At 35.2% G+C, this 144,179-nt stretch overlaps 9 protein-coding genes across 13 annotated transcripts; 3 read left to right on the top strand and 6 right to left on the bottom strand.

The window, feature by feature from the left end:
• Window positions 1-62,618: 62,618 nt before the first annotated feature.
• Window positions 62,619-63,382, bottom strand: LOC131655915 (heavy metal-associated isoprenylated plant protein 46-like). Its single transcript, XM_058925712.1, has 3 exons — window positions 63,268-63,382; window positions 63,071-63,149; window positions 62,619-62,953 (listed from the first exon to the last, which is right to left on the bottom strand). The coding sequence occupies exons 1-3, from the start codon at window positions 63,274-63,276 to the stop codon at window positions 62,694-62,696; spliced, it is 348 nt and encodes a 115-aa protein (XP_058781695.1). The 5' UTR covers window positions 63,277-63,382; the 3' UTR covers window positions 62,619-62,693.
• A 1,525-nt stretch (window positions 63,383-64,907) lies between these two features.
• Window positions 64,908-66,353, bottom strand: LOC131658182 (uncharacterized). Its single transcript, XM_058927507.1, has one exon. The coding sequence runs from the start codon at window positions 66,351-66,353 to the stop codon at window positions 64,908-64,910; it is 1,446 nt and encodes a 481-aa protein (XP_058783490.1).
• A 7,736-nt stretch (window positions 66,354-74,089) lies between these two features.
• Window positions 74,090-75,159, bottom strand: LOC131655914 (putative expansin-B2). Its single transcript, XM_058925711.1, has 2 exons — window positions 74,965-75,159; window positions 74,090-74,792 (listed from the first exon to the last, which is right to left on the bottom strand). Exons 1-2 carry the CDS (start codon window positions 75,143-75,145, stop codon window positions 74,158-74,160), a joined length of 816 nt encoding a protein of 271 aa, XP_058781694.1. The 5' UTR covers window positions 75,146-75,159; the 3' UTR covers window positions 74,090-74,157.
• A 15,628-nt stretch (window positions 75,160-90,787) lies between these two features.
• Window positions 90,788-94,999, top strand: LOC131655913 (uncharacterized). Of its 3 annotated transcripts, none has more exons than XM_058925709.1 (14): window positions 90,788-90,938; window positions 91,012-91,042; window positions 91,109-91,176; window positions 91,270-91,312; window positions 91,438-91,475; window positions 91,562-91,678; window positions 92,037-92,202; window positions 92,631-92,911; window positions 93,002-93,136; window positions 93,205-93,341; window positions 93,444-93,541; window positions 93,748-93,839; window positions 94,264-94,397; window positions 94,543-94,999. In XM_058925709.1, exons 1-14 carry the CDS (start codon window positions 90,921-90,923, stop codon window positions 94,613-94,615), a joined length of 1,431 nt encoding a protein of 476 aa, XP_058781692.1. In that variant the 5' UTR covers window positions 90,788-90,920; the 3' UTR covers window positions 94,616-94,999. The 3 variants fall into 3 exon arrangements, with proteins under 3 accessions (XP_058781692.1, XP_058781693.1, XP_058781691.1); XM_058925710.1 differs by having other exon boundaries at window positions 91,006-91,042; window positions 93,214-93,341; XM_058925708.1 differs by having other exon boundaries at window positions 91,006-91,042.
• A 1,445-nt stretch (window positions 95,000-96,444) lies between these two features.
• Window positions 96,445-99,684, bottom strand: LOC131655912 (uncharacterized membrane protein At3g27390). Of its 2 annotated transcripts, none has more exons than XM_058925707.1 (10): window positions 99,418-99,684; window positions 99,073-99,181; window positions 98,763-98,955; window positions 98,529-98,665; window positions 97,963-98,251; window positions 97,764-97,870; window positions 97,386-97,539; window positions 97,118-97,313; window positions 96,798-97,038; window positions 96,445-96,677 (listed from the first exon to the last, which is right to left on the bottom strand). In XM_058925707.1, exons 1-10 carry the CDS (start codon window positions 99,509-99,511, stop codon window positions 96,620-96,622), a joined length of 1,578 nt encoding a protein of 525 aa, XP_058781690.1. In that variant the 5' UTR covers window positions 99,512-99,684; the 3' UTR covers window positions 96,445-96,619. The 2 variants fall into 2 exon arrangements, with proteins under 2 accessions (XP_058781690.1, XP_058781689.1); XM_058925706.1 differs by having other exon boundaries at window positions 96,445-96,684; window positions 99,418-99,680.
• A 5,473-nt stretch (window positions 99,685-105,157) lies between these two features.
• Window positions 105,158-106,456, top strand: LOC131655911 (uncharacterized). The gene has a single exon (XM_058925705.1). The coding sequence runs from the start codon at window positions 105,236-105,238 to the stop codon at window positions 106,181-106,183; it is 948 nt and encodes a 315-aa protein (XP_058781688.1). The 5' UTR covers window positions 105,158-105,235; the 3' UTR covers window positions 106,184-106,456.
• A 597-nt stretch (window positions 106,457-107,053) lies between these two features.
• Window positions 107,054-109,881, bottom strand: LOC131655910 (endoglucanase 12). Its single transcript, XM_058925704.1, has 5 exons — window positions 109,262-109,881; window positions 108,815-109,119; window positions 108,114-108,711; window positions 107,672-107,844; window positions 107,054-107,552 (listed from the first exon to the last, which is right to left on the bottom strand). The coding sequence occupies exons 1-5, from the start codon at window positions 109,662-109,664 to the stop codon at window positions 107,151-107,153; spliced, it is 1,881 nt and encodes a 626-aa protein (XP_058781687.1). The 5' UTR covers window positions 109,665-109,881; the 3' UTR covers window positions 107,054-107,150.
• Window positions 109,882-116,244: 6,363 nt separating this feature from the next.
• LOC131661633 (uncharacterized) lies at window positions 116,245-125,702 on the top strand. Its single transcript, XM_058931237.1, has 17 exons — window positions 116,245-116,707; window positions 116,782-117,290; window positions 117,651-118,808; window positions 119,412-119,714; window positions 119,953-120,321; window positions 120,411-120,482; window positions 120,600-120,680; window positions 120,984-121,018; window positions 121,130-121,217; window positions 121,300-121,449; window positions 122,843-123,034; window positions 123,126-123,205; window positions 123,306-123,375; window positions 123,461-123,562; window positions 124,315-124,420; window positions 124,755-124,842; window positions 125,232-125,702. Exons 1-17 carry the CDS (start codon window positions 116,362-116,364, stop codon window positions 125,416-125,418), a joined length of 3,936 nt encoding a protein of 1,311 aa, XP_058787220.1. The 5' UTR covers window positions 116,245-116,361; the 3' UTR covers window positions 125,419-125,702.
• Window positions 125,703-126,813: 1,111 nt separating this feature from the next.
• On the bottom strand, window positions 126,814-128,405 carry LOC131661634 (probable E3 ubiquitin-protein ligase XERICO). Of its 2 annotated transcripts, XM_058931239.1 has the most exons (3): window positions 128,253-128,398; window positions 127,961-128,064; window positions 126,814-127,604 (listed from the first exon to the last, which is right to left on the bottom strand). In XM_058931239.1, the coding sequence occupies exon 3, from the start codon at window positions 127,481-127,483 to the stop codon at window positions 127,031-127,033; it is 453 nt and encodes a 150-aa protein (XP_058787222.1). In that variant the 5' UTR covers window positions 127,484-127,604; window positions 127,961-128,064; window positions 128,253-128,398; the 3' UTR covers window positions 126,814-127,030. The 2 variants fall into 2 exon arrangements, with proteins under 2 accessions (XP_058787222.1, XP_058787221.1); XM_058931238.1 differs by lacking the exon at window positions 127,961-128,064 and having other exon boundaries at window positions 128,253-128,405.
• Window positions 128,406-144,179: the final 15,774 nt, after the last annotated feature.

The following is a 144,179-nucleotide window of genomic DNA, read 5'->3' as shown; positions in this document are numbered from 1 at the left end:
AATTAATCAATCAAAAAGCCTCAAGCTTGGGCCTCATACAAGCCAGCTAAAGTCAAATCTTTCATACAGTAGATAGACATAGCTTATCTCTATAGAGAGATATTTTTACTACTCTACCACATTCAAACAAACAAACATTTCAATTTCAATTTCAATCAAAGTCTCCCATTTAGGACTCTGAAAGACATGCTCTGGCACATCCCCAGACTTGTACACTTTCCCTAATTTGGATGAGCATCTTTCTTTCATTCTAGAGGCACGATGGCTGTCATACTTGATCAACCAAGTAGACTCCCCTCTTGAATGAAATGAATCCAGTTATTCTGTCACTCCTTTAAATGTTTGTGGTAGAATAGTACAAATACCTCTCTGTAAAGATGATTTCATGTCTCTTTACTGTAAACAGAGATTTAATTCCAAGCTTCAACCTTGAGCTTCAAGCAAGGCACCAAAAACAATTAATTTCCCTAGTTAGTTCCCCGAACTACATTAAGCTCTGACTTCCACTAGGGATATGTAGGCATGAGGTTCACAAGGAATCTCAGCGAGCTAATAAAAATACCAAAAATAGTCAGTCTGTCTATCTGTCTGTCTTTCTTTAATCAAATCAATTCCTTCTCCTAGCACAAAGGAGAAACTTTCCCAATCATTAGCAGCAAATACAATCACAATGACACAGAGAAGGTTCCTGTAGAGTACTACAGATATGTAGGGTGTTTAAACACTTCCCTATGTATAACCGACCCCCCGGACTCCAGAATTTCTAGTCTAGGTGAAATCCCCACACTTAGCAAACTCCTAGGGTTTAGTTGAGATCTTTTTTCCCCTTTCCTACTCGTAGGACAAATAAGAAAGTTCGTGTGATATCGTAGGAAGAACTGAAATAAAATTCATCCCACCACGGGCGCATTCTCCTTCCAAATTTCGCGTGAAGGGTTTAGCGTGCCGTCCTCCCAAGTGAAACGGGGAGGTAAAAGAAAACGACACCACAGGCACTACTAGAAAATTCGCTTTTAGTGACCGAATTAGAGACCGAAAAAGCTTAAAAATTGGTCACTAAAGCGTTTAGTGACCGATTTAGAGACCAATAATTTTTGGTTGAAAAAGTGCTAGTCGCTAAGCTTTTGCGATGAATTTAGTGACTGAAATTTAGAGACGGAATTTGTGACCAAATTTAGTGATCGATTTTAGAGACCGGTTTTAGTATTCTTTTTCATAAAATAAAATTAAAAGTTGTGAACTCTAAGTATCAAAGTTGTGAACTCTAAGAATCAAACTTGTGACCTCCATGTATTTTAATATCAACTTGTCACTACACCACTTAACAACTATTGTTATATTTTATATTTAAACATATATACATATAGTTTTTTATAAATATATTATATGTTAAAAAAATATGAAAATTTTTGCAAAATTTAAAATTTTAAAGAGAATTAAAATCTTTAAAAAAATGGAAAGGAAATAGTAATATAATAAAGAGGATTAAAAATAGAAAAAAAAATATTAGTGACCGAAATTTCGGTCTCTAAATAATATATATATATATATATATATATATATATATATATATATATATATATATATATATATATATATATATATATATATATATATATATATATATATATATATAAGTTAAATTGTATATAAAAATATTTTTTGTGACCAATTTAGTAACCACTTAAAATTGGCTCATGAATATCAAATTTTGGTGGCTAATTCGGTCACTATAGTGATCGAAATTTTGGTCACAAAATTTTGGTCTCTAAATCGGTGGCTGATTTTTTTTAGTGACCGATTTAGTGACCTCTTAATATTTTCTCATGAAAATCAATTTTTGGTGGCTAATTCAGTCACTATAGTGACCAAAATTTTCCAGACATTAAATCGGTCACTAAAAGCTGGTTTTTTAGTAGTGTGGGGTTGCGATGCCACTTAGGCAATATCATGGCGGATTAACTCACCTCTAGTGGTGCCACGTAGGCAATGCCACTAGGCTTTCGCCCGATGGGCCCATGTAATCTTGATGGCGTATTTGTAGTGTGGCGATCACATCTGCGTAAGGTGATTGACGGGGCCGTGACTCCACATAGGCAATGTCACTGCTGTAACTCGTCACAGATAGATTTCCATGTAGGACTTATCCGATTCACTTGCGATGTACGTGTGCAAGTCTCTTGACATTAGGCATTGGAGTTAACCCATTGAGGATGTGATTATATGACCGACATAGAGGCACTAACATGCTCTTGGATTCCCCGTACACGAATACGGGTCTGTATACTTGTGTGTTTGATTGTGTACTTGTTTCTATCACATTGGTTAGTTATGGGACTTCCTATGGTGATATTGTTGTATTGTGTATTTGTACCCGACCGTGAGGAAAACCCCGGGTCCACGGCAAATCTGTTTGTTTGCATGTACCTTGTAGTACTGAATGAACCTGTAAGATAGGGGGACTCACTGAGATTTAATAATCTCACCCAATCCTCTTATTATTTTTCAGGAACAGGTTAGAAGTAGAAGAATTGCCAGATGGTTCGTATTGAAGACTGTAGAAGAGCAAATGGCAAGATGACCTCATCAAATCTTATCTTTTCGCTGTGTATCATTTTCTTACAAGCTAATTGTATACGTGATTAGTTTAAGAATGCAATTGTATATGATTTTTAATTCTTGTAATTTTTCCGCTTATGCATGTTTCTTGTACCATTTTAGCATCACTACATATTATTCTAGACGTATATGTACGGGATGTTACAATTCTGGAAATTTGACCGGCTATTGCTCTATGATGGTATGGCGCAAGGGAGAGGGAGGCCAAAGAAAAAGCTTCCATGATGTTGTTGTTAGCTAATTTTTTGCAGTAGAATGTTAAGAGCACTGGGTCGAAGGGAGGATCCATTAACAAAAGTGACCAGGATTTGAATTTAAATGAGGATGTAGATAAAACCCTAGAATCAGAAAGCCTGATTATGGAGCATACCCTTAATGTTGAGGAACCAAAGAAATTACGGGAAGATATTATCAGTGGGAATATAATGCCCTCTAATGGAGCAGCAATTGAATTTGTTGCGTCAAAAATATTGGAAGGAGAAGTTGAAGTGGACATAGAAGAAGAATATATTGAGTCAGAAGTAAAGTTTTGGGATTTGGTACTGATAATGTATGTCTGTTGAAGCGGTAGAGGGCGAGCAATACAAGTTTTGAAAATATTTATTCGTGAAATTATCGTCTCCACAAGGACTGGTTGGAAATAATTATTGTTCGACGGATTCTTAGTTCTTGAGTTCAGGTTAAATGAGTTTTAAAATAAAGTGCAAAAAAGTAAACTATAAACAGAAAATAAATGCACTTTCAAGAGATGAAACTAATCCGGCACAAATGTAAACTACTCGTCACAAACTTAAACCTATTGCTCTCTTGCACTCAACTTACAATACTCGTCATAATCATCCCATATTCCTCGCATCAATGTCCATTTCTAAAACACCGACAAGAGTTCAATCATATTTCTCCTTTGGCAATGTCTCAATCGGTCGAACAACACAGAGGCATTAAACTTCGATATTATATGGATGTTAACCCCTAACCTATCTCTAGAATCTAAAGCTAACAGATGTCCCCCTAATCAGGATTCATGAGCTATATGTCTATAACAACACAAATCCAACGAATTTAAGCAAAATGATCAAGGAAACACCGACAAAGATTTGTAAAGCAAACTTTATACAACAATAGAGTGACAAATATATATAGGTTTAGAGTAAACTTGCAAAAAAAACCCAACAAATAGAGAATACTTAGAGATAAAAGAAAAAGAATCACAAATCTCCTGGTTTATCAACTCCAATTGATGAGCAATACGACTCTGAGTCATCAAGATGAAAGCTCCATTGTGTTAGGAAATGTGACGGATCTAGAAGGGGGGTTGAATAGATCCTTTGTTTACTTTAAGCGCTTTTTAAATTTCAAACAAAAACGCCCCGAATTTTTGAATCGTTTAAGAACGACCAGTTATTGGAAAACCGGATATGCTAAGCCGTGTAAACGATGAAGATTGAATTAATGCTTTTGATATATCAATGTGCTTACTTATGCCACTTTAGTGTTAATTACTTCCAATAAACTGTTTAGAACTGACGACAATAATTTGTGCTTTTGTAATTTTGTCAAACACTTGGTGTGCGAAATTTCACCAACTTTTAACAGCACACAAAACACAAATTATGCTGAATGAAAATAAAGTGCGATAAAGAAAAAACAACACGCTATTTGTTTAGGCAGTTTCCCTTGTTGTCCTCGCGTAGGGTACGTCTGCCCCTAATTCTAAACTTAGAATTAGGATATATGGTATTGAATGCAAAGTGATTACAAGAGAAGAAATGTTACCAATTACCAACTACAAATGCAGAAAAATTGAAACAATGTTCTTCTCTTCCCTTGATTCGAGATGAACCAAGTGTGTCACCGATCTTTGATAAACCTCCGGTTGTAGCTACCTTGTTGAGAATCCAATTTATTTCTCAAACCCTATGCTCGGTTGATTTAATCCTAAAGATCGTGATCCCAATTCTTCCTTCTCTATCCTTCGATTGTTGCTACCTTGTTGAGCAAACCCATGATTCCTCAATCCCTTAAGCACAGCTAAATATTGATTAAGCGAAGAATCGTCAAAAACCCTAAATCCAAATGATCCTGGAGGACAAAACCCTAAGATTTTATTCAAGAAAACCCCATAATCTCATAACTCGAACAAGAACTGAATCTACTGTCGAACGTTATCAACACACGCTCCTCACCTTGATTGACAAAAATTGTTATGTGTAGTTGTCAATGGATAAGCGAGAGGTTGAAGATGATAAGATCCTTGTGTATATCTTTCACTTTTCTTGTTGTAACCAAATGAAATAACCAATAAACCTTTTATATGTTGTCTAAAGTTAAAGCAATAAGGAAACAACAAAAAACAGCTTTTCACAGCGACAGGTCGACCTGAGCAAATGAGAGGGTCGACCTAAGCAAACCCGTGACTGCATCAAAGAAGATTTGACCAGCTATGCGTCCATCTGAAAAAATCATGCGTCGATCTGAACATGCTATGAGTCGACCTAAGGGTCGACTTGAGCAAACCTGTGGCTTACACAAAGTTCCTTGCGTCGACCTAAACAGGGCCATGCGTCGACGCATGCTTCCCCAACATGAATTCTAGGATGAGTCGACCTGAGGGTCAACTTGAGCAAACGCGTGGCTCACTCAAAGTTCCATGCGTCGACCTGAAGGAGCTATAGGTCGACCTGAACACTTCAAACTTCAAAAATTTCCATTTCTTGGACCTATGAGTCGACCTGAACCCTGTGTAGGTCAACCTATTCATCACAAACAACCAAATGAGCCAAATTTGAGATTCATCATGCTTCTTTCTTTGTATTATCGATAAGAGTCACTTCTAAACTCGGAGTTCAATTTTTGACTCACACATTGTTGTTTTCAGGCTCTCTCTACTCAAAAATGGTTGTGATGGTGTCGGGATTCAAAAATACCCAACACCATTAATTTTTCTAGAGACAACAACTGATACTAAGCACTGGAGCATTGAAGAATCGAAACATCAATAGTCAAGAAATCATCATTGATACTTGATCATCTTCTCCATTTACTTGTTTGTGAAGCTACCATGTCTATGGATAGCTAAACTTCTTTTGTATCAAAATAAGATGTAATCTTCGTTTTCTTTGTATGTTTTCCTTTTGATGATTGTGTATGAACAAGTTATTAATCAATATATGTGGTAGTATTTATTTTTCCTCAAAAAAAATCAAATAACTCAAAGAATCAAATAATCGTGAATCAATAAATTTTTAAAACGGAAGACAAATATACGGTTCAAACAAAAACGTACAACAAGGTAAATACTTACCACAATCCTACAATGACAACATATAAACAAAACGAATCCTAAGTACAAAAATCATGCTAATCATTCTAAAACAATACAAGCTCACATCATGAATCACACCTAGCAAAATTCATCAATAGCTGAAAAACACACAAAGGTGAGGGACTTTGACAGTCATCCAACTATCTTGCAAACAAAAGACTAAGTTATGCATTCTTCCAAAAATCATATTGAAAATACAAAGGCAAGAATCACACGGGCTTTCCAAGGTTGTAATGTGGCTTGGTTAACAAACAAAAGATAATTCCTAAAGCTAATCGAAACAAAAACTTGCCTAAACCTAAGGGAATGATTAATCCACAAATTTTCAAGCAACAAAATCTCAATAAAACTTCTTCTTTATCATAAGTTGTCCAGCCTAAACATACTAGTTATTTGAACAATTATTGCATACTCTTTTTTCTTTTTCTTTTTCAATGTTCTTTATCTCTTTTTTTATATCTTTTTCTTTTCTTTCTTTTTCACTTTTTGTTTTCTTTTAAATCTCATAGAAACAACCAAATAAGTGGCAACCATTTCTCTCCCCAACTTGAATTCAACCAACATCAAAGTGTGAATACTCCCTATTTTCTAAGGTAGGGTAAAAATTCAAACCAAAAATCAAAGTTGAGGGTTCAAGAAAATAAAGAATCAACATCCATACAAAAAGGAGAACCAAACACTCATAGACAAGTATTTAGCAAAAACAACATGGACATTGACAAAAAGCTCAAAAATGATACAAATTATCACACACTCACAAGGTGAATTGACTATTTGGCCAAGGTAGTTGTGCTTAAAATGAAACAAAAATTACCTTGATACTTTTCATGCATTCATACAATCAACACAAATAAAATATTAAGCATGGTAAAATCTAGTTAAAACAAGAATTGTGGCTTCCAGCATATGTGAATAATGGAAAACTTCCCCACATTTATGGGTAAAAAGGGAACTAAAGTGATTCAATCAAAAAGTAAGTAATGCACAAAGAATGAATAGCATGGTAATTATACAAATGATAAGTTTCCTAAACATGTTATGCTATAGAAAGCGATAAACGAGTACCCGGCATGTACCAAATTTTGAAAACTATCATTAGCATACATCCGCAAGTTGGAAGACAAAAATTGGAAGACAAACAACAAATAAAAATTATTAGAAAAATAATACTAATGTTATTTAATACTACAAAGACTTGGTGAAAGTGGGAAAAAGGAATGCCAAATGAAGTAAAAAGGGTTCATTGGCACATCACAACAGAGCACGCTAAGGGCGGTTAAGCGCGATACACCAGAACTAGAAAAATCAGTCCATCAGATAGCAATTCGGATGCAACTCCACTTAACACCTACACATCTCATTTACACAACTAAAAAAAATTTACAAAAGTTGGGGTGTCTCCCAACAAGCACTTGTTTTACGTTGTTAGCTCGACGCCTTTATTGTGCTCGGTAGTAACTTCCTCCACGACACGCCAAGGTTTTCGCCTCAACGCAACCTAAAGAGAATGTCTTAACCACACACTTGAACAAACGTTATGAAACAATTTAATTAACAAAAATATGTAAATAACACATATGTGCACATACTTAAACAATAAGAAAAACGCCATTTTTACAAAAAGGAATGGTGAAAATCAATAAAAAAGTTGAAAAGTGAAGATTTGTAATTAAAGAGATAATCTGAGTTCAGCTTGGTTACTCAGTTCACCAAACAAAATTGAAGTATGTATAACTATACACAAGTATACAAGTATCAATATATACGATATCTACAAAAATAAAAAACAAAGAAACTTTCGCAATGGGATCCAATACCAAAACCAATCCCCGACAACAACGCCATTTTGTTGAAGCGGTTGGGGGCAAGCGACAAAACTTTTGAGATTTCAGAATATCCTAACATGTCACAACTTTTGAGTCTTTTAGAATCAAACTTGTAAGTTATACAAGATAGAGCAAAAATATTCAAATAAATGAAAGTAAGATAGTTTTGTCTTCTAGTCATCCAAAAATCCTATGAGGTCTTTCCTAGAACTGTCTTATGAAGACTTGTTTTGAAGGTAACACGCCATGTTTGCAGCCTCTACCCAGAAGTATTATGCCATATTGGTTTCATTTATCATGGTCCAGGCCATTTCTAGCAACGATTTTTTCTTCCACCTCTCCATTTTCTGTGAGGTTTTAGGACAGGAGAGATCGTTTGAAAAGCCATTTTCAATAAACAACTTCTCAAGTGTTTGTTCTTAATTTCTCCATCATTACCACTTCTAATCTTGACGATTCCAAGACTAGTCTCACTTTGTACTTAGTTACAAAAGGTGGTGAACACAGAGTTCTTAATAATTTTGGTTTTAACACCAGAATAATCATAATCACATGAATTAAGACAAGACGGTTTAGCCAAAACTTTTGCCTCAGGTTTATAAGTAGATTTATCTTTTTATTTTTCCTTATCTTGAGGCACATACACGGCAGAGACAAAATAATAATGAAGAATATTAGATTTATCTCCTTATTAGAATTAGACTCATCATAAGAGTCATAATCAATACCATTTGTTCCATTTCTGCTCACTCCATAGATAACTTTTAATGACATTATCATTATTCTAAAAAGCTTCTGGACTCGTGCTGTCATACCCCAAAATTTGCCCATACGATTTCTCTTATACAAATTCAAATCAATACATAAAGCTCTAAGACACATTCTCCTATACAAGGCTCAGAAACTAGGGTTTGGTTTGTTCAAAGGAAAATCAATGAATCAATGGCTCCAAGGCATCCTATATGGCTCAATATATCTCACATTATCTCTATGACAAGTATCAAGTCTCAACTCAAAGGATTGGTCACTCAATTGTTCAGAAAGTCAACAGTCGACTAGGTTAACCTAAAAGTCAGCTGTGGTCAAAGTAAAGTCAAAACTCCTGATTTTTTGTCAATATCCTCATATTGAAGTATCATTCATCATTTGATCAAGAATTGATCATGGTTCATCAAGGAAAGATAAAAAATCAACAAATCAAAAAAGGTTTCTAAATTAGGGTTTGTTTAGGAGAAAGTCAACTGAACTTTGACCAGCCATAACTCTCACATGGAAAATCAGAAATTTTCCATCCAAAGCTCATTTTGAAGGAAATTGAATTCTCTACAAATTTGTCTCTCACATGCCAAGTCTAAAAATGCTTCATTTGGGAGATATGGACCAAAACATTATTGGTCCTTTTCAAAAGTTAACAAAAAGTCACTTTTTTCAAAAGGACACACAAGGGGCAAGGAAAATTATTTTGATACGAGACCAAAGACATTGGTTAGAGGACTCTTTAAGGTTTCTAAAAAGTCCTAGAACACATCCATACCTCAAAAATTTAGAGAGATAGGCCTTGTCAAAGTTAGGTTATTTTGGAGGGAAAAATGTGAAAGAATTGAAGTATTTTTGCAATTGAGCCCATATTCTTTTTATCCAAACCTTATCCTAAGCCCATCCACGCCCTAAAAATACATCTCTCAAATTTATATTGTTTTTATTAATTATTTTATGATTTTTATACATTTAAATCATGATTTAATTACATAAAATAATAAATTGATGAGAGATATGATCATTGCTTTGATTCTAAGCCAAATACCAATCAAATATTCTCATTAAGACACTCAATTCGTTCACATGATTTGAGGTACAAAAAGATCAATTAAGGACCAAAATTAGAAACTTTTATCAATCAAATTTCTCACAATTTCAATCAAAGATTTAAGAAGATTTGATCAAGTTTTATTGCCCTAATTCCACCTCTATAAGTACATAAACAAGGTCAGACGCAAGGTTTCAAGAATTTGCAGCTCTAAGAACCCTAGCTAGTTCCAAAAAAGTGCAAGAAAATCCAATTTCGGTTTTAGGGTTGCAGGCTAATTCAAGAGGATCTAAGTGCTCAAACATCTTCATCAAGCCTCTCTGAATCTACTGGGATCACTACGCACGCGCAACATCCCCAGATTGGCCTCCTATAAACCGAGCCATCCATGGTCTCGCGAAATATTTTTGTGGTGTTTTGGAGTTATTCGTAACTTGCAGGCTATGGCAACGGACAAGAAAAACCGTAGGTGAAAGTATGGGCTTTTGGCAACGGACGGAGGTTGAAGATGACTGCGTGGCGACGCGTGGTTGGTTGCTTTCAAACAAATTTGGCGCGCAAAAGGAATTGGGAGTGATGGGAGATCCGGTGTTCCTCAGGTTTACGTGTACCATGCGCCTCTGCATCACAGACCCTCAGATCTCGCTGTCATCAAATCCTACGCTCCAGAGGCCGCGCATCTACCATGGACCTTCCTGGGTGCACCACACAGGATCAAAACGTTAAGTTTTCTATTTTTTTTCTTTTTTATTACACAATTTCTTTTGTTCATTTATATTTTTATATATATATATATATATATATATATATATATATATATATATATATATATATATATATATCTTTTTTATTTTATATAATAATTATATTATTTATATTTTATTTTATTTCACATATAATAGTAATATTTATTTATTTATATTATATTTACTATTACATTATTATATTTATTTATTTTATTAATATTTATTATTACATATTTATATTTATTTATATTCTTAATATACTTATTTATTTATTTTATTTATTTTCTTCAAATATTTATTTATTTATTTTATCCATAATTATTAATATATTTTATTTATTTATTTGTTTAAATAGATAATTTATTTAAATATTTTCAATAATTCATATGCTTTATTTTAATTCATAAAAAATTCATAAAAATATTTTATTACCTGATTTTATTTTCTTTCTTCGATTTGATTAATTAGGTTGCGAAACCAATAATTAATTAAATCGATTGTGTTGCTGTATTCAATTTACACCCGAATCAGGGTTTATGAGAATTTGCCCTACACTAAAATATTTCTTTTTCTGTGCTTTCTTTTTAGGGTTGGCTTTTCAAATGCTTCCCGACTACGGATCATACCAGATCAAATTTAAAGTTAAGTGTTTATCTATTTTAATTTCTTTTATCCTTTTATTTTTTATTAGGGTTAGCTATGTCTGCCTCTGAACTGATAATGCACTCACCCTACCTTTTGCTTGTTATTTTTCCCACCTTTTCAGGGTTTGCCAACCGTCAGAGCTCGAATAGTCGGTAACCCTAAACTTTAATCTCCTTTATTCTTCTGCTTTAATTTATTTATTTATTTTAAAACCCGCTGGTTTCATTCCCCCTTTCCTCCGCTGGTTTCTTTTTCCCCTTCCCCGTATTTACTGTTAATATTAATTGTTGTGGTTAGTAATCCTAGGGAGTAACAACCCTGAATTGAATTTAGAGTCATTTAATTACAAGATAAATATATAAATCTAATCACGTGATTGTTGCACCCACGCACACTTTTTGGGTAACCTCTTTGCTGCCTGTTTCCTGTTGCCTTGTTGCCTGTTGCCTTGTGTTTTTTGCAGAATAGCCATTGTCCCTCGAATACGAGGATACCTCAGCCATGTTGCCTCGATTATGCAAAGGTCATACGACCCTAATGATGCTGCCTTCGATACACCAATATGACCTCGACCCTTGGAAGTTGCCTACAAAGAGGCTGAGGTATCCTCTGGTTGCCTACGAAAGGCTATTCTGGTCCTTCCCTTTGACTACCTGCCTCTCTATGGCATGGGACTATCTTATGGCGAACGACATTGCGACGAACCTTCAACCTCCTAATGAAAGGCTTTCTGCCCTCTTATGGCATGGATAGACCCTTTTGCCCTGAAAGGCTAAAAGAACGTTTTTTCAAATACTAAGGTAATTGCCCCTAATTGCCTTGCTCTGGCTGAAACCTTTTTCATACTCTTTCTCATAAACCTTCAAAATGGCTACGCTCATTTACGAGCTAAAGTCCATATTCACTTCTTCTACATTTCTGAAATCAAAGAGCAAAGCAATTAAGAGCCCATGGAAAACCATGGATGCAAAGGGTGCCTTACACCTTCCCTTTGCATAAATTACCCCCCGAACTCAGTTTTTATTTAAAAGGTTTTTCCTGTTCTTTTAGCCTTTCTATTTATTTGTGTCATACCCCAAAATTTGCCCTCCAGATTCTTTTTAAGCGTATGCTTTTGCATAGCATCTGCAAATTAACTCAATTTTGCAAATTTTTGAAAATACGTATTATATGTTCATCTTTGCGTATTTTGGTCGTTTTTACGATTTAACAATATGTTCGGTTCACTAACCCCTTTTTAGGCTTACAATTATAATTTTAATTCAATTTAGATTTAAGTTGAATTTTAATTAAAATTAGCAAATCATTTTATTATATTACATATTATTCTATTTTTTTTTTTTGGTTTTTAGGTGCAAATAGAAATGAAGTCCATTAAACTTAAGTTGATCTAAGCCCATGGCCTTAAAAGATGCCCTTAGCCCTATCATTTTTATTTTTTAATTTTACTAATATTTATTTGAGTTTTTATTCATTTAAAATATTAAAAATATAAAATAATTGGTGTGTAATCACAAATTATATGCTGAATCTTTCTAAAAGCCAAAAAGATCTGATCCATGTGATAAAGGAATCGTGTAAAGCTTGATTGGAAAATTGAATTGGTTGATTGGTTTTAAACTAGAAAGTTTCAATATTTCTTCCAAATCAATTTCAATCTCTTGATTGGCAAAGATTTGATTAAGTTCTTCTGACCTAATCTGTGCTCTATATATGTTAATTCATGCCAAAGCAAACGGGGGAGAAGGATAAGGATTCGCAGGCAGAGAAGCTGGGTTCATCGTCCAAAAATTCAAGGAACCGTTGAATTCGGTTTGTGAGTTTGGTAAAGATTCATAGACTGTTGAGGATCCAAACACATTCCTAAAGCATCCCTGGTCATTCCCCAACCGCTAACGAAGCCTGAAACACCAGGGACCGCGACGCAAACGAATTCGGTTTGCTCTCCTTTTTTCTGAATTTTCGATTTTAATGATTCACGAGCTTTAAATGTAATTTGATTGCATAATCATGTTCACAATCATGTTTTCAAGCTATCTGGATACTTTAATTTGATTTTAGTCGCAGATTCAAGAAATCACCATTGCTAGGGTTTGTAGTTCTCAGATTGGGGCTAGGCGAAGCAGATAAAATTGGACAAAATTAAGGTCATAGTCGTGCTCGGGAATCGATTTCGGTTCAGTATTTGGTTTTATCTTGGGTTTATATTGTGTATGGTAGATTTTCGAAGGTTGCAGATCAATGGCAACACTAAAAAAACCGTGGCCAAAAGGGTCTGTTACCTTCACAATCGCAACGAGGAAGACGAGCGCGCGTTTCAGTTTTCTTTAAATTTTTTTGGTATTATTTGTTTCATATATTATCTTAATGGTTGATTATTTAAACAAGAACAACAATTGACGCAAGTGGTAAGAGGCATAGCGTGTGATCCATCGTGTCTGGGGATCGATTTTCTCCCACGACACATTTATTTTATTACAACGTCCTTCAACCATCAGATCTTCAGCTTCTCCAGATCCAATGCACCTGAGCTGAGGGTCTATCATATGGACCATAAGCTCATCACACCAGATCCTAAGTTAAGACTTTTATAAATATTTTTATTTTTTACATAATATATTTATTTATTTAAATATATATATACTTGTTTACATGTTTTTTTTCTAATATAATAGTTTTTACAAACTAGTTTCTTTTAAAAGAAAAATTCTTTTTTTTCTTTTACAAATAATATGATAAAATAGTTATTTTTATTACTTTCTTTTATTCAAATAATTTTACAAAATCATAATTACTTACTTCTAATTAATAAAAAGTCATGGTAAGTCATATAGTTAATCGAATTTTGTTTTTCCTCATCGATTTAATTAATTAGGTTAAGAAACCAATAATTAATTAGTTCGATTTTATTTATTCTATTAATCATGGTTAACTTGTGCCCTAATTAGGGTTTGCGAGAATTAGTCATACACTGAAAAATGTTTCTTTATGTATTTTCTTTTCAGGGTTAGCAATAAGGTTTCCTCCAACTACGCGCCACGCCTTCCACAAAGCTAAGTCCCGATTAAATTCTTTTTTTTTATTTCTTTTTCTTTCCTTTATAATACGAATATTATTTTTGTCTTTTATCTTTTTAAATATTTGTTCTGCCTATTTAATAAAAGAACTGTCCATACACTAAAAACATTGGTTTCTCTGTGCTTTTTTCAGGGTTGCTCTTCAAATGCCTTCCGGCTATGCGCCTGATCAAGATCCGAAGCTAAGTATTCAATTTAATTATTATTATTTTAAAGTCTATTTTGTTTCCTTTTAATTAGGGTTTACCTTTTGAACTCCGCATACACTCACATCTTTTTCTGCCTTTGCTTTTGACAAACATTTCCAGGGTCAACCCCGAGGTTTCCTCCGACCGCCAACCATACCAGATCAAATTCAAAGCTAAGTGTCTAGTTATTTATTTTAATTTCTTTTATCCTTTTATTTTTTATTAGGGTTAGTCATGTTTTCATCTGAACCGATAATGCACTCACCCTACTATTGCTTCTTATTTTTCCCACCTTTCAGGGTTTGCCAAATGCCAAAGCTTCGAGTATCGGTAACCCTAAACCCTGGTCTTAATTATTACTTGTGTTAGATCTATAATATTATTATCCCGCTGGTTTCAATTCCCGTTTCCTCCGCTGGTTTCAATTTCCCTCTCCCGTTATTGTTAGAACAAGATTTGTTCTGATCAATTATCTTAGTTTTGATGATAACAATAATATGAATTTTGCTTAAGATAATATGGTACTCTAATCCAATGCAATTTCCCTTTCAGGAAATATATAAAGAGTACGCATAATTCAGCGCTCAGAAGCTTTGTCTCAAAGGGTTCAGCATGCAACATCAGAACATGGTCTGGCAAGACATCAGAAGATGGTCGAAGCAGAATCAGAACATGGGTCTATGGAAGCATCAGAAGAACAAGAGAACAGAAGCACTGAAGTTCTGATGGTATCACGCTCAGAAGCACTTCAAGGTCAGAAGATCAGAAGATGCTATGCACCAAGCTGTTTGACTCTGATGATATTCAAACGTTGTATTCACAAACATCAGATCAGAAGAAAGTACAAGTGGCAAGCTACGCTGACTGACAAAAGGAACGTTAAAAGCTACTAAAGGCTACGTCAGTAGACACAGCGTGAACAAGGCTCGAGGTAGTTGACAAAAGCGTATAACATTAAATGCGATGCTGTACGGAACACGCAAAGCATTAAATGCACTCAACGGTCATCTTCTCCAACGCCTATAAATATGAAGTTCTGATGAGAAGCAAGGTTAACGATTATGCACCAAAACAACTCATATCAAACTTGCTGAAACGCTGTTCAAATCTAAACTCAGAATCTTCATCTTCATCAAAGCTCACTACATTGCTGTTGTAATATTTTAGTGAGATTAAGCTTAAACGATTAAGAGAAATATCACAGTTGTGATTATCGCTTTTAAGAAGCATTTGTAATACTCTTAGATTGATTACATTAAGTTGTAAGGAACTAGAGTGATCGTGTGGATCAGAATACTCTAGGAAGTCTTAGGAGTGAACTAAGCAGATTGTAACTAGAGTGATCGTGTGGATCAGTATACTCTAGAAAAGTCTTAGAGGGTATCTAAGCAGTTGTTCCTGGAGTGATCAGTGTGTGATCAGTAGACTCTGGAAGACTTAGTTGCTGACTAAGTGGAGAACCATTGTAATCCGTGCGATTAGTGGATTAAATCCTCAGTTGAGGTAAATCATCTCTGCGGGGGTGGACTGGAGTAGTTTAGTTAACAACGAACCAGGATAAAAATAACTGTGCAATTTATTTTTATCTGTCAAGTTTTTAAAGCTACACTTATTCAAACCCCCCCTTTCTAAGTGTTTTTCTGTCCTTCAGTTATTGCTTTAATTATTAATTGTTGTGGTTAGTAATTTTAGGGAGTGATAACTTTGAATTGAATCTAGAATCACTTAACTATAAGATAAATATCTGAAACTGCTCACGTAATTGGTGCGTGTCGCACCCCAATTTTTGACCTAGTCTTTTTTTTACTATTTTTCACAATTTCATTTGAATCGTTTGTGTTGACTGTGTTCTGATTAATAATTGATTGTTCGTGAAGTTCATTGGCCCAGTCGATTTGTTAATCTCGTCACATCTAAGTTGTGATCGACTTTTGCACCTTACATATTTGATTTTTTTTTTTTGTATCATGTGTTGATTAAGTTAATAGTCAAGTTGGTTATTATTGAAATAAATATTTCTTTTAATAATTAAATTCATTATTAACTAAATTAGCACTTTGTAAATAACATTAATTTCTTTTTTTATCTTTTAATTAAAGTTGCATCCAAAGCAAGCTTTTTATTTATTTTTACATTATAGTACAAATTATGTTTTGTTTTTCTTTTTTAATAATAGTTATATTTTAAATTTTATTATTATTATTATTATTTTGATTGGCAATAGAATATGCAAAAAGGCTTTGTGTGTTTTGGCTCAATTTATTCTCTTCTATAAGGTCCATTTACATTTTTTTTTTTACACTAAAAGAAAACAAAAAATAATAACATATTTTGTCTTCACTTCTTGCTCTATCCCACGCCTCTGCCTTCACCAACAGCACTCTGCATATTTGTACCATCATTTGTCAAGCCTGCCCTGAACCAACACTACACTCCAAAAACTCTGCACCCTTGCTGCACACAGCATGCCAAACATTGCATAGAAATGGTAGAACAAATCCCTGCATCAAGAAGATATCAAAATCAGTAGCTATAATAGTTCAAATCCTCACCAAACTTTCCCCCCAAAACCATCTCAATTCTTCTATAAAAAAACAACTCAGTAACACCATAAAGAGGGGGGCGATTCAGTAAAGGGGGCAGCCACGAAATAACAAAAAAAAAGTCTCTCAAAACTTCTGTAAAAAACTAATAGCAAAAAACCTCTGCTCATTTCAATACACAATAAACCTTCAAACTTTGATCCCTCAGCAACCCTGAATCACCCTCAACCGTACCTTACCCCAATCAAAACCGCAACACCACTCACACACAGCAACAAACCGAATCAAACAATACAACACTCAAACCTCACAGCAATAACAGCAACGGCTTTTCAAAACAAAACACAACTGCATATCTCGAAATAGCCGAATAAAGAGAGAAGAAGCGCTCAGAAGAGGAAGAGAAACGTACCTCAGTTTGCATTTTCCCTCTTGATTCTGTTTCAGTTTTATTTCAATTCTTGCTTTATATTTTGTTCACATAATCTTGTAATCACTAGTCATATTTGGGGATAAGGGTTTCATGGCTTGTTGCTTACATCTTTCGATTGAATGTCGTGAGAAATTATGAAACTGAAAGTTGGAGAAGGATTTGTTGTTGTTTTGTCTACGAAGCATCGCGAGAGATTTGAGAGACAAGAACGAATATGGTATTGTAGTTGTTGCTCTGTTCATAATGTGAGAGGGAGAGATCTCTTTTTTCCGTTTCTTCACGATGAAGAGGCGCTGAGATGCTTGTTTAGGTTAAAACCGGTTTCGGGTAATAGGCAGGGTCTTGGAGCGGGTCGGCTAGTCTGGCCCAGTGATTCATATTTTTATTTATTTTTGCATGAATGTTTTTTTATGATTACTAGTGGGCCTTTGGCTTTAATCTTCTTCTTGGCCCAAGTTATTACAAATAAAAACTACAAAAAAATAGTTATTGTTTATTTCATCTTTTATCAAATATTTATTAAAAGATCAAAAATAATCTTTTTAGATGTATGTTTAGGAGTCATTCAAAATATTTTAAAGGGTTAATGAACTTTTTGGTCCCTCTAAATATTGCAGATTTCGTTTTTAGTCCCTCCAAAATTTTCCTTTAAGAAATCGTCCCTTCAAAATTTTTTGTCTAAACTATTGGTCCCTAATGTCAAATTTGCTAGAGATTAGCTACGACTTTAGCCACTGATTAGCTACGAAATTTGATGTTAGGGACCAATAGTTCGGAAGAAAAATTTTGAAGGGACGATTTCTTAAAGAAAAATTTTGGAGGGATTAAAAACGAAATTTGAAATATTTAAAGGGACGAAAAAGTTCATTAACCCTATTTTAAAATGATTCAAAAAAAAAAACACTTTCTTTTAATCAAATCATTTTATCTATAATGGAAAGAAGGGTTTGTACGTACTTGTACAAGTTGTTCTTTAAGCATTTAGGCGATGGCCGTTAAGCCTTTGTTTGGATGTTTAAACTCCATTAAAGACTTCTTAAAAATCGATTTAACTCACTCTTTTTTTTACAAAAACGACTTTCTTTTAATCAAATCATTTTAGTTTATAATGGATAATGAAGAAGGGTTTGTACGTACTTGTACAAGTTGTTCTTTAAGCAATTAGGCGATGGCCGTTAAGCCATTGTTTAAGTGCGTTGACTCCATTAAAGACTTCATAAAACTCGATTTAGCGAATGCTCTTTCAAGTGTTTAGGCGATGGCCGTTAAGCTTTTGTTTGAACGCTTGAATACCACTAAAGATCTTACAAACTCAATTCATCTCGCCTTTTACAAAACAATTTTAATTCATCAAATCATATCTTTCTCTCGCCCTAGTCAATTCCTTTTCATCACCTACGAGGGGGTTGTACGTACTTATACAATTTTCTCTTTCAAGCATTTAGGCGATGGCCGTTAAGCCTTTGTTTAAATGTTTGATTTCTAACAAACAACTTCAATTTATTCACACCTTTTAATTTTAAAACCTTTTTTTATAAAACGAGACACTTAGTCAAAATTCAAATGCAATTATACTTCCACATGTGAAGATCGAACGTTTTCCACTCGAATGCGATGATGGCCAAAATCTTGTTTCAATCTCGATTTAGTTATCCATTCTTGTAGTGATGCAAACAATCTATTATCCATGTGCGCATAGTATTGTTTGAATGCGATTGAGTACCTCTCGCTAAAATCAACCAACAAATTCGGCGTTTTAGCCCGAACTACGGTTGCTCTGACTTTCCCATTGCACTAGGGAATACGTAGGCACAAGATGCAAACGTCTTGGCGAGCACAATAATAAAAAACCTTTTTTTGTTCCTTTCTTCTTTCCAACCTTATAAATAAATAACGCAAGTAGATAATAAGCTAACAATAAATTACAAGAATAACTAAATGGGTCCCATCGAGTACGATGGAGGTGAGGGGTGCTAATACCTTCCCCTTGCTTAACCGACTCCCGAACCTAAATTTGGTTGCGATGACCATCTTATCCATTTTCTTTTAATCCGTGGGCTTTATCGATATTTCCCCATTCCTCTTTGGAACAAATAAAGTTCGGTGGCGACTCTGTTGTACTTCGAGCGCGCGAAAGCGCATCGAGTCACATTTTTACCGCTACAGAAAGTGGCGACTCTGCTGGGGACTACTTTAGAGAGTCAACCCTAGTTTAGTTTTTTTTTCTTGTTTTATTGTTAGCTTTATTTATTTGCTTATTTATTTCCTTTATTATTTGATTTCTTATTTTATGATTGGAATATCTTGATTTTTGGCACTTTATGGACAAAGCTCTACACCCGAGCTCAAGAAACACATAAGATAAGATGGTGGTTTAGTATTAAACTTGCTTGACGTAGTGTCAAGTGGGAGGTACTAATGCCCCGCCTAGAGTAGGTCCTTTGAGAAGATGTCTTTGGTTAAGTAAGTTATTTACTTGAGCGATGATGTTTTCAATTTGGATCGTTAACTCTAGGGACCTTTAGAAAAACCCTTAAACCATGACTTTTTAGGAAATGGTGGTTTCGCACCCAACTTGCGTAACGTAACTATTACCGTGGGTAAGTGCGAAAACCACACTCAGAATAGGCTTCATTTGAAAACATGGTTGTGTGGGAAGTTATTTGCTAGATGATCAAGTTTTCAAAAGTAGCTTGTAACTCTGAGAACTGTGTCTAGAACCTTGTCGAAAAAACCTTAGAACTATCCTATTGTGTGCCACTTTGTGCTGAGAAATCAGAATGTTTCTGTATGATTTGAAATCCACTACATTTAAACCATACATGACATGACATGGCATACATCTTTGCATAAAAAAATAATTCATGCATCCATATTCATACATTCAAGTGGTCGACTCATATTGTCCATCTTCATCTCCAGAGTTTTCTGTTCATCGTCAAGTTGATTCCTCGACACATTGAACTAGAAGCATGTATCCAAAGACTATGGAAGAACTTCAACAAGATCAAGAGTTGTTGAGAATGGAAGTCAGTCAGTTGAAGAGCCAGATGAATCATATCATGGGAATTCTGGAAGCCTTGCTGAAAGGAGGAAAAATCTCTCCACCGATCATTGCACCAGAAGTGCACGCTCCTATAGCCCAAAGGCAGTATCATCCAGTGATTGCTCAAGTGGAAGCCTATGGCCCATCTCCCAAGGATCTTCCTAAACCTTCCTTCTCAAAACTTTCTGGTCAACATTCTCTGTCTACTCCTCAACAAAGCCAAGGAAATCAGGGGCAAGGCAAGAATCTGAACAAAACATTGAGGAAACAACAAAAGAGGCCTCACAACTCTGGTCCAATTTCAATGTTGAATGTTGAAGCTCCTCAACCTCAAGCTGCTAACCAAAATCCAAATCGCGATAGGACTCGCTTTGATCCTATTCCGATATCATACACTGAATTGTATCTCGTGTTGGTCCAGAGAGGCTTGATTACAACTAGGGCTCCACCTCCTCTTCGAGACCCTCCTCCAAAAGGATTCCGATTCGACCTTCGCTGTGAATTTCATCAAGGTGTTGTAGGCCATGACTTAGAAGGTTGCTATGCGCTAAAGACTATAGTGAAAGGGTTGATCAATGCAAAGATTCTCTCTTTCGAAGAGACTTATCCCAATGTTGTCAACAATCCTTTACCCGAGCATGACAAGAGTGGCTGAAGTTGAGAATGACAAGTTGTTTCCTAAAGCCAAGTGTTTCAGACAGGATAGCTCCTCCTCGTCACTGATTAGTCATTAGGCCTTGTTTCTTTATGTTTGCAATTTCCTTGTTTTGTTTCATGTACTGCATTTAAACTTTGTTTGTTCCTGAGTGTTTAATTTTAATGAAATGAGCATTGCGTATTTTGATTCAACCCATTGTGTTTATCTTTATGCTTTATCTTAAAAAAAAAATCTCTTTTTCACTTTCTTTATCAAACTTGTGTTTTATGCAAAGATTGAAGGGAGAATGATGACAGCGAAATACCAAGGTTGTTGAATTATATGCTTTCAAATAAAACTTTGCTGATGATGTACAGGCATTGTTTCAATTCCCAAACACTGGAGAAATAAGGAAGTTAATCCCTTGTCAACCCCTCTGAGCCTTCGAAGTTGGAGTTTCTTTTAAACGAAAAAACCCGCAATTTTAACCTGGGGCAGGGTAGTTCTCAGTTAATTTGTTTGTGCATTCAATTTCAAGATAATCATTAAGTACGCCTTTCAATAAGGGTTTCAATCAAAAGTGACCAAGATGGTTATCATTAATCATTCTCAAGGCAGTCACTATCTTTCCAATACAAAAAAAATTCAAAGAAAAAGCCCGCTAAGTCAAAACCTATGAAGGAGACTTAGGCAAAATTGGGGCATCCCGCTGACTGTAATCTCAAAAAGAAACAGTTCAGGCAAAAGTTAGGGATATAAAGCAAAAAAGAGAAGTCAATAAGTTCCTTGAACAACCATAAAATGTTGTGACTATCAAAAGGAAGAAGTGACTGCCATCACAAAGATTCCCTTTACTTACGAGTCATCATCGCTTAAATAGGTGCAATCCAAAAGCCTTTTGGAACCTGAATGTGTAATTTGAATTAACTGAGCGTAGGATTGAAGTTCATCGCGAAGAATGGGGTGGGTACAAATAAATTTTGAGCCTATATCCTTTGTTTCTAAAACCATGAACCAAGCCACGTTACAACCTTCAAAAGACCTAATTGAAGCAAGGTTTATTTTGAAAGCATACTACAACAAGGTTGCGTTAACCTGACTCCTAAAGATTTTTGCAAATTGTTTGTTTTACCATACCTTTTGGTTTATCCATCACTTTGAATGTCCAGACAACTGTGTTTGGACTTTTGATTCATTTTCTTTACATCAATACCATCTTTTCAATAAAATGACTTTGAATTTCAAAATATGTTTTGAGTGTTGTATTAAAATTACCATTTTTTGAATGAACATTTTATTTGCAAGTAAGTACTCATCTTTCAAGGAAGTTCAAACAGACGAGAAACTTGACCAGTGATCCTATCAGGGGCACCTTACTTCAAAGATCTTGTTTTTCAAAAGTTATATTAGGGGCAAGTATTACCAACATTCATTTCAAAGAACTGAAGCAACGATCAGATAACAATCATCCAGTCCGGGGCAGTTTTCTTCAGCAATCCCCAAAGCAGTTTATCAGTCCTTCTCAAAGAGGATCATTAGTGTGACATAACAAAGTTGGAAATGCTCTTGTGTTGAGGAATCAGAGTTCCATTCTTCCCTCATAAAAGAGTCTATCTCAATTGTCATAACCAATTGCATTGCATTGATCATTCATGTATCATGCATAGAAAAATTCATATACCATGCATATTCATGCAAAATGTCTTAAGTATTGTTGTTTATAACATATTACCCTATGGTCTAAGTCCAACTTATTTGGCATTTATCAAATTTTCTGTCTCATTCATGTTTTACCTTGAATGTCTTTGATGTTTTCTTCTCGAAGTCCAATCCTGTTTTATCTTGATTGTCTTTGGTGTTGTTTCAATCATGTTTTATCTTGAATGTCTCTGATATTTCCTTTTCAAAGTCCAATCATGTTTTACCTCGATTGTCTTTGTTGCTTCATTCATGTTTTATCTGATGTTCTTCAATCATGTTTTATCTTGATGATCTTCTGTCATGTTTTATCTTGATTGCCTTCGCTGGTTTGATCATGTTTTATCTTGATTCCCATCTAATACTTGAGTCAGTCATGTTTTATCTTGGTTGTCTTTAATCATGTTTTATCTTGATTCCCCTCTAATATTTGAGTCAGTCATGTTTTATCTTGGTTGTCTTCAGTCATGTTTTATCTTGATGCTCTTCAGTCATGTTTTATCTTGATATTCTTTAATCATGTTTTATCTTGATTCATATATAATACCCGAGTCAGTCATGTTTTATCTTGGTTGTCTTCGGTCATGTTTTATCTTGATTTTCATCTTGTACTTGAGTCAGTCGTGTTTTATCTTGGTTGTCTTCGATCATGTTTTATCTTGGTTGCTATCTAACACTTGAGTCAATCATGTTTTATCTTGGTTGTCTTCGATCATATTTTATCTTGATGTTCTTCAGTCATGTTTTATCTTGATGTTCTTCAGTCATGTTTTATCTTGGTGTTCTTCAATCATGTTTTATCTTGATATTCTTCAATCATGTTTTATCTTGATATTCTTCAATCATGTTTTATCTTGATTGTCTTCAGTCATGTTTTATCTTGAATCCCATTCGATGTCGTTCAATCACGTTTTACCTTGATTGTCCTCTGATGTTGGCTCGTTCATGTTTTATCTTGAATGTCTCTGAATATTTTCTTTTCAAAAGTCCAATCACGTTTTATCTTTGTTGGCCTTCGTGTTCTCCAATCATGTTTTACCTTGATTGTCCTTTGATGTTCCCCAATCATGTTTTACCTTGATTGCATTTGATATTCTCCAATCATGTTTTACCTTGATTGTCATTTAATACAGCCTCGTTCATGTTTTATCTTGAACATCTCAGATGTTCTCCTCCTAAAGTTCAACCATGCTTTACCCTGACCGCCTTTGTAGCTTGTCTTTCCTCTACGATTTCATTCAAGTTTTACTCCTGATTACTTTTGATGTGATTGCATGTTTCAAATTTTATTCCCCACAGAATTCAGAGTGTCTCATATCATATTGCATTCAAAAAAGTTTCCATTGCATTCATGTCATAAGCATTGTCGCGGCGATCTTAGGACAAAAATTGTGTACTTTGTATTTAAGTCTCTTCACATCTTCGATGGAAGAAACTTAAATAGGGGCATCTGTCGCACCCCAATTTTTGACCTAGTCTTTTTTTTACTATTTTTCACAATTTCATTTGAATCGTTTGTGTTGACTGTGTTCTGATTAATAATTGATTGTTCGTGAAGTTCATTGGCCCAGTCGATTTGTTAATCTCGTCACATCTAAGTTGTGTTCGACTTTTGCACCTTACATATTTGATTTTTTTTTTGTATCATGTGTTGATTAAGTTAATAGTCAAGTTGGTTATTATTGAAATAAATATTTCTTTTAATAATTAAATTCATTATTAACTAAATTAGCACTTTGTAAATAACATTAATTTCTTTTTTTATCTTTTAATTAAAGTTGCATCCAAAGCAAGCTTTTTATTTATTTTTACATTATAGTACAAATTATGTTTTGTTTTTCTTTTTTAATAATAGTTATATTTTAAATTTTATTATTATTATTATTATTTTGATTGGCAATAGAATATGCAAAAAGGCTTTGTGTGTTTTGGCTCAATTTATTCTCTTCTATAAGGTCCATTTACATTTTTTTTTTACACTAAAAGAAAACAAAAAATAATAACATATTTTGTCTTCACTTCTTGCTCTATCCCACGCCTCTGCCTTCACCAACAGCACTCTGCATATTTGTACCATCATTTGTCAAGCCTGCCCTGAACCAACACTACACTCCAAAAACTCTGCACCCTTGCTGCACACAGCATGCCAAACATTGCATAGAAATGGTAGAACAAATCCCTGCATCAAGAAGATATCAAAATCAGTAGCTATAATAGTTCAAATCCTCACCAAACTTTCCCCCCAAAACCATCTCAATTCTTCTATAAAAAAACAACTCAGTAACACCATAAAGAGGGGGGCGATTCAGTAAAGGGGGCAGCCACGAAATAACAAAAAAAAAGTCTCTCAAAACTTCTGTAAAAAACTAATAGCAAAAAACCTCTGCTCATTTCAATACACAATAAACCTTCAAACTTTGATCCCTCAGCAACCCTGAATCACCCTCAACCGTACCTTACCCCAATCAAAACCGCAACACCACTCACACACAGCAACAAACCGAATCAAACAATACAACACTCAAACCTCACAGCAATAACAGCAACGGCTTTTCAAAACAAAACACAACTGCAGATCTCGAAATAGCCGAATAAAGAGAGAAGAAGCGCTCAGAAGAGGAAGAGAAACGTACCTCAGTTTGCATTTTTCCCTCTTGATTCTGTTTCAGTTTTATTTCAATTCTTGCTTTATATTTTGTTCACATAATCTTGTAATCACTAGTCATATTTGGGGATAAGGGTTTCATGGCTTGTTGCTTACATCTTTCGATTGAATGTCGTGAGAAATTATGAAACTGAAAGTTGGAGAAGGATTTGTTGTTGTTTTGTCTACGAAGCATCGCGAGAGATTTGAGAGACAAGAACGAATATGGTATTGTAGTTGTTGCTCTGTTCATAATGTGAGAGGGAGAGATCTCTTTTTTCCGTTTCTTCACGATGAAGAGGCGCTGAGATGCTTGTTTAGGTTAAAACCGGTTTCGGGTAATAGGCAGGGTCTTGGAGCGGGTCGGCTAGTCTGGCCCAGTGATTCATATTTTTATTTATTTTTGCATGAATGTTTTTTTATGATTACTAGTGGGCCTTTGGCTTTAATCTTCTTCTTGGCCCAAGTTATTACAAATAAAAACTACAAAAAAATAGTTATTGTTTATTTCATCTTTTATCAAATATTTATTAAAAGATCAAAAATAATCTTTTTAGATGTATGTTTAGGAGTCATTCAAAATATTTTAAAATGATTCAAAAAAAAAAAACACTTTCTTTTAATCAAATCATTTTATCTATAATGGAAAGAAGGGTTTGTACGTACTTGTACAAGTTGTTCTTTAAGCATTTAGGCGATGGCCGTTAAGCCTTTGTTTGGATGTTTAAACTCCATTAAAGACTTCTTAAAAATCGATTTAACTCACTCTTTTTTTTACAAAAACGACTTTCTTTTAATCAAATCATTTTAGTTTATAATGGATAATGAAGAAGGGTTTGTACGTACTTGTACAAGTTGTTCTTTAAGCAATTAGGCGATGGCCGTTAAGCCATTGTTTAAGTGCGTTGACTCCATTAAAGACTTCATAAAACTCGATTTAGCGAATGCTCTTTCAAGTGTTTAGGCGATGGCCGTTAAGCTTTTGTTTGAACGCTTGAATACCACTAAAGATCTTACAAACTCAATTCATCTCGCCTTTTACAAATATTTTTATTTTTTACATAATATATTTATTTATTTAAATATATATATACTTGTTTACATGTTTTTTTTCTAATATAATAGTTTTTACAAACTAGTTTCTTTTAAAAGAAAAATTCTTTTTTTTCTTTTACAAATAATATGATAAAATAGTTATTTTTATTACTTTCTTTTATTCAAATAATTTTACAAAATCATAATTACTTACTTCTAATTAATAAAAAGTCATGGTAAGTCATATAGTTAATCGAATTTTGTTTTTCCTCATCGATTTAATTAATTAGGTTAAGAAACCAATAATTAATTAGTTCGATTTTATTTATTCTATTAATCATGGTTAACTTGTGCCCTAATTAGGGTTTGCGAGAATTAGTCATACACTGAAAAATGTTTCTTTATGTATTTTCTTTTCAGGGTTAGCAATAAGGTTTCCTCCAACTACGCGCCACGCCTTCCACAAAGCTAAGTCCCGATTAAATTCTTTTTTTTTATTTCTTTTTCTTTCCTTTATAATACGAATATTATTTTTGTCTTTTATCTTTTTAAATATTTGTTCTGCCTATTTAATAAAAGAACTGTCCATACACTAAAAACATTGGTTTCTCTGTGCTTTTTTCAGGGTTGCTCTTCAAATGCCTTCCGGCTATGCGCCTGATCAAGATCCGAAGCTAAGTATTCAATTTAATTATTATTATTTTAAAGTCTATTTTGTTTCCTTTTAATTAGGGTTTACCTTTTGAACTCCGCATACACTCACATCTTTTTCTGCCTTTGCTTTTGACAAACATTTCCAGGGTCAACCCCGAGGTTTCCTCCGACCGCCAACCATACCAGATCAAATTCAAAGCTAAGTGTCTAGTTATTTATTTTAATTTCTTTTATCCTTTTATTTTTGATTAGGGTTAGTCATGTTTTCATCTGAACCGATAATGCACTCACCCTACTATTGCTTCTTATTTTTCCCACCTTTCAGGGTTTGCCAAATGCCAAAGCTTCGAGTATCGGTAACCCTAAACCCTGGTCTTAATTATTACTTGTGTTAGATCTATAATATTATTATCCCGCTGGTTTCAATTCCCGTTTCCTCCGCTGGTTTCAATTTCCCTCTCCCGTTATTGTTAGAACAAGATTTGTTCTGATCAATTATCTTAGTTTTGATGATAACAATAATATGAATTTTGCTTAAGATAATATGGTACTCTAATCCAATGCAATTTCCCTTTCAGGAAATATATAAAGAGTACGCATAATTCAGCGCTCAGAAGCTTTGTCTCAAAGGGTTCAGCATGCAACATCAGAACATGGTCTGGCAAGACATCAGAAGATGGTCGAAGCAGAATCAGAACATGGGTCTATGGAAGCATCAGAAGAACAAGAGAACAGAAGCACTGAAGTTCTGATGGTATCACGCTCAGAAGCACTTCAAGGTCAGAAGATCAGAAGATGCTATGCACCAAGCTGTTTGACTCTGATGATATTCAAACGTTGTATTCACAAACATCAGATCAGAAGAAAGTACAAGTGGCAAGCTACGCTGACTGACAAAAGGAACGTTAAAAGCTACTAAAGGCTACGTCAGTAGACACAGCGTGAACAAGGCTCGAGGTAGTTGACAAAAGCGTATAACATTAAATGCGATGCTGTACGGAACACGCAAAGCATTAAATGCACTCAACGGTCATCTTCTCCAACGCCTATAAATATGAAGTTCTGATGAGAAGCAAGGTTAACGATTCTGCACCAAAACAACTCATATCAAACTTGCTGAAACGCTGTTCAAATCTAAACTCAGAATCTTCATCTTCATCAAAGCTCACTACATTGCTGTTGTAATATTTTAGTGAGATTAAGCTTAAACGATTAAGAGAAATATCACAGTTGTGATTATCGCTTTTAAGAAGCATTTGTAATACTCTTAGATTGATTACATTAAGTTGTAAGGAACTAGAGTGATCGTGTGGATCAGAATACTCTAGGAAGTCTTAGGAGTGAACTAAGCAGATTGTAACTAGAGTGATCGTGTGGATCAGTATACTCTAGAAAAGTCTTAGAGGGTATCTAAGCAGTTGTTCCTGGAGTGATCAGTGTGTGATCAGTAGACTCTGGAAGACTTAGTTGCTGACTAAGTGGAGAACCATTGTAATCCGTGCGATTAGTGGATTAAATCCTCAGTTGAGGTAAATCATCTCTGCGGGGGTGGACTGGAGTAGTTTAGTTAACAACGAACCAGGATAAAAATAACTGTGCAATTTATTTTTATCTGTCAAGTTTTTAAAGCTACACTTATTCAAACCCCCCCTTTCTAAGTGTTTTTCTGTCCTTCAATTGGCATCAGAGCGCCGGTTCTAAGGTGCAAGCACTTAACCGTGTTTAGAAAAGATTCAGGAAGAGAAAAACGCTTTAGTAAAAGATGGTTGATGAAAGTGAAAAGTCTACACCTGCATCTACATCTGGCTCTGCTGAGCAATACAACGGTAACAATGGTTATACTAGACCGCCGGTATTTGATGGTGAAAACTTTGAATACTGGAAAGATAAACTGGAAAGTTACTTTCTGGGTCTAGATGGTGATCTATGGGATCTTCTGATGGATGGTTACAAACATCCAGTAAATGCCAGAGGCGTAAAGCTGACAAGGCAAGAAATGAATGATGATCAGAAAAAGCTTTTCAGGAATCATCATAAATGCAGAACTGTTTTGCTGAATGCTATCTCTCATGCTGAGTATGAGAAGATATCTAACAGGGAAACGGCCTATGACATATATGAGTCCTTGAAAATGACTCATGAAGGAAATGCTCAAGTCAAGGAGACTAAAGCTCTAGCTTTAATCCAGAAGTATGAAGCCTTCAAGATGGAGGATGATGAAGACATTGAAAAGATGTTTTCAAGATTTCAAACTCTTACTGCTGGATTGAGAGTTCTTGACAAGGGATACATCAAGGCTGATCACGTAAAGAAGATCATCAGAAGCTTACCCAGAAGATGGGGTCCTATGGTGACTGCATTCAAGATTGCAAAGAATCTGAATGAAGTTTCTCTGGAAGAGCTCATCAGTGCCTTGAGAAGTCATGAAATAGAGCTGGACGCAAATGAGCCTCAAAAGAAAGGTAAGTCTATTGCATTAAAATCCAATATCAAGAAATGCACTAACGCTTTTCAGGCTAGAGAAGAAGATCCTGAAGAATCAGAATCTGAAGAAGAAGATGAACTGTCCCTGATCTCCAGAAGGCTAAATCAACTCTGGAAGACCAAGCAAAGGAAGTTCAGAGGCTTCAGAAGTTCAAAGAAATTTGAACGTGGAGAATCTTCTGATGACAGAAGATTTGACAAGAAGAAGGTCATGTGCTATGAATGCAATGAGCCTGGACACTTCAAGAATGAATGTCCAAATCTTCAGAAGGAAAATCCCAAGAAGAAGTTTCATAAGAAGAAAAGTCTTATGGCAACCTGGGATGAGTCAGAAGATGATTCAGACTCTGAAGATGAGCAGGCCAACTGTGCGCTGATGGCGACAGAAGATGACGGATCAGAATCTACATCAGAATCAGATTCTGAAGAGGTATTTTCTGAACTTACTAGAGATGAGTTAGTTTCCGGTCTAACTGAACTTCTGGAAGTCAAGTCTCAGATTAGTCTCAAATACAAAAAGCTGAAAAAGCTATTTGAATTTGAAACAAAGAAGCTTGAGTTGGAGAATTCTGAATTAAAAGAAAAACTTTTAAAATTATCCAATAATGTTGGATCCCCTTCTGATTCAGAAAAATCCACTCCTAGTCTAAACCATATTCTGAAAGAATATGATTTAAGTTTCAGGAAGTTCTTATCTAGAAGTATTGGCAGAAGTCAGCTAGCTTCTATGATATATGCTGTGTCTGGAAACAAAAGAGTCGGCATTGGTTTTGAGGGTGAAACCCCATACAAACTTGAACCTGTTGATGAAATGAAATTCACATACAAGCCATTGTATGATCAGTTCAAGTATGGCCACTCCCATGATATTAGGCACACTTCACATGCTCAAAGTTTTCACATAACACACACCAAAAAGCATGTGACACAACCTAGGAAATATCATGAAACTCACATTAAGAATTATCATGCTGTTCCTCCTATTGCTTACAATGTTAAACCCAAGTTCAATCAGAACTTGAGAAAATCTAACAAGAAAGGACCCAAGAAAATGTGGGTACCTAAGGATAAGATTATTCCTATTGCAGATATCCTTGACTGCAAAAAGGACAAAGCACAACATGTCATGGTACCTGGACTCTGGATGCTCACGACACATGACAGGAAGAAGGTCTATGTTCCAAGACCTGGTGCTTAAGTCTGGAGGAGAAGTCAAGTTTGGAGGAGATCAGAAGGGCAAGATAATTGGCTCTGGAACTATAAAGTCTGGTAACTCTCCTTCCATTTCTAATGTACTTCTTGTAGAAGGATTAACACATAACCTCTTATCTATCAGTCAATTGAGTGACAATGGTTATGATATAATCTTTAATCAAGAGTCTTGCAAGGCTGTAAATCAGAAGGATGGCTCAATCCTATTTACAGGCAAGAGGAAGAACAACATTTATAAGACAGATCTGCAAGATCTTATGAGTCAGAAGGTGACTTGTCTTATGTCTGTTTCTGAAGAGCAGTGGGTCTGGCACAGAAGATTAGGTCATGCTAGTTTGAGAAAGATTTCTCAGATTAACAAACTGAATCTGGTCAGAGGACTCCCTAATCTGAAATTCAAATCAGATGCTCTTTGTGAAGCATGTCAGAAGGGCAAGTTCTCCAAACCTGCATTCAAGTCCAAGAATGTTGTTTCTACCTCAAGGCCATTAGAACTCTTGCACATTGATCTGTTTGGCCCAGTCAAAACAGCATCTGTCAGAGGGAAGAAATATGGATTAGTCATCGTAGATGATTATAGCCGCTGGACATGGGTAAAATTCTTGAAACACAAGGATGAGACTCATTCAGTGTTCTTTGATTTCTGCATTCAGATTCAATCTGAAAAAGAGTGTAAAATCATAAAGGTCAGAAGTGATCATGGTGGTGAATTTGAGAACAGATCCTTCGAAGAATTCTTCAAAGAAAATGGTATTGCCCATGATTTCTCTTGTCCTAGAACTCCACAGCAAAATGGGGTTGTAGAACGAAAGAATAGGACTCTGCAAGTAATGGCCAGAACCATGATCAATGAAACCAATATGGCTAAGCATTTCTGGGCAGAAGCAATAAACACTGCATGCTATATTCAGAATAGAATCTCTATCAGACCTATTCTAAATAAGACTCCCTATGAATTGTGGAAGAATAGAAAGCCCAACATTTCATATTTCCATCCTTTTGGATGTGTATGCTTTATTCTGAACACTAAAGATCATCTTGGTAAGTTTGATTCCAAAGCATAAAAATGTTTCCTTCTTGGATATTCTGAACGCTCAAAAGGCTACAGAGTATACAATACTGAAACATTGATTGTAGAAGAATCAATCAATATCAGGTTTGATGATAAGCTTGGTTCTGAAAAACCAAAGCAGTTTGATAATTTTGCAGATTGTGATATTGATATATCAGAAGTTGTTGAGCCAAGAAGCAACGCATCAGAAGCAGAGCTTCTCAGAAGCAAAGAATCTGAAGATCAAGTATCAGCTTCTCTGGAGGATCTAAGCATTTCTGAAGAACCATCTGTCAGAAGATCATCCAGACTCATCTCTGGTCATTCAGAAGATGTCATTCTTGGAAAGAAGGATGATCCAATCAGAACAAGAGCATTCCTTAAGAACAATGCAGATTGTCAATTAGGTCTTGTATCTTTGATCGAGCCAACTTCTGTTGATCACGCTCTAGAAGATCCAGACTGGATAATTGCTATGCAAGAAGAACTAAATCAGTTTACAAGGAATGATGTTTGGGATCTTGTTCCTAGACCAGATGGATTCAATATAATTGGTACAAAATGGGTCTTCAGAAACAAGCTCAGTGAGAAAGGCGAAGTGGTAAGGAACAAAGCCAGACTGGTGGCTCAGGGTTATAGTCAGCAAGAAGGGATTGATTATACAGAAACCTTTGCACCAGTGGCCAGGTTAGAATCTATTCGTCTATTAATTTCATTTGCCACTCAACATAACATCACTCTTTATCAGATGGATGTTAAGAGTGCCTTCTTAAATGGTTATATAGATGAAGAAGTTTATGTCCATCAACCTCCTGGTTTTGAAGACTCTATGTCTCCTAATCATGTTTTTAAACTTAAGAAATCATTGTATGGATTGAAACAGGCTCCCAGAGCTTGGTATGAACGTTTAAGTTCTTTCCTTCTGGATAATGGTTTCACTAGAGGAAAAGTGGACACTACTCTCTTTTGTAAAACCTTTAAAAGGGATATTTTAATTTGTCAAATATATGTAGATGATATTATTTTTGGAACATCTAATGCTACACTTGGAAAGGAGTTTGCTGAGTCTATGCAGGCTGAGTTTGAAATGAGCATGATGGGAGAACTCAAGTATTTCCTTGGAATACAAATAAATCAAACATCAGAAGGAACGTATGTTCACCAAACCAAGTATGTGAAGGAACTTCTGAAGAAGTTTAATCTTCTAGACTGCAAAGAAGCCAAAACTCCTATGCATCCAACATGCATCCTAGGTAAGGATGAGGTAAGTAAGAAGGTAGATCAGAAGTTATACAGAGGTATGATTGGATCTCTTCTATATCTGACTGCTTCTAGACCTGACATTCTGTTCAGTGTTTGTTTGTGTGCTAGATTCCAATCAGATCCTAGAGAATCTCATTTAACTGCTGTTAAGAGAATTCTAAGGTATCTGAAAGGTACTACTAATGTTGGCTTAGTTTACAGAAAATCTAAAGAATACAACTTAGTAGGATTCTGCGATGCTGACTATGCTGGAGACAGAATTGAAAGAAAAAGTACTTCAGGAAGTTGCCAATTTCTTGGAAGTCATTTGATCTCTTGGTATAGCAAGAAGCAAGCAACTATTGCTCTATCAACAACAGAAGCAGAATATGTCGCTGCTGCTGGTTGTAGTACACAGATGCTCTGGATGAAGAGTCAGTTAGAAGATTATCAGATATTTGAGAGTAACATTCCTATATTCTGTGATAATACTTCTGCTATATGTTTATCTAAGAATCCTATTCTTCATTCAAAAGCTAAACATATTGAGATTAAACATCATTTCATAAGGGACTATGTTCAGAAGGGTGTTATATCTTTAAACTTTGTTGATACAGACCATCAATGGGCTGATATCTTTACAAAACCCCTAGCTGAAGATAGGTTTAAGTTCATTCTGAAGAACATCAGTATGGATTTATGCCCAGAATGAGAAGATGAGAAGTTCTCATGTATGAGTATCTTCTGAAATGAAAATGGATTATTTTTTATATCAGAAGTTCTGATTGAAATCTTTTAGAAATTATGATTCGGTTATTACTAACGTTTCATTGTCTAAGTTGATTCAGAACCTCTTTTAAAGCAAAACAGCTGTTACGTTTTATCTCGGGATGGTAAACCTGTCGTTACTATTCATGGATAAACGTGCGTGCAGTTGAAGGGACGCCGACCATAGGTAACTGTGCCAGTCACCTCATTTGTCTTTATTATCTCCCCTCACGTCACGTAACATTAAATGCTATTCATCATTCGTTTCATTTTATTTTCTTTTAAATACTCTTCAAACACTTCTCTTTCCCTCTCATATTTTCTCTATTTTCTCTATCTCTTTGCATTCCTCGTCAAGTTTTTCTCTCTCTCTCTTTCATATCAAACCCTACCTGTTCATTTTTTCTGCAAATCCATTATGAACTCTTCATCAAGCCCAGGAAACCATGAAAATGATCAAAGCAACAAAAGAAAAGCTGTTGAAACATCTCCTTCCAAACCCAAAAAGATCAAAATCACCTATGATCCTCTCAAGGTGAATCCATTCGAAGCAATGTTGTCTGGAAACTATTCTAGACGTGTGTTTCATCCCCCTGGCGAAAGCCCTCCATCATCTCCATCTTCTTCCTCATCTTTCGACCATGGCATGCTGGCACAGACTTTGTCTTAGCTAGGGTCTTAGGTTTTGGTCTTTGTAGTTTTCTTTTCCTTGTTGCATCTGCTTGATAAACATCTTCATGTAATATCTTTTGACTATCAATGAAAAATTTGCTTTTACATTCCAGTGATTTTATTTATCGTTTTATGCATCTGAATCTTTTGAAATATGCCTTTTGATGTTATGACAAAAAGGGGGAGAAAGATAAATGATAAATGATTTGATTAATCTATCAGTTGTTGGGTAAAGCTCCCACACATTCACTAACATGAACTGCAAGTTCTATATGGTTTAAGTGTTTTGCAGGTATAAAGAAGTGAAGAAAATCTTCAAAGCAAACACAAGAAGCAAAACCATGGAAACTGAAGCAAGCTGAGTGCTATCAAGCTTCAAAAATCAGAAGCACTGATAATAGAATTTGATCTATATTTGTCTATTTACTTTGACAAAATTCTATTTGCTCTGATACATTATTTCAGCCTATATGGCTCTGATACATATAATGTTATAGCTCTGATACACATAATGTGTTAGAAGTTACATTTTATGTTCTGACTCGTTCATGCTGACTTTTGTCGTTTAGTTTTTGTTCTGTAACATTTCAGGATGTAGAGATGCTCTGATGATGCTCTGGTACATTCAACAATGTTCTGATACAAATCTAGCATGAAGTGAGGCTGGTAGAAATTCAAGCTCTGAAGCTATCCGAGGGAAGCAGAAATTCAAAGCTGTGAATGTTCTAAAGATCCAGAAAACTCAAGTTCTGAAGCTGTCCTAAATGGAAGCAGAAATCAGAAGCTGTGAATGTTCTGAAGATCAAAGAAATTCAAGTTCTGAAGCTGTCCTGAATGGAAGCAGAAATCAGAAGCTGTGAATGTTCAGAAGATCAAAGAAATTCAAGTTCTGAAGCTGTCCTAGATGGAAGCAGGAATCAGAAGCTGTGAGTGTTCTAGGGATCTAAGGAAATTCTAGTTCTGAAGCTGTCCTATGGAAGCAGAAGTCAGAAGCTATGAATTCTCTAAAGACAGAAGCTTATATGATCGTCTCTACCGAAATAATCAGGGAAGTCTTTTATTAAAGTTCTTCGAGTATTTATTTCAGGGGGAGATTATTTATCTCAGGGGGAGATTGTTAATCTCAGGGGGAGACATATTCATATGCTTATGCTATAGCTGTGTAATTTGTCTTTTGCCGTCTATTCTTTCTGATCGCAAATTCATATCATTTATATATGTTTTTGTCATCATCAAAAAGGGGGAGATTGTTAGAACAAGATTTGTTCTGATCAATTATCTTAGTTTTGATGATAACAATAATATGAATTTTTCTTAAGATAATATGGTACTCTAATCCAATGCAATTTCCCTTTCAGGAAATATATAAAGAGTACGCATAATTCAGCGCTCAGAAGCTTTGTCTCAAAGGGTTCAGCATGCAACATCAGAACATGGTCTGGCAAGACATCAGAAGATGGTCGAAGCAGAATCAGAACATGGGTCTATGGAAGCATCAGAAGAACAAGAGAACAGAAGCACTGAAGTTCTGATGGTATCACGCTCAGAAGCACTTCAAGGTCAGAAGATCAGAAGATGCTATGCACCAAGCTGTTTGACTCTGATGATATTCAAACGTTGTATTCACAAACATCAGATCAGAAGAAAGTACAAGTGGCAAGCTACGCTGACTGACAAAAGGAACGTTAAAAGCTACTAAAGGCTACGTCAGTAGACACAGCGTGAACAAGGCTCGAGGTAGTTGACAAAAGCGTATAACATTAAATGCGATGCTGTACGGAACACGCAAAGCATTAAATGCACTCAACGGTCATCTTCTCCAACGCCTATAAATATGAAGTTCTGATGAGAAGCAAGGTTAACGATTCTGCACCAAAACAACTCATATCAAACTTGCTGAAACGCTGTTCAAATCTAAACTCAGAATCTTCATCTTCATCAAAGCTCACTACATTGCTGTTGTAATATTTTAGTGAGATTAAGCTTAAACGATTAAGAGAAATATCACAGTTGTGATTATCGCTTTTAAGAAGCATTTGTAATACTCTTAGATTGATTACATTAAGTTGTAAGGAACTAGAGTGATCGTGTGGATCAGAATACTCTAGGAAGTCTTAGGAGTGAACTAAGCAGATTGTAACTAGAGTGATCGTGTGGATCAGTATACTCTAGAAAAGTCTTAGAGGGTATCTAAGCAGTTGTTCCTGGAGTGATCAGTGTGTGATCAGTAGACTCTGGAAGACTTAGTTGCTGACTAAGTGGAGAACCATTGTAATCCGTGCGATTAGTGGATTAAATCCTCAGTTGAGGTAAATCATCTCTGCGGGGGTGGACTGGAGTAGTTTAGTTAACAACGAACCAGGATAAAAATAACTGTGCAATTTATTTTTATCTGTCAAGTTTTTAAAGCTACACTTATTCAAACCCCCCCTTTCTAAGTGTTTTTCTGTCCTTCAGTTATTGCTTTAATTATTAATTGTTGTGGTTAGTAATTTTAGGGAGTGATAACTTTGAATTGAATCTAGAATCACTTAACTATAAGATAAATATCTGAAACTGCTCACGTAATTGGTGCGTGTCGCACCCCAATTTTTGACCTAGTCTTTTTTTTACTATTTTTCACAATTTCATTTGAATCGTTTGTGTTGACTGTGTTCTGATTAATAATTGATTGTTCGTGAAGTTCATTGGCCCAGTCGATTTGTTAATCTCGTCACATCTAAGTTGTGATCGACTTTTGCACCTTACATATTTGATTTTTTTTTTTTTGTATCATGTGTTGATTAAGTTAATAGTCAAGTTGGTTATTATTGAAATAAATATTTCTTTTAATAATTAAATTCATTATTAACTAAATTAGCACTTTGTAAATAACATTAATTTCTTTTTTTATCTTTTAATTAAAGTTGCATCCAAAGCAAGCTTTTTATTTATTTTTACATTATAGTACAAATTATGTTTTGTTTTTCTTTTTTAATAATAGTTATATTTTAAATTTTATTATTATTATTATTATTTTGATTGGCAATAGAATATGCAAAAAGGCTTTGTGTGTTTTGGCTCAATTTATTCTCTTCTATAAGGTCCATTTACATTTTTTTTTTTACACTAAAAGAAAACAAAAAATAATAACATATTTTGTCTTCACTTCTTGCTCTATCCCACGCCTCTGCCTTCACCAACAGCACTCTGCATATTTGTACCATCATTTGTCAAGCCTGCCCTGAACCAACACTACACTCCAAAAACTCTGCACCCTTGCTGCACACAGCATGCCAAACATTGCATAGAAATGGTAGAACAAATCCCTGCATCAAGAAGATATCAAAATCAGTAGCTATAATAGTTCAAATCCTCACCAAACTTTCCCCCCAAAACCATCTCAATTCTTCTATAAAAAAACAACTCAGTAACACCATAAAGAGGGGGGCGATTCAGTAAAGGGGGCAGCCACGAAATAACAAAAAAAAAGTCTCTCAAAACTTCTGTAAAAAACTAATAGCAAAAAACCTCTGCTCATTTCAATACACAATAAACCTTCAAACTTTGATCCCTCAGCAACCCTGAATCACCCTCAACCGTACCTTACCCCAATCAAAACCGCAACACCACTCACACACAGCAACAAACCGAATCAAACAATACAACACTCAAACCTCACAGCAATAACAGCAACGGCTTTTCAAAACAAAACACAACTGCATATCTCGAAATAGCCGAATAAAGAGAGAAGAAGCGCTCAGAAGAGGAAGAGAAACGTACCTCAGTTTGCATTTTCCCTCTTGATTCTGTTTCAGTTTTATTTCAATTCTTGCTTTATATTTTGTTCACATAATCTTGTAATCACTAGCCATATTTGGGGATAAGGGTTTCATGGCTTGTTGCTTACATCTTTCGATTGAATGTCGTGAGAAATTATGAAACTGAAAGTTGGAGAAGGATTTGTTGTTGTTTTGTCTACGAAGCATCGCGAGAGATTTGAGAGACAAGAACGAATATGGTATTGTAGTTGTTGCTCTGTTCATAATGTGAGAGGGAGAGATCTCTTTTTTCCGTTTCTTCACGATGAAGAGGCGCTGAGATGCTTGTTTAGGTTAAAACCGGTTTCGGGTAATAGGCAGGGTCTTGGAGCGGGTCGGCTAGTCTGGCCCAGTGATTCATATTTTTATTTATTTTTGCATGAATGTTTTTTTATGATTACTAGTGGGCCTTTGGCTTTAATCTTCTTCTTGGCCCAAGTTATTACAAATAAAAACTACAAAAAAATAGTTATTGTTTATTTCATCTTTTATCAAATATTTATTAAAAGATCAAAAATAATCTTTTTAGATGTATGTTTAGGAGTCATTCAAAATATTTTAAAATGATTCAAAAAAAAAAAACACTTTCTTTTAATCAAATCATTTTATCTATAATGGAAAGAAGGGTTTGTACGTACTTGTACAAGTTGTTCTTTAAGCATTTAGGCGATGGCCGTTAAGCCTTTGTTTGGATGTTTAAACTCCATTAAAGACTTCTTAAAAATCGATTTAACTCACTCTTTTTTTTACAAAAACGACTTTCTTTTAATCAAATCATTTTAGTTTATAATGGATAATGAAGAAGGGTTTGTACGTACTTGTACAAGTTGTTCTTTAAGCAATTAGGCGATGGCCGTTAAGCCATTGTTTAAGTGCGTTGACTCCATTAAAGACTTCATAAAACTCGATTTAGCGAATGCTCTTTCAAGTGTTTAGGCGATGGCCGTTAAGCTTTTGTTTGAACGCTTGAATACCACTAAAGATCTTACAAACTCAATTCATCTCGCCTTTTACAAAACAATTTTAATTCATCAAATCATATCTTTCTCTCGCCCTAGTCAATTCCTTTTCATCACCTACGAGGGGGTTGTACGTACTTATACAATTTTCTCTTTCAAGCATTTAGGCGATGGCCGTTAAGCCTTTGTTTAAATGTTTGATTTCTAACAAACAACTTCAATTTATTCACACCTTTTAATTTTAAAACCTTTTTTTATAAAACGAGACACTTAGTCAAAATTCAAATGCAATTATACTTCCACATGTGAAGATCGAACGTTTTCCACTCGAATGCGATGATGGCCAAAATCTTGTTTCAATCTCGATTTAGTTATCCATTCTTGTAGTGATGCAAACAATCTATTATCCATGTGCGCATAGTATTGTTTGAATGCGATTGAGTACCTCTCGCTAAAATCAACCAACAAATTCGGCGTTTTAGCCCGAACTACGGTTGCTCTGACTTTCCCATTGCACTAGGGAATACGTAGGCACAAGATGCAAACGTCTTGGCGAGCACAATAATAAAAAACCTTTTTTTGTTCCTTTCTTCTTTCCAACCTTATAAATAAATAACGCAAGTAGATAATAAGCTAACAATAAATTACAAGAATAACTAAATGGGTCCCATCGAGTACGATGGAGGTGAGGGGTGCTAATACCTTCCCCTTGCTTAACCGACTCCCGAACCTAAATTTGGTTGCGATGACCATCTTATCCATTTTCTTTTAATCCGTGGGCTTTATCGATATTTCCCCATTCCTCTTTGGAACAAATAAAGTTCGGTGGCGACTCTGTTGTACTTCGAGCGCGCGAAAGCGCATCGAGTCACATTTTTACCGCTACAGAAAGTGGCGACTCTGCTGGGGACTACTTTAGAGAGTCAACCCTAGTTTAGTTTTTTTTTCTTGTTTTATTGTTAGCTTTATTTATTTGCTTATTTATTTCCTTTATTATTTGATTTCTTATTTTATGATTGGAATATCTTGATTTTTGGCACTTTATGGACAAAGCTCTACACCCGAGCTCAAGAAACACATAAGATAAGATGGTGGTTTAGTATTAAACTTGCTTGACGTAGTGTCAAGTGGGAGGTACTAATGCCCCGCCTAGAGTAGGTCCTTTGAGAAGATGTCTTTGGTTAAGTAAGTTATTTACTTGAGCGATGATGTTTTCAATTTGGATCGTTAACTCTAGGGACCTTTAGAAAAACCCTTAAACCATGACTTTTTAGGAAATGGTGGTTTCGCACCCAACTTGCGTAACGTAACTATTACCGTGGGTAAGTGCGAAAACCACACTCAGAATAGGCTTCATTTGAAAACATGGTTGTGTGGGAAGTTATTTGCTAGATGATCAAGTTTTCAAAAGTAGCTTGTAACTCTGAGAACTGTGTCTAGAACCTTGTCGAAAAAACCTTAGAACTATCCTATTGTGTGCCACTTTGTGCTGAGAAATCAGAATGTTTCTGTATGATTTGAAATCCACTACATTTAAACCATACATGACATGACATGGCATACATCTTTGCATAAAAAAATAATTCATGCATCCATATTCATACATTCAAGTGGTCGACTCATATTGTCCATCTTCATCTCCAGAGTTTTCTGTTCATCGTCAAGTTGATTCCTCGACACATTGAACTAGAAGCATGTATCCAAAGACTATGGAAGAACTTCAACAAGATCAAGAGTTGTTGAGAATGGAAGTCAGTCAGTTGAAGAGCCAGATGAATCATATCATGGGAATTCTGGAAGCCTTGCTGAAAGGAGGAAAAATCTCTCCACCGATCATTGCACCAGAAGTGCACGCTCCTATAGCCCAAAGGCAGTATCATCCAGTGATTGCTCAAGTGGAAGCCTATGGCCCATCTCCCAAGGATCTTCCTAAACCTTCCTTCTCAAAACTTTCTGGTCAACATTCTCTGTCTACTCCTCAACAAAGCCAAGGAAATCAGGGGCAAGGCAAGAATCTGAACAAAACATTGAGGAAACAACAAAAGAGGCCTCACAACTCTGGTCCAATTTCAATGTTGAATGTTGAAGCTCCTCAACCTCAAGCTGCTAACCAAAATCCAAATCGCGATAGGACTCGCTTTGATCCTATTCCGATATCATACACTGAATTGTATCTCGTGTTGGTCCAGAGAGGCTTGATTACAACTAGGGCTCCACCTCCTCTTCGAGACCCTCCTCCAAAAGGATTCCGATTCGACCTTCGCTGTGAATTTCATCAAGGTGTTGTAGGCCATGACTTAGAAGGTTGCTATGCGCTAAAGACTATAGTGAAAGGGTTGATCAATGCAAAGATTCTCTCTTTCGAAGAGACTTATCCCAATGTTGTCAACAATCCTTTACCCGAGCATGACAAGAGTGGCTGAAGTTGAGAATGACAAGTTGTTTCCTAAAGCCAAGTGTTTCAGACAGGATAGCTCCTCCTCGTCACTGATTAGTCATTAGGCCTTGTTTCTTTATGTTTGCAATTTCCTTGTTTTGTTTCATGTACTGCATTTAAACTTTGTTTGTTCCTGAGTGTTTAATTTTAATGAAATGAGCATTGCGTATTTTGATTCAACCCATTGTGTTTATCTTTATGCTTTATCTTAAAAAAAAAATCTCTTTTTCACTTTCTTTATCAAACTTGTGTTTTATGCAAAGATTGAAGGGAGAATGATGACAGCGAAATACCAAGGTTGTTGAATTATATGCTTTCAAATAAAACTTTGCTGATGATGTACAGGCATTGTTTCAATTCCCAAACACTGGAGAAATAAGGAAGTTAATCCCTTGTCAACCCCTCTGAGCCTTCGAAGTTGGAGTTTCTTTTAAACGAAAAAACCCGCAATTTTAACCTGGGGCAGGGTAGTTCTCAGTTAATTTGTTTGTGCATTCAATTTCAAGATAATCATTAAGTACGCCTTTCAATAAGGGTTTCAATCAAAAGTGACCAAGATGGTTATCATTAATCATTCTCAAGGCAGTCACTATCTTTCCAATACAAAAAAAATTCAAAGAAAAAGCCCGCTAAGTCAAAACCTATGAAGGAGACTTAGGCAAAATTGGGGCATCCCGCTGACTGTAATCTCAAAAAGAAACAGTTCAGGCAAAAGTTAGGGATATAAAGCAAAAAAGAGAAGTCAATAAGTTCCTTGAACAACCATAAAATGTTGTGACTATCAAAAGGAAGAAGTGACTGCCATCACAAAGATTCCCTTTACTTACGAGTCATCATCGCTTAAATAGGTGCAATCCAAAAGCCTTTTGGAACCTGAATGTGTAATTTGAATTAACTGAGCGTAGGATTGAAGTTCATCGCGAAGAATGGGGTGGGTACAAATAAATTTTGAGCCTATATCCTTTGTTTCTAAAACCATGAACCAAGCCACGTTACAACCTTCAAAAGACCTAATTGAAGCAAGGTTTATTTTGAAAGCATACTACAACAAGGTTGCGTTAACCTGACTCCTAAAGATTTTTGCAAATTGTTTGTTTTACCATACCTTTTGGTTTATCCATCACTTTGAATGTCCAGACAACTGTGTTTGGACTTTTGATTCATTTTCTTTACATCAATACCATCTTTTCAATAAAATGACTTTGAATTTCAAAATATGTTTTGAGTGTTGTATTAAAATTACCATTTTTTGAATGAACATTTTATTTGCAAGTAAGTACTCATCTTTCAAGGAAGTTCAAACAGACGAGAAACTTGACCAGTGATCCTATCAGGGGCACCTTACTTCAAAGATCTTGTTTTTCAAAAGTTATATTAGGGGCAAGTATTACCAACATTCATTTCAAAGAACTGAAGCAACGATCAGATAACAATCATCCAGTCCGGGGCAGTTTTCTTCAGCAATCCCCAAAGCAGTTTATCAGTCCTTCTCAAAGAGGATCATTAGTGTGACATAACAAAGTTGGAAATGCTCTTGTGTTGAGGAATCAGAGTTCCATTCTTCCCTCATAAAAGAGTCTATCTCAATTGTCATAACCAATTGCATTGCATTGATCATTCATGTATCATGCATAGAAAAATTCATATACCATGCATATTCATGCAAAATGTCTCAAGTATTGTTGTTTATAACATATTACCCTATGGTCTAAGTCCAACTTATTTGGCATTTATCAAAGTTTCTGTCTCATTCATGTTTTACCTTGAATGTCTTCGATGTTTTCTTCTCGAAGTCCAATCCTGTTTTATCTTGATTGTCTTTGGTGTTGTTTCAATCATGTTTTATCTTGAATGTCTCTGATATTTCCTTTTCAAAGTCCAATCATGTTTTACCTCGATTGTCTTTGTTGCTTCATTCATGTTTTATCTGATGTTCTTCAATCATGTTTTATCTTGATGATCTTCTGTCATGTTTTATCTTGATTGCCTTCGCTGGTTTGATCATGTTTTATCTTGATTCCCATCTAATACTTGAGTCAGTCATGTTTTATCTTGGTTGTCTTTAATCATGTTTTATCTTGATTCCCCTCTAATATTTGAGTCAGTCATGTTTTATCTTGGTTGTCTTCAGTCATGTTTTATCTTGATGCTCTTCAGTCATGTTTTATCTTGATATTCTTTAATCATGTTTTATCTTGATTCATATATAATACCCGAGTCAGTCATGTTTTATCTTGGTTGTCTTCGGTCATGTTTTATCTTGATTTTCATCTTGTACTTGAGTCAGTCGTGTTTTATCTTGGTTGTCTTCGATCATGTTTTATCTTGGTTGCTATCTAACACTTGAGTCAATCATGTTTTATCTTGGTTGTCTTCGATCATATTTTATCTTGATGTTCTTCAGTCATGTTTTATCTTGATGTTCTTCAGTCATGTTTTATCTTGGTGTTCTTCAATCATGTTTTATCTTGATATTCTTCAATCATGTTTTATCTTGATATTCTTCAATCATGTTTTATCTTGATTGTCTTCAGTCATGTTTTATCTTGAATCCCATTCGATGTCGTTCAATCACGTTTTACCTTGATTGTCCTCTGATGTTGGCTCGTTCATGTTTTATCTTGAATGTCTCTGAATATTTTCTTTTCAAAAGTCCAATCACGTTTTATCTTTGTTGGCCTTCGTGTTCTCCAATCATGTTTTACCTTGATTGTCCTTTGATGTTCCCCAATCATGTTTTACCTTGATTGCATTTGATATTCTCCAATCATGTTTTACCTTGATTGTCATTTAATACAGCCTCGTTCATGTTTTATCTTGAACATCTCAGATGTTCTCCTCCTAAAGTTCAACCATGCTTTACCCTGACCGCCTTTGTAGCTTGTCTTTCCTCTACGATTTCATTCAAGTTTTAATCCTGATTACTTTTGATGTGATTGCATGTTTCAAATTTTATTCCCCACAGAATTCAGAGTGTCTCATATCATATTGCATTCAAAAAAGTTTCCATTGCATTCATGTCATAAGCATTGTCGCGGCGATCTTAGGACAAAAATTGTGTACTTTGTATTTAAGTCTCTTCACATCTTCGATGGAAGAAACTTAAATAGGGGCATCTGTCGCACCCCAATTTTTGACCTAGTCTTTTTTTTACTATTTTTCACAATTTCATTTGAATCGTTTGTGTTGACTGTGTTCTGATTAATAATTGATTGTTCGTGAAGTTCATTGGCCCAGTCGATTTGTTAATCTCGTCACATCTAAGTTGTGATCGACTTTTGCACCTTACATATTTGATTTTTTTTTTTGTATCATGTGTTGATTAAGTTAATAGTCAAGTTGGTTATTATTGAAATAAATATTTCTTTTAATAATTAAATTCATTATTAACTAAATTAGCACTTTGTAAATAACATTAATTTCTTTTTTTATCTTTTAATTAAAGTTGCATCCAAAGCAAGCTTTTTATTTATTTTTACATTATAGTACAAATTATGTTTTGTTTTTCTTTTTTAATAATAGTTATATTTTAAATTTTATTATTATTATTATTATTTTGATTGGCAATAGAATATGCAAAAAGGCTTTGTGTGTTTTGGCTCAATTTATTCTCTTCTATAAGGTCCATTTACATTTTTTTTTTTACACTAAAAGAAAACAAAAAATAATAACATATTTTGTCTTCACTTCTTGCTCTATCCCACGCCTCTGCCTTCACCAACAGCACTCTGCATATTTGTACCATCATTTGTCAAGCCTGCCCTGAACCAACACTACACTCCAAAAACTCTGCACCCTTGCTGCACACAGCATGCCAAACATTGCATAGAAATGGTAGAACAAATCCCTGCATCAAGAAGATATCAAAATCAGTAGCTATAATAGTTCAAATCCTCACCAAACTTTCCCCCCAAAACCATCTCAATTCTTCTATAAAAAAACAACTCAGTAACACCATAAAGAGGGGGGCGATTCAGTAAAGGGGGCAGCCACGAAATAACAAAAAAAAAGTCTCTCAAAACTTCTGTAAAAAACTAATAGCAAAAAACCTCTGCTCATTTCAATACACAATAAACCTTCAAACTTTGATCCCTCAGCAACCCTGAATCACCCTCAACCGTACCTTACCCCAATCAAAACCGCAACACCACTCACACACAGCAACAAACCGAATCAAACAATACAACACTCAAACCTCACAGCAATAACAGCAACGGCTTTTCAAAACAAAACACAACTGCATATCTCGAAATAGCCGAATAAAGAGAGAAGAAGCGCTCAGAAGAGGAAGAGAAACGTACCTCAGTTTGCATTTTCCCTCTTGATTCTGTTTCAGTTTTATTTCAATTCTTGCTTTATATTTTGTTCACATAATCTTGTAATCACTAGTCATATTTGGGGATAAGGGTTTCATGGCTTGTTGCTTACATCTTTCGATTGAATGTCGTGAGAAATTATGAAACTGAAAGTTGGAGAAGGATTTGTTGTTGTTTTGTCTACGAAGCATCGCGAGAGATTTGAGAGACAAGAACGAATATGGTATTGTAGTTGTTGCTCTGTTCATAATGTGAGAGGGAGAGATCTCTTTTTTCCGTTTCTTCACGATGAAGAGGCGCTGAGATGCTTGTTTAGGTTAAAACCGGTTTCGGGTAATAGGCAGGGTCTTGGAGCGGGTCGGCTAGTCTGGCCCAGTGATTCATATTTTTATTTATTTTTGCATGAATGTTTTTTTATGATTACTAGTGGGCCTTTGGCTTTAATCTTCTTCTTGGCCCAAGTTATTACAAATAAAAACTACAAAAAAATAGTTATTGTTTATTTCATCTTTTATCAAATATTTATTAAAAGATCAAAAATAATCTTTTTAGATGTATGTTTAGGAGTCATTCAAAATATTTTAAAATGATTCAAAAAAAAAAAACACTTTCTTTTAATCAAATCATTTTATCTATAATGGAAAGAAGGGTTTGTACGTACTTGTACAAGTTGTTCTTTAAGCATTTAGGCGATGGCCGTTAAGCCTTTGTTTGGATGTTTAAACTCCATTAAAGACTTCTTAAAAATCGATTTAACTCACTCTTTTTTTTACAAAAACGACTTTCTTTTAATCAAATCATTTTAGTTTATAATGGATAATGAAGAAGGGTTTGTACGTACTTGTACAAGTTGTTCTTTAAGCAATTAGGCGATGGCCGTTAAGCCATTGTTTAAGTGCGTTGACTCCATTAAAGACTTCATAAAACTCGATTTAGCGAATGCTCTTTCAAGTGTTTAGGCGATGGCCGTTAAGCTTTTGTTTGAACGCTTGAATACCACTAAAGATCTTACAAACTCAATTCATCTCGCCTTTTACAAAACAATTTTAATTCATCAAATCATATCTTTCTCTCGCCCTAGTCAATTCCTTTTCATCACCTACGAGGGGGTTGTACGTACTTATACAATTTTCTCTTTCAAGCATTTAGGCGATGGCCGTTAAGCCTTTGTTTAAATGTTTGATTTCTAACAAACAACTTCAATTTATTCACACCTTTTAATTTTAAAACCTTTTTTTATAAAACGAGACACTTAGTCAAAATTCAAATGCAATTATACTTCCACATGTGAAGATCGAACGTTTTCCACTCGAATGCGATGATGGCCAAAATCTTGTTTCAATCTCGATTTAGTTATCCATTCTTGTAGTGATGCAAACAATCTATTATCCATGTGCGCATAGTATTGTTTGAATGCGATTGAGTACCTCTCGCTAAAATCAACCAACAAATTCGGCGTTTTAGCCCGAACTACGGTTGCTCTGACTTTCCCATTGCACTAGGGAATACGTAGGCACAAGATGCAAACGTCTTGGCGAGCACAATAATAAAAAACCTTTTTTTGTTCCTTTCTTCTTTCCAACCTTATAAATAAATAACGCAAGTAGATAATAAGCTAACAATAAATTACAAGAATAACTAAATGGGTCCCATCGAGTACGATGGAGGTGAGGGGTGCTAATACCTTCCCCTTGCTTAACCGACTCCCGAACCTAAATTTGGTTGCGATGACCATCTTATCCATTTTCTTTTAATCCGTGGGCTTTATCGATATTTCCCCATTCCTCTTTGGAACAAATAAAGTTCGGTGGCGACTCTGTTGTACTTCGAGCGCGCGAAAGCGCATCGAGTCACATTTTTACCGCTACAGTGCGCACACGCACACTTTTGGGGTAACCTCTCTGTTGCCTGTTGCCTTGTTGCCTGTTGCCTTGTGTTTTTGCAGAATAGCCAGTCCCTCGAATACGAGGATACCTCAGCCATGTTGCCTTGATTAAGATCATGGTCCCTAATGATGCTGCCTTCGATACACATGATCTCGACCCTCGGAAGTTGCCTACGAAAAGGCTGAGGTATCCTCTGGCTGCCTACGAAAAGGCTATTCTGGTTCTTCCCTTAGACTACCTGCCTCCCTATGGCATGGGACAGTCTTATGGCGAACGAACTCTCGATGACCCTTCAACCTCCAAATGAAAGGCTTTCTGCCCTCTTATGGCAAGGATAGACCCTTTCACCCTGAAAGGCTAAAAGAACTTCTTTTTCAAACTATAAGGTAATTGCCCTTAATTGTTTTGCCTTGCTCTAAAAATATTTTGTTAGAACAAGATTTGAAGACATGGAGTAATAAAGGATGATCCAATAATCAAGGAAGAATAAGACGCAAAAATCAGCAAACCTTTGAAGATATGTCAGATTTTAGCCTAGATATGGAGACGATCAAGAAAATTAACACAAGGGATGATGATGCTTATGGAAATGAATAGACTCACTTATGTGTCGTATGATGTTTTTATTCTTGCTTTGTTACTTTTCATTCCATAATGTCTTGCTTTCCATACAACTTCAACTATGTAATTTTCCCTTTGTACTTTGAATTCTTAGAAATTTTTAATTAATAAAATTTTTAAATATTTACTTGTTAATATGTTTAAATATTTAAATTATTATAATGCATCTTTATCCACCTTTTTTATTATTACAAAAGTGAATAAGTATACTCTTAAAGGATTAGAGTATAACCTCTATTTAATTGGGGAGAGTTTAATCACTCTAAACATATATTTGTTGTTTCTTATACCACCTCCCCGAAAAATGTGTTGTCATCACGAAAAAGGGGGAGAATGTGGAATATTGATTTGCAAGTTTAATGAACAAGGAAGCTCTCAACAACATACTTTTTTATATGTTTTTGATGATGATAACTAACAACTTAAGTGCAGGCATTACAAGTCGTCAAAGATGCAATAAACAAGAATACATCCCAAGTCCTCTAATGATGGCACTAAACAAGAATACATCCCAAGTCTCATCTTCAAGAATAATTCAAGCAACTGTTTGTACGAATGAATCATTTGACAAGTCTTGAAGATTCAAAGTGTGAAAGATAGGAAGTATGAAAGTTCGCCCTATCGTGTCTAAGTGAACAATATGTTGCAAAAGCATAAGGGCGTTCTCGTAAAATTTATAGCTAATTACACACATACTAAAAGAATTTTTATAACTTCTTTTTCTTAATAAAATATTTCGAATAAATGTTTTAAAGTCATGCTAGTTTAATCGGGGGCTGTTAGAAAAGTTCTAAATTTTTTTGCATTGGCCAATTAATTGACACTTATACCTAATCGATTAGGTTAGTACAAAAATATGCCCTAAAAGTTTACGAAAGTGCCTTAATGAATGATAACAGCTATTATCTTTTCATACCTTTTAAATTTTACTAAATGATTGTTTATAGGTCAACTAATCGATTGGTGCATTATGTCAATTAATTGCCTCGTCAATTTTGGTCACAAAGATTTTCCTTATTTGTGTCAACCTCTAGCCTATAAATTGAGATATCTTCCCATATATTTTCAAATCCAGAATTGTGAGTTCTTATACCTCACTCCTCACTCTCTCTCTTGTTAGACGATAGGAATGGTCTAGAGGGGGTGAATAGACCACCTTTTTCCGACTTAAGAAAATTTTAGCTTTTGAAACGTGACTTCCCTGAATCACTTAATCGTTTAAGAGCGATTACGTTATCGGGGACCGGATACGTGCACTAAACCGAACGGATGAAAAATGTCAAATAATGAATTACGTTTTAACGAATATATCAATTGTATCAATTGCACACTAGATGGTATATTACTCACAATGAACGTTTCACTAAAATTTGAACAAAAAATTGATTGAGTAATTTTATCGAACACTTGGTGATCGATATTTACCAAACCTTAGTTTTTGCTCAATAATGGAAATAAACGAAAACAAATAGAAATAAGATAAAGTAAAAACGATAAGGAACACGAGATTTGTTAAGGTAGTTCCTCTATTGTCCTCGCAGGAGTACGTCTGCCCCTAATTTTAAATGAAATTAGGAAAGTTTTATTTGATTGCAAAATATTTAACAATGATAGAAAGTACCAATCACCAACTACACACATGCAGTAAAATTGAATACAATTCGATCCTCCCCTTGATTCAAGTTGAATCAAGTCAATGTCAATGATCTTCACCGATCAAGACCCCGATCATTCCATTCTCAATCCTCCGGTTGTAGCAAGTTTGTTGAGCGGATCTTCAATCCCTTAATCCCTTATGCACGGCTGAATTGATTTCCAAAGCAAATCGATCGTCAAAAACCTTCGAACAAAATTGTTGATGAAGAAGGAAAAACCCTAAGGTTTTATACAAGAAACACCCTCAACAATCTTCACTCGAACAAGATAAATGTCTACCGTCGAATCTCAAACAAGACAAATGTCTACCGTCGAACCTTATCAACACACGTTCCTTACTCCGATTGAAAAAGATGATTGTGTGTGATTTTTGATCAATAAGCGAAAGGTTGAAGATGAGAAGAAGCTTGAGTATATCTTTTACGTTTCTTGTTAAAATGCTTGAGAATGATCATTTGAATATTTATACCATACACAATGCATAGGCCAATTTGAAAACAGCAATAAACCAGTTTGAGAAGCAACAGGTCGACCTGCTCCCCTGCATAGGTCGACCTGTAGAAGGTATTTCAATTGAAAATAAGCAAAGTATGAAACTTGCGTCGACCTGAAGGGTCGGTGTGCGCATTCCCGTGAGTTCCTCAAAACGCCATGCGTCGACCTATTTCATCAATGCGTCGACGCATTTTGTTCTTGCACTTGAATCACCTAAAAGTTGATGCGTCGACCTGAAGGGTCGGCGTGCGCATACCCGTGATAACACCAATGTTCCATGCGTCGACCTGAAGATGTAATGCGTCGACGCATTCAGCCCTTACATGGAGTTTTTCAGAAATTGCTTGCAGTAGGTCGACCGATAGTGTTTATGAGTCGACCTATTAGTGTCTTGTAGCCAAAAATACTTGTCTTTGTTGCATTTTCTTGGTTTCTATGATTTCACTCCAGTTGTAGTTGATTCACAATGTTTTGACATCATGAAAACTACACCATTTCCCTCACATACTCCCCCTTTTTGATGATGGCAAAACTTGTGAATCTTTGTCGAGGCATTGCTTAAACGAAGTGCTTGCTCCCCCTTTCTATACGCTCCCCTATCTTGGTGCATGTGTTTTCCATAGCTTGCTGATTCACTCAGTTTTCTCCCCCTTTGATAACATCAAAAAGAGACAAGCGATATTATACATACATGGTAGGATAACATTATTCAAATTTGATCATTACTAAGCCCTTTTGCAATCATAATCATAAAGCAATCATTCACATAAAAACAACGCTTAATGATAAAATGAAAAAGACGGCAACATAACATAAATAGCCAAACGCGTAATGAGCACATGGCTCAATTCAAATCCTTACACAAACACAAAATATGGTAGAATTTTGTTCAGCACAACATAAAATAAAGTCACAAAAGCAATAAAAATGTTCATGAAAATATGTAAATGGTCTATGCATGAAAAGGAGAACACTAGGCATCAGCATCTTCATGTCTTTCTTGGTCCGGAGGTGGTGGTTGAGCTGTGTGAACTGGAGGGAATGGATAGTTTTGCATGAAGGCGTTTGTAAAGGAAGAGAGTTGGTTTCTCTGAGCATCCAACATACCATAGAGCGTTTTGTACCGTTGCTCTTGAAGTGTGGAGTAGGCCGTAAATTGAGCACCTTGCTCAATGACACGAGTGGTCAATGTAGTGAGGCGCTCATTCATCAAATTTTGATTTTCAATTTCTTGGAGACGCATAAACTCCATCAAATTTGCAATATTGGAGCCGGCATTTTTAGCACCCACATCTTCATCTTCATCCTCACCTTCATTGTCTTCCCCTTCATCGATATTCATTTCATCCTCATCTTCTCGGTTGAGATCAGGATTGTTGCCTCGAAGGATAGCTCTATAGGTACCTGTGGATTGATTGTAAGAGAATCCCATCATATTCAATGTTTTCTTTGTGAATTCTTGGTCGATTGAGATGGACTTCTTTGGTAGCCGTTGAGAAGGGATGTTCACCTTATTTAGCATCCATTGGATGAATGATGCGTATCCATTAGCGGTCCCTCTTCCAGATTCCTTCATCTCAAACATCCGCTTCACGATAAAATGCGGCCAATTCACTGGAATTCTGTTTTTGATTAGCCACACCAAATACACTTCCTGTTGGTCAAGACGAGAGTATCCGCCTTGTTTAGGTCGGATGATTCTCGCCAAAATCCACTGCAATATTCTATCAAGTATGTTGAGTAAACCTGTAGTAGCTGTCCGAGGGAACAAATTGCTTTGAACTACATGGTCAGCACGAGGGCGTCTCAACATGTTGTTCAGTGCAACATTGAAGTCAAACTGAGTCAATATGTTGGTGTCAGTTACCGTGACAGCATTCTCAGTTAACGGAAACAAGCCAACATGTCTCCAAGTGTTGTCGGTAATGGCGTACGTGGTTGTACCCATCTGAAAGTTGAAAGAACTAGCTTGAAATGGACCTTCCATCCCATTGTAGAAAATTCTAACCAGATCCTCATTGTAATCATGACTCAGTTCAAGAAAAGCACCGAGTTTTTGAACTTCAAGCAGATCAATTACCTGTTGAAGATGAAGTCTTCTCAAGGTTCCGGTGAATAGCATGAATTGCTTGATTACCTTTTGTTTGCTGAAGTTGGCGGAGTAGGATTCCACAAGAGCATCAGGAATAAGAGATAGAGCATCCTCGATGTCAGGTTGTGGTTGAGAAGAGGAGTCCCCTCTGTTGGCTCTCTTTCTTGAAGCTTTGTGGCTAGCCATTGATGATTGAGAGGGAGGAGATGAGTGGTGCTTAGGGTTTGTGTGAGTAGGTCGGCGCAAGGAGGAGAAAGAAAAGAGTGAATTGCCTTGTGTCCCCTTTTTAAATGTAACCTAATTTTGAAATTCTGCGAACAATGTGTCGACCTATGCAGGTGATGCGTCGACGCATTAGCTTCAGATTTTTGAAAAATTCCTTTGAGTAGGTCGACTCACAAAAAAGAGTAGGTCGACCTATGCTTTGCAAATTTCAAAATTTGGTTAGATGCAATGAATGTATGTATGTCACAATCAAATTATGCATAAAACAACCATATTTAATGAACAAATTTCAACTTTACCATAGTGAAATATTAGCATAAAGTCAATCTAAGGTTGAAACGATATTACCTTTACTTATGGAAGATGGAGAAGCATGCCCTCACATATCTTTGAATAGACACTTAAGAAATTGTGAGAACATAGATAATAACAATAAATAAAGCATATGCAACTGCTCATAGTTGCAACCTATCCGATATATCAAGGACGCCAAGTTCCCTACGGATGTGAAAGAAGGGCTCGGTAGCTAGGGGTTTTGTAAAGATGTCGGAAAATTGATTTTTGCTATCAACATGCTCAAACACTACATCACCCTTCTCAACATGATCCCTAAGGAAATGGTGTCGAATTTCAATGTGTTTAGTGCGAGAGTGTAAGACCGGATTTTTGGTTAGAATTATAGCACTTGTGTTATCACAAAAGATAGGAATATGATCAAGCTTGACATTGAAGTCAAGTAATTGTTGCTTGAGCCGTAGTATTTGAGCACAACAATTACCGGCCGCCACATATTCCGCCTCGGCGGTTGACAAAGCAAGGGACACTTGTTTCTTGCTATGCCAACTAACCAAGGAATTTGAAAAGAAGTGACATGTTCCACTAGTGCTTTTCCTATCCCATTTGCACCCGGCAAAGTCGGAATCAGAATATCCAACCAAAGAGCAATCACTACCTTTGGAGAACCATAAGCCATGCTTAGTTGTACCTACAAGATACCTAAGTATGCACTTAACGGCTTTTAAGTGAGACTCCTTAGGACATGATTGATATCTTGCACACATGCATACACTAAACATAATATCGAGACGGGAAGAGGTAAGGTAAAGTAGGGAACCGATCATACCTCTATACCTTTTTACATCAACCGGCTTACCATGTTCATCCCGATCAAGATTTACCGCGGTAGGCATAGGAGTGTCAATGGCCTTGGACTTTGCCATGTCAAAATGTTTGAGGAGCTCTTGACAATACTTAGTTTGACTCACAAACGTGCCTTCTTTTAGTTGCTTTATTTGGAGTCCAAGGAAGTAGTTTAATTCACCCATCATGCTCATTTCAAATTCTCCCTGCATAAGCTTAGAAAACTCCTTTACAAGAGTCATATTAATAGAACCAAAGATAATATCATCAACATACACTTGAACTAATATGGAATGCTTTTCATGTCTTTTAATGAATAGGATGGTATCGACTTTCCCTCTTGAGAAACCTTGATTAATCAAAAAATTACTAAGCCGCCCGTACCAAGCTCTAGGAGCTTGTTTTAGACCATACAAGGCACGCTTAAGTTTATAAACATAATCAGGATAATCAACGTTTTCGAATCCGGGAGGTTGAGATACATAGACCTCTTCATTAATGAACCCATTTAGAAACGCACTCTTAACATCCATTTGATAAAGCTTAAAGTTTTGGGAATATGCGAATGCAATTAACAAGGGTATTGCCTCAAGTCGGGCGACCGGAGCATAGGTCTCCTCATAGTCAATCCCTTCCTCTTGGCTATACCCTTGAGCAACAAGACGGGCCTTGTTGCGAGTGATGATACCGTTTTCGTCTAGTTTGTTCCTAAACACCCATTTAGTGCCAATTACTCGATGGTCTCGCGGAGGAGGGACAAGGTCCCAAACCTCATTTCTCTTAAATTGGTTTAGCTCTTCTTGCATAGCTAAATACCAATGCTCATCGACTAATGCATCTTTGGAGTTTTTAGGCTCAATTTGAGAGACGAAAGAATAATAAAAACAAAAGTTACTTATCCTTGACCGTGTTGTCACCCCTTTTGATATGTCTCATAGAATGTTCTCCATAGGATGGTCCTTAGAAGATTTCCATGCAAGAGGAAGATCATTCTTCTCACTTGGTTGCTCTTCCACTTTCTCTTTAGGTGTTTGATCCACTTCCTCTTCATTATTCTCGGGTAAGAGGGATTCTTTATCTTTCTCAAGTTTGGCATCCGGATCTTTAAGTAAACTCTCAGTTGAGACACCTGCACCATTAAGAACACTACCTTTTCCGACAACTTTCGGACAAGACTCATCAAAAGAGACATGTACGGACTCTTCAACAATATGTAACCTTTTGTTGTATACTCTATAAGCTTTACTGAGCATATCCTAGAAAGATACCCTCATCCGCTTTTGCATCAAACTTACCAAGATTTTCCTTTCCATTATTTAGAACAAAGCACTTACATCCAAATACATGAAGGTGAGAAATGTTTGGTTTTCTTCCTTTCAAGAGTTCATACGGTGTTTTGTTTAGAATAGGTCGTATCAAAATCCTATTTAAAACATAACAAGCCGTATTTATGGCACCGGCCCAAATATTTTGGAAGCCCATGTTCATTAATCATAGTTCTCCCAAGTTCTTCCAACACACGATTTTTACGTTCCACTACTCCATTTTGTTGGGGAGTTCGTGGTGCGGAGAAATTATGATTAATGCCATGATTGCCACAAAACTCTTCAAAGAGATGATTTTCAAACTCACCCCCATGATCACTTCGGATGGATACAATGTTAGTGTTCAATTTATTTTGGAATAACTTAGCAAATTTCTCAAACGCGGAGAAGGTGTCACTTTTGTTTGCTAAGAAAATCGTCCAACAATACCTAGAGAAATCATCAACTATGACAAACCCATAATAGTTTCCACCTAGACTTTTTATTCTAGATGGTCCAAAGAGGTCCATATGAAGAAGTTCAAGAGGTCTTGTAGTTGAAACAATGTTTTTAGATTTAAAAGAGATCCTCGTTTGCTTCCCCATTTGGCACGCATCACATAAGTGATCTTTGGAAAACTTTATTTTAGGTAGGCCAGATACTAAATCTTTTGAGACGATTTTATTAAGCAAATCAAAGTTGACGTGAGCTAAACGTATACGCCAAAGCCATGAGTCTTCACTCATAGTTGCTAGACATTTGGATTCAATCAAGGATACATCATTTAGGTCAAGCATGTATACATTATTTACCCTCAGGCCTTTGAACACATCATCTTTCTTGTCATCATTTCTAATTATGCAACTTTCTTTAGAAAATGATACCGAGTATCCTTTGTCGCATAATTGACAGATGCTAATAAGATTGTGTTTAAGGCCCTCAACTAGAAGGACGTCAGAGATAGTAGTAGAAGAGGGATTACCTACACTACCTTTACCGAGTATTGCCCCCTTGTTGTTATCACCATAGATCACAAATCCTTTCTTCTTATCCACAAAGTCATAGAATAAAGATAAGTCACCCGTCATATGTCTTGAGCATCCGCTATCTAGAAACCATCTTCTCTCGGATGGCTCAAGACATTCCACCTACAAATTTAAACAATGGAAATAGGTACCCAATTTTCATTGGGTCCTTGTGTGTGAGTGAAACAAAGTTTGCTCTTGGGAGTCCATTTGAAAATGCCCTTGGGAACCAATAATCTCCTAAAGCGACATTTTTTAATGGGATGCCCCCTTTTGCAACAATATAGACATCTTGAGTTTGAATGGTCATCATATTTGCTAGATTGATCTTTTATCACATAAGTTTATCGTTGATATGGATTTATCATGCTATTTTTAAAATATGATCGATCAATAGCATATGTGATTTTTGATTGTGAAGCCTTGTCTAATTTGGCTTTGATATTTTTAACTTCTTTTTGCCAAATGTGACAAGTTTCACATCCTCCCCATCTAAACCAAGGACTCTTGTCAATAACTCTTGTGTCTTTGATACTTTTGATCATAGATTCCTTGAGAGTTTCTAATTCCTTTTCGGAATCAGAAACTTTCTTCTCAAGGTATTTGAAAATTCTTTTATTTGAAGCCAAGCGTTGAAATGCTTCCTTAGCTTCATGATGCAAAGTATCAAAGGCATGCTTTAATTCAAAATAAGACAAAGCATCAACATTATTGTATTTGTCATGACTTACAATCTTTTTCTTCTTTTGATGAGCCATGAGACAAAGGTTGACGGTTTCCTCTTCATCGCTTGAGCTTTCTTTGCTAGATGAGTCACTATCACTTTCCCAAGCGATAGAGGCTCTTCTTCCTTTTGTTTGCTTCTTTTGAGGTTTACTCTTTGTCTTATCCTTCTTTAGCGAAGGGCAATCCGGTTTGTAGTGACCCGGTTTACCACAATTGTAACAAGATCCTCTAGGTTTAGTCTTCTTATACTCATCTTGCTTGTTAGCCTTTGATTGATGTCTATAATCAACTAGATTGTTGTTCGAGTGCTTGATTTCATTCTTTCGAAGATATTTATTGTATCTTCTCACGAACAATCCCATATCTTCATCCAGACTACCATCTTCATCACTAGATTCACTATCACACGTATCTTTGGTGGATGACTTAGAACTTGAAGCCTTTAGGGCAATAGACTTATTTTCGGTATCCTTTGACTTTTCTTTCTTTTCTTTCTTTTCGTGTTTGTTTAGATTCATGAGATCTTGCTCATGTTCTTCTAGCTTCCCAAATAGAGCCGTGAGATCCAATGTAGAGAGATCGTTGGCTTCTTTGATTGCTGTGACCTTAGGTTGCCATTCCCTACTAAGACATCTCAAAACTTTGTTAGTAGCTACGGCATTGGGAGTAATATGTCCCAAAGTGTGTAAACGATTGATAATGTGAGAAAATCTCTTTTGCATATCCGCAATGGTTTCACCTTGCTTCATATGAAAGAGACCAAACTCTTGCGTTAAGGTATTGATTCTAGCTAGCTTAACATCATTAGTTCCTTCATGGGCGACTTGTAATGCATCCCACATTGCCTTATCCGTTTGGCAATGCGACACACGAAAATACTCATCAACCCCTAAGGAAGCTATAATCATGTTTCTAGCTTTCCAATCATACCCGTAATTCTTTTCATCTTTTTCATCCCATTGTGCTTGAGGTTTAGGTCTGGTGATGCCTGCATTGTTGGTTATGGTGATAGCCATAGGACCATTGACGATGACATCCCATATTTTTCTATCAACGGAGTTGATATGAATGCACATACAGTCTTTCCAATAACTATAGTTTTCTCCAGTGAAAACAGGCGCTTTATTATACGCCCCTTTTGGACCGCTCTCCATTTTCTAAAAAGTTATATCAAGCACTAGAATGAACCGGAGCTCGTGATACAACTTGTTAGACGATAGGAATGGTCCAGAGGGGGGTGAATAGACCACCTTTTTCCGACTTAAGAAAATTTTAACTTTTGAAACGTGACTTCCCTGAATCACTTAATCGTCTAAGAGCGATTACGTTATCGGGGACCGGATACGTGCACTAAACCGAACGGATGAAAAATGTCAAATAATGAATTACATTTTAACGAATATATCAAGTGTATCAATTGCACACTAGATGAATTACACTAGTTGATGAAAAATGTCACAATGAACGTTTTCACTAAAATTTGAACAAAAAATTGATTGAGTAATTTTATCGAACACTTGGTGATCTATATTTACCAAATCTTAGTTTTTGCTCAACAATGGAAATAAACGAAAACAAATAGAAACAAGATAAAGTAAAAACGATAAGGAACACGAGATTTGTTAAGGCAGTTCCTCTATCGTCCTCGCAGGAGTACGTCTGCCCCTAATTTCAAATGAAATTAGGAAAGTTTTATTTGATTGCAAAATGTTTAACAAGGATAGAAAGTACCAATCACCAACTACACACATGCAGTAAAATTAAATACAATTCAATCCTCCCCTTGATTCAAGTTGAATCAAGTCAATGTCAATGATCTTCACCGATCAAGACCCCGATCGTTCCTTTCTCAATCCTCCGGTTGTAGCAAGTTTGTTGAGCGGATCTTCAATCCCTCAATCCCTTATGCACGGCTGAATTGATTTCCAAAGCAAATCAATCGTCAAAAACCTTTGAACAAAATTGTTGATGAAGAAGGAAAAACCCTAAGGTTTTATACAAGAAACACCCTCAACAATCTTCACTCGAACAAGATAAATGTCTACCGTCGAATCTCGAAGAAGACAAATGTCTACCGTCAAACCTTATCAACACACGTTCCTTACTCCGATCGAAAAAGATGATTCTGTATGATTTTCGATCAATAAGCGAAAGGTTGAAGATGAGAAGAAGCTTGAGTATATCTTTCACGTTTCTTGTTAAAATGCTTGAGAAAGATCATTTGAATATTTATACCATACACAATGCATAGGCCAATTTGAAAACAGCAATAAACCGGTTTGAGAAGCGACAGGTCGACCTGCTCCCCTGCATAGGTCGACCTGTAGAAGGTATTTCACTTGAAAATAAGCAAAGTATGACACTTGCGTCGACCTGAAGGGTCGACGTGCGCATTCCTGTGAGTTCATCAAAATGCCATGCGTCGACCTATTCCATCAATGCGTCGACGCATTTTGTTCTTGCACTTGAATCACCTAAAAGTTGATGCGTCGACCTGAAGGGTCAGCGTGCGCATACCCGAGATAACACCAATGTTCCATGCGTCGACCTGAAGATGTAATACATCGACGCATTCAGCCCTTACATGGAGTTTTTCAGAAATTGCTTGCAGTAGGTCGACCTATAGTGTTTATGAGTCGACCTATTAGTGTCTTGTAGCCAAAAATACTTGTCTTTGTTGCATTTGCTTGGTTTCTATAATTTCACTCCAGTTGTAGTTGATTCACAATGTTTTGACATCATGAAAACTACACCATTGCCCTCACATCTCTAAAAATATTTTTCACTCTCTCACACTTAGAATTTTAGACGTAGTGCTTTTGAAAAAGGTCTTTTGCAAGTGAGAAATTTGTGTAATTCTAGAATGGTACAATTGTAAATTCATCAAGGTACATTTTTTACATTGGTTGAATAATTTATCTAATTAGGGGTTGCTTATTTTGGTTTGAATTTAAACATATTAAAAGCTTTGGTTTTTATGATTTAGTTACTAAGTTGCTGGTCCGGTTCGAAGGCTAAGTCCGTTCAAAAGTTTTCATCAATTTGAGATCAACCCCGTATTAAAGTATCAAGTTGGTTTGTGGTTATCCTTTGTAAAACCTTGTTTCGGTTTGTAAGATCAGTCTAGTTTAAAAGCTTGTTAAGGTTGGAGATAAGCCTGATATAAAATACCATAGATTTATGGTCAGCCCATCAAAATATCAGTTTGGTTTGTAAGCTTAACCCAATGTTAAAAGCTCTCCTTAGTTCGAGATATGCCTGTATAAAATCTCAGTAATACTTTGGGAATAACTGCTTCAAGTTACTATTTAGAAGGAAGACTAACTGCTTCAATTCGTCGCTTAGAAGGAAGACTAACCGCTTATCTCCTTTGTTCATTGTTTGGTTGGAAGTTAGCCAAAAATTTCATTTTTCTTCTATAGAGTTCGAGAGTTCAACCTACTACAAACTCTCAAGTTTATTGGATACTCTCAAGATCAACTATTAGGGACAGACCTAAATCTTCTTGACTGAACCTGTATAACTCTTAGTGTCTTCTCTCTTTTAACTTTCACTGCTAATTTCTAAAATCTTTTAAAATAAATTTAAACTATGAAAAAGATCTTAATATGTTGTCAAATTATCATTTTTCTAAAACATACAATTTTTCCCCTCTTATATGTGGAGTCACATGTCCAACAATTGAATTCCTTAAAACTATTTGAATTGGATTGACTCGTGAATCATGACACATGGAAAGGAATAAACTTAATGGATAACTTGTGATCATCATGATCCAATCATTTATGTTCATTAAAGATAATGACTTGGTGCTTTCAATGAGTGGTGCACAATTATGGTATAAGATTGAAACATGAAGTTGTCACATGAGTCAATTGGAAAATTGATGGATTAATTTATTAATCCATAAATGGTGACTCATGTAAACAAAATTTGGTTTTAAATAAAAGATGCATAAATGTACTGATTGTTTGGGTTTGATTTAAGGGTGTTTAAAACCAAATCGGCCCAATAGAAAACCGCAAAACCGAACCAAATCAAATCGAAACTGCAAAAAATCACATTTGGTTCGGATGTGTTTGGGTCATTTTTTAACAAAGCACGCGGTTCGGTTCAGTTTGCGGTTTGTATTTTACAAACCAAACCAAACAAAACAGCATTATGATACAACCCCCCAAACTTCAATTAACTTATATCTAACACAAACTCAAACCTATTATGCCTTAGTCTTACGATTACGAATGATTTTCTCTTCCTCACACTTAAGGTTTGAGTTTAAGTCTTCTCAAATCTCTCCTAGCGGTATTGCACCTTCTTCTCATCTTCTTTTCCAAATACATATCACATATTCGTTTCTAGTCTTTCATCTCTTAAGTTCTTTTTTTTTTCATCTTATTATTTTTATTCTATTGTTCTCTCTTCTAATTACGTTTTTAAGTTTTCTCTTCTTATCTAATCGCATCTCTTCTGCTCTTTCTTTTTCATCTTCTCTAATATTTTATCTCCTCTTTTTTTTCTATTTCATTATAATGTTTTTATATTATTTTATACTATTATTTTATGTTTTTTATTCCACTTTTATCTATGTATATTAAATGAAAAATTGTTATTCAAATATGATAAATTTTGTTGTTATTTGATAACGCATAAATGACTAAATACAAATTTATGTTGTCATCAATATGTGTATGTATGACTCAATAAATTTTTGTAAAAAAATAACCAAACCAATCCAAACCGCATTGGTTTGGTTTGATTTGGTTCGGTTTTATTTCTAAAAGTCAACCGAACCAAACCGCGCACTTTTTCCTCTTGCGGTTCGGATGGTTTTTTACGTCAAAACCGCACTGTGAATACCCCTAATTTGATTGGTAATTAAGCTAATGAGATTTTAATTTTAAAATTCAAAATAAAATATAAATATCTCTTCTCACTCTTCATGGCTATTTGAACATGACTATTGAGATGATATGTGTGATGGAACAATATGGCTATAAAATAGACACTTTAAGGAAAGCAACCGTGGTTTCTCTTATTCTTTTTAATCTAACAAATATAAAAGATATCTTATAAAAATAAAAATAAAATAAAATAAAATACTATCTTCATCATCAAAGATACGCATATAAGAGGAAAAAAGATATGAGAAAAGAATTCGAATAAAAAAAATCAAAAATCATCATGGATCCGGATACATATTTATATGTTTTCATAGAAATTAGAGCAATGTAAAATCATAATATAAAAATCCAATTATGAAATTTTACGTATATCAATAGCTACATCAATGGCTGCTTGAGTGTTTTCATTTACGACCTGTTTTGTTGTCGTTTTTTGCTTTTATCCCTTTGTATTTGTGGTTGGTTTCTTTTGCTTCTATACTGTTTCATTTTGTTTTGTTGGTGGTTATTAAGTACCTCATGTATCTTCTTTAAACAATCGTGTTGTTTCTATCTCTCTGGCGTTTAGTGCCTCATGAATCATGACTTTATCTTATGTATCATTTAAACGAAAGCCATGCACGATGTAGACGGAAGAATTTGTTTGTTAAACTAACAACTACCTTAGGGAAAAAGTCCATATATATGCTTTATGCTTGTTTTATTGATTTTATAATAATAATTTATTGAATTCTTCTTTTGAAACCTGTTGATGACATTCACATGATGGAACAATTATAAGGATCCTCATAATATCTTACGAAGGAACAATTACAATGAGGAACAGGAACACTATTAGGCCATACCACAATTGCCTCTTCTTTCTTTTCCTCTTTTTTTTCCACATCACCAACACTAACCAAATTTGCATAGCCAAATTTCTTTCTTAGAAGCCTTGTGAGTTTAACTGAATCTATCCCTTCTCCAGTTACCTCTATTTGATCCTTGCTATCTCCTTTTATAGCTGCACTTTCCACTTCTGAATATTTTTTTTGCACATGATCAATTTCGATAATTAAGCATGGTTTTTAACTGGTTTTTTTTATTAAAAAGTAGTACTGGTGAGAAAATTTTAGTGAATTAACTAACTTATTACCTCGAACTCCAACTGCAATCTTCATGGCACTGGACCTTGCTTTTTGGTTCTTCATCGTCACATTGATCACTACCTTTTGCTGCATGCAAACATTTTGCAATCAAAGATATATTATTCATTTAATGAAAAATTCACTTATTTTATATATATATATATATATAATCATAGTTAAGGGGTGAAGGTTATTGATTACGTACCTTCGCCATAATGATTGTGAGATATTAAATAAATGGATTAGAAGAAGCTTTGTTTAGATGAAGCGTGGGAGTAGTTTATGTTTAAAGTATTATGGAAGTGTCTGAGGAATTACTCATATATTTTGAGTATTTATAGGCAGGGACCAACCTATTTATATGGGTGTAAGCAACGAACTACTTTTAGTTTCGAAAATAAATAAATTTTTTAGTATTTATTGTACTAAAAAATTTAATAAAAGAATTTAATGGAAATACACCGACGATGTAAAGTAGTTTTACACCGTCAGTGAATTGTAACCATCAGATTTTAAGTTATATTTAATTTTTATATTAGTTATATGTAAAATAATAATTATGAATGGTTGTAATGAATTGATAGTGTAAAACTTTTTACACTGATAATGCATAAACATTAATCTCTTAATAAAACCGATACGTGTTACAGATTGTGACTCATAGATAAATTAATAAATTTTCTAATAACAATTATTGAAAGCAACTCATAGATAATATATGTGGGAGAATAAGATTTATTAGTACATTAAAACGGAAAAAATATATATATCTTGCAAAGGCAAGAGCCTCGTCCTAACATATGAAATCGCTTGTTAAATTGAAGGAATGTAAGTTCAAAAATAAATCGCAATACCCTATTTATTTATTTTTAAGGTTATGAAAATTAAGTTATTACATATATACAAATAAAAACGAACCTCGTAGTTCTAGACTAATAGAGTAGTGACAACATTGCCTCAACTCAACCAATCAAAGTACTAGTATGTTATAGGCATTGACTCTGTGGAAAAATATATCTATGGTTGGTGGGCCAGTAAATGACTTTCAGAGTCAATGGTTGCAATCTGTTTACCTTAGCTGCAGGCAATTGCTTACTCATTCCGTCGTTTAATATTCAAAACGAGTCACTCACTCACTGTCTTTGGAAAACATTTCGTTTGTCCCAAACGATGGATACCATTGACAAATTCATTAAACCATAGTATCTAGAAATTAAAATCTAATTTAGTTTTTGAAAAAGTCATTAAAACTAAATTTAGTTTTTGAAAAAATAAAAGTGATTTTTTTAAAATAATATTATTTTAATATTATGTATTCTTTTGAAAAAGTCTTTGTCTTCTTTACATTTTATATATAGTTGATAAAAGAACGAAGGAGAAAAGAAATTTTTTTATTAAATAGTTTAATATTATGTATTTAAAAAATAGTTACAACAAAAAATAATATTATTTCCTTGCTATCAACGAAAATTAAGCAATAAATAAATAATTCCATAACAATCAAATTCAAATAAACATCAGGTAGAAATGACAAACTCATAAAAGGCCTAACTGTAGTTTTATTTGTTTTTTTTTTTTACCATTTCTTAAATTTTGTTTTACATATTTTTAAATTTAGAACTTTTGTCCTTTTTATACTAATTTTGAATTTTAGTTTTTCTATTTTTTTTTTAATCAAAGAATATATTATTGATATTAATTCAAAAAACTATACAAGCACAAGGTGATCAAGTAGATCCAACCAACCCACCAAGACCAACAAGACAAACAACAACCTACATCATGATTCTAGCGATATGTTGTCGAAACTTCCTAATATTCCAAATCCTATACACTATGCTATCTTTAATTTTTTTCCACAATGTTTGTATTATCCACATTATTCTTGAAACAAGCATCATTTCTCATCCTCCACACGCTATAGATCGTTTCCGCTATACAAACTTTAATCAACATAGCTTTCCATCCCTTGCCTTTGGCAATAGTAGATATCCATCGAATTTCATCCTCCCATCTAACCGGCTGATGCTTTAACTCAATCCACTCTAGAATATTCTTCCATATATTTCCAGTTTTCCTGCATTGAAAGAAGATATGGTTGTGGGATTCCTCAGATTCGTTGCACAGAACACAGTTACTATCCTGCAAGATACCAAACCGTTTAAGTCTGTCCCTAGTAGGTAGATGCATATGACATGCCATCCACAAGCAGATAAGAGCTCTAGGCTGCGCTTTATTACTTTGCATCACATTCGCCCAATCAACAGAACTACCATCATCAATAAGACACTTATAAAACTTTGTGGTACTGAATTTATGCTTCAGCTTAGCCTCATTCCACACCTGTTGCATATTAGCAATATGCTCCCTTTGCTTAAGGATCCCTTTGAACATCCAGCTATTACTACCCTTAATTTCATACTCCATGACATCCCTTCCTTTCAAATAGTGGCAATTAATCCACTTTACCCATAGATTGTCAGCCTTTTCACTTATGTTCCACAAACATTTCATAAGTAAAGCACAGTTCCACCAATACATATTCAGTATTTGGAGACCTCCTTGTTTATAGCTGCTGCAGACTTTAATCCAAGCAACCGGACTCTTGCTACTATTATTCTCATGATTTCCAGTCCAAATGAATTTCCTACAAATATCCTCAATCTTTTTTATGACACCTTTGGGAATGGGGAAGCATTGCATCCAAAACTGTGCTACAGCTCTAGTAATGCTCTTCACCAGTTGGATCCTTCCAGCATAACTGAGCAGCTTAGTTGTCCAATGATGCATTCTACCTGCAATCTTCTCAATTAAAGGCATATAGTGATGAACATTCAACCTCCTACTAGTAAGAGGGACCCCAAGGTACCTAACAGGTAGGGCACCTTCAGTAAATCCTGTCATACTAAGTAACTCATGCTTTAGATCATCATTAATGCCACCAAAATACATTCTGCTCTTACTAGCATTTGCTCTGAGACCCGTAGAATTAGTGAAAGTATTAAAGGCTCCCTTCATCAACTCCACAGATCGAGAATCACCTCTGCAAAACAGTAATACATCATCAGCAAAGATTAGATTAGTGAGGGAAAGTTTCTTGCATTGAGCATGATGATGGAACTCTGGCCTAGCCTGCATCTTGAACATCAATCTATTCATGTACTCCATAATAATCACAAACAGCATAGGAGATATGGGGTCACCCTGCCTAATACCCCTATGAGCTTGCAAAAATTTGGTGTGCTCTCCATTGATATTGAATTTATAAGAAACAGAACTAACACTAGCCATAATCCAGCAGATGAATTGACTAGGGATACCAATCTCCTTTTAAGATACTCTGTAATGCATGCCAATTGACCATATCATATGCTTTCTGTAGGTCAATTTGCATCATTATTCTAGGAGTTCCACCCTTTTTCTTATAACCTTTAAGTAATTCATAAGCCAAAAAGATATGGTTGTGAATATTCTGATGAGGGACAAAAGCAGCCTGAGTTTGGCTTATGATGCTAGGAAGAACCTTCCCCAACCTGGCAGTCATAATTCTAGAGATAATCTTGTAAAAAGTTGTACATCTAGCAATAGGCCTGTAATCCTTTATACCTTTAGGTGAATCTCCTTTTGGGATCAATGTTACTATGGTGCTGTTGAAAGGTTTATACAAAGTTCCAGTGGCAAAGAACTCCTGGACAGCAGCCAAAACATCCACCCTAACAATGTTCCAACAGACTTTGAAAAATTTGGATCCAAAACCATCAAGGCCTGGAGCTTTCAAATCTCCTATCCCTTTTAAAGCCTGCAGCGCATCATCCTCAGAAATACTTCTAATAAGCCCCTCTCTCTGCTCCATACTCAATTGAGGTCCTCTTCTCATGGCCTCAATATCTATATGCTGAATATTATTATCCTCCTTTCCCATAAGCTGACCATAAAACTCAAGAACTTCAAATTCAATCTCCTCATGCTCTTGCAAAACAGACCCATCAGCCTTTAATAATCCTCTCATGTTTCTCTGTGCTTGCTTGGCTTTAATGTATGAATAGAAGAACTGATTATTACCATCCCCCATTCTTAACCAGTCCACTTTAGCCCTTTGCTTTAGCATACTATCCTCCAGCACATTTATTCTCAACACCTCATCAGTATAGTTCTTGATGCTAGCAATGATACTAGGATCAAATCTGTTCAGACTGAGAGCTTCCTGGGCATTCTGAAGATTTTCTCTAGCTTTTAACTTTTGCTGCTGAATATTATTCAGAGGCTTGCTAAATCTTCTCAATATATACTGCAATCTCTTGAGTTTCCTCCACAAAACACACATAGGCTTCCCATGGACAGGTTGAGCCCAAGATGCTTTCACTACATTCTCAAACCCTTCCATATCAGCAAGGCAATTACTAAATCTGAAATGTCTCTGAGGTCTTCTCGCAGGCTTAGTGTCACACAAATGCAACATAGCATGATCTGATACTTGGGGGGACAGGATGTTCAGTTTGCAATCAGAATAATCTTGGAACCAATCAGTGTTAGCAACAACTCTATCTATCCTAGAGTAAATAGGATCATCAGCTCTTTTATTGAACCACGTGAAGTAATCACCATAGCTGGGCATTTCACTCAGACCAGTTCTGCACATCATATCTTGCATATCACTATATTCCTTCTCAGTCACAGCTCTCCCTCCCAATCTATCCTGGGCTTTGGCAATGTTGTTAAAATCACCCATCACACACCAAGCCCCCTGCAAGTTCATGTGAATCTGAATAATGTCCTTCCAAAGCACTTTCCTCTCTTCAATATAATTCTGAGCATATACAGCAGTTAACCAGAATTTAAAGCTACCATGTACATTAGTGACCCTACAATGTATATATTGGCTGGATGACTCAATATTCTGCAGATTCACCCTGGCATTATCCCAGCAAACCCAGATTCTACCATTGTCATGAGCATTATAGTTATCAATATAATGAACATTCAGCTGCATCTTGTCTCTAATACTTTTTGCTTTATTAGGTTTCACCCTAGTTTATATAAGAATCATAATTGCAGGCTTTAGCTCACAGAGACGGGTCCTAATCTCCCTCAGTTTGCCTACATTATTCAGACCCCTAATGTTCCAGGACACTAACATGACTCACTGCTAGAGGCCTTTAGTAGGTCACTCAAAACCTCTAAAGCCGCAAAGCCATTGTCACACGCAATCTCAGAAGGTACAATTTTAACATTCTTACCTTTATCTCTTGCTGTTCTTCTGCCCACCGTCCAAGGTGCTTCCCCAATATTGACATTTTCCTCATCTATTGGTGCCTTATTTATTGTAGCAACATCATGTTCATTGACCTTGAGGGGAGTAGTCTGCTTTACCACATCAGGGGGTTTCTGCTTAGGTCTCCATTGTTGAGTTTTCTTTCCCTTTTGACAATGATGACCTATCTTCTGACAGGATTCACAAAAGCTAGGTTGCCATTCATATTCCACTCCTTGCTTTATCCTTCTTCCTTCAATGTCCTTTATGGATATTTCCTTTACCATTTTCTGAGTGACATCCACTTCCACCAAGATTCTAGCATAAGACACGCGCAGCTTGCTCGCAGTACACTCATCAGTAACCAAAGGCGTCCCTATAGCGCTTCCTATCCTGTTCAAACTCTTCACACCCCATAGATGCAGAGGTAACTGCGGGAGCTTCACCCAAATAGGCAGTGTTCGCAGCAGATCCTTCTTCAAGTTGAAATCTGCCCTCCATTCCTTCAAAATCAACGGCATATTCCTAATTGTGTAGGGTCCTTTCATCAACACTGCTTCCCTATCATCAAAAGAATTGAATCGAGCCAGGAAATAACCATCCTCATGGTAGTATAGATCCGGAGTTTGTACAAAGTTCCAATTCTTCTCCATATAGTTCTTGATCGTATACATGCTCAAATCTGTGCCAAGCACATACAGAATCAAAGCGTTTTCCCAAAATTGAATTTCAGAAGTCACATCATCTTCTTCAATTTCAATTTCCACTTCCCCGTTGACAATCGTTGGCGCCACAAATTCCATAGTCATCCCCTTCGTTGGATTGCGATTATCTGTGAGTACATCCACCCATAGTTTTCGATGCGATGCATTCACAATTGCTTCAGTTTTCTTTGCAATTAGGGTTTCGTCTGTTCGCGCATCCTTTTCCTTCCTAATCGAGCCGTCATTGCTAGTTTCTTCCTCAGTACGTCCTCCCTTCAGCACACTCGTGTTCCCCGTCGGTGACTTCTCCGGTGAAGGTTGACTCGCCGGCGTCGGTGGCACCGTAGACTTTGGCCTCCCCCGACCCCGTTTCGTCATCAGAGAGAGAGAGCGTATTTTTATTTATATATATATATATATATATATATATATATATATTTTAAATTTACAAAAAAAAATTATCTATTTTTAAATTTACAAAAAATATAGTATCTCTATTTTATCAATTCCAAAAATGAAATCTTATGTTTTTTAAAATGTTGATATTGTTATCAAATTAACCAAAACATGATCTATATTTATAGTACATGATCTATAACAATCATTAACTCAAGGAATACACAAAGGTTATGAACTTAATTTATAGGAGTTAAGGAATATAAAAAGATTGGGGAAAATGAACATTCACGTCTATTTACTATTACTCATAACACTCCCCCTTGGATGTCCATTGAGGATATGCCTCGTTAAAACCTTACTAGAGAAAACCCAATTGGACAAGTTCTAGTTAAGGAAAAAGAGTACAATATCCTTTTAATGTGAATTGACTCGTTAAAAACCTTACTAAGAAAACCCAGTGGGACAAAACTATGGTGAAGGGAAAAAGAGTGCAAAACATATGTATTTCTCCCCCTCATGCATATGTTTATATGTGGGACGATATTTTTTGTAGTCGTTGCTTAAAATATCTTCTTCAAAGAGACTTCATGTAGTGCTAATAGTTATGCAGAATTTTATGAAGTTGTTGCCATGATTTGTTTTTTAGATCTCCATGAAATGGTTGTACCATCACATGTAAACAAATAACCTATTTCTAATCTACCATTGTGAGGATCTGACAAGTAACCTGCGTCTCTAAGATAGCAAAATATATGTTTGACTCTGTTCCATTGTCTTCGTGTGTGTGAATAATTGTATCTTGCTAATAGATTAACCGCAGATGATATATCAAGACGTGTATAATTAACAAGGTGCATTAGTGCTCCAATTGCACTGAGATATGGTACTTCAAGACCAAGCAATTTTCATCCTTTTCTCGAGGCCTGAAAAGATCTTTCTCCACGTCTAATGATCTAAAAACCATACTGGGGTAGGCAACATGTGGCATTTGTCCTTGTAAAATATCTGAATCTAACCCACGTGATTGCTACACATACACACCTTTAGGGTAACTCCTCTCTTATGATGCCTTCAAATAAATAGTCAAGTCCCTCGAATGTAAGGATACCTTAGCCTGCTGCCTACGAATAAAAATCATCATAGTCCCTCGGAATACAGATCATAGTCCCTTCGAGTTGCCTACGATAAAATGATCCCGTCCCTCGATGTTGCTTTCGATTAAATGATGATAGTCCCTTCGATTGCTAAGGTATCCTTACTTGTTGCCCTAATGACTATTCTCATCAATTCATAGGACTTCCTACCCTTCTTATCGTATGGATAGCCTTATGGAAAACGATGACCCTCGATGACCCGATCACATCCAATGAAAGGACTATCTTCCTAACAATTGGTATGGATAGCCCCTTCAAACGAAAGACGTAAAGAACAAGAAAGACGAACTCAGGGTAGGTAGCTCTTAATTGCTTGCTCAATACTACAAAATGCTTTTCACACCTCCTTTTCAAAACGATTTCAAAGGCTACACTTATTTACAAGTTAAAGTCCTTTTTCAAAATCTTTTCTAAACACACACTACACTTCCTTTCAAACAAATCAAACAAAAATAAGTGAGCTAAGCAATTAAGATCCCATGGATAACCATGGATACAAAGGGTGCTTACACCTTCCCTTTGTATAACCTACCCTCTGAACTCAAAATCTTTCAAAGGTCTTTCCTGTTCTTTTAGCCTTTCTTAATTGGATAAAATAAAAGTCGGTGGCAACTCTTGCTATCCGCACATATTTTAAAAAGTCAGTTCTCCCACCGAGTTACAGATGTTTTTGATGGAAAATACGTGTTAGAAATAGGTTACTATGCCATGAATCGCAGGAAAATGATGATTAGAATGTGTCTTGGGGTCAAGAAATCGTAGGGGACGGATGATGAACGCACATGAATTTGCTGCAGAATCGCAGAGCGCGCTTAGCACAGGAGGATTTAGACGTTGTAGCGCATGTGGCTTTAGACGTTGTAGCGCCTATGAGTGGTCTTAGCGCCGTGAGGCCCGCTTAGCACAACCTAGAGTGTGAAATTTTATATATTTTTTAACCTTTCATGAGATTATGCATGCTTATACTTTATCTTAGTTTATACTTAATTTTAAAAGAATTAAAGATGCATGAAAGGATGATTTTGGAGGCTTATTGAAATTAAACATGAAACTTTGTCATTTGCTTATGTGTATGCTTGATTATGACACATGCTTGTGAAGAAGATCATAAGGGGATATATTTTTGTTGTAATGAGGTGTTGTATGTGATGGTTTATAACATCATAAATATGAGGTATGTGTGGTTTGATATTAATTTATATGATTCTGATGTGGATGTAATGGGATGATGATTATATGATATGATGAGTAAATGAATGATGATGTATTTTGAATAGTCGTGGTCGTTATTGTTATGACTTTGTGCATCATACAGTCATAGCATATGTTAGGATATTGGTCCAGTGATGTTTGCAAGATGATTTGTCCCGTGTTATGGCGCTAGTCCAGTGACGGCCTCATTCCCATAGTGTGGATTGGGTGCGATATTATGAAGTATTCTGATTCCAAGCAGGAATCGATCTTATTGGTGGGGATCCTTGGAGATAGAGATGACTGAGTTATCGGTGAAGTTTTGGCACCATATGCATGAGTCAGTGACGTTGCATTGCATCCTTTGTGGCATTGCAAGATATTGAATTAAGTGATGTTTGATGATGTGTGATTAAATGATGATTTGTGTGATGATTGTTGATTATTGATGTGATCATGAGGTGAATGAAATGATTAATTGATATTGTAAGTAAGTGTGTGAAGTATGATTGAAGAGTGAAATATTTGATCATTGTTGTGCAACTACTACGATTATTTCTTATATCTTCTATAATGATTTGTAATTACTCACCCTTTTTTCTTAGAAATGTTGCCTCGAAACGTGGGCAACTTGCACGTGATCAAGAATAATGCATTGAAGCTTAGAGGATAGCTTCAGAGTACTTTAATAGTTTCTTTTGATTTAGAGGTGTCTTACTCTGATACGTAACATCGGGTTGGAAACGCTTGAATTTGAAGTTGTTGTTCTTTTAAAATTACAGTCTTACTAATAATGTTATTTGAGAAGTTTTTTTGATGTCAACCTTAATAGTTACAAGGTTTTTGAAGTTTTATTTGAATAAATGAAATTAAGTCGAGGCTATGAATTCCGCTGCGAAGTTTGAAAAGTTATATGTTAATATTATTTAAAGGTTTGTGAATTTAATTATTTAAGAATCTGTGTTACGGAGAATGAATGGTTATTATGATGTTTATATGAAGATGTGAGACCAATGTGATGATTTGTGCGTAATTATTTATTAAAATAACTGTTGGGTTTATAAGGGAGTTACGCTAAGCTTTCAGTCCATTCTAAAAAGCTCCCACAAACATTTCTTGGCTGGGGTAGACCACCTTTTATTAAACCGGACTAGAGTCTCTCTAGGATTCAGAGTATCCCTAGAAGACCATAAACGAACTAGATGTTAAGACCATTCAGTGTTTACTCATAAACAACTAAAAAATCAGATTCCTTGAGAGATCTTCATAGTAAGTTAATGAGAACCTAGGTAGAGGTTTATATACCATCTCAACGCCGCCTCCTTAAAAGTCTCAGGCATAACCATGCACTTAAGGGAGTCAATGGCACATATTATTTCCATCTTAGTTTTGATGCAATGATATTCTTTTGTGAGTTTTTGTTTCCATCAAAATTACCAACGACAGCGGCTTGAAGTTTTCTGGCACAGGCGCGTCTCAAATTTCTCTGAAAGGGATACTAATATAAGATTTCTGGGCTCTCCTGTGTGTCGACCTCATGTCGTTGTTGTCGGAGATGCAAAATGTTGACTTGCAAAATTTCATTAAGGTGGCACAACTCCTCCATAGTAGCTTGGAAACTTCAGTTATTCCCCTAACATGTTGCTTGACACCTTTTCCATAAGTTATAACTAAGGAGGATTGGGTCGAGATAGGTCACATACTCGCCACCTTCCTTGCTATTTACACGAGAATTGATGAGTCGGGTTTTTAGGGGCCTAACTGAAGTTAGTAAAGATATTAATAATATGCCAACATATCTCAACCTATATATTATTATGTAATATCTCTACTAACAATTGGTTCTAACATTAGTGAAAAATAATATTCAACATCTATTTATAAAATAATAATATAATATTTATTCGTTGAGATTATGTACAAACAATTCAATATATATATATATATATATATATATATATATATATATATATATATATATATATATATATATATATATATATATATATATATATATATATATATATATATATATATATATATATATATATAGAGAGAGAGAGAGAGAGAGAGACAGAGATAGAGGAGAGTTATATTTACTCCAAGAGTAAGTTATTGTAACTTACTCCAAATCTAGACCATTGGTTCTTTTCAATCTAGTGGTTAAAAATAATAAGTAATTAAATGTGGAGAGAGAAAACTATTACTTATTATTTCTAACCATTAGATTGAGAAGAATCAATGGCCTGGATTTGGAGTAAGTTATAATAACTTACTCCTGGAGTAAATATAACCCTCCTCATATATATATATATATATATATATATATATATATATATATATATATATACAATGTTATATATCTCATAGCTGGAATCTTCGTATACATAAAAACACTATAAATTAGAACGTGCCCAATAAACTTTGCCAGGTTTCCAATTTTTTGGAATGACTTTACGAGCTTTAAAGGTCTTGGATTTTCCATTTGCACTTTGTGTGAGCTTAATAGAATATGGAGGTTTCAGCTCTACACCATTATTGCTCAAAAACCATCTTGCACCCCAAGAATGTTGCATTGGAAGCCATTTTTTTGATCCATGTCCTTCCTTCAATTCAACTTTTTCAATGTCACCATATCCATTTTGGTATTGTATTTGAACAATAAAATGATATGGGTTGGCTCCTTTATCAGTTTCAAATGCTATTGTCCTCCAAAACGTGCATGCAACCCTCTTGTACTGAATCTTAATATCTCCAGCATCGAGAAGATTTTTAACATGGCCTTGGCCTTTTTTGGCAAGGCGACCAAAGGCAGTGCAACTTAGATCGAAATGACCCTCATTACATCCTCCACATTCATCACTTATAACCACTCTCACCGATTTTTCGGAACATTCTTTATGTTCTGTGCATTTCACCTTATAACAAGAACCACAACCTTTTCCCCCACGGTAAATAGATCCACCAGCAGCCGATGTCATTTTATCAAAAGGATGTTTTTCAACAGTATCACCATATCCACATGCACCTCCTACACACAAAAATCATATCGTGTGTGATTTAAATATGAGAACAACAATAGTTTTTGTTTCGTTAAATTTCAATTCAATCGGTAGTTGTGCAATAATATCAAATCCAGAGGCACTTATTTTAAAAAATATGGAGTTCCATGCATGAATGTTATATTGAATACTTATTTATACCTGTTGATCCAGCACCATTTGGAGGTCCATAATGTGTAGCTTTTCCCATTTTCCATTTATCATCATCATCCTTTTCAAAATGAGAAACGTTAAATGGATTCCTTTTGAAGCAATAACAAGGATTTACCTGAAGAGAAAAGAGTAATACAAGAGAAATCATGCAACGAAGAAGAGCATTCATAATGTAATTTTGAAAATGAGTATTGTGTGGATGAAATTCTGTCAATATATAATAACCCTATTTAAAGAAAAATATTTTTGTAATATGTAGCATACTTTTTAAAATAGTAAAAGTTATTTTAAACAATCTTTTAATAAATTAAATAATTAATTTTAACATCAAATAATATAAATATTTATTATTAAATATAGACAATATTTCTTACTCAATAATGTATTTTTTTATTGAAAAGTATTTAAAACTTCAAATTTATGCGATTTTCTATATCTTTTAATATTTGTGTTGTCCAAAAAGTACAGGGGGTGCATGGAGTCCCTACTGCAAGACAGAGGATACTTAGAGGATTTGTAGGTAATATAGCAACGATAGTGTTTAGGGACCATTTGCAATAGTGAGAGGCCCTGTATGGTGGTTTTACGACCTGTTCATGTGAGGTGAGATGTCTTTGGTTATGGTAGCATGGTTGATCGGCCACCAATTTCACCTTGTTCCTATGTTCGAATCAATGGAAAAGCACTTCATTCGGTGGTATTTTAAGTCGTTTTAGTCTAGTTCTTGTTTAGTTTTATTTATCTTTGTATTTGAATCTGGTGTGTTATCTTTTCTAGTTTCTGTCGTTTTTCCATTGCTTTTGATCTTGTGTTGGTAGTGTTTTAAGTTATGCAGATACAGGGCACGATTCGAGGCAAGAAAAAGTGAATTTTGGTGAGACAGAGCTGTGACACGGCCACCCGTGTCATGGGACACGGCCGTGTCAGACTTGCTGAAGAGAAGAACTTGAAAATATGAAAACCAAGAAGACAGAGTTGTGACACTGCCACCCGTGTCCCATGACACGGCCGTGTCAGACATGCTGAAGAGAAAAAGTTGAGAAATCTTGGAACCAAGAAGTCAGGGGTCTGACACGGCCACCCGTGTCCCATGACACGGCCGTGTCAGACATGTGCGCAGAAAAATTCTGATTTTTAACTTATGAAATCTGTCACTTAAGTAAGGGTATGATGGACTTTTCGTATGAGAATATTTGCTGTGAGGTATTTAGTCACTGTTTGGAAAGAAGAAAATGACTTTTTGACAGTCGGAGAACGTGAAAATAGAGATTGAGAGCATTAAGGCTTGGAGCGAAGAAATCTTCAAAAGCATCCGCGATTGAAGATCAATTCCGATTCAACCAATTGTAATGTCTTCATCTTTATTCATTGTTATCGTGATAATTGTCATGAGTAGCTAAACTCTTTACTTGTTAGGATTGATGTCCCTGAATCATGTGATGTAATGACTATAATTTACCGTTAGTTTTCGGATTATCTTTATGAAATTCAGTTTATGATTAAAAGTGCTTATTGCTTCTTTATATTGGAAAATATATGTGTTGATATACGGTTGAGGGTTCGTCGGACAAACTACCTCAACGCTTTTTTAATCATAACGCTATAATTGAGAATCACTTAGGAATAAGGGTTTAATGTGTAGCGACCATATTATCCAGGCTATGTCTTGTAGAATCTTGAGGTAAAATCATCTTGTTAAGGAATTAAAAGAGGGTTTTAATCTCAAGAAGTTTTCACTAAGGAATTAGGGGAAATCAATGTTTGGTGTCGGTAGTGAGAATTTCTAAAGTTAATCTGTTAATCGGTGATTATTTCATTGCAGAGCGATTCATACATCTGTCCTGACTTGTTCCAGCATATTTTCATTAAGCAAATTATTTTAACTCTTTCATTGCATAAGTTGTTATTTTAAATTAAATATAAAAACCAAACCCCCGATGACTTTTTATTCCGTTGCACTATTCTAAAACGTATAATTCCTACGCAGTCCGCGAGTTCGATACTTGGGAAAATTAATCCTCTTATTACTACATCGGTAAAAATAGTACACTTGCTATTTTTCCGATCAAGTTTTTGGCGCCGTTGCCGGGGACTGCCAAATTATAAGTTAAAAAATAGTTCAATTGAATTTTTGTTGCTCTGCAACTAAAATTTTTATTTTTATTTGTCTGGTATTTCATTTGCTTATTACTTATAATCGTCTAACCTTTGTATGCGAGGTAAAGCCTCAGCAGAATTTATTTTTGACGCAGAACCAGAACGATCATTGCGAGCTAGGCTTCGAAAAGCGAAGCAAGAACGACTTGAAGCATTAGAAGACATTCTGACAGCTTCGGAATCTGATAACGAGGAATTTCTCTCTATTCATTTTGAGCATTCAGATTCGGAGGCTGAAACGATGGCAGCTCCCGTAGAAAGGTTGTTAGGTGATTATGGTGGAGCAAATGCACCAGCTGGCCGGATGACAATTGTAAATCAACCGGTCGATGTTGCTCACTTTCAGCTACACCCAGCAACGATTCGACAACTGGAGAAGAAACCATTTTTAGGGAGAATAAATGAAGATGCTAATAAGCATTTGCAAAGGTTTCTTACTATGACAACATCTCTGAAGATAGAAGGACACTCTGAAGAAGCCAAGAAGTTGGTTACGTTTCCATTCACGTTAGCTGATGACGCTGAAGAGTGGTTCTACTCATTACCTGCTGGGAGTATTACCACATGGCAACAAATGGAGTCTACCTTTCTGAATGAGTATTTCCCTGCTGCTGTTTATATCCGTAAGAGGTATGAGATTGTTAATTTTAAACAGAAGGAGGGAGAATCACTCGGAGATGCTTATAAGAGATTCAAGAGGTTATTGGTGGCATGCCCAACTCACAACATGGATGTCACTGAACAAATGCAGAATTTTCTGAATGCTCTTAAAATGAAGACTAAGCAATTGATTGACACAGCAGCTGGTGGCTCATCCAACTTTTCAACAGCCACTGGTGTTAAAAAAATCATAGAAGCTATTGCGGCCAATGAACACTTGGAGTTATATGACCGTAGTGTTAGCCAACCTGAAGGATTAGTGGATATGAAATTGTCAACGCAAGTTGTGAAAATTGAAGATCAGGTAGCTGCGGAAGTTGAGCGGAGATTGAAACAGATGGGTCTTGAAAAACAAACAGTAGCACAAGTTCAACCGGCTCAAGCAAGTCAATCGGTAGGGTGTGAAATATGTGGAGGACCTCATTTTACTGTTCAGTGTGTTGCTACAGCTCAGCAAGTGGAGGAAATAAAGTTCTTGAAGCAAAACAACCCCTACTCAAATACCTACAATCCGGGGTGGAAAAATCATCCAAATTTTTCATGGAAGGATCAACCAGGGAATGCTCCTAAACAAGAGGTTATTCCATATCAAGGTCAGCAGTCGCAACAACAGTATAGACCTCCTCAACAACATTATCAACAACCTCAGCAACAGGCCCCCAGAAAAGCAGATTGGGAGATTGCCATCGAAAAAATGGCAGCTCAAAGCTCTCAGTTTCAAGAAGAAACAAGGAGTAATTTTCGAAACACGGGTGCATCCATCAAAAATCTTGAGGTTCAGATGAGTCAGATAGCACAACAACTCGCTAATGCTCAACCACAAGGTGCCTTACCTAGTGGAATTGTTACAAACCCAAGGGAGCACCAGAATGTGAATGTCATCTTAACAAGAAGTCTGAGGAGATCAAAACCAGAAGAAAAAAATGAAACCGAGTATGATGATATCATCGAAGTAGATCTAGAAGTGAGAGAAAATCCGAAAGAGCCTGAAGTAGTGATATCACCGGTTAAGCCGCTGGAAGAGAAAAATAAGAAAGAAACTAAACCGGTGGTCAAATTACCATTCCCCTCTAGAGTGACCAAGAAGGATTCGAAAGAGAAGGATTTTGAGAAGTTTGCTGCAATGTTTAAGAAGTTAGAGATTAACTTACCTTTCTTTGAAGCACTTGAGAATATGCCTTTGTACAAGAAATTTATGAAAGAGTTAATTTCTAAGAAGAAACAAGTGGGAGATGAGCTGAAAGTCAGAATCGAAAAGTTTGGTAGAATCTCACCAGAGAAGAGAATACCAATCAAGCAAAAAGATCCTGGATCAGTTGCAATACCGTGCACGATAAATAACAGAACTTTCATGAAGGTTCTAATTGATTCAGGTGCTAGTGTGAGCTTAATGCCGTTATCTACCTTCAAAAAGCTCGGTATTGAAAAGGTGAGTGAAAGAGGAACAGAGTTGAAATTTGCAGATCACACCATGAAGAGGTCATATGGGGTGGCAGAAGATGTAATGGTAGAAATTGACAAATTAGTTTTTCCAGTTGATTTTGAAATAATGGATATCCCTGAAGATGAAGAAACCCCTATTATTCTGGGTCGACCTTTCTTGCGCACTAGTCGGTGCAATTTCGATATTGAAAAAGGTACTCTGACTTTGAAATCTTTTGATGAAGAAATAACTCTGAAAGTGTTAAACACCAAGAAGCAAGGTGAAAGTGGAGATAATCAATCTTCAGTTGGAATGATCTACATAGTAGGCGAAGGCAAAAGATCGGAACCAACCCAAAAAAAGGTCTCAAGCATAATCTCTCAGGTGGCGGCATCTCATATAAAAACTCCAAAGTCCAATAAAGAAATCAAGGAAAGAAAGAAAAAGGAACATCAAGGTGAGGAGATGGAATTTGAAAGTGACTTGAGGCATAAAGTGGCCCATCCTTTAAATCTAGATGAGTTCTGGGTTGCGGAAAGGACAAGCAACATGGTGTGGAAGAGGAAGTATCCCCCATAACAGAAGGGAATGGACCGTCGAGCCATGCGACGTTAAACGAAGCGCTTCGTGGGAGGCAACCCACGGGATTTGTTTTTAATAGTTTTATGTGTTTTTGCATTTTTTATTCTGTAGGTACAAACAGTGTGTCTTTTGCGAGGCGAGAAGCGGTTGGAGAAAAGAATTCAAATTGTGGAAGAGTCAGGGGTCTGACACGGGCACCCGTGTCATGTGACACGGCCGTGTCACAGATCCTGAAGAAGTGGCGTAAAAAAATCAAGTTTGGGAAATCAGAGGTGTGACACGGGCACCCGTGTCATGTGACACGGCCGTGTCACAGACCCTGAAGGATTTTCTTTTGAAATCAATTTTTGGAAGAGTGGCAGAGTTCTGACACGGCCACCCGTGTCCCGTGACACGGCCGTGTCAGACAGAAACGCAATTTTTTTTGACAAATTCGTTTTCATAGTGGTGGGCCCCCTATCAACCCTCCACCTTCGCCTCAGTGAGCACTGTAAGTCTCCCTTATGCTTGCTTACACATTGAGGACAATGTTAAATCCAAGTGTGGGGGAGGTTCTTTCATTTTAAGTTATTTCATGTTATTTCTGTTTTTGTTATTTGCATGTGTGTTTTGAGGATTTTGTGCACCAGGATGAGTGTAATTCCAGAGAAAAGGATCATGAGAATGAAGGTGAAAAAGGGGAAAGACGCATCCTAAATTGGTTCCCTGGGCACCTGTGAAAGTTGATACAACTGAAGAAAATGCTAGACGCAACTTGATGGTGCCAAGTGAATGAGTTTAGAGCAACCCGAACCGGACATAAAGTTGTACAAAATGGAGACCATTGTTGAACCTGTAAGCAATACCTAACATGTGAGGATATACAAGCCAAACACATCATTTCATCATGAGAGAGCATCAGGTATGGCATCATCACTCTAATTTTGCATTTGTTCTTCATATAGTACACAAATTGATCACACACACTGAGGCACTATTGTTTGTTTAACCCTGAGCCTTTCTTACCCAACCTTGTTATCTTTTATCCCTCGTTAACCAATCTTTACCCATCATCCTTGTTGTTCTTTTAGTAATAAAAAAAAAACAAAACAAAAAAAATTATTTTTTTTTATAGCCCCTCTTGTTTTCTCTATATTTGGTATGAACTATAAGTCCGAGTCCGATAGCAAAAATTAAGTTTGGGGTAACCGAGTCCGGTAGCAAAAGAAGGAGGCAAGTGTGAAAAGAAAAAAAAAAGAACATATGCAAGAAAGAAAATATTTGTGTAAAAGAAAAAAAAAAGAAAAATTGATTTTGTTTTACACACTTGCCATCATGTAAAGAGTTCTAAGAGTCCGGAAAGCAGAAAAATCGCTAAACACTCCAAATGTTATGTAATATGCAAAAAGATATCGGACGAATTAGTTGATACCAAACCATAAACCCTCGTACCCAATTTTTTGTTTATCCTACCTAACCTAAGCCCCGTTACAACCCGTAAGTCCTCAAAAAGTGTGTGTTATTGATTATGTGGAATTGTGTTAGAATATGTACAAAATTTAGGAGTAGATATGTATGCCTTCTTGAATGAGTGAAACACTTAACCCAGAGAGAATTTGTGAGAGTGTGATTGAGCTTGCAGGTGAAAGAATGAGTCAACATTGAAGTACAACGGAAAACTTCGGAGAGGGGAATCAAACACTTTGACACGAAAGTATATATCAAGTGTGGAAGCATCAGTTGTGTTGTGGAGCATAAGAAAAATTCATGGGTGTCCTCTTGTTTTCTCGTCCATCACTTGAGGACAAGTAATGAGCTAAGTTTGGGGTTGTGATCGGCCACCAATTTCACCTTGTTCCTATGTTCGAATCAATGGAAAAGCACTTCATTCGGTGGTATTTTAAGTCGTTTTAGTCTAGTTCTTGTTTAGTTTTATTTATCTTTGTATTTGAATCTGGTGTGTTATCTTTTCTAGTTTCTGTCGTTTTTCCATTGCTTTTGATCTTGTGTTGGTAGTGTTTTAAGTTATGCAGATACAGGGCACGATTCGAGGCAAGAAAAAGTGAATTTTGGTGAGACAGAGCTGTGACACGGCCACCCGTGTCATGGGACACGGCCGTGTCAGACTTGCTGAAGAGAAGAACTTGAAAATATGAAAACCAAGAAGACAGAGTTGTGACACTGCCACCCGTGTCCCATGACACGGCCGTGTCAGACATGCTGAAGAGAAAAAGTTGAGAAATCTTGGAACCAAGAAGTCAGGGGTCTGACACGGCCACCCGTGTCCCATGACACGGCCGTGTCAGACATGTGCGCAGAAAAATTCTGATTTTTAACTTATGAAATCTGTCACTTAAGTAAGGGTATGATGGACTTTTCGTATGAGAATATTTGCTGTGAGGTATTTAGTCACTGTTTGGAAAGAAGAAAATGACTTTTTGACGGTCGGAGAACGTGAAAATAGAGATTGTGAGCATTAGGGCTTGGAGCGAAGAAATCTTCAAAAGCATCCGCGATTGAAGATCAATTCCGATTCAACCAATTGTAATGTCTTCATCTTTATTCATTGTTATCGTGATAATTGTCATGAGTATCTAAACTCTTTACTTGTTAGGATTGATGTCCCTGAATCATGTGATGTAATGACTATAATTTACCGTTAGTTTTCGGATTATCTTTATGAAATTCAGTTTATGATTAAAAGTGCTTATTGCTTCTTTATATTGGAAAATATATGTGTTGATATACGGTTGAGGGTTCGTCGGACAAACTACCTCAACGCTTTTTTAATCATAACGCTATAATTGAGAATCACTTAGGAATAAGGGTTTAATGTGTAGCGACCATATTATCCAGGCTATGTCTTGTAGAATCTTGAGGTAAAATCATCTTGTTAAGGAATTAAAAGAGGGTTTTAATCTCAAGAAGTTTTCACTAAGGAATTAGGGGAAATCAATGTTTGGTGTCGGTAGTGAGAATTTCTAAAGTTAATCTGTTAATCGGTGATTATTTCATTGCAGAGCGATTCATACATCTGTCCTGACTTGTTCCAGCATATTTTCATTAAGCAAATTATTTTAACTCTTTCATTGCATAAGTTGTTATTTTAAATTAAATATAAAAACCAAACCCCCGATGACTTTTTATTCCGTTGCACTATTCTAAAACGTATAATTCCTACGCAGTCCGCGAGTTCGATACTTGGGAAAATTAATCCTCTTATTACTACATCGGTAAAAATAGTACACTTGCTATTTTTCTGATCAATGGTGATTTCTAGTTATTATTTGTACGTAACGTATATGTAACCAGCTCTCGTGAGGTGAGCGGTATGTGAGGATAACTTAATGTGTTTACCAAGTACCTAGGTGAATATGATGGTTAATTTGGGATCCCTTCTCCGGCTGAGGGTAGAGGTATTTATACTTGCTTCCTTGGGCTTTAGAGTTTTGGGAACCCTAAGAAATAGTCACTCCCCCCTTATTCTTGGGGTAGAGTGTTGACTGCTAATATTGTAGGGAGTTATTGCAAGACCTATTAAGAGTGTATGTGCTAATGTGTACATCGCCCTAAAGGGGGCTAGGCATTTGTTCCCCAACATCGTCATACAAGGAAAGGATCCTATAATCGCCTTTTCCCAAGGCTCTTGACAAATAAAACACTACACAGTCCCTCAAGTATGAAGCTTTTGTAGAAAGGTCAAAGTGTTTAAACCTTATTACAAAGTTGTCCCCTTGAACATTGTTTCTTTTCTTGGGCGGTAATCCCCTCTTCTGAGGCTGACTCATTCCTTAACCAGAATGGGACTTCCTTGACTTGGGGATGAGTTATCTCCTCACTTCCAGGTGTCTTCCTATCTCTTGGGATGTTCTTTTTAGGATATCAATCATTCATTTAAAGGGACATGCTTACTTGTATTTAATGTATGTAATGATGGCTAATCCTCTATCAAGACCTTAAATACTATTTCCACATGCTAGTAGCATGTAAGATTTCGAAGTTTTATGAGAGGAAAAAGGTTTAAGGTTCCTTCATAAATGTTTCTTTCCTTTCTCCTTATTTTATTTTATACTTAGCAAGTTCAGAGTTTACTCACAGCTACTTTTTTATTATTCATTGTCCTCCAACTTCAATGTAGCTGGTATGTTTCTTTTTTATTGGGGTATAGTAGTAAATTGCGGGGTTTCTAGGGTTTATGCACATTTCTCCATTTTCTTATGATGTCGACGATGGGGGTGATTTCTCTTTGTTCTGTTGTTTTTCTTAAGAACAATTTTGGTAATTTCCTTTTCAACCTATTAAAATTCAAATTTGAGAGAAAAGTAAAAAATAATACACAAGGTAATATGGTAAAATTATTGTGTGATATTTTGGCATAAGCATTGTGCAACAATTTATGTTGTTAGTACAAGGTTGTCTGGAATTACCTTAGGGAAATTTCAATCACTTGGATTATAGTGAAAATCTCTCAAGTGTGAGGGGAATGGACGTAACTCATGATTATGGGTGAACTAGGATAAACTTTATGTGAATTTATCTTTCCCCGTCTCTTTAAATTAAGCATTTGCGTTTAAAATTATTGTACTTTCAACAAACCAAAAGAGTTTTAAAACAAAAAGCATAGCTCAACCCCTCCCCTCATTTCTTGTGTTTTTCACACCTTCATTTGATATCAGAGATTCACTCTCTTATTTAATCATTTAACTGTGAAAGAGTAAAGATGTTTGAGAAACATTATGGTTGATAACAAAAATGTTATAGTTGAAGCGAATGGTAGTCATTTTTACTCAATAAAACATACTAAGTTTTATGGTGAAACACTTGACTACTTAAAAGACAAACTTGTTAGCTTTTTATACCTCAAGATGTAGAAATTTGGAATATGGTAGAAGAGGATAATACAACACCTATGAGTGATGCATATGTATTACTGATAAGGAAGCAAATGAGTGTTGTGCAGAAAAATAGTTATCAATTTCACCACAAGTCCTAAAGTTTTTAGATTAATGTTATTACCTTCACATAATTCATAAAAATTATAGTTAAGAAACAATAACTACATGCTATAATCATTTTTGTATCAACTATAAAGAAGACAAGCATTTCAAAAAATTAATTTAAATTCCTAAATGAGTTGCATATTTCTTTGGCATTCCCCAAGCGCATTTTCGACCAATACCCCAAGTGCAGAATCATGGGCATGATCAAACTTTAGAAGTCTCAAACAATATAGGGATAAATAATAATTAGGGCAACATTAAGTTGTGCCCTCAACAGATCTAAGCACCCTTAACTAGAGTAATTGAGGGTGATGGAGATCGAAATGACCAAGAGTTTGATTTAGTGAAGAGGGACCAAGATGTAGACCAAGTCGCTAGAAATTCCCAACAAAACAATTTGGGGGGGGGATAATATAGCCAACTTGGTCGAGAAAATTTTGTCCCATAATGGCCTCGATGTCGGTCTGCATAAGCCTATTTTTTTCTCTTCATTGTTTGATTATGTGTTACAGACTGAGCTACCAAAGGGTTGGAAAATTCCAAAGTTTACTATGTTTACATGGGACACTAACAAGTCCATTATTGAACATGTGGCAGGATATCAGTCAGAAGCGGAAGACATAACCAATAATGAGAATTTGAATATGAAATTCTTTCCAATTTCTCTGACTAAAAACACTTTCACATGGTTTACTACCTTACCCACATGTTCCGTATGTATTTGGAACCAACTAGAGAGGGTATCCTATGAACAATTCTACATGGGCTTGTCCAAGATTAACCTCAAATTATTATCTAGTGTGAGGTAAATGGTGGCTGAATCAATAGATGATTACCTCAATAGGTTCATAGTATTGAAGGCAAGGTGCTTCACTTAGGTGTCTAAACATGAATTGGTCGAATGGGCTCAGGGGATCTAGACTATTCCATCAAGAAGAAGCTAGATACTCATTATTTAAAAGACATGGCCCAACTAGCAGATTGAGTTTGACAAGTCGAACGCTTGAAAGCAAAAAAGGCTAGGTCAAGTAAATACCATAAAAAGGAAAAAGTATCCTATGTCTAAATAGACGAAATTTACCAAATATATGATTTTCATTGTCGAAGAAAATTAGGTTAATTTGGAATATTTAAATCCAGGGTCGTCTTACGTCTGTAATTTGTTAAAACCTTCGAACGGGAAGAATCTCGTCGAGCCTAGCAAAATAGACGAAAAATGTTACAAAACATACATATTTGATGTGACCAAGTGTGATGAAATCTTTGACCTACTAGTCTTTGATGGTCATATCATAGTCCCAAAGGGGCTAAAGACACCACCTTTAGAGCAAAGGAAGAAAAAATGTTTTTGAAAATTTCATAATTTCCTAGGGTATAAAACCTCACAATGTGTTCTTTATATGGACCTGGTCCATAACACAGTTAAAGAAGGAAGGCTGAAATTTGGTGATAACGAAAAGCCTCGGGAAGGAGGCAATTCATACTCTCAGGTTGATGAGACTCTCTAACAGATGTTCAGGATGTCACAACATCTTGTCCAACATCTAGCAGTGTTACATGTTTTAGCAAAATTACTGTCAATCCTAAAACCCAAGGAACTTACAACATCTATCTGAATTTCATCATGCAAGCCACTCCCAAGAGTAATTTATGGACTCAAGACGAGCTATTGTAGCAAAAGTCTCATCAAAATTAACTCATTATACCTGAGTATATCCTTAAGCTACAAGTCTGGTCTTGTTTCTGATCACAATACCTTTTTCAGCATATTTGTTTTTGTAAATTCATTTAGTACCAATGACATTCATTCCTTCAGTTCTAGGTACTAAGTCTTATACTTTATTTCTTATCAAAAATTCATCAGTCAATGCCTCCTTTACATTTTTAGGTTTAAGTTTAGAGACTAAACATGAACTTGATATCAACTCTCTGGATCTAGTAGTAACCCCTTCATTAAGGTTTCCTATAATGAGTTCCTTTGGATGATCTTTCTGAACTCTAATAGAGGGACCTTTGTTTGTTTAAGAACTCTTTCGTTCAATACTTGTTGGCTCATTGTTGGATTCAGTATTTGCATCTCTTTCCGCCTCATCTGTATGTTGACAAGATGTTCCAATATCGTCTTCAACATCAATCCCTTTTTTAATGATTAATCATCTGCCACAAAATTTATGGATTCCAACATTACTTTAGTTTTGGAGTAAAAAACTCTATAAGCCCTGCTATTTGTAGAGTAACCCAGAAATATCCCCTCATCACTTTTGGGATCCATCTTTCTCCTGTGTTCTCTATCAGCCAGGATGTAACATTTACTCCCAAAGACATGAAAGTATTTGACAGTAGGCTTTCTTCCTTTTTATAACTCATAAAATGTAGTTGAAGTTCCAATCCTCAAAGTGACCCTATTATGAATGTAACATGCAGTATTCATAGCTTCAGCCCAAAAATGATATGGCATATGCTTAACATGAAGCATGACCCTAAGTGATTCTTGTAGAGTCCCATTCTTGCGTTCAACGACTCCATTTTGTTGAAGGGTGATGGGAGAAGAGAATTCATGGCTAATACCTTCAAAGGAGCAAAACTCAGCAAATTTGTTGTTTTCAAATTCTCCAGCAGAGTCGCCAGTTCTGTAATACGGTGGGAGAACTGACTTTTTGAAATGTTGCGGATATCAAGAGTTGTCACCGACTTTTATTTTATCCAATTGGAAAGGAAAAAAGAACAGGAAAGACCTTTTAAAAGACTTTGAGTTCGGGGGGTAGGTTATACAAAGGGAAGGTGTAAGCACCCTTTGTATCCATAATTATCCATGGGCTCTTAATTGCTTAGCTCACTTTGTTTGAATTGTTTGAAAAAGGTGTAATGTGTGATTAGAACATATTTTGAATAAGGATTTTAGCTTGTAAATAAGCGTAGCCTTTTGGAAATTGTTTTTAAAAGGAGGTGTGAAAAGCATTTAAAAGTTTGATTTGATTATGAGCAAGCAACTAGGGGCACCTACCCTAAGTTTGTCTTTCTTTTTCTTTAAGTATTTCGTTTGAAAAGGCTATCCATACCATAAGGAGGGTAGGTATTCTTTTCATTGGATGTATCGGGTCATCAAGGGTTATCATTCGCCATAAGATTGTCCCTACCATAAAGAGGGCATGTAGTCTTTAGGGAAGGATATAATAGTCATTTTAGGCAACCAGCGAGGATACCTTAGCATTCGAAAGGGACGATCATCATTTAACCGAGGCAACATCGAGGGACGAGATCATATTTATCGTAGGCAACTCGAAGGGACTTATGATCTTTTTATGATGATAATGAACTGAGGGCAACATTACTAAGGTATCCTCGTATTCGAGGGACTTGACTATATTTTTAAATCGAAGGCAGCATAAGAAAGGTTACCATAAAGGTGTGTGTGTGTGTCACAATCAGGTGATTGTATTCAGATATTTATCTGGAATTAGTGAGCTACGTTCAATTAATTATCTTGCACTCCCTATTTTACTAACCACGCAGTCAATACATACAGATAATAAAATAGCAGTTATTGTGTGCGGAAAATAAAATGCGGAAAGTATAAATCCCTAATTACTATTACATCAAAATTGAATGAGCGACCTATACACCTTCACATCCTTTTCATGATCTATTGTTCAAGTTGAAGATGTTAGATATCTACCATCCTTCATCTTGTGGGGGGGATATTGAAGTATGTGAATAATGATGAAAAGGATAGAAAGAAAGCACACTAATTGTATTTTGTTATTTTCAGTTAGTTAGTTAGTTACTCTAGGGTTTTGTTCTATGTAGCACATGTTCACCTTCTTATGGTGCAACTCAAGCCTTATATAAATGCACATTGTGCTCACCCTAATGAGTAATAAGAATCACCTTTATTCACTTTTATGTTGATGTTGAAACTTCTTAATAATAGATATGTTGTTGCAATGATAAGAGATAGTATAGTGGATTTCTATATAGTGATGAATTTCTTTTCCGGTTTTGTTTTCTTTTAACATTGAAGCACTGGTTGGAAAGAAATATTATTTTAAGAAGGGAGTTTCTAGGAAAGAAAGACCAAAAATCAATTTTGCATTTTTGTTTAACTTCACTTTGATTTACAAACCTTTGCTTTAATTTAGAAACCAAAAATCAATTTTACAAATCTGAATCATTTGTGGAAAAAAAATTTAACGCTGAAGTTTAACGCTGAATCTTTGATTTTAATCTCTAAATCAACTTTTTATTTTGATTCAAAGTTTATTAGTTTTTTCAATTATTACTTTTAGTTTAATTAAATAAATAAAATAAAATGAAATATGACATGTAAACTATGATAGGTCCAATGACAATGTACACGTCATCCTAAATTTGCTAGCTATTAAGTTTTTCTTACACATCATCACTTTTTGACTAAAAAAATAGGCAGACTAAAATTGTTTAAAAATAAAATAGAGGGACTAATTTCGTGAGTTGAGTATAATAGGGGGACCAAAACTGTAATTTAGCATAATAATTAATAATTAAATCTAGTTTACAATAATAATTAATAATTAGACGTACTATCCATAAATCTAATTTACAATAATCATTAATAATTAACTCTAATTTCGTATTAATATTTATTAATTTCAATTTAAAAATGCTAAATATAATTTATTTAGTTCAAGAAATATTATATTCATTTTCCTTTAAGTACGTTCATTAAAAATGAATGTTTATAAATGCAGTAATATTATTAAAATAATTATTACAATAACTTCATATTTAAATTAACTCAAAAATAAAGTTTAATGTGAAACTGTATTATAAATAATTAAATATATTTAAGGAAGAAATAGTTCAAGCAAAAAACATGTAGCTTAGGGTCTGTTTGGTTCAAATGAGGGGGAAGGGAGGGGAGGGATTTTAATGGAGGGAAGGGGAGGGGAGGGGAGGGGAGAGATTTTTTGTAATTATATTTATGTTTGGTTCAAACGAGGGGAGGGGAGGGGAGGGAAGGGAAGGGATTTCGTTTAAAAATATGTTTGGTTCACGAGGGGAGGGGAGGGATTTTAATAATAATTTACTATTTTATCCTTGTAATTTTATATAAGTGATATGATATTCAATTGTAAAAATTTCATAAATATTTTCTTGGAAATAATATTTGTATAACTAAGTGATTAAAAAGTCATAACTTATCGCATAATATTAAAAAAATTGAATACACTTGATTCGTATTATAACTCTCGACACAAAATAAACTATGCGTTGATAACAACTTTTGAATATATAAAATAAATTATACTAAAAAACAAAAAATTATAGTAATTATAATTTTTATTAAATAAAAAAATAAAAAATACTTTGAAGGTGAAGGTGAAGAGGAATTATAATAAGTTGATAGAAGCAATAGAGAAAAAATCACAAAAAGAAAAGTAGGAACATGAAAGAAAATAATATTTTTAAAATAATAAAATAAAATCGAGGATATTTTAGTAAATATATTAATTAAATTAATATTAAAACTCAGATCCCCTCCCCTCCCCTCCGAATCCCCCCGATTCGGGGGAACGCAAAAAGTGTCATTTGGAGGGATTTTGCTCCCCTCCCCTCCCCTCCCCTCCTCTTCCCTCTTAAAAATTGAACCAAACACATTTTATTTTAAATATTCCCTCCCCTCCCCTCCCCTCCCCTCGCTCTACCTCGAACCAAACACACCCTTAGTGGTAAAATATAAAGATGTAGGATTTTTGTGTTAAGAGGTCCATGGTTCTATTTTTTTTTTTTCTTTTGCAACATTTTCTAAATATTATATGAGTTAAAAGGTAGTGCAGTAACAGTGTAAAATAGTTTTACACTGTCATCCAATAGGAAATCATGAATGTGTCATGTCATTAAAGTTTTTTAAAAATAAAAGAATGTTTTAATTGGATGCATGGTGGTGATTGGTTGAGTGAAGTATTTTACACTGTCGGTGGCATGAACCATTTTCTCATATTATATCGGCTATATTTTAAATTTAAATGATAAAAAGATAGAACTCTGAACCGGACATGATTTTGATAGGGGCGAAAAGGGAAAAAAGAGCGCGATTCCGACGTCGGAGAATGAGAATTTTACTCGCCGGCGAAGCTCAATTCATTTTCTGAGCTGCAGCTAACATGTTCCTCCACGCAAATGTACTACGAAATCAAACCCTACCTTTCTTACTTCAATTCACTTCAATCGTAAACTCACATTTTACAGTTACAGGAAAATCCACACTCCGACGACAGCATTTCCGGTAATTTCTACTAATTCAACTCAATTACAACTTAATACCTTCTTAATTACCTTAATTAATTTCCAGATGACGACGAGCTTCAAGCTAATCGCACCAATAACATGCTTTCATTAAAAAACAACGCCACTAACAAGGTTCATTTCACACCTGAGCTTTTTCGTACTTTATGTTGTGATAATAAATCTCGTTTTGTTAATGTAATCATGATTAGTTATTGTTAATTGTAGCATGAAGAACTACCTCTTCCGGCGCGGTTAGATTTGTTAAAAGGTGCTTTAATTAAACTAACTAACTAACTCATTCTTATCTTTGGTGTTATTAATTGGATACTGTTTTGTGTTTTATAGTTAGTTATTAGTTATAACTGTAGATCAGTTTCTGTTAATATTTTACAGGAAGATTCTGTAATCAGAATTCGTCTTCTTCATTTCAGGTATTATATGTTTTTGGCTTCTCATTACTCTTGCGCTGTTGTTGTTGTTTTTGTTGTTGTTAATTTATTAATATTGCTGTGATCAGAATTCGCTCGAGGATGAGGAGGTTGAAATGCCTGACTTCAATGAGGGTGGCTTTCAGGACATCTTAGGTGAGGTGGTTGCTGATTCGGGAGATGAAGACATTGTTTCTGAAGATGAGGTACTCGCTGATGTTCTCATAGAATGTTTTTTAGTTGGCATGTATTAGTTTATGCTGTTCACTTTATCTTGTTTGTTTGGGCTATTGCTCAATAGTTTCATCTTTTTTGTTTGGAGTAAATACTAAATAGTCAAATTAGTCTTTTGAAAGATATAATGTCGGTTATGTTACCTTATGGATAATGAAATTATCATGCTCGATGTTTCTAAATGTTCTTTTGTTTAGTTAAGCTAGTCCTCGCGATTCTGTGATCACAGGTGTAATTTGCATTATTTTGGGACTAATATGATATGACCAATGCTGCATCTTTCAGAGGCTAAACTTGGTTATTTACTCTATCTTTGTTTAATCATTTAAGGGTAGCACTGTCCTCTCGACCAGACTCCTCCATAACTATGGTCCTCAATTTATCAAAAATGATGAAGTTAAAGATACAAAGAGGAAATCAGATGCATTGCTTTGTTTTAAAGAAAGTGCTTCATGTTCGGCATCCCATGCTACCTGCTCCAAGGCAAATTCATATGGTATCTGCATGAAAGAAAATGCTAATTTCTGGGTTAGAGCACGAGTTACTTGCAATTCCCTGTTGAAACTGAAAATATTTGTTAGTGGGGTTTCTAGTTGAACTTCGAAGTCTCTTATATTTCTTGAGTATCCTGTGTCATCTTAATACTTGCTACAGATTTTTTAACATGTTCCCCTACTACATTTGAGAATGTGTAGAATTATATATGCTTTAAAAAAGAGTAAGGTCTTTCTTTTTCAGAACTATGTTTAATTATAAGTCAAATTTATAAGCTCTTGTGTAACTGATGAAACGATTGAAGTCTAGCTCTTGTGTACAAATGATAGGATCTAGCTTTACGTTTAATTCATCAGGATAGTAATCCCAACTACATCAATATTTGAATGTAAATATCTGAATATTATATCAAATTGACACCTCTTGCAGGCATCTGGGGCAAAGCTAAGCCAAGATTTTCATTTTCATCAATGACAACTAAACATGGGCATATGGGCCCTTCAATCTCTAATATTGATAGGCTGTCTGAAATTATGGAAACTGTTAATCCTAGGACTTCTCCAAGTTTAGGCGGAAATCATCTTGAAGATGATGAAATTGTGGAATTAGATTTAGACACCAAACCTACTGAAACTGAAGCTCTTCCACATGAATTTAATCTTCCCATAATGGCTGATCTTTTTGACAAACTCCAAGATAAGACTGATCTGGTAGGTGGAAATTTTAGCAATTCTACCGATATTCTTTGACACACATTCACTATTTCCCTGTATAAAGATCCTTCCATCTCTATTTTCCAGTGTCCACATGAAAATCAAAGAATAGGCAAACCATTGCAGCGTTTTCAGAAGAGTAGACCCTTCTTGCCAGAAACAGTTGTTGACTATGAAGCCTCACCTGAACCTGTGGATAGCGGATCATCTAGTGACAATGAGGTATTACTGTTCTATGATAGCTCTTGTACTTGTTATTCTATTGTCATATCTGGCTTTAAATCTGTTAGCTTGTACAGGAAAGTGATCAACACATGAAAATTACTTTCCCTGGAAAGAAAATGCAGACAATGACAGATAGATTTCACAATGCTTTAGGGTCTTCATCTGTTATTGCTGAAAATGTTGGAGTACTCAATCCATTGAGGTATAAAATTGTAGTTTCCTGGTATTTTTAAACAATTGAACCATAGAATTCAAATTATTTCTGAACTCAGTGTGTGATTGATTGTCTTGCAAAATTGTGCAGAACTGGAATATTTGAAAAACTACAGCAAGTGATGCAGAAAGAAAAAGAAAGAGACATGGACTTCTCGAAAAAGTTACATGCTGGAGCTAGGCCAGATAGTAAACCTTTTGCTTTTACTCTGTCTTCCCTTTTCATTGTTGTCTAAAACACCATTGGAGACTTCTATATTGCACTCACAACCATTCATTAGTAGTTTTTTTCTTTTTCATTTTTTGGGGCTGAGATGTTGCACAAAGCAGATTTTACAGTTGTTTTTAACACATGAACAGAGATGTTTGACTTACAAAGAAAAACAAATTATCAGGTGAATTTGGCTGTGTCGATGTAAACATCATTTCAAGATACCTGGACGGAAAGCTGATTGTTTGTCATTGCTCGGTTAGCAAGTGTCCCGAGGTGAAGTTTTAAAAATAAACAGATTCAATTTCTATGGTTTTTTTGATACGCTTGATATTGCTCTGAAAGTTTATACTTTATACTTAAGAAAATGCTTGGTTATTTTAGAATGCACGGCCAATTTGACACCAACAAGGATTTTATTTGTAGGGTTTGGCTAATGAGTCCCTCGTGGACCCTGAGTGAGCAATCAATAAATAGAAAGTTTTTATTGAAAAGAACAACATTATCATATTAAAAACACCACTTTCTTATAAAACGTTTCTATTTTTGTTTCCTTAACTAAACTTTGAAGGCACGCATTAGCATTTGTATTCTTTCAATAGATATATGTGAGATGATAATTTTACTTTAAATAGAACAATCACCTATGTGTAAGATATAGCCTTAAAAATTGATGGAAGGTGATCTGTTGTTTTTGCAGAAGTTTCCGCTACAAGCTGAAGGAACAGGGTTTGGTGGCAGCAAAGGTGGTCAAAGAACCATTATCTTTAGTCCAAGAGTTTGCGATAGTGTTGACCTTGAAGTGGGGAGCTTAATTCGTATTCACCCACCGTGGTAAGATTTATACGTTTGTATTTTTATACAAATTTAACTAAGCCTAGTTTAATTGTACTATAACTTTGGTATTTTATATCTCCATCTTGCTGTGGATTGTAAGTGTTTTTGTTTCTTGATCTCTTTTGGTTTGGTTATTGAACAGGAACGAAGTTCAAGTGGGAAATGATAATATTATCTTGTGTTCTTATTTCTCCGAAATCTCATCCCCAATTTGATTTATGTGGCGAGGGCGGACCATGAACATGTAGTGGTCATTCTTTTTCCTTACAAACCAAGGAAAGTCATGCAAGCCTCCATTTATAGTGAATAAAATAGCACATTAGGGTACCTTCTTACTTTGACTCATGAGTTAAGGACACCTTTGAATTGATGTAAGGGGAATTTTAGGGTTTTTATTTATTTTTTAATTTTTTCAGCTAACTGTGCTATAGTCAAGGGGGTTTGTGTTTACTGGAAAAATAGAGGGATAAATAAGGGTTACATTTCAATAGAACTTAAGGGAGTTAAATGCAACTTTCCCTCGAGGTAAAGTTAGGGTATATAACATTTGTCCTTAAGCCTGTATGTTGGATTCTATAGTATTCATTTTAATTTACTCATTTAGAAGTAATACTAATAATCATGCAGCTGATTGTTCTGCATTACATATGTAATTTCTCTTCACACACATCAGAAATGACAAATATTCACTGTTTTTTCCCTCAATCTAACCAAGTTTAAAGGTCCATAAGCCTTTGACATGAGAACAATTTCGCATGAGATGAAGAAAGGATTCACTATCAGCAAGAGTTTGTCTTGATGAACCATCATGGACCGTTAAACATCTATTAATTTAGTTTGAATTTAATATATTTTTAATGCCATGAAATAGGTAAATTGTTGATTTTTATTTTTTAAATTCAAAATGTTTCTTTTTAATCCTTAATCTATCCTTCGTAATTCTTTTTTGGAAAAAAAAAAAACTGAGTATTAGTTATTCTAAGTTAACTTTGTTAAGGGAGGTTAAAAATTATGTATTGATAAAACATTTTTTTCTTCTAACTTTTACAACATTGAATCCACAACTATTAAAGCAAACAAAAATTATATTCAAATTTTTAAATTGTTCTTAGAACACGTTAAAGTTTCTTTTTCTTTTAAATAATCAAATTTTTCAAATAAAATACTCAAATAACCAACATTTCAAATTATTCACCAAATATTAAAGCAAACAAAAATTATATTCAAAATTTTAAATTGTTCTTAGAACACGTTAAAGTTTCTTTTTCTTTAACCAAGCGCTTGGGCTCGAGTGGCAAACGAGTCTCTGCAAAGGACGATATTTGGAGAATACCGAGTTTGATTCCTGGCAGAAACAATACTTGGCACACGTGCCTATAAATAACTTTTCTCTATTCCAATTCATACAAGAAATCTTAGAAAAGTTTTTCACCCCTTTCAAAAAAAATCTTCTTTGTAAAGACACAATCTTCTTTCAAATCATGAGAGACAACTTCAAAAAAAACAAGAAAAAGATACAAATAACATAAAGCATCAAATTAGAAAGGACCACTTTACTTCAGACTCACAAATCTATGCTTCTAAGAGTTGAGTCTTTATCATAATACTCAACAATTTGGACAAGACAAAATGACATGATTAAGTAGATGAAATATTAAAAATAAATAATGACTATTCTTAGACTCTCTAATTTATAAAAATGTCTATAACCAAACAAAAAAGTGTAAACTTTATAACCAATTAAATAGTCTAAAATCTTTTTTTTATTTAAATAATAAATTTTTGTATAAGATTAAAAAAATAAATATAAAATAAAACGGGGAATTACTGTAAGTGGAAAAGAGAAAAAATACACATAAGATTTTATTATTGTATTATTGTTTAAATAAAATATTATTTAAATATAATTAAAAAAACAAAAGTGGGGACAGAAAGGGCAAAAAAGTCTTTATTTTATTAGTTTTTGATCAAAATAGAATTGTTTCTGAAAAGATGCTGACATAAAAAGTTCCATTTTGTATTGTAAATATAAAATGTGTTCATGTTTTTAAAATTTCTCCAGTTCTTTGATCAAGGATTACAAAACTCTTGCTGAAATTACAAGTAACTTTAGTCTTCATATGTAACATTTTCAACTTTATATTGCTAAGGTTCATCAATATTGTTCCCTTCTTTAGCTGAAGCACTTGTCTGCAATCCTTCTATATACAAAACCTTTACTAGATTCCTAAATCTTCTTCTAAAAGTCGGCATCCGCGACATCGAAGCCACAATCCCCTGCAACCTGAACCAATTGAAAGTCATAAGTTGTTTTCATAAATTGTCGCAAACGCGAAGAACAGATAGTTAAACAAACTAGTACTTGTGTCAAGCGATAAACATTATACAGAAATATACCTTCTAATTATGGCTTGTAATTGTGCTCTTTTAACATTGTCATCAGATGGGAATCCAGTGCTATCCCAATCCTCAGGTATATCATTTTTGCATCTCATAACAAGTTCTTTCAAACAAGTTTCTTCACTTTCTTGCAGCTCAAGGTTCTTAAGTTGATCTTTCATCACCAGTAAAGGACCAATAAACCACTCAAACACTTTATCCTTTGGTCCATTCATCTTTGTCAGTTCTACATCATCAGCTGCAAATGTATATGTCGAAGCATGAATATATTTACGTATTTCAATCGAATGAAGGCGTGACATGAGTAAGAGAAGTACTTATAATCAACCCATCAGAATTTGATTTTGCTGATGTTAGAAGACATTGGAGCAAAGACCAGGCTGGTAACTTGGAGCTTAATACTTTGCAATTGCCTTTCGAAATGCATTCCTCAATTTCCTTCACACTTACAAGACCGTCGCGGAGGACTATTCTTCCGTTTACTTCGCATGACTTGAAAAGCCAGTCCCATATCTGCAAAAGGGTCATTCTTTTCAAATTAGAAAAATTCATAGAAAATGCTTCTTTAAATCATATTACAATCACCTGCACAGGTTTGTAGTGATGAATTTTCCACTTCATACTTCTGGTTTGTTGTAGTGCATGTTCCAAATTTTGTGAACTATCTCTCCGATTTTTCAGATTACGATCACTTCCTTCAAGGTTTTTCTCATGCCTCGTGTTTTTGCGGTATGCTGGCCTGTCTGTCACAACGATTACTTTGAATAAGTGACCAATGTTTGCCGCTGATAACAAACTTCAATCATAAGAGAAGTATTAGCAACACATCTCTGACATTATATTTCCAAAACTCTATTATTGGAATAAACTCACGTTAGCCCGTAATAGAGTGTTGAGAAAAAAAAGTGTCTCAGAGCGCGTTGCTAGCACTTATGTAAGTGCGTAACGAACATTCTATACGACCTGGGAAGGCAGGATCCCTCTCTCAAGAAGAGTAAATCATTCACATACTCATCAAAAAGTGAAACCACAGACACAATGTAAGCAAACCCCATCTGCATTGAGTCCTCCTAAAACAAAAAACTCAACAAAAAATCTTAAAATTTGCATAGATAGTTAAAATGAAACTTGTGAGTTATTGAAGCTTCATACTTGAACTAACCTGATGGACAACAACTCCACTGTATAGGCTAAGAAAAATGCTGAAAATGGTAGCTGCTAATACAGCTCCTATAACAGCCAAAGGCCAGAGGATAATGGCAAGGCCAGCAAATGGAACGCATTCGGTTTCTAAGAAAGGTCCTTTTCTTCCAATCAAATCTTCTAATAGTCTTTTCCATCCTCTGAATAGCATGTAAGGACTCTTCCATATAGCAATAGATGTGATTAAGACCACATCCAAGGGTACACCAACCAAGATCACCAACAAGCAACATGGTAATAATGTCAATCTAATAAACACAACCAATCGATTATTAATTAGTAACTTACCTACAAATCAGAGTAGTCTCAAATTTTTGGAGGCCTGTATAGGTTAGCTATAGTTTAACATGGCAAAATAAATAGAAACCCTATTTAGTCACATTTTAATTGTGATAAATATTTTATGAAATCCTATTTAGTCACGGTTTAACTGTAATAAATTTTGAGCCATGTATGATAGTCCGTCTTGCATGCCCTCAAAGACGGCTCTGCTACAAATATATATATTTGGAGGGAACAACTTACCTGATATCAAATGGTTTTTCTTGAGGAGGTAAATTTTCTCTTAGTTCATCCATGTATGAAAAATAGGAGTGAAAGCAAAAATCTATCACATCCTCAACAATAGTGCAGCTTGTTTTAATTGTTGACCAACAACCATCCTGGTATCAAAATATACATAAGCAAGTTCTTAATTAAGCTGTTTATCCAAACAGATCTTAAATTATATAGACAAGGTGGCTAGAAATTCTCACTTACAATGAAGCAATGGTAGAATTTGTCTTCAACTTTCTCTCCAACAGCCTCAAAAGTTGCAAAAAGAGGAGCAAAAAAGCCATATCCAATTCCACCTAAAATGCTACCAACAATCCCAACTACTGGCCAAAGTAACAAAGGAAGAGGCAAACATATCAACACCACAACCTTGAAAACTAGTCCAAATCTCTTTGTTCTGTTGTCAAATGCCAACAATTGAAGAGTGAGATTGAGTTAATTAGAACATGTGAAAAACATAATCATATATAGTTTGCATTCAAACTCCAAAGAGTTTAGTAACAAATTACACAACCTTGTCACACAATAGTATGTCCAAACAACATGTGCTGTCCAAAGTCCAATGATAACAGATGAATTTCCAACAAGCATAATAGCAAATGCAATTGGACCTATCAATGTAGCTGCCAAAAGGAATCAATCACTTTATCATGAATGTGTACATTTACAATGCATTCAGCATTAATAATAACAATGAGCTTTTCTTCACCAAATTATGTGTTAGAGACTACATAAGCATGAATATGATACTTCATAAAATCTAGGATGGAATCAACAATATATGTGTTTAAGCATAACAAACAACATGAAAACAAAAAAAAAATATATACAAAAATGAAGAGTAAATGAAAAAAATAACCTTTGGTGATACCAAGTATAAAGAGCAAGAAGAAGAAAGGGAGGAAAGAAACAAAGCTCCACAATTTGGTGACAAAACCTGCAGAAGAATCCATGATGGAGATATAAGAGACAAATACAAATGATGTTTCTGGTGAACTTGTTTTTGTTTGTGTCTATTATTTAAAATAACCGATCAAGTGAAAAGCAACAGAAAATTTTCAATTAAGATTGAAGACTATAGTTATTTTTAGAAAGAAAAAGATTAAAGACTTCTCTTCCATTTTTTGAAATGAACTAGTTATATGAGGAGAGAAGTGTATTAAACAATAAAAATTTCATTACAAGTTCATATTATTACTAAGAAATGTAGAAACTTCTTTTTGATATTAGTAACAATTATGATAGTGTTACCTTTTTTATTTTTGAAAGTGATCTAAAATCTGAACTTAAGAGATTTGATTCGTGGCGGTATGTGAATGAATAGACGTGTTAATGTGTAAGTGTGATGTGTTAATCTTCTAGAGAAACTCATGATCATCGATTGCTATGCTGCCCTTCGGATTCCCATGCTTATGCAAAGGTGTGGGCATGGGTTGTAGGGACCATGAGATGTATTCTAATATTTGAAGGAAAAAAAATTCAAAATGACCCTATATATATATATATATATATATATATATATATATATATATATATATATATATATATATATATATATATATATATATATATATATATATATATATATATATATATATATATATATATATATATATATATATATATATATTAATTTCATCGTTCTCTAATTTATTTTAAGAATTTTTATTCTAATTTTTTTTCTCAAAGTAACTATTATTTGCAGCTATTTTTCAAAGTAAAAAAATTGAACACAAAGATGTTGTCAGTTGAACTGGTGTCAGCATTGTAAAGTAAGAGGTGTCGTCAATTAAATTGACGACTACAGATGATTTATCCAATTCAGTTGGTGACTGTTTATAAGGATTGAGTGCTAGTGCCAGTTGAACTGGCACTTGTGTGACTACTAAAGAGTGTCGCCACTTTAACTAGCAATATTGTGTTGGATGCTTTTTTTTTACTATAAATAGAGGTATCTTCTAACATTCACTTCATATCTCCTGTCATATTTCTTCTTTTCTTATCTTCACTAACTTTATCATGATTGATAAAAGAAATGGACATGTGTTTTATTCGAGAACGACGCCTCTGATGAAAATACTTTTTTGAAACATTCAAAGTTCCAAGCATCTTGAAAGAAGTTTGAACCATTGGTTAGATGGAGAGATTAATGATGGAGAAAGAATTAGAAGTATCGAGTGGGTTGTTTCATACATCTCAATTGTAGAAGACAATAATGCTATGCAGCGTATATGGGTGTGAATTAAGGATGACACTGATGTTAGAACTATGATGCCTACATCAGTTTTGATTGTTGTAATATCTTAGACATGTTGTGGTGTTTAGTATTTTTATTTGTTGTTTGCGTTGTTGTTTTAGGCGTGTTTATGTTCGTGTGTTTCTGGGACGTGTTTATGTTGTAAGGGTGTTCGTGTTAATTTTGTTATAACCAAAAGTTGTTCTATATATCAAATATCAAGGTTACAAAATTTAAAGATAAAATTAAACTATCACGTAGAGGTTGCTCCAACATTGGGATAATTTTTTCCGATTGTGATCGGATAACGACATATACTACATAATCTTACCATTTTATCAGTCATATCCATTTCTGTTCTAATATGCATGTTGTTGGGTCAATAATCCTCATGTGCTACCACCGGGAAGTTATTGTTGTACACATTAAATACGTTTATGACATTGTAAACAACAAATAGATGGTTGGTAACGACCTGGCGAGTATACGAACATGCCACAAAGACATAGGAGCAAGTCATACGAAAGGCTTAAAACTTGCCACAATCGCACCAACATGTATTTAGGTCAACCCGATAGTCTGTATTCGGCCTCCCCTCATTGTAGTCCATTGTGTCCTGGTTGACGGCATATACCACATAAGCTTACCATTTTATTAGTCATATCCATTTCTATTCTAATAGGCGTGCTGTTAGGACGACCATTTTCTTCCTTTGCATATGATCATTGTGCCAAATTATATCCCCTTGATATGTAGGCCAATAATCCTCATGTGTTACTAGGGGTGTTCAAATCCAAATAAAAATCGAAAACGTATCCAAAAAACAAAAAAGCAAAATTTATTGAATGTGTTTGGATGTCATTTTGTGAAAACCGCTCGGTTCGAATCAGATTTTGGATTGATTTTTCAAAATCGATCCAAACCGAATCGAACCGCATGTATATATTTTATGCATATTTATTTTGTATTAGTATGATATGTGACGTGAACTTATTATTAGATGATAACTATTTTTCTAATAATAATTATTAATTTGATTTAATCTATTTATTTTTATTATTAAAACCATAATCGATCACTCATATTTTGTAATATTAATTTTTATTATACTATATGTTACATATATTATATCAAACCTATGATTTATTAGTATTTTTATAATATTAATAAAAATATAATTTGTAATTTGGATATCCAAAAACGGATCCAAATTAAACCTCATTATATTGGATCAGATCAGATCGATTTTTTTTAATATATCATCCAAAACTAAATCGAATCGCAAGTAAATTTATCTTTGGATCGGATGAGTTTTTGTCATACTACAAATTTGTTATACCCCTCTCTTTTTTTATCTGACTTATTAGATTTTAATTCGTCTGCATATATTGCTATTGATCGTTCATTTTTAGGCAGGAACATTCATTCATTTGCATTGCATACAATACTCTAGGTCAAAGGTTTGGAAATTGGTCCTCGTTGGTTTTATGATTAAGTATAGGCTCTCATAATACTTGTGGTACATGTCATTTGGATTCTATTGGAAGGGAGAGAAAAAAACTTTGGAAGAAGGATTGCAAAGAACTTGCATTTGGCTATGAGTTGACTTTTGGTCAACAAGTCAAGCATGGAAGGTTGACCTCTGTTGATCAAGTTGTGGACCTTATTTCATTATTCAAAGATGATATGAAAGACTACATATTTGGTGTATACTTGATATTTGCTTAGAAGTTAAAGAGCATTGAAGAATATCCAAAAAAGAAGTAGATTGAAACACAAGTTATATTGCTTGAATTACAAGTTTCATTTCAAGATTCAATTACAAGAAATAACATAAAAGGAAATGCAAAATTACAAGAAAAGTTGAAAATTACATTTTAAATTCACTTCCTCCTCATGAAACACTCAAATCTTCACCACTATCATGAATCTTCAAATCTTTAGCCTTTGAAAACTCTTTGGATCTCACAATCGTCTGGACTTCATCCAAAGTAATAGTATCTTCCTTACCATAAAGAAAGTCATCCTTCAAGTGCTAAAAAGATATGGGTAATGAGCTCAACAAGAGTAAATTCTTGTCTTCGTCTTCAATTTTCTTATCAATATTCTCAAGATCGTCAATAATATTGTGAAATTAAGCCAACTGCTCCAATATGGATTTGTTTTCTACTATTCGGAATCAGTAGAGTTGTTGTTTCAGATACAACATGTGAGTCAAAAACTTGGTTATATACAATGACTCAAGTTTTTCTCACATCGAAGTTATAGTTTTCTCCTTGACGACAACTTTCAAGAGAATGGTTAGGAATTCTCGATAAACTTAGAGAGGAAAGAGTCAAAATTACTTAGAGTTCTTGAAATTTAAAAAACCTTCGGCAGTATCTAAGGGGATCGGGAAACACTTCTAAACACTTTGGACTTGTGTGATTCATATATTGAGAGTTGAAGAGATTGGGAAACACTTGAGTAGAAATGGGATTTGGTTTGTGGCAACTCCAAAGGCTTTTTCTTTTAACTCATTTGTAATATCTTGTAACATCATAGTAAATCAGAGAGTTGCTATCTCCACAGAGTAGATCGTTTGATCGAATTGGAAAAAATGTTATTGTATTCTTATCTTTTATCTTCTTTTGTCCTCTGGTGGTTTTGTTTTCACTTTTGACAGATTATTGTGTTATTTAATGTCATTTATTTTAGTTGTCATTGTTGTTACTTCTTTGTCCTCATACATCAAACTTATTATGCTTAAACTCTAAATAATTCTTCTTAATTGCTTTGAGTTATTCTACCAATTTTTCACAACCCTAAAATTTATATTTACAACAATTTTTTTTGTCTATTAAAGATCTATCTTTATTCAGATTTTGTTTTCAATAATTAAGTACAAGCTATATTATAATTTTCTAAAATATAAAAGAAAGGAGTGAAGACCCATTTTGGTCCCTCACAAAAATTGTGGAACCCAAATTAATCCTCCGCAAAAAAAAAAGACGTCTCTCTGTTAATATTTTTTTAAATCAATTTTTTTCCTATAGTGACTCGACTGTTTGGGTTTATTTTTTAAATACTAAATTTATTTTTAAACAATTCAGATTTAAAAATATAAAAAAGTCAAAATTGTTTTTTTATTTTTAAGAATTGAACCCAAGACATTTAAGACAGATTATATGCCTTTACTACTAGGCCACTAAACATTAGTGAAAGGTAATTCTCATGATTTGTAGTTATACTAGACCTAGGACCTTTTAACTTATATTGGTGTTCTTTTATTTTTTTAGATATATTTTTCAGTGCTTTAATATTCATAACAATTACAGAAAAATAAGAACAATATTGATAACATTCGTAGTTGAGAAAAAAATTCACTAATACCAGTTAATCTAATTAATTCACTCTCCTCTTAGATTTCTTTTTATATTTACAGTAAAGTGACTACCATTTAATTTGAAAAAACTTGGGTGTACAGTTAGATGTTTTATATTTTTTGTTTTAAATTCATAATTATTTAATATTATTATAAATCTTAAAAATTATTTGCCACTTGGCATTGGTTTAGTTGTAAAGGTGTGGGGATGTGGCTTAAAGGTCATAACTTCAATTCTTTGTGAGAATCAAGTTTTTTTTTTGAAATTTTCAAATATGAATTATTTTAAAATAAAATTGAAATTAAAAATAAAATCAATTTAGTATTTTTTAAAATGAAGAATAAAAAATAAAATTCAATTAGATGGTCCAGTCATGGTTTAAAAGCAGGAAAAAAACGGTTTGAAAAAAATATTAACAAAGGGACTAATATGACTCTGTTAAACTTTGTAAGGGATTAAATCGAATTTTTTTTGCAGAGGATTAATTTGGGTTCTACAGTTTTTGTGAGGGACCAAAATGGGTCTTCACGAAACTAAAGTGAATATACAATCACAATTGTTATAATTTTGAATCTAGTTTTTGATAGTTAGAATCGGCATTAACATCTCTAAACAGACGTAGTCATAGAAAGTTAGAAAAATATTTGTGAGAATCTTCATTAACTTGGTTTGCAAGAAAGGTTGTTAATTTCCTAATTATGGTATTATTACAATGTTGATTAAAATGAATTAGTTAATCAAGATTTGTTATTTTTCTTCCTTCCCATTCGGACACACCTCTATTTTGTAGCCTCTAAATGTAAGACTTTTTCTTCAAACAAACAAAATTTGGTGTCATTCATCACTCTTTCATCGCCAACATTTTATGTAACAAATCATCAACATCATTACATCTACCTGTCACATTATTTTTCTATGACATTTACAAATTTTAATCATCTAATTAACAACTCTTGATTCATCTTTTCATTGTTTCTATCTTCAATTCCATTTCATTCATCTTCTCAATGATGATGATAAACCTTTTCATGATTTGAATCCATTATTAAAGGACCCCTTAAGAAGGGGTATGCATTATGTCTTTTCAACTTTCATTCAGGTCACAATCAGTCTCAAACACGAACCAAGCTTCGACATTATCATCACAAAGAATATCAGAAGAACCATTACCAACCAAAACAGCACAAAGCACAGTTACATGCATCTACCATGCCAGCCTTGCAGGCCAGTGGAGACATATATCGGTCTTATGGTGCAAAAACCTTATGAATCATACGTTAAACCTCAAGATCGACAGCGCGAGAGGCGATCACTTTCTATACAATTGCAAAATCGATGTTAAGCCGTGGTACTTTTGGAACAAGAAAGGTTATAAGTCATTGGACGTGGACGGATATCAAATCGACGTGTATTGGGATCTACGATCGGCTAAATTCTGTGGAAATTGCCCTGAACCGTATGGCGATTACTATGTTTCTTTAGTTTGCGACGACGAGGTTGTTTTGTTGTTGGGAGATTACAAGAAAAAGGCTTACAAGAGAATGAAAATGAAACAGACACTTATTGAGGCAACACTGTTGGTTAAAAGAGAGAATGTTTTTGCAAAGAAGAGTTTTTCGACAAAGGCAAAACTTGACGAGAAGAGAAAAGAGAGTGACATTGTGGTTGAAAGTTCAACTGTTGGCAATAAAGATCCTGAAATGTGGATAAGCATTGATGGGATTGTTTTGGTTCATGTTAAGAATTTGCAGTGGAAGTTTAGAGGGAACAAAACTGTTATGGTTAATAAACAACCTGTGCATGTGTTTTGGGATGTTCATGATTGGTTGTTTAGTGTTTCTGGGTCTGGGCCTGGGCTTTTTATCTTCAAGCCTGGGGTCACAAAAGTTGAGAGTGATAAAGAAGAAAGAGGAATGGAAAGTTGTGAGAGTGATGATGGTAGTGCTACTAGTGGTTATTATTCGACTAAAAGTCATACTCCTTTCGAGGCTTGTCTTGTTCTCTGTGCCTATAAACTTGAGTAATAAGTTATAAGGCAGAGACGAGATCAGTTTCATGTTTATAAGATAGCGACGCCACCATGATTGCCACCGTGATTTTAGATTGCGATTGTGGTAATGCTGTGAACTCTTATAATGCGGAAAATATGGGAAAATGCAGCTGATACGGTTGAATTTGAGGATGTAACGTTGTGGGCTGTAATTTAAAACCACGGTGGCAACTAGGAGAAACATTGTATAGTTTTACTTTCTTTTTTGAGATTAATGGATATGAGCAATATTGGTTTTGAAAGTGAATTGGAAGATCTAGTTGATGTTTGTTTGCATGGTGATTTTATTCAATTTTTTATGGCATTCTATGTTTCATCATATTTAACTCTTTGTTTTATTTTTCTAAGGCTTAACAAAGACTTGATATGAGCATGAGAAAACTATAGCGTGAATTGATAATTGAGTCATACTGTTTTTTGTTTCAAATGATGTGTATGCAACAATAGTAGTAAATAGTATCCAATAAAACTTGGCTCCTTTTCATCCATGTTCTCTTAACAAAATCATGATGTCTTAATTGTATTTCAATTAGATATTCATACATTTAAGATCCAAACCAAGTTTCTTATCTAAAATTATACGAAAATAGATTCCCTACTATATTACAATCACCGGAGATAAAGACAGTTATTCTGCTAAAAACAGCCAAGAAATGAACCGTTGAATCTCTATCTATTGACTAAGTTGAAATGACAATGGTGACGATATATAGGAAATTTCAATCGTCGGGACTTAGCCCCTATACTAGTTAACTCAAAAAAATGGTTTCACAATCAACAAGGCTAAAATGGTTTCACATTTTAAATGAACTTTAAGTATACAACTAGTTGAGTCATTTAGAAGTAAATGAATCTATATGCATTAGCAAGTTGAAAATTGGAGAAGTATTATCTAGAACACAAAAGGAATAGGATAAGATAAATGTATGAGATAGACTATATCATGGTGTCCAAGGGGGTGGTGGAGGTGGGTCTTTCGGCCCGAATGGTGGAATATATGTGAAAATGCTATTTATGTCAACACCGCTACCAGCAGTATTTGTTAAGGAAACTAAAGCAGCTACTAATCCTGCATTCCCAGCTAAAGTTGGTTCAGTATAGTTGTAATTCTTTGTCGAATCGTGAAACTGGTCGAAACGATCTGGCCCTCCAACCATTGCTCCTGTGATGTTGTTAGGATTTCTGTTAGGGGTGTCGCGCCACTTCCAACCACCAGTGCATGAGTAATTTTGGTGATTATTTGGAATTGATGCACCTCTGTGATGAACATGAGTTGGAAACTTCTTGCCATATCCAACTATGTAGCTCATATTCATTGGATTTTGACCCATGATGTAATCCATCTGTTTCATGCCAATATGAAAATCACATTTATTGTTAACCAGTTATTTGAACTTCGACGAACATTTACGAAATTGTGGCAAAAATATATGAATCAAAACCAGAATGACGAATATGGTACCTGAGAGGTTGCAAATGACTTGAGATCAGACCTTGGAATGTAATTAGGGCCACAATTCCATCCAGGAACACCTATGGCTTCCATATAATCAGCAAAAAGTGATGCCATAAAAGCCGCATTGACAACATATTGAAGAGATTGACCTTGTCCATGGTTCAGTTGTATCAAACCCCCTGCAAATTTTCATGTTAACACGCATCTTGCAAATTTTTTTGAAGCTTAACAATCACAATGGCGCATCTTTGAATTGACTTATTCAAGTTTATCTACTATTATAAATAGTTGTGATATTGTCCGGAAGAACTTATAGAAACAACTTATAACATGTCCAGAAATAGTTTTCATCTTATTTATATAAGCTCTCCGTAATAGTTTGTACATTTGTACTTGTATAATAAGTGCTTATGCTAAAAGTGCTGAATGAAGATGAAAACAGTCATACCTTTAGACCATTGAAAGACTTTGAATTGATGTAGATAAGAGCACATGGTAAGACTAGTAATATTATGGTACATACTCAACATATCTTCATAAGGGTAACCAGGATTAAGAAACATCCTGAACCTTGTCAGCAACAACATTGCAGCAGGTAACTTGTTATCCCAGCTCAATACACTCAAATCAGGTTTCATATGAAACGCATTGGCGTTCATCGGTAAATCAGGATTCGTTGCCAATGAAATGTAGCTAGTATTTCCAGTAGCATAAAACAGCCAAGCACCGCCCCACATATACTCATCATAGTAACCACTTGAGTTATAATAAGGTTCAATGTAAGGTTGTCCGCGACTGTAGGATGCTCTTTTACCACTGTCTCTTGCAAATGAAAACAATGTTTCAGCTCCTTTGGCGAGTTTCTTGGAGTAAGCGGATTCGTCTTGGAAAACAATAGACGCTGCTGCTAATGCCGCTGCCATCTCTCCTGCAAGATCAGGTCCTGCAAATACAGTTATCATCGGTCGCGGATAGCTCATGTCTTCTGGTTTTTGCCAACAGTAATGATCATCCGGTGTCTTAGAACCATTAAGAGATCCGCCAACCTAAACATAAAAACAAGACTCAGATACATTTCGCTTAGCTTAGCTTAGCTCACGTGACTAAATCAGTAACAGAAAGCACGCAGACAAAAGTTATTAACAATACCTGAGCTTGAACTTTATCAATTTTGGTCGCGGAACTATTGAAGGTTAGTAGCAAATAATCAGCACCCCACTTAATAAGTTCTCTTACATGATGATACTCGTTAACCGCTACATATTTGTGCTTATATTCAAGCACACTCCAACTCAACATTGTCATAGCAAATGACATAGGAAAGTGAAACTTCACATTGTCCCCCGCATCATAATAACCACCAACAAGTCCTTTTTTATCATCCAATTCTTTCCCATCTCGTAACCCCGAGTCTCCTCGCCACGGAATGCCATTGTTCTTTGGCAATCTCCCAGCTACACAAATCAATTAAAAAAAAGTTGACAATGACTCCCCTGAATTTTTTCATCGCTAATTAGACAAAAATGACTACCATGATATATACAGATACATAAAAACTTGACGCAAACGAGAAGCAAATAATTAAATATTACATACATTTCTGCGCGTTAAAGAAGAGAAGTGATTTGTGAAGAGCGAGAGTATAATTATCCGGTGGAATGTCTTTAGAATGATGCTTAGGCAAATACTTTACAACAATAATCGGAAGCCCAATCACACAAAACCCAACGAACAAAATACCGAAAATCCATTTCAGTGCCTTATGACTCAACTTCATGCAACCAATATCGACGTACTTATGCTTCTTCTTGTCACTACCAGGCCTTTCAAGAACCCAGCCTTGTAACGTCTCGTCCAATCCGCCGCGAAGATCATGATGGCCGCTATCGAGCAATGCGGCCTTATCCCATTGATCTCCGGCGCGGCTGGTCTCGTAGCCGGAGGTTATTTCACTGGTGCTTATTTCAAATGATCCTCCCCAATGATTTCTCGTGTGCATGATGAATAGTAAAATATAATACAATGTTACTGTTACATCAATTTTTTTTCATTAGATCTAAGAAAAATGTGTGAGTTTAGAGTTAAGGTTTTTAGAAGATGAGAGAAAAAGAGTGAGATTTTTGGAGTTAGATAGATCCAACGTACTCGTTCAGAAACACACATTATCGTAATTTTTGTGAATTAATTAACCATGTATTAATGTGCTTAATGACAGTCAAACGCGTTCAATTTTCATTGAGGATAAAAATTAACTTCAACAAATTAAATGGATTAGTTTAATGTTTAGAAAAAAATTATGAATATATTTTGGTTTCATAAATTTAAATAAAAATAGATTGTATACATTGCATATTGTGATAAATATGCAATAAAATCCAAAAAATAAATAAGTTTGATGACAAAAAAAGTTTAGGAAATCTCTCTTTTTGGGGAAGTGAATAAAAAAAAGAAGATACGTGAATAAAAAGTTTATGATTAATATATGAAACTTTTGTTTGATTAAAATATATTATATATATATATATATATATATATATATATATATATATATATATATATATATATATATATATTATTTTAATTTACTAAATATTACCAAAAGTAATTAAATGGTTTCTCCAGCTACAGTTGAGTTGGTATTTTACTATTCTTTTTTATTTTATTTTAAAAATAAAAATAAAAAGAATATCCAACATGCACAAGTGAAGCGACTAATCGTTGAAATAACAATCAGAATAGACAACTTAACTATTTGTTTGATTCAATGTATTAAGTATTTTTTTGGAAAAGAGATAGTATTTAAAAATACTACTAACTTATGATAGAGAAATGAACCGTCATTACCCATTTTATTTAATACCATTTTCTCAAAATTCTACTATTTTTTTTTTTGTATTTTTCTCCAAAACTATATTAAGAAAGTTTCTACGATATTCCTTTGTTGATTGATATTAGAGTTTTTTTTTTCTACATTTATATTTTTTTTAAGGGACATCTAGGGTGATTTTTTTCTCTCCATAATTTGCACCGCATTTTGTTTTTTAGAGATGTTTGTGGAGATGCATCTCTGAATTCACATTTTTTTTAAAATGAGGGATGTGTTGGACAATAATTCGCAATTGGATTCGACCCAGTGAAAACTTTGAAGAACGGTGGTGTCTTGCAAAGGAGTAGCTTGAGACAGTGAATCAATTGGTATTATCGGGTGACAACAATTCTCAATTTGGATTCGACCGAGTGAAAGCTTTGAAGAATGGTGGTTTCTTGCAAAGGAGTAGCGCGAGACGGTGAATCATATTGGTATTGTTGGGCGGCTTGATCGAGTCAAGATCAAGGGGAGAGAAAGAGTTAGAATCATCATCGAACGTAGGGTTTGTAAGGATATATTGCTACATTTCTCTTGTAAACAATATTTTGCAAAGTAACAATCATTATCTCAATTACAAATTTGAATTGGGGGCAGACGTAGCCATAGTAAAGATGATCAGCGAACTGCCTAAATAACTCCTCGTGTGCTCTCTCTATCTACCTCTTGCATTTACATTTCCATTGTCAAATTGATAAACACATTGATTGATTGATTCGTAACGATTTTCTGGTAATTGTTTTAAAGCGTTGTCTGTTTGTTGATTACCTTACAATCAATAAGATTGTAAGAGGATTTTGATATCAATAACCTCAAAGGAAAATCTAAAAAATCGATCGCACGCCAAGTGTTTGATAGTTTGATACTTTGAATTTTGTGTTAAATTTTATTGGGAATTGGTTGCTTAGTGATCACATTAAAACTGTTAATTTGAGAATTCAATTGATAAGTATAATTGTATCATTGTTACACCTTATAAATGGTTGCGCATATCTGAGGTTCCAATAAACGATTCGGTTTAGACGACTTTCGATCTAGACACAAAACTTCCATTCGCCATAGCTTAAACTTATTCAAAACCTTTAAAACTTGTATTTTTAAAGTTGGGGATCTATTCACCCCCTCTAGATAACTTCTCTTCGTCTAACATGAATCGCTTGGGATCGGTTTTGAAAATAATGGGGAACATGCGCATTTAATGTGCGTCATCATTGAGACGTTTCATCACTCATTCCTGACATGTGCGATGGCGTGGCCAGATAGGGTGTAGCACATTTTATATAGTGCTTGAGTGCACTTGAGTTTAACGTGATTTTCCAGAGTGGAATTGTAATCGTTGATCTTGTAATCTCTATTCATAGTCGGTCTTGATTTCTCAGCAACCATTATTTATAAATAGAGTGAGTTGAATATTTGGGAAATTTTTGCAACTCTTTAGCTTTTTAGAGAGATTTTCTCATTCTTTTTCCTTAAGAATATCGCCTGGAGTGGTTCAAAGCTTTGCTTAAAGCTTCTGTCATTTTCATTCCTCATACTTCATCAATCTATTTAACAGGTACCCCTCTAACTCAAACTATCACCTTCATCATTCTCTTCTTTTTAGTTAGGATGAGCAATAATACTGTCCATTTAGTGAGCGAATCTGAGGTGAAAACTTCATCTGGGTCATCCCCTAGTTCTCTTCACCATTATCTTAAACAACGATCATGTGTGACCAGAGGTTATAACCATATATGACGACTCTTAATCAAAAGGGGGGTTTAAAGTTTCTTTGGATAAAGAAACTTCTTCTTATGGGTCGTTAGACGCCCTTATAACAAATGTAGACAAAAAAATAAATCGAGCTGAGGTCATTATGCCTCCTTTAATCTTGTCGGAAGAGGAGGTACAGATCAATTTGTAGAGGAGGAAACTTGCCAAAGATTCCATTCAAGTTCGCCTGGAGATCGAAGGTCGCGAGCCTAGCGACTTTGAGGTGTTGAATCATTTTAATCTTCGACGTTGTTCGGTTGCATCGATGTATGATTGGGTAGATGTAAAAGTAGTGGGCACTTCCTCGGTTAAGATCATTATGGCTGCTTTGAGAGATGCTAACATTGCGATCGACGATCCTTCAGAGTGGTTGGTTCATCCAGTGCAAAGATAGTGGAAGATATACAATTCTTTCGATGACTGCATGATCCCGTTTCTCGATTGCTTATCTACAAGAGTAGAACCTCGGCTGCCTTTTTTCTGAATTCGAGATAGTCCTCCTAAAAGATTTAAAAGTTGCTTCTTCTTAGATTCATCTAGGGTCTTGGGCGCATATAAGGGTCTTTTAACTGTGTGTTAAGTACAAATCTCGGGAGCCATCTCGGCTTATTTTTTTATCTTTTTAGTCCAAGGCATGCACCTCCGGATAACTGATAACACTAAATCGCACTGCATAATCGACTCGATTTGCACATATTTTTCATTTTTTTAGCATTATTTTCTTGTGTTATGTTTGTTCTTGGCTTATTTGCAGGTATTGTACCTTTTTAGAGCTCCCTTTGAAGAAACCAAGCGAAAAGGCCAAGAAAATAGGATTTTTCAATCATTTTGTGCACTTGGCGTCCAGCTCACCGATCGCTATAGGAGGCGCCACGACGTGTCCCACTTCACCTAGTGGATAACTGCCACGTCCTCCATGATTGCACCATAGTGTGATTAGGTTGGATCATTTTATTTACAATCTTTCCGCCATTTTACTCCAAGCGCAATTTCCTTTTCACTGAACCAGATTTAAAGACTCCGATTTGGAGCAGGTTCCTTATTTACATGCTTTATTTTATTTAATTGCTTTGCCTTATATTGCTTTAATTACTTTATTTCCTGCCTTGCTTTTATCACCATGATCAACCACTTTTGTATGTTTATCTTTATTTCCAAGTCTGGCTAAACTTTTAAAGGTTAGAATGCAAGGATCATTGTCATGATAGTGTTCTAAATGTTGTATTAATAGAAACACTGTTGGAGATGTTTTAACTTTTAACTCAAGTTTTCTGTACTTAACTATTTTATTGACAAGATCGAAAGTCGTATACTTGTGACACGATTGGCAATTGGTCTCTGTGGAATCGATAATCTTTTGTATTACTCTGACACGATTCGTATACTTGTGAATAACACGCATCGATAACTTTTGTAACCAGGGATTCTTTAGATTTACTTGGTTCGACTCCTTTAATCTTGATGGGGAAGATTTCTTGAGACGTTTGCTCTTGGTGAAACCCATAAACCATACAACTTATTCTGTTTTCTTCTACATCCCCATTGATTTTCCTCAATACTATCGGGTTTCATATCCAAAGTACTGGTTTAAGATCCATTTTAACGGGGGTGTTGGCCCCTATAGTACCCAGTCGGGTTCTATTTCTTCATGCGAGGTAACAAAGAAAAAGGAAATGAAATCTTGGTTTTAAGGACTTGGTTATGAGGAAGTGTTCGGCCCTAGTGAGGAAGATTTTTGGTAAAAGAGGAGCCTTCATGCCATATTGATTGTAGTTAATCTTGAGTAGAAGAGGAAGATTTTTGGTGAAAGAGGAGCCTTCATGCATTTTTTTTAAAATTCATGATTGCATTTTAAAGATCGCATGGACAAAGCAAGCAAGTTGAATATGTTCTACAAACTTGCAGATGCCCAAGGTATCCGAGTTGCGGTGAATACTGATATATACTTCTATTTCTGCCTTTACTCCTACCTCGGTTGTAGAAGCTTTGGTTCATGTACGCGAGGTGGATATCGTGGACGCTACGATGAGTTTGACAATGGAGGAACCGATTTCACCTCTAGCTTCAACCAAAAGGGACTGGGATGAAGGCCAACAATCTCCATGGGACGAGGCTTCTCCAAAGCGGACTCGTATCACTGAGGGTGATGCTTCCAGGAGGAAACTCGTATCCTAAAGATACCTGATATTCTCTCTTCCTAGCTTCCATGCACACCTGAAAAGTGAGGAGGTTATTGCTATTGTCGCGGAATCATATTTATCCTTCATCCAGAATCTCCCTGAGGAGGATATGATATAAATGGTTTATGAGCTTACGCTGCGGGAGGAAGTTAGAGTTACTCACTTTTTGTAAGAGGTAGTGAGAATACATGGTTCTCCTTCTTCCTTGGCAACTCTTATGGCCGAGTTGGGAAACACCCTCAAAGATGCATAAGACCGGTGTAAAGCTTTTGACTATGCTGAGGAAAAGGCTCGTCAAGTGGAGGAGCACTGGAAAACATCCGTCCAGACAAGCGAGGCATTAAAAGTCGTCCAAGGTGAAATGGCTGGTCTGAGGTGGGTGTTTCATGATTCTCTTCGGAGGAGTGTGCAGGATGTGCTTGGAGTCTGAGATCGGGTGTTGAAGCAGGCAAAGAAGTTTTTCCCTGGTGCTGTAATTTCTGCTGAGGCATTGGATCTGTTTGATTCCGCTTTTGGGGTGAATGACGGAGATGGTCGTGATGCCTCCACTTCAAAAGCTTTAGCTTGATTTTCTTTTTGCATTGTGTTATTTATTTCTTGCAATGATTACCAGGATTTTGTCCATTAGGTGTAACAATGTTGGATATTTAATAAAGTATTTTAACTTGACATTTTAAGTATTGTTAGCTTTAGAGCTTCATGCCGACCTTTGCTTTTATCATTGTCGTTATCCATGATGTGTTATAGCTCCGTGTTTGCTCTCTTTACCTGCAAGATTTTCATTTACTTTTAGAATTTACGTTGGACCACCGATGTCCGTCGGTGATGGTTGAATATTTGTTGTGGGCGTGAGATCCTTTGTTGCCCCGCTTTATGAAAGAAGCAGCGTATTTGATTGCAATAAGATGGCAGAAATGCCTATGGAATTTTTTTTGTATTTTTGCAACTTGTTGTACCGACTGATGTTTGTTATCCTTTTTGTTTACTATATTAGATTATTGTATTCAGCGTTTGTTGTAATAGTTTTGTATTGCTTTGAATATACATATGTCACATTTAGTGAATTGTTCGTGCTTCTCGGGTAATGCCCGTGATCGACGAAGTGGATGTAATGTAATCGTATTTTGAATTGTTCTCAGCGTCATACAGGACGTCATCGGGCTCCACCACACACGCCTTAGGATTGGCTAGATCTAGGGGGTGCGCCAACTACACAAAATTGCGTTCAATAAGCCTCCGATGTGAGGTGTGCATTTGTGCCATATCATAATCGCAAAATTGCGTTAACTCTGTATCTGAAACGCAGTTGGACATTGAACGTGCTTTAAGTCGTATCAGAAACGCATAAACGCATTAAGTCGATATCGGATACACATTAGGACATGTAAGATGTTTAAGCCGTATCGGAATCGCAAAAGTGAGTTAAGTATGTAGACCAAAGGTGTTTGAGCCTTATGTCAAATCCTCTCCAAAGAAAGTCATAATCTTGAAGGAGATTTCCCAACCCGTTTAAGGTTCTTGTTCTCATAATTAAGATGACATTGAACTAAATAAGATAAATGAATAACATAAAACTAAAGAGTCTACTAGAAAAAGACAAAAGACAAATCATTTACATGCTCTGAGTATATTTTTAAAGAGACGATTCTTAAACAAATTTTAAAAAAAAAAAAACAAAAAATGAAAATATTTAACCCAATTTTAATTTTTTTTTAACAAAATTTGAGATACATATACTTAGATAAAAGGACTTTCTAAACCAAACACAACGGTACCTGGGGAGTTCTTTTTGAAACCAACAAGGGGCATTAGTAAAACCATTTTCCCGCACAAAATTTTCATCCACCATTTTCCACACTCACTGACGAGAAAAGAGAAGGAGAACAAAGATAGCTACAATGGCTTCCACGGAACCTTCCAACAACACCGAAACCGAAGAAGAAACAGTCGCTTTCCACCGGAAAAGAGCACGCCGCGTCAGCTTCGCCGACAATGAAATCACCTCCGTCCATATCTTCCGTCCCGATGATGACCACTCCACCTCCTCTTCCGAAGCCCCTCCCTCAAATCTAGGTCTCTTCCGCGAACTCGGTGGAGACAGCGACGACGAAGACCCCGAACGCAACCGAAACCCCAACGAGGACGCCGCCGAACCCGTTGATCACAGGAACTCTTTCCTGCAACCAATCGGCTCCCCTTCTCCCGGCGGCAGCAGCACTAACCTCGACGATGATGATACAGACGGTGAGCCCTAATCTCATGTAGCTAACTAACTGTTTAATTCTTAGTTTCAAATTACTCACAAATTCATTTTGCAGATGACGAATTCCGCGGTCCCGTGTCTACTGATTTCATCAAACCGGGACGGTTATCGGACTCGGGTGTCTCAGACGACATCACGATGGATTCAACAGCCTTTTCCATGCATTACCGGAGTCTCGCCCGATCGGATTCCGGGGATCTCAAGACGCCGACTAGGTTTGATGCGAGCATGACTACACCCGACGCTTCGGGTAGTTACATGGAATTGACTGATGGTAAAAAGAAAGCACCTCAGTCTCCAGTGTTGAGGAGCGGCAGTGGGGACTCAGATTACATGAGCATAGTGGGACAATCAGAAACTTATGATTATGCAAGACTCTCTCCTGGGTTGGTTGCAATTTTGTCATATGGAAGCAAGGATTTGGATGTGGGTTCAAAAGCCACACATTCACCAATTGCAAATGATACTGGGGTTTTACCCAACTTGGAATGCTCAGTTAATTCTCCTGCTCATCAAATCACTCATGATACTGCAGTTGCTTCTACTTCTGAGTCTTCAACCAAGGTTGATAGTCTTTTAAACATTCTTTCTCTTTCATGGTATTTACTCCATTCCAAAGCCGAAGATTTTGGAATTAAAGATCTTGCCTTCTTTTGGACTAGAATCAATTTGGGTTTTATTATTCTTGTTGACTGTTGTCCGTTCACCCAGTTGAATTGTTTCCTTCGAAGTTTATTTTTTTCCCATGTTAGGGTCTTTACTTTTTAGTTAGTTGCTGATAGTTATAGTAATATGTCAAGTTGTAGTTGGGTTTATGATGATACTACTGTGGCTGCTGCGGCTATCCTTATGCATGCTATTACATCTGTTGACTTGTGAAAATGCATGGTAGTAGTAATTGATAAGTGATATTTGTTTTTTCAGAATACTAAGGAGTTTGTCAATGATGCAACTCCTTTAATTTGTAAACCATTGGACTCTGCTAAGGCTAATAGAGGAACCCCACCAAAGATGGATGAAGGTGATAAGTTTGATTTGGCTGCTAAGTATGAACGGGATTTTGGCGAAGTCCCTGTAAATGAGAGTAATTCTAAAGACAGGGGACAAGGAACTGACACTAATCATAAGTCTGATCGAGTTACTGGAAGTCATCCCGTACACGAGCTTACACCATTGTCACATTCTGCAAATAAACTAGTATTTATGGGTTCTCCTGGTTCATTCAGATGTACTGGAGATATAACTCCCCCCTTTGAGGAATCTGGTTTGCCTGTGCCTGAGGTACATGCCGCAAGTGTAACTTTGTCGTCCATACGTAAAAGCATTTCAAAGTTGAAAACTCCTATGACTACTCCCAACACATCTACTCTCAAAGACGGAATTGACAAATTGAAAGACAGGTTTTCAAATTACTCTCCAGGGACTTCTTTCTTTAGTGAAAGAGATTTTGAAAACAAGCAGGTTGGAACTCTTACTGCTCCTTTGGAAGAACAGCCATTTAGTTTAACTTTGGAGAATAACATGCATCAACGTTTGATCACTACCGATGATGATTTTGTTGATTCTTTGATAAATATTAGCGAGTTGAGCCAAGATACAGAAACTGTGGCCACCAAAATGGATGAAGAAACTGTGGTCACCAAAACGGATTATGAAACTGTGGCCACCAAAAAGGATGAAGAAAAAAATTGTTTGGTTTCAACAAATGTTTCTGACAATAATAAAAATCTCAAGCCTGTTGATACTGGTGCTTCTCTCTTGCTTAAGACTCACATAACAAGAGTGGCAGATTTTGACATGGCTGACAGCACAGCTGAAAAAAGAAAAAATGAAATTCTAACTGCTACGCATGCCAAACCTTTTTCTTCCCCTGTAAAATCATTTGACCATGCCTTATCGCCATTTGTAGAATGTCAAAGTAATCACCATGGTGAGTTGAAGCAAATGGAAATGCAGAATGAATATGTTAATAGTGGTTTGGGACAAACCATTGAATATGACAGACGGGCTGTAGCCAAAAAATTAGATTTGTCTGGTGTTGGAAACAACGAACAACCTAGCTCATCTTTTGAGGATGCACAGGTTAGCAAATTTATTAAAGTAAAATTAAAGAAAGTGACTAGTTTTTGTTTAGTATTCATGCAAGTTAAAAAGAAAATGTATCTGAAACCTTTGCACATCCGTATTACTTTGAGGAGCATTTAGAATCATTTGTTAAAATGATAGAAAAGGAATGTTCAAGTTTGATTCCAAATATGGATATTTAGTTCTTCTCCTTTATTGGTTTGTTCTCTATGCACGGTTTTCAGAGTCAATTAAAACAAACATAGATGATTAATTGATACATTTTTATTTAGATATTTAATCTATCTCCTTAAGTACAACACCCCCACTTTTTATGGTTGTGATATTTCAACAGAGTCAAATTTTTCTAATCATTAAAATTGTAAATCCTACTTCAGTTTTTCCTATTTTGTCTAAACAAGTAAAAATTGTCATGGTTATGTTTGTTTACAAAATTAACATTTCAACAGTTGCAAAAACGTATTATTAAAGGTGTGTCTTCAGAGTTCAAAACATTACCTCCAGTGGAAGACTAATTCTTATTTTATGATGTTGAACATGCTAGTTCCATGCTTCTGAATTGTTATTGATTTAACCTGATTTGATGCTTGGATGATTTAGGGGGCATTAAAGGGAAAACCGGGCAGGAGTCCTAAAAGATTTCTAAATCTAAGCAGCCCTATTAAAGCAGCAACAACTGTGTTGCCCTCCCCGCAAGAGACTCCCAGTGATACCCATGACCTGTCTCACAGGATTGATTCTGATGGGCATGGTGTTGATCTTGATAACAACCACCATCCGACACTCCAAGCACCTCAGAGTCTTCTTACCAAAACTGGTATCGAGGTTTCTTCTGGGGGAAAAAGGGAAGCTTCTGAGATATTAAGTAATGGAGACAATAGACAAAAAGGAAAGGCTTCTTCCGTAAGTATAATTATATTTCGGCAAAGTCAAGTTTTTCTAATCATTAAAATTTGCAAACCTTCATTTTTCTCTATTTTGTCTAGACAAGTAAATATTGTCATGGTAATGTTTGTTTACAAAATTAAAATTTGATTGTTGCAAAAACGTATTATGTTGGGTAAAGGTGTGTTTCCACAGAGGTCAAAACATCACATCCAGTGGAAGACTAATTTTTCTTTTATGATGTTGAGCATGTCAGTTCTATGCTATCCGAGAAGCAACAGCTGTGTTGCCCTCCCTGCAAAAGCCTCCCAGTGATATCCGAGATCTGTCTCAGAGGTATAATTCTGATGGACATGGTGTTGGTTTTAATAACAACCACCATCCGGCATTCCAAGTTTCCCAGAGTCCTCTTATGAATACTGGTATTGAGGTTTCTTCTGGGAAAAAGAGGAAGGGTGTCATATTAAGTGATGGAGACAATATAGATAAGATAGGGAGGATTGACAGAACTCCAGAGGTTCATATGCGTTGCAATGGAGATCTACCATTTGTTTTGGAGCAAACAAGTATTATGAGAAGTGAAAGAGAAAAGTTTGGAGATCAGAAGTGGAATGATTGGTACCAAGTATGGTTTACTGCTTTCTATTAATAATTAGTTAGAACTTAATTGTTTTATTGGGTCTCTTAATTCATTGCTTTTCAATTATCTTGTAGATTCTACAAAGATTCTCAACCAGCACAAAACAGTTGCTTTCTCCGTTGTTTGATAAGCTAAATTTGAGATCGGTATGCTCTAATATATGGTAGTAAAAGTATAAAATAATAGCATTCAAAGAAAATTGTGGAATTTGTTGCTTACTTTTTATCATAGCTATTTATACAGTTTTGGCTCTCAATTATTAGATTGGCATGCTGGAGGATATTTTGGTTAATCTCCAGAAAGTTAAGAAATGGGATATTCTTTCTTCTGAAATTCATTCTCAGGTGTGTAGATTAGATAATCAAATTTAGTGCACTCCGCTAGTTATATTATATCGCGAAGAAGCTTATATTTTGTAATGATTAGTACATATTACTTCCTCTAAAGACAATATCTAAAAGACTGTTTCCTTTGAGACAACATTGTCTGTTTCCTATACTGACATCTGAAAATGAAAACAGTGCTTTAGTTTTGTAATTAAAAGTGAAAGCAAGAAATGAAAACAAATATTTTTCTCAAAATCAAACTTGACTCTGTTTAGAATTTCATGTTTCTTATTGACATGATTCTTCTTTTTCTTTCCAAAGAAATTTGCGGACCCTCAAAATACCCGGCACAAAAGGTATGTATATGCTCTTTGACCAAGTCACTATGTGTATTATGTTGTTTCATACACAAATTTATGATTTGATTTTTCATTAATGCTTGATAATGTTGAGTATTTCTTTTGTAGAGTTGTGGAAGTGAAAATGTTGCTTTTTAATGTTGCCTATGAGAGGGCCAAGCTACAATTAATGAATGTTAAGCGTGACAGATTACTGGTATCCTCTCTTGTACATTAGTATTAGTATTTAGCAGCACTTACTAGTTACTATTGGTGATACACACTGTCGTTATTCACAGAAAAAGGCACAACAGCTGAGTTCTGGGCTTCAAGAGACTCAGATGATAAAAAATTCAATGCTATGTTCTGCTAAGAGTGGACCTGTTGACATTCAAGCTGATGATAGTCATATCAGTACAAGACTTTTTAATTCCCAAGGAACATGTCAGGTATGATTGTGTTTTTTCAAAAATGACCTTGTGATAATACTAATAGCCTTAAAATTGTCATGATACACTTTCCATGTCAAAATCATAACTGATCTTCTAAACCTTGTATTGTTATCGGAAATACTTTGAAGAGAGAATTACACTGAGTTTAGGTTACTGCTTTTTCTTGATCTGATTTCACAACAGGAGGGGGTTAGCGATCTCTGCCTATTTTTATTTTTGGACAAAAGACGAGACATTATATTTAAAGCAATTTTAACTTAAGGGTACTTGAAAAATGAAAAAGCCACATTCTCTCTCCTCGCACTTCAATTCCCTTGCCATCCAACATGACAATCTATAATGAAATATACTTGCATACAGAACTCTCCAACCACAACGTGTCTGAATTTTTGTTGTTAATGGAATCTTGGAGCTCAGATCTGCAAAAGGGTTACCATATCAAACTCTCATTAATACAATATTGATAAGTTGTTACCTCGATTGGTGATCAGTTGCCGAATAGCGTAAACAGCGGTGCTATTGCGCTATTATATCGAACATTTTGATGAATCTGCCACAAAAACCACACTGCTATGCATATTCAGCTATAAGGGCTGTAGCAGCCGCTATAACAGCATTTGCACTCACAATAGTAAAACTTAAGAGTCAAAGTATGTGTGCTGCACATTAATCATGTGCATAATAATACTCAACTCTCAACATTCCTCTAAGTTGGTGCGAAGATGTTAATCATGCTCAACTTGTTACAAAATTACCTCACCTTAGTAGTTATTCCTATCGAGTGCCTTAGTGAATATACCAACTAATTGTTCTAATTTTGTAATTATTACTCCCTCCGTCCCTAATCTTTGACCCTTTAAGTTTTGGACACACATTAAGAAAAAATAATGTTAGATAAGTTTACGCCATTTTACCCTTAATTCATGAAGTAAAACTAAAATTCGTTTAATGCATGTTTTTGGTTTTTGTAACAGTACAAAAGGAAAAATATCATTAGCTGTATCTTGGTTTCCTAAAAGAACCAAAACTTTGGGACAAAAATAAAAACCTAAAAGGGCGAAAGATTAGGGACAGAGGGAATAATTGTTTCAGTGAATCAGCAATTTAGTCCCTATAGTTGTAGGGTGCTGTCAACTAATGCCTTGAAATTCAGTCTCAAAATGATCCCTGATTTTAAGACTCACAGTCATATTAGTTCCTCGTAGATAATTTTAGGGGCTAAATTGTCTGATTCAAAATGACTGACATGAAGGAATATTCTCTATTTCATAAATTAACTTTCAAAATGATCCTTAAAACTTGATTTCACTAATAATTTAAAATGATCCTTCAAGCCAATGTATGTCGTCCAATGGATTTTAATTGGCAATATTTTATTGGTCAATGTCAGGTTTCTTACCAAAAGGGAATGGAAATGAGGCAGGAGCTTGAAAGTTTGGATCAGAAAGCAAAATCTTTAAGTGAATTCTTTTACAGTCACTGCAAGATGGAAGGGAATCAAAGCAGTACCGACATCCTCAAATCTGTTCCTGATTATTTGGAAAAGAGAATGTCTTATAAGTTGGTTTTCCAGAAATTGAAGGTTGTTCGACTTTATATATGGTTCTTATCTATGTACAAGATAAGGTTTCATTTTCTGACAGACAACTTTGTTTCTACTATTTGTTACCCAGTTGTGGGATATTGAAGATTTTGAGCGTAAGGATGATCATCACCTAATTACTCTCAACTATCGTGGATATATCATCCAAAGGTTAACTTTGATTTGTTTCTTGTTTTAAGGATTGGAGCTAAGTGTATCTTTTGTAACATTACTGAATATGCAAGTGCCTATTTACTTTGATGGAATGTAGGTTCACAGTAAATGCTGGTCTATCAAGCATTATAGTATCAAATAGCTTGAATGATGTGAATATTGGAAAGGTAATTTGACTGGTAATTTTCTGTTTTGTTTTTATATTTCAATACTCACCTTACGGTTTTCTAATATGATACATTCATTTTTCAGACCTATCCGAATATGGATGCTTTCTCTGCATTTCTGTTTGCTTTAAATCCACTTACCACTAGCAAATGCTCAGGTCGAATCAGTATGGCCCAAGAAACACAAGTAAGTAACTGTTTCTTGTGCTTATTTTGTTGTAGCAAGTTTGTTTAATTTCTTATTTCACATTTCCTTTATTTTTAGAGGAGATTACCATATTCATTAGATTATTAGTTACAGTGAGGGGGCTCCTGACCTATTTTCAAAATCTACATGATATCGACTAAAAAATTTAAACTAATGGTACAAAATGGTGTGATTTATGAGAGTTAAGAAAATCTAGTTTCAGGGAAGCATATAAGGAGGACTATTCAGATTTGTTAAATACATTAGGGATTAGAAGGATTGAGGAAATCATTCATGAAATTTTATAGTTTCATGTAAAACGAGAAACCATTTGTGAAGTATTGTGAAGGGGAAACCCTCCTATTCTCCATTTCTGCTTCAGTTTTCAATAATACACTTCTGTTGCCAATATTAATGAGGAAAATACTTGTGTAATAATTAATGAAAGATGACAATAGTCCTGAAAAATCATCGATATTTTTAAATGATATTATGATATATTTCTTATATATTCTTATAGGGTTTACTCATGTATGTATGATGAACACAGGCATCTAATACTATAGTATAGAAATGTAGCATGGTTCTATATCTTCCCATCCAAAGGATATTTTGTATCTACCTGCCCACCTAAATTTCCATGACACTATCTTAAGTAACCTTTTCTATTATCCTTTTGCTTTCTATTTCTTGGGCTCAAAGTTATTTTACAACCTCCTAGTGTGCTGTACCTGACGGGCTAATTTATGTAGATTACCGGTTCACTTCTAAGTAACTTGCTAGATGTGTTTGAGGAGGTTCAGTTGGCTCGGATAGAGATTGTAAATTTGGTCCAGGCTAAATTCAATTCTCAGTCAGGTTAGCAAATTTCATCTCTACTCTTAAATATTATACTATGTGCTAATGTTATAAACATCAGACGGGGACTGTAAATGAACCATTGACCTGTTCTCACTGGTTTTGTGATCAGTCAGTCTTTTGAGATTGAACAGACAGGGTACTTGACTAGTTCATCGGCTATCCCATCAAACTAGCCTTTTCTCATCAAAATGGCCGATCCAGCCCAATTTAATTTTTCAAAATTATAATATGAACCTTTTATCTGCAGAAAATCCTTCCGTAATTAATTGCCATTTTCTGACTTTAGATCAAACAGGTAGTTCATACTGTCTATTTCATTATGGTTTTGCAGTTCATCAACTTGATTTGCAGCTATCTTTCATTGACTTCCTTGGTGGTAAGAAGGTGCAAGTGATTCTCGACATGACATGCTTAAAATGGTAAACCTACAAATTTTTTAACGTTAACCTTTATTTATTTATTTTTCCGCTGCATGGTTAATTCTTTGTTACTAAGTATGTCTTTGCTTTGCTGAAAAATTATCTTTTTACAAATAATTTATTTATTCTATGTTTGATTTGGAAATAATCATGGAACAAGATAATACACAAGCCATAAATCTTGAATTTTGTTACTAATGAAATAGGAGACAACTTTTTTGTCTTATGCTCATCATCTAAAAGTAAAAATCATCCCACTCTTCCTCTTCATAAGTCCTCTTCTCTTCCCCCAACCTCTTAAATGTGGTGCTATCCCTGCATGAGGTCTATTTTTCTTGGTATTTGTAACTTGTAATTAAAGGCACTGATTTAACAAATGGTTTGAGCAGCGGAGCCTATCCTGCAGAGGTTCTTCCATCTCAAATATATGATTCTGCAGCTAGTCGGGAGGAAAAGGCTCTTCCTTCGTTGCTTGTCAATGAAATAAGAACTGCAGCTGAGAGCGTGGATCCGGGGTATTCAAGAATCATTAGGCTTTGTAGGCGTATTTCCCAGGTAGTTCGGGGTTCCACCTGAGGCATATGATCCTGTGTAATTAATTGCCTTCAGATGTTGTCAATTTTTGGTGGATTGTTCATTAGAGCTTTATCTTGTATATTTTCACATCTTGTGACGAGTAGTTGTCATGCAGCATCAAAACCATTCACCAATTTTCCAATGATTAGTGCTGCCATAAAAGAATTCAGTTTTTTTGAGATATGAAATTCTTTGTGGCATTTTGTAAGCTTTTCAACCTATAATTATCTTGTTGTATTATTCAACTCTAATATTTGGTTATCAGAAGATGATTCAAAATGTTAGATGCATGATCAGAAGATGAATATCTGTGTATATTTCTTGTGGGCATAATTGAGTTTAGAAGGTTGATTTAAAAGATTGGTGTGATATTTAAAAGACATACTTTGTAAAGTATTTTTATTGAGTACTTTTATTTTACAAAGATTTAAATACATATTTAGAAGATGATTAAAATATTGTTTTACATTTAAGCTACTAGATGTTACGCTCAAGTTCAATTTTGAGTTTTCTAAAAGTGATGCTATCTCCAACAGTGCCTCCTAAAGATCATTTTTTAAGTGTTCCACCATCATGTTAAATGTTTTAAACTTTTGAATAGTAGAATAATTCAGAAACTGAGTGTAAATATAGTTTATAAACAAATTCAACTATGGTTTAGACTTAATGACACTTTTGAGCTCAAACCCAATCAATTACGAACTCTTAGATATTTTGTTATTTAGTGTAATATAAATAAGAATCAATTGAGTCATAACTGGTCAAAAAAGCTGTTATAGCATCACGGCCATCCTTATCCGTGTCAACATCAGACAAATAGACAGGCTAGTTGTCTGAACATAGTACACCACCCCAAGAATCACAAAGAGATGCTGTTCAAATTCATAGCAAATTATTCATCATAAATAAGGAAAAATTTCTTTTTCTTATTATAATGCAACTAAATTCCACTGTGGCACCATGGTACTAACCTTTATTTGTTCAATATATTACATAGAAAAAGCAAACATTATAACATAATAAACATCATAAAAATTGTACCTGAAAAAAACATAAATTTTTTAATGCAGATCAGAAGCTGAAAGCATATACTATTCAATTCCCTTTTAATTTCTTCTCTTCTCTTTTGTTATATAAGGTTTGGACCTTCTATACAGATTATGTTCTTGTTAGATTTACCAGTAAATTTTGCAGAGTTGCAGAAATCTGCTCAAACTCACCATTGTTCCAAACAAACATTATGTAGCAAAATATCTTAAAATCTTCTAATACCTAAAGTTTTATAGCCTAACTCATCACATGCTTCATTATAATCATAAAGTGTTCCAAAACAGAAAAGGCTTCTAAAATATCTTATAGTTCCCAACAAGGAGGACATTATGGACAAAACACAAATAACCAAAAAGTATATACTGGTCTTTATATGGCAACATCAGATACAGAGAAAGAAAAAAAAAACAGAGTAAACAAAACAAAACCCTCCACTAACTCTACATCATAAAAGGCAAAGCACTAAGAAGGCTAAAAAGAAAGTCACATACATAGTAACATCAAAATTGTCACAAATATATACACTGTACATGAAGAAGCTTGTGCATACTTTAATCATTGCTCATGAAAAGCAAGATGCAGCATCATCTTCAGGAATCAAAGGAGTCCTACAAAGTGGACATGTAATGTTCCAATAGTCCAACCACTTCTCCAAACAAACTTTATGGAAAAGATGTCCACAAGATAAACAGTAGTTTATCTCAGATTCTGGTTCAAATTGAGTGAGACACACTGAACAATCATGTTCAGGCTCTTTGCAGCTACTGCACACACTCTCAAACCTAAGTGTTGGTGTCATGCTTCTGAACTCTTCAATGAAATCATCTGAAGGACTGAGATGGAACTCAAATGAATCATCTGAAGTTGAGGATGATGATGGTGGTGAAGCAATGATACCAATTATATGGAGGATAGTTTTAATAATCCCTTTGAATATGGATATTGACATGGCAGTGTTTACTAGTATTATGCACAACACTCCTTCAGATGGTGCTGGAAGACTTGATAGGCCCATTTTGACTTAAAAAAAATCACTTAAATAGTGATACACTTTATGATGCACCAAATAAGGAAATAGTGTATCTTTGGAGCAAAGTTGATCAATGGAAACTCTTTTGGTCTTGTTGATAACTTACCTGCAAAAACATCAAAAGGGTATACTTGAATATCACAACTGCAATAAAATTGAAAGAAAACAAATAAGGTGTTGTGATGTCTAATCAACCAAATTGATTGAATTGCCTGAAATAATAGAGTAGGCTAAAAGTCTAACTAACTAAATAATTACATGAAAAATATCTGAATTGTACATGGAAATAGCCATAGGAATAAAATCACATTGAAAATGGAAGGGGAAATTTAAATTGATATGCAGAATGAAAACTTGTCACTCCAAAAGCATGAACTAGAAAACCAATCCCCACAATCTATAAGAATTAGGTTAAAAAACATAATAACAAAGGGAATTTATGGAAACAAATCAAAACCATACAGTGAAAAGCAACAATCTTTGAAAACCCAATTAGCTTATAATTTGACGAGTTTACAGATTACAAATTAAGCAAGCATTGAGGGTGGCTTCTTCATCAGCAAAACCTATAAAAAACAAAACTTTAAGTAGCAAAGTAGGGTTCAAAATTCTAATGATCAAAGTAAAAGTTAAATGAATCATAGAAAGAAACTAACTTAGGATCTACCATTTCATGGAAGCTATGAGAAAGGAAAAAAAAATTGGAAAGACCCAGAATAGTTAAGAAGAAAAAAATGGAAACTTTGAGACTTACAAAGAAAGGATTTGGGGATTTGTGATGTGGGTCATGGATTGAACTGGAAGAATTGGTTGATAGGTTGAGCTTGTGATATTGGAGTTGTTTGATTATTTCTTTGAACCTTTTCTCTTTTGCTTTATAGAGGAATGCGATGCCCCACTTAACACTAGTAGCTTGGGGTTGATTCTTTATTGTTAACCATGGTTACAACTTCCTTGATTTCCGGACAAAAGGTCATTAACCATAGTTACTTCTTTTTCTTGTTGTTTTTCTACATCATCTACTACTATCCTTTTCTTTGCTTTGCTTTTTTTTTTTTATTTTTATTTTTATTTCTTTTCTATTATTTTATATTACCAAAATACTCATTGATAAGTATTGTATTGTAACATGACAATACTGAATTTGAAAACATATGTGTGTGTTTTTGCTTGTTAATTAGAAGAACTAGGTGTCCCACACTATTTAAATGTGATATCTAACTTGCTTATTTGATTATATAAGAAATTTCATTTTAAAATACATCAAAAATAGTTTTTGATTTTTTCCTTCCTCACTCTTTATTATGTATATTTGAATTGTTGAACTTTACTTTCTTCACTTTTTTTTCTACTCATTAAATTTTCAGAGTATTTTTTTAATTCTCTTTGGAGAATAATTTGAATTTCTTCCCGTTCGAAAAATTATTTAGAATGGTCAAACGACCATTGTTAAATTCTCTTCTGAGAATTATTTGAAAAATTATTTTGAGTGATCAAACAATCATTATTGAATTCTCTTTGAACAATTATTTGAATATCTTATTGTTTGACAAATTGTTAAGAGTGATTTTGTACCATATAAGGTGTATTTCTAAGTCGATTATCTACCGTGCAAGTGATAATCATACAATATAGAACTAATTTGTTTTGTCCTTGAGAAGTCGTGGTTGATCGTCTAAATTGCATAATTTTGGGTAGTGTCGCAAAACGTCTTAATAAAAGCGACCTAGTCCGAGACTCGACCCAGTAATTTCTTCACATAGATTTTTTTCTTTCAAAACCGCAAAACAAAAATTTTAAGATGTTTTCTCATCGTTATGAATACCAAAGAAATTATTTATACTTCTACTATTGTATCTGACAAACCGTTCAAGTTTGAGAAAAGTTACTTCAAACACGGGCAACAAAAACGTGATTTTTCTTAACCTTAAAAAAGGTTGCCAATGTTTTGACTGATAAAATTGTTATTTTCCTTCTAGAAAAAACAAGCAAACTAACATTCAGAAATTTATGGGCTCAATTGGAACAATTAATTCTAATGAATCTGAATATACGACACAAATTAAAAAAAGGGATTTACAACTTAGGAAAGAAATTAACTTAAGGAAAGAGAATGATTATCTCTACAAAAATCATATTCTGAGTGGACTCGAAGACAATCTGTATGATTAATACAATAATAGTGATATTGCAAAACAAGTTTGAGAATCTCTTAAAAAGAAGTATGATATTAAAAAGGTCGGAGAAAAGAAGTATGGTATTAGCCGCTACTTGAAATATCAGACGGTAGATGAAAGGGCGTGGAGGCTTAATGTCACGAACTTAATATATTGCTCAAGAGATTGTCAACGACGGCATGTCTTTAGATGAACAATTTTAAATTGTTTTTATTACTGACAAAATGCCTCTAGTTTGAAAGATTTTAAAAATTTGTTTTGCCACAAAACAAAATAAATTTCAATTGAGAGTCTAATTATTCGCTTTCAAATTGAAGATGAATCTTAAGGACAAGATCAAAAAGAAAATTTCTTGTTTATTTCAAACAACAACAAAAAATTCGATACGGTTCTAAAGCCATATGGCAAACCATTAAAGAATCAGAGCCGCAATATTGTGAACTAAATTATGAAGGAGAACCTTTCAAGGGCCCTAATTTCTCTAATATCCAGGTAACAATCACCACCTTAAATAAATGACGCTGGTATTTTTTCCTATTTCAATTTTGGAAAATCAGTTCATATGGCTAAAAGATGTAGAAGCAGGTCAAAACCTGATGCTTCCACTAATGCACCTGTTAACTTGAATGATGAACAATTTATTGCTACGATCACTGATATCAACACTGTTAATGGATATGATGGTTGGTGGATATACACTGTTTCCTCTTATCATGTCAGTTATGATCATGCAATGTTAAAAACATACAAAAATGGTGAAAAATAAGAAAGTGTTGTTGAGAGTTGCCCACACCACCAATGTTGTTAGTATTGAAGAAGTGGAGCTGAAGTCCAACTCTGATAAGAATATACTTTTGAAGGATGTCATGCATGCTTCTAAGATTAGAAAGAATCTTGTTCCAGGGTTTCTTCTAAATAAGGCAAGGTTTAGTTAGTGCATTGGGATAGATGTACACCAACACTAAGAATGGTATTTTTGTGAATGAAATTGATATGTTTAAAAATTTTATAAATGAAATTGAAAACCAATTAGGAAGAAAATGAAAAGGTTTTGTAGTGATATGAGTGTTGAGAGGAAATCACAAATGCAACAGAATAATCCAACTAGACAAACTCTCTCAAATATAAAATGCAACTTAGAGACAATCAACAAAAAAACACACCAAACAACACAACATAATTTTAGCGTGGAAAAACCTCCGTTAACTAGGAGTAAAAAACCACAGGACCCATAGGCCACTTAAAATCTTCACTATAATCAACAATGGGTACACAAGCAAGGTTCTCTCTAACACTAGTTAGAGGCATACATAAACATCATCAATATCTAAAATCAATCTTAGAATACAACAAGAACAAAGAGAGACAAAACAACCCAAAAACACTAACAAATTATGACCTCAAAGATCGACTCAACAAACTGACTTACAAAGCTCAGAATTCAATCTCTAACATTCAAAATTTGATCATATGAGTCATGAATACAGTGCCAAAATTTTAGGACGATCCGACTGTTGGATTTTGCGCAAGCTCCTATTTTATGGAACTGATTTGTGCAGAAAAGGGGCTGCAGAAATAGTATTTTCTCTCTAGCTTTTCTTGTTGTTTCTCTCACAACATGAATGAATAACCTAACTCTCTTTGTTGGGTAACAACAAAGGCTTACACACACATGGGTCACTAACCCACATCAATTTGGTCCATTCCAAATAAGAGGGAAAAACCCAACAAACTCCTCCGACCGACTAATTGGAGGGTGATACCAATCTAACTTCCATACGATAAAACTCAAACTTCCCCTAGACAACACCTTTGTCAACATATTCAAACCAAGTTCCATCAACTTGGAATCTAATGCGTCATGAATCCAATGATAACGAACATCATTATGCTTCGACCTCGACTGAAAGGAGGAATTCTTCGATAAGTGAATGAAACTTTGATTATCACAAAACAAGATATACTTTTCTTGTTTTACACCAAGTTCCATTGCAAATTTCCTCAACCATAACAACTCTTTTGACGCTTCTACGACGGCTATAAACTTGACCTCAATAGTAGAGAATGCAATACACTTTTGCAACTTTGATTGCCAAACCCCGACTCTCCCGATAAAAGTCACCATATACCCCGAAGTAGATTTTCGATCATCCAAGCTTCCCGCCAAATTCAAATATGTATATCCAACCAACATAGGCTTCTTGCCTCCCAAGGTTAACTTCAAATTTGACGAGCCACACAAATATCTCATCACCCACTTCATGGTCTCCCAATGATCTTTTCCCAAATTTGAGAGATAATGACTCACCATTCCCAAGACATGAGCAATATCGGGTCTTGTACAAACCATAGAATACATCAAACTACCAACAACGGACGGGTATGAAATATTCTTCATACCCAGCTTTTCTTCATTTGTATATGGACATAGTTTATGACTAAGCTTGAAATAAAAAGCAAGTGGAATGCTCATCGCTTTAGCCTTATCCATACTAAAACGTCGAAGGACTTTCTCCACATACTTTTCTTGCGACAAGTACAACTTCTTCTCATTTCGACCTCGAACAATTTAAATACCAAGAATTTTCTGAGCCTCTCCCAAATCCTTCATAGCAAAAGATTCACTCAAAGTATTCTTCAACTCTTTAATTCTTGAAATATTTTTTCCAAAAATTAACATATCATCCACATAAATCAAGAGAATAATGAAATCACCTTTCGGAGAAATTCCGGAAAAACACACAATGATTGGCCTTGGTCATATTGTACCCATGTTCAATCATCACCAAGTTAAAATTTTGATACCATTGGTGAGGGGTTTGTTTCAAACCATAAAGACTTTTTTTACCGATTTGCAAACATAGTCTTCTTTTCCCTTTTCTAGGAATCCGTCTAGTTGCTCCATATAAATTTCTTCATGTATATCACTGTGAAGGAAGGTCGTCTTCATATTCATTTGCTTTGTTTCTAAATCAAGACTAGAGGCTAGCCCAACAACCACTCGAATATATTTCATTTTCACAACCAGAGCAAAAATCTCGCCAAAATCAACACCTTCTCGTTGTTTAAAACCTTTTACCATCAAATGAGCCTTGAATCTTCTTTGATAAGTACACTCATCTTGCTTAACTTAATAAACCCATTTATTCTTCAATGCTATCTTACATTTTGGAAACTTCACTAACTCAAAAGTATTATTCTCTCGAAGTGATTGCATTTCATCCTCCATGGCATTCATCCACCCCTTTTTGTTCTCATCCTCCAAAACTTATTTTAATCTTTCAGGTTCTCCACTGTCGGTAAGAAAAACATACTCGTTCGAGGGGGTATCATTATACTTAATACAATCTCTCACTACTATGGAAAACACATATGACAATGGTGGTGAAACACATATAATGACGGTTATACGTCCGTTGTTAGGTTGCGGGTGATTGTATGTATGCTGATTTCCACAATGGGTGTGTGATTGTGGTGATAAGCTAGGTAGAGAGATACCTATTGTAACACCCCCAATTCTATACTAAACAAATAAGGCATATATTTGCGTAAATCAGAGTAAAGAAGCATGCATCTCATGAGGGCGTTACACATATTTCAAAATAGAACAAAACATTTTATTTTTAAACATGCAATGGTCATTTCCAACTAACACGAGATTTAAAACAACATGCAAACCACAGTGGAATAATCATCTCATCAAATAAATGGTCAAAACGAATGATTCCCATACATCATCCACCATATCTCAACATCTCGGCTCAAGGCCATTCATCAACAAAATAACGTATTCAAATACTAAATACAATACGAGTAACAAATATCTTATAACAACGAGTCATAAAATATAAACCCAACCCCATGTGTTACATATGACCAGAGCACAAGTGACTACTTAGTCACGACACCTTACAAAGATCTAATCCCTAAGCTAAGCCTCCTTTGAAGCATCGCTATCCACGAAACCTGCACGTTACCAACAAAGGGTAACATTCAAACAGAAGGGTGAGAATTCAACTTCTTATAGGTAAACATAATATGGGAAATGTAAAACACAACAAGAATACATTTCAAGAATTCATCACTATTCACATAAACATGCATCATATACGATTAATCAAGATTCACATATTCATGTCATACAACCTAGCTCATTCAATTCCACATAATCATACATGATTCCTAAACAATGTACATAATCATATTTCAACAACATATGGATTCTAAGTACATATCCTTTTTGACAATATTCACGAAATAGCAATTGTCTTTAAACATAATCATATTCTAAATATACAAGTTATCATCACATAATCACACATACATGTTTTTCCAAATATATAGACATGTATAAGATTCACCGATGTATTGCAAGTATGAACATATATCGCCAAATGTACATATTCATCTCTATCCCATCTCACAAAACATCATTAAATATATTTACATCATTAGAATCGTATCATTAATATTACAAGTATACATGTAATCACTTCTCTTACCCATGTATCATCATCAATCAAACATGATTCACATATCCACACATATATACATATATCATTAGTACATATAAATTCGCATCTACATCACATATGTTTCAATCACATATATCACATTCGTAACACAACGATTATTCACATCAAATGAATCATAAATCCACATATATGCATATCCACCAACATAATTCCACACAATTCATATCACATAAATCACACCAACAACAACATTTCACACTGACACGTGCGACTCAAGTGCGACTCAATGCGATATGCATGTGGATCCCTCCGTTATCATTTCCGGTCATGCCGATTGTCACTCTCTACGGACTAAATAATCACCTCAAAGCCCCATACTCGTTAAGCCTTCAAACCCCATACTCGTTAGGTTTGGGACAAGTAAATAACCTTCGCAAGATTACCCAACATTGCCACTTTCAAAGACTCATGCTTGTGTACGTGTGCAACAAAACAAGACTCATGCATTTAAGACGATCTCTCTATCTCTTAAACTACATAATCACATCTTTACAAATTTGCACAACATTACACAACATGAAATTCAATCCAATATCACACATCAATTAGCATTTAGCAATCAATTACATAATTCATGGTATTAACATTTCATAAGGCATCCATGAACATTGATCATACAAGATTCATCCATAACATACATATATAATTACATGTTATTTTCAATTAACATCATAATTAAATTAAACAAATGCCAATAAAACCTACTCTATCATGTAGAAAATCTCATTAGCTTTCTAACGCTTCGAACGGCGCATAAAACGGAGTTACGGATCAAAAGTTATGGCCTTTACAAAAATCTGCCAAAAATAGAATCTGCAGCTCGACGCAAAGAAAGCATAGGTCGACGCATTGAACTCCTGCCACCCTCGGGTATGCGCACGCTGACCCAATAGGTCGACACATTCATCAAAAAACCCATATTTTTGCCTTTTAGGCTGCACAGGTCGACGCAAACCTCTGTGTAAGTCGACCTATGCTGCGTAAAACTCAGAAAAATCACCATTTTCTTCCCCATTCCCCTCATACAACACCCATTAACCCAAACACAATCCATACATCAATTAAAAGCAAAATTGGCACACATAGTATGTTCCTAATCATGTTTCTAACCATGGGTCATTCATATAACACTTTAAACATGAACAAATCATAAAATCTCATTGTTTTATCATAAACCCTAACATTTTCCAAAACTATGAGATGAAGAGATGAAAGATTACACAAACACACATTACCCATTCATATAGTCTATAAGAACTTGGATTCAAACCCTACCTCTAATCAAACTCCTCCAATCTTCAAGAATCTCACAATCCTCTTCTCTTCCTCTTCTCTTCTTTCTCTCTAGCCTCTTTCTCCAAAATGAATGTTATGAGAACTAACCTAATTTCTCTCTTACTATCTTTCTCACATAAATGGGCTTAACCCACAATCTATTCTTTCTAACTAAATTAGGCCCATCAACTAATATTTCATAATATTACTAATAATTCAATTAATCCAATTAGCACAAATCTCAAATTAAATAATATCATAATAAATAAATGAATAACATGAATAATTAGTAAAACACCAAATAAAACTAATTAAATAAATAGCTAATAAAAATCGGGATGTTACAACTCTCCCCCACTTAAAAGATTTTCGTCCTCGAAAATTCTCTTCAAGCAACTAACCCCCAAGTACAAATCCTTCATTCAACCTTCAAGTACTTTCTCTTCTAATCTCAAATCACTCCGCGAACTTCTTCAAAATCCAAAAGAAAACTTCGGAGTTTTATCCCAAAATAATACTTGAGGGAATACCATGCAAACACACAATCCTCTCGATGTACAACTTAGCAAGTCTTTCCATCAAATAATCCATCCTTATCATAAAAAAAAAATGAACACATTTGTCCGTCTATCCATAATAATCCAAATCGCTTCACAATTACTCGACGTTCTCGGCAAACCTGAAACAAAATCTGTAGAAATACGATCCCACTTCCACTCAGGAATAGATAACTGTTGTACCAACTATACGGTTTCTGACAAGTCCAACTCATATACACAATTCTACCATATCCCTCTCCATACTTTACCACTAAACATTTTCCTCAAATCTTGTTACATTTTAGTAGCATTATGATGTATACTCAAACCATTACGATGTCCTTCATTCAGAATTCTCTTTTCCAACTTCGAAGTATCAGAAATGCAAACTCGATCACGACCTTTCATGACTCTAATCTCGTCAATCCGAAAGTGATTACCTTTACCTTGATTAATCAATGTCATCTCGTCAACCAATTGCAATCCAATTTCTGACTCTGTCTAATCTCGTTAAGAACACCAGACGTAGGCTTCAACAATACTAAGCTTAACACAAGAAGACGTCGCTTCACAACCAAACTCAAATCTCGAAAACTGTTCCAACAATTTTCAACTCTTGAATCCTCAACATAGAGATATGAAATGATTTCCTACTCAATGCATCGGCTCCAACATTCGCTTTTCCAAGATGGTAATTCAAACCAAAATCCTACTCTCTCAAGAATCTAACCATCTTCTTTACCTCATTCTCAACTCTTGTAGTCATTACGTGCCTTAATTCTCGATCCAAACAATAATTCCTCTTATGTTCTAAAACAAACACATCGATAAACAACTCCAATGTATACATCGAATAATTCTTCTCATGAACTTAAAATTACCTTGAACATAAGCTACCACTTTCCCTTTTTCTCAAAACACCTCCCAAACCCAACAATAAAGCATCACAATACACAACAAACGGTTCCAACGGATTCAGCAAAATTAAAATAGGAGCAGAAGTCAATCTTCTCTCAAGCTCTTGAAAATTCGCTTCTCATTGCGAAGTCCAAATGAAAGCTTGACCTTTCCTAGTCAACAATGTCAACGACAAAGATAACTTAGAAAATCCCTCCATGAACTGTTAGAACAAGATTTGTTCTGATCAATTATCTTAGTTTTGATGATAACAATAATATGAATTTTGCTTAAGATAATACGGTACTCTAATCCAATGCAATTTCCTTTTCAGGAAATATATAAAGAGTACGCATAATTCAGCGCTCAGAAGCTTTGTCTCAAAGGGTTCAGCATGCAACATCAGAACATGGTCTGGCAAGACATCAGAAGATGGTCGAAGCAGAATCAGAACATGGGTCTATGGAAGCATCAGAAGAACAAGAGAACAGAAGCACTGAAGTTCTGATGGTATCACGCTCAGAAGCACTTCAAGGTCAGAAGATCAGAAGATGCTATGCACCAAGCTGTTTGACTCTGATGATATTCAAACGTTGTATTTACAAACATCAGATCAGAAGGAAGTACAAGTGGCAAGCTACGCTGACTGACAAAAGGACGTTAAAAGCTATTCTAGGCTACGTCAGTAGACACAGCGTGAACAAGGCTCGAGGTAGTTGACAAAAGCGTATAACATTAAATGCGATGCTGTACGGAACACGCAAAGCATTAAATGCACTCAACGGTCATCTTCTCCAACGCCTATAAATATGAAGTTCTGATGAGAAGCAAGGTTAACAATTCTGAACAAAAACAACTCAAATTAACTTGCTGAAACGCTGTTCAAATCAAAGCTCAGAATCTTCATCTTCATCAAAGCTCACTACATTGCTGTTGTAATATATTAGTGAGATTAAGCTTAAACGTTAAGAGAAATATCACAGTTGTGATTATCGCTTTTAAGAAGCATTTGTAATACTCTTAGAATTACATTAAGTTGTAAGGAACTAGAGTGATCGTGTGGATCAGAATACTCTAGGAAAGTCTTAGGAGTGAACTAAGCAGTTGTAACTAGAGTGATCGTGTGGATCAGTAGACTCTAGAAAAGTCTTAGAGGGTATCTAAGCAGTTGTTCCTGGAGTGATCAGTGTGTGATCAGAAGACTCTGGAAGACTTAGTTGCTGACTAAGTGGAGAACCATTGTAATCCGTGCGATTAGTGGATTAAATCCTCAGTTGAGGTAAATCATCTCTGCGGGGGTGGACTGGAGTAGTTTAGTTAACAACGAACCAGGATAAAAATAACTGTGCAATTTATTTTTATCTGTCAAGTTTTTAAAGCTACACTTATTCAAACCCCCCCTTTCTAAGTGTTTTTCTATCCTTCAATTGGCATCAGAGCGCCGGTTCTAAGGTGCAAGCACTTAACCGTGTTTAGAAAAGATTCAGGAAGAGAAAAACGCTTCAGTAAAAGATGGTTGATGAAAGTGAAAAGTCTACACCTACACCTGCATCTACATCTGGCTCTGCTGAGCAATACAACGGTAACAATGGTTATACTAGACCGCCGATATTTGATGGTGAAAACTTTGAATACTGGAAAGATAAACTGGAAAGTTACTTTCTTGGTCTAGATGGTGATCTATGGGATCTTCTGATGGATGGTTACAAACATCCAGTAAATGCCAGTGGCGTAAAGCTGTCAAGGCAAGAAATGAATGATGATCAGAAGAAGCTTTTCAGGAATCATCATAAATGCAGAACTGTTTTGCTGAATGCTATCTCTCATGCTGAGTATGAGAAGATATCTAACAGGGAAACGGCCTATGACATATATGAGTCCTTGAAAATGACTCATGAAGGAAATGCTCAAGTCAAGGAGACTAAAGCTCTAGCTTTAATCCAGAAGTATGAAGCCTTCAAGATGGAGGATGATGAAGACATTGAAAAGATGTTTTCAAGATTTCAAACTCTTACTGCTGGATTGAGAGTTCTTGACAAGGGATACACCAAGGCTGATCACGTAAAGAAGATCATCAGAAGCTTACCCAGAAGATGGGGTCCTATGGTGACTGCATTCAAGATTGCAAAGAATCTGAATGGAGTTTCTCTGGAAGAGCTTATCAGTGCCTTGAGGAGTCATGAAATAGAGCTGGACGCAAATGAGCCTCAAAAGAAAGGTAAGTCTATTGCATTAAAATCAAATATCAAGAAATGCACTAACGCTTTTCAGGCTAGAGAAGAAGATCCTGAAGAATCAGAATCTGAAGAAGAAGATGAACTGTCCTTGATCTCCAGAAGGCTAAATCAACTCTGGAAGACCAAGCAAAGGAAGTTCAGAGGCTTCAGAAGTTCAAGGAAATTTGAACGTGGAGAATCTTCTGATGAAAGAAGATTTGACAAGAAGAAGGTCATGTGCTATGAATGCAATGAGCCTGGACACTACAAGAATGAATGTCCAAATCTTCAGAAGGAAAATCCCAAGAAGAAGTTTCATAAGAAGAAAAGTCTTATGGCAACCTGGGATGAGTCAGAAGATGATTCAGACTCTGAAGATGAGCAGGCCAACTGTGCGCTGATGGCGACAGAAGATGACGGATCAGAATCTACATCAGAATCAGATTCTGAAGAGGTATTTTCTGAACTTACTAGAGATGAGTTAGTTTCCGGTCTAACTGAACTTCTGGAACTCAAGTCTCAGATTAGTCTCAAATACAAAAAGCTGAAAAAGCTATTTGAATTTGAAACAAAGAAGCTTGAGTTGGAGAATTCTGAATTAAAAGAAAAACTTTTAAAATTATCCAATAATGTTGGATCTCCTTCTGGTTCAGAACAATCCACTCCTAGTCTAAACCATATTCTGAAAGAATATGATTTAAGTTTCAGGAAGTTCTTATCTAGAAGTATTGGGAGAAGTCAGCTAGCTTCTATGATATATGCTGTGTCTGGAAACAAAAGAGTTGGCATTGGTTTTGAGGGTGAAACCCCATACAAACTTGAACCTGTTGATGAAATGAAAATTACATACAAGCCATTGTATGATCAGTTCAAGTATGGCCACTCTCATGATATTAGGCACACTTCACATGCTCAAAGTTTTCACATAACACACACCAAAAAGCATGTGACACAACCTAGGAAATATCATGAAACTCACATTAAAAATTATCATGCTGTTCCTCCTATTGCTTACAATGCTAAACCCAAGTTCAACCAGAACTTGAGAAAATCTAACAAGAAAGGACCCAAAAAGATGTGGGTACCTAAGGATAAGATTATTCCTATTGCAGATATCCTTGACTGCAAAAAGGACAAAGCACAACATGTCATGGTACCTGGACTCTGGATGCTCGCGACACATGACAGGAAGAAGGTCTATGTTCCAAGACCTGGTGCTTAAGTCTGGAGGAGAAGTCAAGTTTGGAGGAGATCAGAAGGGCAAGATAATTGGCTCTGGAACTATAAAGTCTGGTAACTCTCCTTCCATTTCTAATGTACTTCTTGTAGAAGGATTAACACATAACCTCTTATCTATCAGTCAATTGAGTGACAATGGTTATGATATAATCTTTAATCAAGAGTCTTGCAAGGCTGTAAATCAGAAGGATGGCTCAATCCTATTTACAGACAAGAGGAAGAACAACATTTATAAGACAGATCTGCAAGATCTTATGAGTCAGAAGGTGACTTGTCTTATGTCTGTTTCTGAAGAGCAGTGGGTCTGGCACAGAAGATTAGGTCATGCTAGTTTGAGAAAGATTTCTCAGATTAACAAACTGAATCTGGTCAGAGGACTCCCTAATCTGAAATTCAAATCAGATGCTCTTTGTGAAGCATGTCAGAAGGGCAAGTTCTCCAAACCTGCATTCAAGTCCAAGAATGTTGTTTCTACCTCAAGGCCATTAGAACTCTTGCACATTGATCTGTTTGGCCCAGTCAAAACAGCATCTGTCAGAGGGAAGAAATATGGATTAGTCATCGTAGATGATTATAGCCGCTGGACATGGGTAAAATTCTTGAAACACAAGGATGAGACTCATTCAGTGTTCTTTGATTTCTGCATTCAGATTCAATCTGAAAAAGAGTGTAAAATCATAAAGGTCAGAAGTGATCATGGTGGTGAATTTGAGAACAGATCCTTTGAAGAATTCTTCAAAGAGAATGGTATTGCCCATGATTTCTCTTGTCCTAGAACTCCACAGCAAAATGGGGTTGTAGAACGAAAGAATAGGACTCTACAAGAAATGGCCAGAACCATGATCAATGAAACCAATATGGCTAAGCATTTCTGGGCAGAAGCAATAAACACTGCATGCTATATTCAGAATAGAATCTCTATCAGACCTATTCTAAATAAGACTCCTTATGAATTGTGGAAGAATAGAAAGCCCAACATTTCATATTTCCATCCTTTTGGATGTGTATGCTTTATTCTGAACACTAAAGATCATCTTGGTAAGTTTGATTCTAAAGCACAAAAGTGTTTCCTTCTTGGATATTCTGAACGCTCAAAAGGCTACAGGGTATACAATACTGAAACCTTGACTGTAGAAGAATCAATCAATATCAGGTTTGATGATAAGCTTGGTTCTGAAAAACCAAAGCAGTTTGATAATTTTGCAGATTGTGATATTGATATATCAGAAGTTGTTGAGCCAAGAAGCAAAGCATCAGAAGCAGAGCTTCTCAGAAGCAAAGAATCGGAAGATCAAGTATCAGCTTCTCTGGAGAATCTAAGCATATCTGAAGAACCATCTGTCAGAAGATCATCCAGACTCATATCTGGTCATTCAGAAGATGTCATTCTTGGAAAGAAGGATGATCCAATCAGAACAAGAGCATTCCTTAAGAACAATGCAGATTGTCAATTAGGTCTTGTATCTTTGATCGAGCCAACTTCTGTTGATCATGCTCTAGAAGATCCAGACTGGATAATTGCTATGCAAGAAGAACTGAATCAGTTTACAAGGAATGATGTTTGGGATCTTGTTCCTAGACCAGATGGATTCAATATAATCGGTACAAAATGGGTCTTCAGAAACAAGCTCAGTGAGAAAGGTGAAGTGGTAAGGAACAAAGCCAGACTGGTGGCTCAGGGTTATAGTCAGCAAGAAGGGATTGACTATACAGAAACCTTTGCACCAGTGGCCAGGTTAGAATCTATTCGTCTATTAATTTCATTTGCCACTCAACATAACATCACTCTCTATCAGATGGATGTTAAGAGTGCCTTCTTAAATGGTTATATAGATGAAGAAGTTTATGTCCATCAACCTCCTGGTTTTGAAGACTCTATGTCTCCTAATCATGTTTTTAAATTAAAGAAATCATTGTATGGATTGAAACAGGCTCCCAGAGCTTGGTATGAACGCTTAAGTTCTTTCCTTCTGGATAATGGTTTCACTAGAGGAAAAGTGGACACTACTCTTTTTTGTAAAACCTTTAAAAGGGATATTTTAATTTGTCAAATATATGTAGATGATATTATTTTTGGAACATCTAATGCTACACTTGGAAAGGAGTTTGCTGAGTCTATGCAGGCTGAGTTTGAAATGAGCATGATGGGAGAACTCAAGTATTTCCTTGGAATACAAATAAATCAAACATCAGAAGGAACGTATGTTCACCAAACCAAGTATGTGAAGGAACTTCTGAAGAAGTTTAATCTCCTGGACTGCAAAGAAGCCAAAACTCCTATGCATCCAACATGCATCCTAGGTAAGGATGAGGTAAGTAAGAAGGTAGATCAGAAGTTATACAGAGGTATGATTGGATCTCTTCTATATCTGACTGCTTCTAGACCTGACATTCTGTTCAGTGTTTGTTTGTGTGCTAGATTCCAATCAGATCCTAGAGAATCTCATTTAACTGCTGTTAAGAGAATTCTCAGGTATCTGAAAGGTACTACTAATGTTGGCTTAGTTTACAGAAAATCTAAAGTATACAACTTAGTAGGATTCTGCGATGCTGACTATGCTGGAGACAGAATTGAAAGAAAGAGTACTTCAGGAAGTTGCCAATTTCTTGGAAGTCATTTGATCTCCTGGTACAGCAAGAAGCAAACAACTATTGCTCTATCAACCACAGAAGCAGAATATGTCGCTGCTGCTGGTTGCAGTACACAGATGCTCTGGATGAAGAGTCAGTTAGAAGATTATCAGATATTTGAGAGTAACATTCCTATATTCTGTGATAATACTTCTGCTATATGTTTATCTAAGAACCCTATTCTTCATTCAAAAGCTAAACATATTGAGATTAAACATCATTTCATAAGGGACTATGTTCAGAAGGGTGTTATATCTTTAAACTTTGTTGATACAGACCATCAATGGGCTGATATCTTTACAAAACCCCTGGCTGAAGATAGGTTTAAGTTCATTCTGAAGAATATCAGTATGGATTTATGCCCAGAATGAGAAGATGAGAAGTTCTCATGTATGAGTATCTTCTGAAATGAATGTGGAATTTTTTTTAAATCAGAAGTTCTGATTGAAATCTTCTAGAAATTATGATTCGGTTATTACTAACGTTTCATTGTCTAAGTTGATTCATAACCTCTTTTAAAGCAAAACAGCTGTAACGTTTTATCTCGGGATGGTAAACCTGTCGTTACTGTTCATGGATAAGCGCGCGTGCAGTTGAAGGGACGCCGACCATAGGTAACTGTGCTAGTCACCTCATTTGTCTTTATTATCTCTCCTCACGTCACGTAACATTAAATGTTTTTCATCATTTACTCTCTTTCAGTTTTTCTTTTTATACTCTTCAAACGTTTCTTTTCTCTCTTATATCTCTCTCTCTTTGCATTCCTCCTCAAGTTATTTCTCTCTCTCTTCCGTTTTTCTTCTCTTGTTCAAACAAGTTTTTCTTCTTTTAAAAATCCTAGCTCAAACCTAGCGTTCATCCTAAGTCTGTTGAGGATCTATGACTCAAAGGCGACAGATCTATGCATATCTCGGAATGGCTCTCCTAATACCTCTCAAGTCAGACCTCTTCTTTGATGTTGTTATCAACTTTCACCCAAAGACAGAAGACTTTCTTGAGTTATGGGAGGAGGTTAAGAATGATATTCTTAACTTCTATGTTGAGGGAAAGCCCCGTTTGCAACATTAGCTCTCTGTCTGTGAACTGTCCCTCTCTTCCTCTTTGGTCACTTGGATCTCTTCTACAGTGGAGGTTCTAGTCTGGAAGACAAGAGTCCACAAGGATTCTTGATG

This window comes from Vicia villosa, linkage group LG3, assembly GCF_029867415.1.
Source record: "Vicia villosa cultivar HV-30 ecotype Madison, WI linkage group LG3, Vvil1.0, whole genome shotgun sequence".
Classification (NCBI taxonomy): Eukaryota; Viridiplantae; Streptophyta; class Magnoliopsida; order Fabales; family Fabaceae; genus Vicia; species Vicia villosa.
The sequence above is the reverse complement of the archived record's forward strand: the minus strand, read 5'-3'. Positions and strand labels throughout refer to the sequence as shown.

Coding starts and splice junctions, on each gene's coding strand:
- LOC131655913 (XM_058925708.1), top strand. Junction 92,912..93,001: donor TCCAAGATAAGACTGATCTG/GTAGGTGGAAAT, acceptor TCTATTTTCCAG/TGTCCACATGAAAATCAAAG. Junction 94,398..94,542: donor ATTCGTATTCACCCACCGTG/GTAAGATTTATA, acceptor GTTATTGAACAG/GAACGAAGTTCAAGTGGGAA.
- LOC131655912 (XM_058925706.1), bottom strand. CDS start 99,511: ATGGATTCTTCTGCAGGTTTTGTCACCAAATTGTGGAGCTTTGTTTCT. Junction 98,956..99,072: donor ACATACTATTGTGTGACAAG/GTTGTGTAATTT, acceptor ATTTGACAACAG/AACAAAGAGATTTGGACTAG. Junction 97,871..97,962: donor GTGGAGTTGTTGTCCATCAG/GTTAGTTCAAGT, acceptor TTTTTGTTTTAG/GAGGACTCAATGCAGATGGG.
- LOC131655911 (XM_058925705.1), top strand. CDS start 105,236: ATGTCTTTTCAACTTTCATTCAGGTCACAATCAGTCTCAAACACGAAC.
- LOC131661633 (XM_058931237.1), top strand. CDS start 116,362: ATGGCTTCCACGGAACCTTCCAACAACACCGAAACCGAAGAAGAAACA. Junction 116,708..116,781: donor CGACGATGATGATACAGACG/GTGAGCCCTAAT, acceptor TTCATTTTGCAG/ATGACGAATTCCGCGGTCCC. Junction 118,809..119,411: donor CATCTTTTGAGGATGCACAG/GTTAGCAAATTT, acceptor TGGATGATTTAG/GGGGCATTAAAGGGAAAACC.
- LOC131661634 (XM_058931238.1), bottom strand. CDS start 127,483: ATGGGCCTATCAAGTCTTCCAGCACCATCTGAAGGAGTGTTGTGCATA.
- LOC131655915 (XM_058925712.1), bottom strand. Junction 62,954..63,070: donor GATTGCAGTTGGAGTTCGAG/GTAATAAGTTAG, acceptor AAAAATATTCAG/AAGTGGAAAGTGCAGCTATA.
- LOC131658182 (XM_058927507.1), bottom strand. CDS start 66,353: ATGGCTAGTGTTAGTTCTGTTTCTTATAAATTCAATATCAATGGAGAG.
- LOC131655914 (XM_058925711.1), bottom strand. CDS start 75,145: ATGAATGCTCTTCTTCGTTGCATGATTTCTCTTGTATTACTCTTTTCT. Junction 74,793..74,964: donor AAATGGTGCTGGATCAACAG/GTATAAATAAGT, acceptor TTTTGTGTGTAG/GAGGTGCATGTGGATATGGT.
- LOC131655910 (XM_058925704.1), bottom strand. CDS start 109,664: ATGCACACGAGAAATCATTGGGGAGGATCATTTGAAATAAGCACCAGT. Junction 109,120..109,261: donor CTTCTTTAACGCGCAGAAAT/GTATGTAATATT, acceptor TGATTTGTGTAG/CTGGGAGATTGCCAAAGAAC. Junction 107,845..108,113: donor AGTCTTTCAATGGTCTAAAG/GTATGACTGTTT, acceptor GAAAATTTGCAG/GGGGTTTGATACAACTGAAC.